The sequence below is a fragment of the Halichoeres trimaculatus genome, unplaced genomic scaffold, assembly GCF_033239565.1.
Source record: "Halichoeres trimaculatus isolate MK-OKI-2021-1 unplaced genomic scaffold, fHalTri1.1 fHalTri1_scaffold_14, whole genome shotgun sequence".
Taxonomy (NCBI): Eukaryota; Metazoa; Chordata; class Actinopteri; order Labriformes; family Labridae; genus Halichoeres; species Halichoeres trimaculatus.
The window spans coordinates 25,135,016-25,271,356 of NW_027437192.1; the positions used below are offsets into that span (position 1 = coordinate 25,135,016).

General features: G+C 41.0%; 4 protein-coding genes across 10 annotated transcripts; 1 reads left to right on the plus strand and 3 right to left on the minus strand.

Annotated features, from left to right (window-relative positions):
* Positions 1 to 14,884: 14,884 nt before the first annotated feature.
* nhsl3 (NHS like 3) lies at positions 14,885 to 71,069 on the plus strand. 7 transcript variants are annotated; one of them, XM_074686631.1, is made up of 10 exons: positions 14,885 to 15,018; positions 15,643 to 16,025; positions 62,543 to 62,704; positions 64,139 to 64,182; positions 64,305 to 64,443; positions 65,005 to 65,112; positions 65,210 to 65,376; positions 65,464 to 65,667; positions 66,095 to 69,491; positions 69,898 to 71,069. In XM_074686631.1, exons 2-10 carry the CDS (start codon positions 15,800 to 15,802, stop codon positions 69,936 to 69,938), a joined length of 4,488 nt encoding a protein of 1,495 aa, XP_074542732.1. In that variant the 5' UTR covers positions 14,885 to 15,018; positions 15,643 to 15,799; the 3' UTR covers positions 69,939 to 71,069. The 7 variants fall into 7 exon arrangements, with proteins under 7 accessions (XP_074542732.1, XP_074542735.1, XP_074542733.1 ...); XM_074686634.1 differs by having other exon boundaries at positions 65,467 to 65,667; XM_074686632.1 differs by having other exon boundaries at positions 62,546 to 62,704.
* Positions 71,070 to 71,148: 79 nt separating this feature from the next.
* On the minus strand, positions 71,149 to 77,551 carry yars1 (tyrosyl-tRNA synthetase 1). Its single transcript, XM_074686639.1, has 14 exons — positions 77,404 to 77,551; positions 76,772 to 76,841; positions 76,533 to 76,679; positions 76,267 to 76,442; positions 76,040 to 76,169; positions 75,233 to 75,313; positions 75,005 to 75,097; positions 74,788 to 74,923; positions 74,594 to 74,679; positions 74,363 to 74,498; positions 74,099 to 74,214; positions 73,809 to 74,002; positions 73,571 to 73,712; positions 71,149 to 71,887 (listed from the first exon to the last, which is right to left on the minus strand). The coding sequence occupies exons 2-14, from the start codon at positions 76,826 to 76,828 to the stop codon at positions 71,777 to 71,779; spliced, it is 1,605 nt and encodes a 534-aa protein (XP_074542740.1). The 5' UTR covers positions 76,829 to 76,841; positions 77,404 to 77,551; the 3' UTR covers positions 71,149 to 71,776.
* A 1,057-nt stretch (positions 77,552 to 78,608) lies between these two features.
* On the minus strand, positions 78,609 to 79,564 carry inip (ints3 and nabp interacting protein). Its single transcript, XM_074687030.1, has one exon. It carries the CDS (start codon positions 79,370 to 79,372, stop codon positions 79,061 to 79,063), a length of 312 nt encoding a protein of 103 aa, XP_074543131.1. The 5' UTR covers positions 79,373 to 79,564; the 3' UTR covers positions 78,609 to 79,060.
* A 1,036-nt stretch (positions 79,565 to 80,600) lies between these two features.
* Positions 80,601 to 97,510, minus strand: mfsd2ab (MFSD2 lysolipid transporter A, lysophospholipid b). The gene is made up of 14 exons (XM_074687440.1): positions 97,265 to 97,510; positions 94,415 to 94,540; positions 93,219 to 93,343; positions 87,177 to 87,300; positions 86,692 to 86,770; positions 86,432 to 86,601; positions 86,203 to 86,293; positions 85,526 to 85,644; positions 85,301 to 85,384; positions 83,587 to 83,670; positions 83,388 to 83,500; positions 83,151 to 83,294; positions 82,609 to 82,785; positions 80,601 to 82,505 (listed from the first exon to the last, which is right to left on the minus strand). Exons 1-14 carry the CDS (start codon positions 97,352 to 97,354, stop codon positions 82,451 to 82,453), a joined length of 1,581 nt encoding a protein of 526 aa, XP_074543541.1. The 5' UTR covers positions 97,355 to 97,510; the 3' UTR covers positions 80,601 to 82,450.
* Positions 97,511 to 136,341: the final 38,831 nt, after the last annotated feature.

Genomic DNA, 136,341 nt, shown 5'->3' on the forward strand with positions numbered 1-136,341 from the left:
CAAAGATTACTATTTTTACTCTAAAAACATGGTTTAGTTTTTATTCTGCTTCTCTTTGATTAACATTTTAGTTGCATTCAGAATATTTTTTTGATGTTTTTCTCCTTTTTGTTCTTCATATCTCCACATCATACAACTGTTTTATTTTTTCATCACAGATTGAGAAACACTGTAATACAGCCAGACAACACTAGATGGCGTCAGAGTTGAGTTTTGAGTCCTTTTGTCTTCAGGGTGACATAATGGGAATGAAAACATCTTTCCAAGTCTGGTTGTAGGTTACTTTTCTGACAGCTATTAGCTTCATATGCTGTCTTTGCAGTACAATTTCATGCTGCAACCAAAGTAGATGATACACCTTGTTCTGTAGACACAGAATGATATTAGATCAATGCTGTCTTATCAAATGTGTCTCTAACATCAATTTTTTGCCTTCCCAAAAAAGGAAGAAAGACTATCAACTTTTTTGCTGTTTTTTTTTTTTAAAATAAAATCAAATTTTCAAATGTACTTTAGTGAAAGTCCTAGTTTAGAATATCTTCATAGTTTTTTTCACTAAGTTCGTGTATTTGGTGTTGACACCCTTCAGAAAGTGACGGTCATGCCTTTGACATTCTGAGTCACTGTTTCCATGATGAGATTATGTCCCTTGTGCTCAAACAGAGATGTAATGTTTATCTAATTCAGCCATCTTGACTACTGAGACCCAGTGTTTTGGCAAGTCTGGGCTTTGAGAGAGAGTAAGACAGTAATTTACATGGAGCTGTGTCCGGGGATTATCCGCCTCAGAAATGCTGCGTTGTTGCAGACCTTCTTGGTTGAAGAGACCAGCATTGATAGTCTTCTTCACTTGTCCGCCTTAAAAATAATCTTTTCAAATCTCTTCAGCTTTTCTCTCTTTTCCTTGAGGATGGTGAGCTCACCAGTGTGTGCGTGTGTGAGTGGGGGTGTATTGTAGGACTAGGGGGAAATCAAATATTTTAGGGGGGCGTTGTGGTCTAGCACTGAATGTCCCACTGAGATAGGCCATATGCCGGACATTCATTTGGACCGGTCTGTTACTGTCTGCTCCAACCTGCAGTACAGTCCAAACTCAGCAGAACATACTGCCAGTATGTTCCCCTGTTTCTCCTCTCGTTTCAGTCCTGTCATATTTATCCTAAGGCATCAATGAAACATGAAGGGTCTTTGTGTCATATCCTCAGACATGAAGGTCTGGTAGCTTAAACTATCTTTAATAGATTACAACCTTTGTAGAGTAATGTATGGTGCATGTTTTATGAAAATGGGAACAAAAACGAGATCAGTTTTGCCTGTTTATTTTGTGACTCCTCTGACAACTAGTAGGTTATTTGTGGACTACTGGGCACTATGTGTCACTACTTTCTGAAACCACACTGTCTGAAACTATATTTACAGCAATGTGAAACTTTCAGAAAACAAGCATGTTATTCAGTGTTTGCTTTAACATTTTTTTAGGGATGGTCAAAAGACAGTATCCCTCCTGTTTCATCTAAAAAGAAACATGTATCTAGCACACATCATCAAAGAAACACCATTAATAGACCACTTGCAACCACAACACAAAGACATCTCAGCAATCCCAGTTTTTATTTGGGATGAGCATCTTCATGTTGAGATCTGAGTTGCAGTGCAGCCGCCCATCACTTGCTGGAGCTATAACCACAGAGATCAGAGACTTTTATAATTCCATACTCTACTATCTGGATGTAAACAAGCACAGATGACAGCTCACAGTGACACACAGCTTGGCAGCATTTTGATTGAGATAATAGAGATACATTTATATTAAGGCAGATTTACTCTAATGGGGCAGTAAATGCCAAAAGCAGCATGTGTCGACCTGCAGAGGCTCTGCTAATGTTGGCCATGTTTAGCAAATCAGTTTGAGATAATTTGACCTCAGACTCATACTGTGTTCAGTTATGTTGAATAACTGTTGAGGGTTTTCAACAACAATTTATTTAATCAGTGATATTCTCTTGTTTCACTTCCATATCTTTTATACCTTTTGCACTGGTCATACTATAAATAACCCTCTTAATTTGCCACTGAGATATCTCTGATATGGTCATTGAAATTTAGCAGGAAACAAAAACACACTTCTTTAAACTGGTTATTTTGTCCTCTCACTTTGTTTTTCCTCCCTGGTTATGTTCTGTGTCATGGAGCATTGTCTCACTGTAGTTAATTTTAATGGCAGTGGCCTTTTGAGTGCTTATTTTACAGAGCGTGCCTGGACTACACAGTTGTCAGCCACCGTCTTCCTTCTGTCAGCAGCCACCCAGTGTTTGTACCAGCTAACATTAGGTTCTTCAGGGATTACTTAGTATAATAGAGTAAGGGGCCCTTTGTTTTTGTTGTGTTTTGATGTGTTTTTCCACTCCTCTGGATTGGGCATGTTTCCTCTATTTAAAGATGGTGGACATTCTTACCCCTAAAAAGACACAGACTACCACAGTTTGTTCCCACAACTCTCAGACTATTATAACTCGTGGAAAACTCTGTTGTCAATGAAGCTGCTTCTGTTGAAATCAAAATGTAATTTAGGAAAGTGTAACTTTGTAACAGTATTTGCAGGGTTTGGAAAGTAGCCCTCTTTTTTAAGAGCTGAATAGATCCTCGCTTGAATCAACCTTTTTCAAAAGTTGTGTTATTCAATGTATCACCTGCACACTGTCAAACTGTCAGGACCAGTTCCCATGAAGGGACACTGCAGATCAAAAACAGCTGATATGGAGAGATGGGACGTAATGAGATGAGATCACATGCTCAGTCAGTGAGGATCATAGTGTGGTTGCAGTCATGGGTGACAGAGTTGATCTGCAGAGGGAACAGTGTCAACAGTTAAAACATCAGGAGCTATCTGATGTTATTCAGCAGGTCTTTGGGATTATATATGTAGTCTTGATTTTGATTCTTCTATGTGAAGACCTTGTTTATATCAGTGTTATTAAATTATTTTTGGTTAAAGGTTCAAAAAGTCTTTGTCTGTTGAATAGGTAAGTCTTCATTTATAGTGGGCACAGAGAATTATCCTCTTGGGATCTAATTCATCCAATATTAATTTTGGTTCAATTTGGTCAAAGCATCAACAACAAGTGATGGTTTGTAGAAAAAATTGTTGAACCTAATAATAAACAGACATAGTATTAGGGATGGGTACAGTTTTATAGGTACCAACCAACCAGTATGTAGTACCGGTTCACATAAAATCAAACAGCACCATGTTTAGGTACCTTAACACATCCCTGTGACTGTGAGGGCGTGGACATGAACACAGCATTGCAAGTTTGAGAAATTAATTGCTAAATTTAAAAAAAAGTCAGGTACCAGGCATCGGTACTGCATTGTTTCAAATGTGAAAGGTACCCATCCCTGGTAGGAATGGGTACCGAATTAGGTACTTTTATAGGTACTGACTACATTCTGTCAAAAGAACCAGGTACCAATTCACGTAAAACCAAAAGGTACCATGTTTAGGTACTTGAATGCATCCTTGTGACTGTGAGGTAGTGGAAGAGTAGGGAATTTTTCCATCCTAGACATGAACACAGCATTGCAAGGTTACATATTGAAGAATAAATTTATTAAATTGAAAAACTTGTTATACTTTATCATTAAGAAAATTATATTTTTTATCACACAAACACAAAAAAGTACCGAAAATTGGTACCGTTGAGTACCGGTACCGATTGCCAAGTACCAGGCATTGATACCGTATGGTTTCAAATGTGAAAGGTACCCATCCCTAATCCCTAGTTAGTATCGAAATAACCAGATCAGTATGTGGCTTCTTTTACTTTTAAGGTTAAAGCGAGTGATTTTTGTTTGTTATATATATATATATATATATATATATATATATATATATATATATATATATATATATATATATATATATATATATATATATCAAATGCCATAATCAGATCAGAAAAACTCATGCACGTACTTGAATCAGCTTTAGGTGTATTATAGACTATATTCTATTTAAATGAACAGTCGCTTTTATGTTACATCACAGTCATGATGCATCAGTCTTTTGGTCACAATATGTATTACATAGCTCTTAACATAGTTAAAAAGACCCTCTTCGGTATTAGTTTTGAAGCAAAAAGACCTCCAGCCAAAGAACAGGACAGAAAGTGCACAAACATATTGATACACCAAACCAGTCTTTATGTATTGTAGCATTCCTCTCTTCTTGTTCATCTTCCTGCAGTAAAGGCTCTTCCTGGTGCCACTTTTAGTGCAGGAAAGTATCTTAAAAGCTTCATGAGGACACACAGTCTACCTGATCCCCCCCCTTTAAGCCTAAACATGTGAATCTAGGATGCATAGTAAATGATGTTTATGCTGTGAGTCACTGGTTCTTGTGCAGCCTTACAGCCCTCAGCTTCGACTGCACTAATTTGTACTTAAGTTGTTTTGAGGAATTGTTTCGCCTGAGAAATCACCACTCTGTTTCAGCTCCCTTAATTAGATGTTGTGTGTGTCCTGTTTTTTCTTTTTTAAATGCAATAGAGGTCACCTCAGGCTTCCTGTTTGTGGCGTCAGTGCCTCATTTAAAAGACCTCCCAGAGTGGGTGATAACAGGCAGAGAGTTCACCGGCAAATGGAGAGAGGGAGAGACAAAGGGTTAGTGAAAGAAAGAAAAAGATGGTTGGATGGATGGATGGATGGAAAATTGTGGCCTGTTTTGTACGATTCCAAACAACTCAGCAGCGACCACACCCTCTCAGGAATTCCTGCTGCAAAAATATTTCTTTTCATGTTTTTAAGGCAGCAGTTCTCCTCTACCATACCATGCAATGTTTCCCAAACAAGGAGATAGATGTGAACTTTATTAAACCACTGGTTGTACATCTAGATAAGCTAAGCAATGACTACTTTTTTTTTACACTCAGTAACAATATGATTTGTGAGAAAGTAAGAAATCCTGGCTAATAGGCACAAAGATTTGGATCCTATATTCGCACAAGCGTGATCAGCACCTCAAAAACAAAACCTCAAAGATAAGTGACTGTTGCCATCTATTAAACCTGAGGCAATATTACAAAAACAAGTTTAACATTTGGTTGGTCTTGAAGCCACTTAATGCTTGAAAATTCTCAATTAAAAATTTAAGATGCTGGCATCAATTCCTGGTAGGTTAAAGAGTTAGCTTGCTCTAAGTTTTACCCTGATTGGGCTCCAAAACATGTCACAAATGTACATGTTTATGGGCCAAATCAGCACAGATGAAGGACTGCTGCACTACTTTGTACTTGAATGACAGGAAGGGTGAACAGGAAAACACCTCACTCAGAACTTCACCTCTGAAATAGCGGTCAACAGACATCAGTTTTTCAACGCCCATATCAACAAGCAGGGTGACTGATAGCTGGTACATGATGCCAGTATTATGTTGTTTATGTTTTCTTCTCCATATGATAAAAATGATCATGATTTAATGTTAGCATTTATTATTCTATGAACACACAGGCTATTACACATGATTATTTGGCCAGTAACATGTTTTAAAGAAACTTTGATTGCTTTTAGAAAAATACATTGTTTAATGCTTAAGATTTCTTACCACGACTGATGTTTTTTTCCTCAGAATGAATGTTTAACTGCATTACTCTGTCCTTTGGAACAAAATGTATATTTAATGTTAGCCAGTTACTGTTTAAGGTATGAAAGGCTGTCATTTGGGATAGGAAAGATGTCTCTTATTAATATTTATGATGGTAACAGATCTAAAACTTGATCCAGGTTAGCAAAATGAACTCTGGATAAATATTTTCATGTCTACACACTGTACCTACAACTGATTCTAACAGAAAGTGTGGATACTTTTTTAGTGTTTAGATATCCAAAAAGGACAAAACTGCTCAAAAAACCAAACAGTGGAACCAAAAAAGTCCAAGAAAAAGCAAAAAAAATCTCTTTTGCATTAAAAAGTGACTTTATTTAGGTCTACTGATTCATGCATGTTTTTATTAGAAGACATCATGCTATGAATCAGTGTGTGTCTTTGTGTATGAATTCTTGACCAGATGGCTTTGTACAGTCAGTGTGTCTTGGCCCTAAACCCTCTGGTTTCTGAGAAATACTTTACTATTCTCGTGCAAACTTTCTCCTTCTTAACACTGGATACACAAGGCTTTGTGTGTTTGCTCTGACTGTGTTTTATTATTTCATTTTTAGCAGGGCCATTATCAGTGGACGAAGAAGATTTATAACATTTAGTCTTGTTTTTAATGTGAGTTTGTGTGTATGTCTAAAAACTCACGTCAACTTAAAGCAGCAACATCAAAAGGCAGGTTCCAACATGTCCAGGGATGAGCAAACAGCCAAAGGCTAATAAAGTCTGATGGACAGCTTGAGGGTCACAGACCTGATCTGTGACAGGGTTACACACACACACAGACCCTACCCACCTCCTCTTCTCAAGATAGCATCAGACAGATAAAACACTAGAGTCAACATTTCAGGTCTTTTTCTTGAGCTTTGCTCTTACGTCACAGCTTTTAAGTTCAAAGCACTTCAGCCCACAGTTTTTAACTTTTATTTGGGAGGCCATTAGTGACACAGATAAGAGTTAAATACACTGCATTATTTAGGGATTGAAAACATATTGATAAATTCATTTCCATTTTTTTAATTCACCATAATTTTAGCTCAGAATACCTGTTTTATAGTACAATATCTGCAAGTAAGAAAATGACCTCCCTATAACCTATTGTCTCTGCTATCTTTCCTTCAGACTGAATAGATCCCTGGAGGCACCATAAAGCAGGGAACAGACAACTCTAACAGCTTCATTTTCAGCAGGGTCGACCCATATCCACCTCATCACACTTAACACAATCAGCGGTGACATGGCTTAGCGTTAAATCCTCTAACGTCTTCCTTTCTCATGAAGATGAAATGATATAGACATCACTCCCTTTTGCTTTTACAACTCAGTCTTTTTGAGTGTCCATTAAAGGGCGGTCAGAGGAATGTGGTTGGAACAGCTTTTCACTGTCCACCAAGGGCAATAACGTGCCCAGACAGGGGTAACTTTCAGGGGTCTTAACTTTCCTCATTCTGAACTTTCTCACGTCAGATGCTTCAGTTCAAACACAGCAAAAAGGAATGCAAGAGATGGGTGACCTCTAATGGTTAGCTGACCATTTAAGACCCATTGAGCTAAAATTAGACTTATAAAATGTTGAAACTTTTTTAATGAAAATATCTAAAAATGGTGCCAACAACACGTTTCAAAAGGGATGGGGCAGAGGCATTTTGACTACTTTATTGCCTCATGTCTTCTTTTAACAACACTCTGAACATTTGGGAACCAAGGAGACCAGTTTTCTTGGGTTCTGAAAGTCAAACACCTGATTCTGGTCAGATAAAGGATTTCAGCTACTAAACAGGGTGAAGTATTCTTTGATGTATTTTGGTTTCACAAAATGCCAAATGTTTTCAATCAGTGATAAGTTGAACTTGCATGCTTACCGGTTCAGCTCTCTTCTACCACTGAACTATGCTGTTATATGAGATAGATAAGAAAAGATAAGATAAGATTCTCTTTTGTTGTCCCACTATGGGGAAATTTTCTGAGTTATAGCATTACAATAAGAACATTGCAAATAGAATGATACAGTAAGTGTAACCTACAAAAAAATGTACATATGAAGTAAAAAAACATAAAAGTAAAAAGTCTTCTGAAAAGGGTGAGACATGTCCGTCAGAGACGACAGCCTGTCAGCGTCCACCTCCACAGGGTCCAGAGAGCAGGCCAGGGCTGAGCTGGCTTTTCACCACTTTGTTCAGTCTCACTTTGTTCTGCCTGCCCACAGAGTGTGAAATCCTTCCGATGTGGCGTTGTGTCTGGTGTCATCTCCGTTAGCCATGCCTCTGTTAAAAGCATGACGCTTCTCTGCCGGTATCCCCTCTGATTCTTGTTGAGCACTGTCTGGATGCGTAGCTTGTCCACCTTGTTAGAGATAGCTCTCTCTATAACGATGGATTGTAGGACAGGTCTATATTGGCTTGCACCACAGTGCCAACATGTCACCCTTGCGTCCTTCTCTTTAGCTCACAGGAGACATTGGGCCTAGCACCTGTTAGGCTGTGTTACATATTGAATGTGATTTGGCATTGTTTTGCTAAAAGATGCAAGTTTTTCCTAAAAAACTTGCCATTCACCAGCATTTTACACAAGCTGTTGGGTGACTGAGTTTCCTCACAGATGTACAAATTAAAGAGAAAATGATGAACAATGAGTCTTTAAACATTGTTACAATTTCCACTTTAGCTCAATGGTAAAAGTTTTTTTTTCCCTTGTGATTTTATTGACATTAGATGATAAATTAAAGCCCTGATTTGGATTCCTTTTATCGTGTTTGTGGTGACTTTTTGCAGTGTACACTTGTTAATTCCTCTTCAGAGACCCCCCTTTTCAACCAGACCGCTCTGCCAGCAGTCCAACATCCATCTAGCCACAGGCTGGTGAGACAAAGCTGTCTCTGTCTCTGTCTCACAGAGGAATCCCCTCAGTGTTTCACATCTGAGCGTCAACCTGGAACCTCTCCCTTTTTTTTATTAAGCTGTTATTACATGCCATGATTCTCTTTCTGTCCCTATTTCTCTTTCTCTCACCTCTCTTTCCACCCCTCCCATCCTCTCAGATGGTTGGTGTTATAAATAGTGGACTGAGGAATGTAAGTTAGGAGAGTTTTGGGCTTTTCAGAGCTTTTGATTTCTCAGTGGTTCTAAGTTTTATATGTTGTTCAAATGTTTAACCATGCACAGGTATGTAAAAACTGACTGAACAAAACAGGAAAATGGAGCAGTTGAGATCTGTGTTGGTATTGATTTTGCTGTAGTTTTAGTGTTGTATCCTTTTGTCAGAGAAATGGACGGAGAGCAGCAGTCCGTGCAGAAAGAATGTGTCTGGTGCAGGACAAAAGCAGGTCGGGAATGATAATGCTGGTCCGAGGGAGCTGGGCTTATCCCAGCCGGTAGAATGGATTTCCTGTCTGCAGCCACCCTTTAGTCACATCCAACACACACACACACACACACACACACACACACACACACACACACACACACACACACACACACACACACACACACACACACACACACACACACACACACAAAGGTCATGACAGAAAGTGTGAGCTCCATTTGATTGTATTACTAACTGACTTTAGGGTGTTGTTATAAACATAACTTAAGCTACTTTGTAGTGCACTACATTATAAGGAAGCACACTACAAAACTAAAGTAGAAATCATTGACTATACTGGGTTCATATTTCAAGAAAGCCCATGAGTCAGAATTAGTCACTCTGACTTGTTTTTTTCTGGAACAAAACTTTTTACTTTGCCCCGACCAACATAATGTTAAGGTAAGTTAAAGTAAGGTAAGTTTGTTTAAAGAAACATGGTGGAAACCCTATTTCTTTAATTATTTTTCAAGTTCATATTAGTTGTCAGCATGCCAGGAGATTTAAAAAACAATAATGTTACGGTTTAGCCCTGTGATTGACTGTTGACCAGTCCAGGGTGTACCCCGCCTGTCGCTCTAATGCCGCGGCCACACCAAACGCGAACACGCGAATTTACTCGCGCGAATGGCCTGTCACGCGCCGCGTGAACGCCCGAGTCTCGCCGCTGGACTTTTTTGACAAGCTGAGGCGCGAACACGCGAATGCGCGGTACTGCGCATGCGGAGTAGAGAGCTCGTTCATTTAAAGACCGAAAGTCCAAAAGAGCATCTGAAAAACAATGAGCTGTGGTTTCCAAAGCATGACAGGAGAGTGTGTGAAAGCTTTGGAGATCACAATTAATGCCTGCTGCCTCTCCCTGGTAATCCATCAGCCCTGCTTGGCTGTTCCCTGCGATCTCATCCCCGATCCCCCGAACCTCCGACACCCCCGTACCCCCGACCACCCGACCCATGTTCCCGGAGGTCTCCCTGGGGATAATGAAGGGGTGGAGGAAAGAGAGGAGCACAGAGAACTTTCATCTTTTCCCTGGCTCTGCCCCTGCCCCACTCTTTCCTCCTCTCTATCAGGCTTAAAACTCCGCTGAGGAAAACACAGTCGGACTCAGTGATAGCCCGTACAGGCAGATCCAGCTGGGAACGAATGTTTTCAGAACTTACATTCAAAACCTGTCTCCTCAGAGACTTTCAACCAAGCCTGATCCTTTTTTCCCGGTCTCTGTAGAGTACACACGTCGTATCGTATAACTCTGGATGATGACACACCGCACAGATTGTTTTCTCCTCCTTCCTCCGGCGGAGTTGGAGCCGGAGCAGGCGGCAGTTGCCCCCCAACGTCGTCAAAACAATGACGTTGTGGGGGAATATTTTGAACTCGAGCGAATTCGCGTCTACCGCCCAAACGCGTGAACGCTCCAAACGCGCCGCGCCAAACGCGCGAATCGCGCCGCCCGAGGCGAATCGGCGGCTAAATGCGTCTTTGCATTGACTTTGTATGTAATCGCGCCGCAAATTCGCGTTTGGTGTGGCCGCACCATAAGACAGCTGGGATAGGCTCCAGCCACCCGCGACCCTGCACAGGATAAGCGGTTTCAGAAAATGAATGAATAATGTTACGGTGTTGTGTGTCATGCGTTAATAAGCACTGCAGTTCATTTAATAGAGGGATGCACTCTTTGATTTGACTGCAAACTGAAAAATATCTGCAACCCAACTTCTGTCAATCAGAAATTCAACCAAACATCTTGTTATTGCTAACATTAAAGTCACTTACTTTTCTGGCCGAATCCCAGAGAGATGTACCTTAAAATTTTAGCTTGTATCTGTCGTTACATATCCCACATGTTTCTCTGCTTTTGCTTGCTGTTACAGTAAAATCTTTAAGGGGACTTTGCCCGATTTATGTTGTCTCTTTGTCCTGTCAGTAACTGAAGCTTATGAAAACAATGCAGATGAACTGGTGACGTCCTTTGCTCTCCACTGAGTAATTGCATTTGATTATATTAAGATAATATAAAAACTTTAACATTAAAACAAAACAGTCTATTCAACATTTCAAGTCAGGGTACTCCGCTCATCCACTGAGTGTTAAAAGAGCAAATTCTCGAGTCCAAGTTGTCTCACAAGACTTTAAAAACCAACAGTGTTGCTGCGTACTATCGAAGCATCAGTGAGTTTGCATAGACTTGTTTACATATCAGGTTTATTTATCTATATAAAGGTAAAGTAATGCATAACTTGGCGCAATCCCTGATGTAAAACTTTACCCATCCAGACAGTATTACTGATCAGAAATCTTAGCTTCTCATGCTTTGTTTTACTTTTGAGAATAGTCCTCGGAAAGCTTAAACTTTGTGAGAAACATGTTTTTTTTTTTCAAGCTCATGATCACTAATGTAATTTTGACAATTAATAAACAGAAATCTGCATGACAGGATCAGTCTATCAACTTGAGATAAATAGTGAAAGTTAGCTTAGTAGTCATGTTGCATTATATAAATAATCTCCTCCAACTATCATAAACTGAAGCAAAGGTGTCAACGATGTTTACTCTTTCTTCTGGCAGGAGGACAGGGCATGAGGACATAAATTGGGCATGAACATTGAGCAACAAACATAGAGGAAGCACGGAGCGAGGGAGGATTGGTGATACATTCCCCAGTAAGCTCACAGTGTTCTGGACATTGATGGTTTTATACCTCTGACTGAACACTCACAGAATGAGCAGCACGTTTGCAGACATACAGAGTTTCTGTTTTGTATTACCATGGAAACTGTTAAACATTTCAATCTGTTAGGCATGAGTGAACTAAACTATGACTCATTTTAACCCCTCCCTAAACACCAGTGCACCCTTTCAGCATGGATTCCCCAACCACATGTACAAAAACCCCCTCATCACACACACAAACACAGAAATCCTGAATCATCAATGCTGCAAACTTTCTAACATGCCAGGTTTTTGGGAGTTGAGTTTATTAACTTTTGCTTTTTGAAAGCATCTAAATTCAAAAATTGTATTGGATATAAGGCAAAGAAACTCCACATGTATGACTCTGCTCTTTGCTAAAAATCATGATGAAGGAGATACAGAGAGTAACTGCTGGCTGGGATACACAAGGATATATGATCCACATGATGGATTCGGCCCATTAATGCGAGGCGTATAACTTCCATACTGACAGTGATATCCTGAGGACGTGTGCCAGAATTAGCCCAGGAATCCCAACAGACAGGTAATTTAGCTGTCTCATCTCAGAGGCTAAAATGAGACTCTGACCCATAGCTCACTGACAGAAAATGAAACAGATCTAATGACAGTGCAGGAGTTAAGTAATTTTATTCACATGGGTGTCATCTGATGTCATGTCTGGATGCATTTTTTACTTCCAATCTGTGGACCAGCTGAAGACAGATGGAAGTGTAATGAAATCTTGTGTTCCCTTATTGTTATTGTTAGTAATTGTTGCTAAGAAAGCTGACACCCAAGGTTTCAAACAAGGGGACTAGTATACCTGTGGTTTACATGTGGATAGAGGATGTACTCCTCTAAAAGGTTTATGTTAGATCTCTGCTCTATTCCTGAACTTTCCTCGGTGATGATGGTTCGTTATGTTGCCAGAGACATTTTAAAGGGGACACATGATGCTTGTTTCTCCTTTTCACTATGTCAGACTAGGATGCCTGTAACGCATTTCTGCCCTCAGTACAAGTCATTTAGTTCCTTCATTGCCCCAAAATAGCGTTCTCAATATCCTCAGTTTAGGCCATTCTGAAGATCTCATTGAAACACTCTGTTTCGAGAATGACCTCCAGTAACCTCGCAACGTCACAGCCCTTTGTGCTCTGATTGGTCAGTTCTATCAGAGGGACGGAGGGGGTAGAGCCAGGGGGCGGTTTTTGCAGCATGGCAGTATTTACAAAATCGCCACATTGAATGGAGCAGACCGAGCGAGTTTGCTGTTTGCCAAAACTTCACCGTAAGGCATTGATAGCACTAATAAAATGGCAGAGTGTAGGATACGTCCTTTTGTATTGGACCCCGAGTCAGACCCGGACGGTTCTGCAGCTCAGGAGGAAGAAAATCCACCTCGACACAGATCATCTCAGGACGCTTCAGTGTGGTGAGTCAAACCAGTACTGTAACATGTATAGTTTATATGTGGAAATATAGGCAGACTTCACCAATAAACTATTTCTATAATAGGGCTCCATCCTGCTCCTTCACTTTTCTCTGTCTGTTTTATCCATCATGCTGAAAGTGTAGTCTAAAGATCGCCTGTACCGTCAGTTCGTCACTTTGTTATTACCACAGCATTATTGTGGTCCAGGTTCACAGTGCATGTCAGAACAAGCATGCAAATATCACAGTCTCACAAGTGTTACGACGTCTGCTAAAACTACAGTGTTTTAACTGCTAATTCCCCATGTAAAGCCGAGCTGCTCAGCAGAGCAGAGTCCCTGCATCTAGCACTCAGTCAAGTTAGCCAGAGCTAGTAGGGAGCTGCATTTATTCTCGGCTCTTAGTGGGTGTATCTCTCGGTGGCGGTTGTGTGACTAACTGACATCACAGAGGAGGAGCTGCTTTATCAGATTACTCCAATAAAAAGAAAGGATCCTCGTGTCATCATGAAGGTCGAAATCTCGCGGCCAACTGGCAATGACCGATTTTCAGAGGCATCAAATCTCGTTCTAGGATATCAGAAAAAATACAATAATCTCATTTTTTGAAAATTCAGGGGGTGAAAGGTCTTGTTTTCAAATTTATTATATTACATGTAAGTATTAAATCAGGGATCAGCATATGTCCTCTTTGAAAAGTGGTAATAAAGCTGTTGTGTTAGGGTCCGGGTTTTTCTACACTAACATACATATTCAGTGTCAGATCTTTTGGAACAGATGCCCTTTAGAGGTAACCAAAGTCCAACACTAATGTAGAAGCTGTATTGCAGACTCTTGTCCCAGGTGTGTCTCTGTCCACTTGTCCCCCCAGGGCTGCTTCACCTCCTGTTTCCCCTGCCTTTACCTCATTGCGCCTTCTCCACATTCAAACCAGATGAGCCAGTCCCACAAGATACCACGCTTCCCACCCACATCTGACAAGCATCCCCTCAATCCCACCCACGCTCTTACTCTGATGTCACCCACTGCTGTGCAACAGGCGTCACAGCTCAGCGGCAGTGGCCTGTGTGCAGGGGATGAGTACAAGTGGACAAGACTTTAGTGTAACTGACCCCTGTAGCTGCCTGTTTGCTTGAGTGTGTGTTTGTGTGTGTTTGTCATGTTAACAAGTGGTTTCAGGTTTCCACCTGGCTGCACAGTGACAGAGAGAAGCCACTCCCCTTGCAGAAAGAAACCCAGCTCTTCACTTTTACTGGGCCACCTTTCCAACACTGGATTGATTAGCAGTTTCTGAAGAAACCTAGTCAAGACTTTGTATTTTGACTTTTTTATTTTATTATTTCTTGATTTTTTATAGACCTCTTTGGTGCAGCTGCAGGAGAGTTCCAGATGACCGTTTGTTTTGACTTTGGCTTGTAAAGTGATCTTTTAATTAATCCTTGGGTCCAAGGTGTGTATTTTTATTTTTCCTTGCTGCAATGGAGTCTCTTGGCCCAGGGGCTCCCCTCCTGAAGGAGAGTGGGATGACTGCACCTGATCCCCGGAAAGGAGGCTAAGATATATGACAAAAGTAAAGCCTGCAGACACCCGCTGCAGCTCAAGTTAAGGATTGAAAACTGAGGCTGATATGCTAAATACCAGCTGTCTGGAACGTGAGGGGAACATCTTGCGCTGGAATGGTGTGGCTAACTCCTAACAACGCTGTGAGAGGTGGGAGGAGAGGCTGGCTCTCAGACGGAGGGTGGGACTCTGGGACCATGGAGCTTCATTCACTCTGCTGAACACACACACATACACACACACACACACACATGCTGTACAGGACTGTTCTCAGGCTGAGAAGAAAGAGGGGAGCAGAGGAGAGGACAGCACGCTCTCTGAGTAAGTTATATGCAGTTATGTTCTCAGTCTCTGATCGTTTTGCAGGAAGTGTTTGGCTTTATTTGCTAATCTGGCAACAACATGGAGATTGTGCAAGTATTTCGTGCCATTACAAAGTACAGCATTTCCTTTTTTTCTTCCCACTGCTGCTTTTATTGAATTGAGCCTTCTTTTCTCCAACTCAGCCATACACTCTTTTCTGCTGATGTGAACCACATGTCACACACGCATGCACGCACACACACATACACATACAGAAACACTGCAGAGATCCAGCTCTCCTCCTTGGGGCTTCTCCTCTGCATACTCAAAAAATAAAACAAAAGGAGCAGGGAAAGCAGGGCGGATGATGAAGGAAAACTGAAGTAGGACAGTGAGAGAAGGATTCTGATACACTGCTCAAAAGAATGACTCCTCTCTGCTACTAATTCTTTAATTTATTCTTTTTAATCCTGTTTATTCCCTCATGTGATCCACTGTGTATTCTCAGTGATCTGCTCCTTTCCTTCTCACTAGTTCTTGCTTTCTCATGCCTCTATGTGCTCCCACTGGTTTCATTTTGACCCTGCCTTCCATCCCGCTTTCTAGCGCTCTCTCATCCTGCTGATCTCATTGTTGTCTCAGGTGGTGACAGGCAAGAAAAAGAGACACTGAGCGAAGCAAAAGAGGGACAGAGGGGCACATCACGCCCTGAAGAGGAGGGAGGTTTCAGATCCAAGGTTTAGTTCCCAGACAGAAGACAAGCTGACCCAGGCCTTAGATCCCAGGACCAACCTCCAGGATGTCCCGGAGGAGGTCTACAGGGGACCTGGTGCCAAAGGACATCACTGAGATTTTAGCTCGGGAGGCAAGGGTTCAGCAGAAGAAGTCAGGGAGCTCCTTTGGACACGCCTTCAGCTGGTTTAAGGGAAGCAGAAAGAAGAAGAGTATTGGAAATGGGCTGAACCGGGCTGTTATTGGGGTAACAGATGCCAAACTGGGACTTCAGGACAATGAACCTGCAAAAGGTAAGTGCTTACATACTTTGTGTTGAACTCTGGGCTTTAAAGTTGGATAAAAAGGTTTCCTGTCAACAAGACCCAAAGCTGTTCACTGGAGCTTTACAGCTGAGTAAAAGAAGTCAGTAGGAGTAGATTGATGTCTGTTGGGAAAACTTAGATGTGTAGTTTGTTTTTAGCGGAGGTGTAATCTTTACTTTTCATATGAAGGTATTACCTAAAGGAGATGGCTGTCAGCTTAGCCTCTTTGTTGAGAAACTGTCTGGTGATGAACCAGCATGAAGACCAGGCTGGAGATGAGGTTAAATCTGACACTTTATCTAAGTTTAAGAGCATGCTCTGTTCAAAAAGTCTCAGAGCTTTGCAGTTAGAAAAAAACACTTGGTTATTCAGTATTCTCAGCATACTGATCAGCTGATTTGGGCCAACAGTACTTAATTTGGCTTAATTTGTACACAGTATGCTTGTGATTTTTTACATTTTTGCATCACAGAGAGAGTGTTAACAAATAAATGTTCAACATTCTCTGACTGACACGTTAGCTGTTAAGTTTATTACCTCAGCTCAGTCTACCCCTTCGGTCGCAACACACTTTATTTTATAAAGTAAACGTATCTCACAGACCATGGGTTGTATCCATAGACTGTTTGATATATGGACCCAGTCTCTGTGACATCACCTGTTTGTTCTGGTTATGGACTTTTAAAGCCTGCTATTGACAGGAGCCATGTTGGAAATGCTGAACTCAGTTTAACCTCTTTTGAGTTTGGATGAGGTAAAGAGACAGGCCTTTTGCCTTTGCAGACAGCCACATTTTGCCCGTCAAACAGTCAAGTTAGCCCTCCCCTTGAATGGGCAAAACTGGTAAGTTTGATAACTTCAAAAATAATGAGTTTTAAAGAAAACATTCCCTATAGAGTGTGGGCTGATTACTGTTGATGTGACTATACTGACCATAGAAGTTTTTTCGACCGGGCTGTAAACATGTTTATTTTAAAATGGGCTTTTTGACTTGGTGTGTGTGGTTTCCAGCACTCTTGGAGCCAGTGCGATGAACTGCACTTTTTAGCTCTTCTTTAAAGGCTTCATTATTTTAGTCCATAGGCTGCTGCTCGGTTCCAATTGGTACCATTAAATACCAATTGCCAGGGCATCAGTACTGCATCGCTTCAAATGTGAAAGGTACCCATCTCTAGTGCTGTTAATATCAGTCATATTTTTACTTTAGTTTTATTTTGTTTCTTTGTTAAAGGAATAATGTCATGCTGACATTAGTGTTTGGGTCTGACTTTATTTAAAGTAGCTGAATTATGTGGTAGAGCTGATCCAGTCTGTTGCAGTTTATTGCCTTGCTTCTGTGCCTGTTCTCTGGTGAGTTTCTCAAAGCAGAGTAGCTGTGATGTGTGTACAATTTACAGTTACACCATACAACCTTTAAGGTAGGGTCTGGAGGAATTTATGTTACTTGTTCGTAAGCACAACATTCAAAATGGGCTCCTTCTCCTTGGATCAGTGCCAGCAGCAGCGCAAACCCACTGCCTCTGATCGTAGCTACGCCAACACAGCAGCCACCTGTAGCATTGCATTTCTATACAAGTGAGGCCCGAGAGCTGTGTACCTGACTTGGCATGATAGTACAGGCTAATCAAGGGTATTTGACACAGACCAACTTGCGTAGCTCTTTTGTCCTGTGCTGCTCCCCAAGTGCCCAAAAGTGAGTGAAAGTCGAGCCAAGCGTCACCCTGGTTTAGTATAAAAGCTTTATCTTAAGCTTTGGTTGTGTTTTAATCCCTCCGTGCTATGTCTACCACTGTAGCTACTCTGATTAGCTTCCATTCGTCAGCAACACACAAAGTTATTTGTGCACTGGGCGTTCTGTGATCGACTGAGGTAACCATATTAACTCTCCGCCCAGAAACAACCAAAACATCAACATACAGGCTGAGGAGGGGGTTGAGGCATAAACAGACACCGACACACATGTATAGAAGCCCACAGGAGGTGATTATTTCAGTAAAAGTTGACTTTTTTATTTTATTTTTTTGGAAAATTCTACAGACTGAACCTTTAAACAAACCTTTACACTTAATTAATTTAAAATTGTCTGCCATGGAAACGTTATGTTTTGTATGAAAAAAATACAATTGCAAAAGTGCAAGAGATCATCTGTGATCTCAAATCTGCATAATCTGTATGTTTACAGTAAGTCAGATGGTCACAGGTATGTGTCATCTGAAAGTTTTTTATTTTATTATTTTGCACAAAGTATCTGTACAAATTCAACACCAACAATTTCTGTGAAACTTGTCTTCATCTTTCAGTTTGTTATTTGGTTGTAAAGCCCAAAAGTTACTGCTGTACTCTCTCAAACTTCTTATAAACTTCTTTTGTTTGCAACAGCACACAGCTGTTTCTAGGAAAAACAAAAGTTGGGCAAGTTCTCTAACACTAAGCAATAAACACACAAAGTTAAAAACAGCCGGTGAACACTTAGGAAGCTTCAAATAGTTTTGTTTATAAATAGTTTTTGAAAGGCAAAAAGATTTAATGAGGAAAGAGGAACCCAGAAATCAGGTGCTTGCTGGCATCCTGAAACCTACTTTAAACCAGGAAGAGGATTTAGTTCTTAAATACTTTCACCAGAGTCATTATTTCTCTGTCAACACTTTTCTCTTAGAACAATTCAGTGACAGAGATCCTGAGTGTGGACACTGTACAAAAATTGATATTTCTCTTTAAGTTTTAGTTTTGTTGAAGATTTTAGTTTTAAAAACATGGTTTGTTTGTTTGGCATCGCAGCCTGAGATCATTCTGTTCTTCTACCTCATGATCACATCAAGTAGTAATCACGATGTCGTGGGGAAATGTTTTGTCTTTTGGACTAAGATGGAGAGGTGACACTGATTTATCATCAGGACATCAGTCTGAACATTTGAACTCAGTGAAAGTGAAACACACTGTCTCACACACACACACACACACACACACACACACACACACACACACACACAGACCGTCACAGAGGTCTAATCCCTCTTTCTGTTTACTGATGCATTTGCTGGGTCGGCAGTTCAGAGATTACCCTCAGTCCCCATTTCCTGTTTTTGTTCCACCTCTAAAGCCGTCTCTCTCTTCTGTCAGTGTGTGTGTGTGTGTGTGTGTGTGTGTGTGTGTGTGTGTGTGTGTGTGTGTGTGTGTGTGTGTGTGTGTGTGTGTGTGTGTGTGTGTGTGTGTGTGTGTGTGTGTGTGTGTGTGTGTAGGTGAGATTGAGTGTGTGAGTGTGTTACTGTAGTAACTATTGAACAACTGAAGAAATTCAGATAGGCAGAACTTTTTTGCTTTTGTGTGGTTTCATGCTCGTTCCGCCTAAAAGGGACTTCCATGATCTCTTATTATTCCTCACATCGTGGTTTTTTGGGATCCTCTGAGATCCATGAATTCTGGGAGGCTAACAGTCAATGGAGTCGGTTAATCCATTGAAAAATCAGATTATCTTGTGAGGCTAATTTGTCCCAGAGGAGCATGTGGTCAAAGGCAGATGGTAAGAATGTGTGCAAACCACGTTATTTTGGCATTTTGTCTTGGTGGTTGTTAAATTTTAAGACTAAGGAGGATCAATGTGTCTTGAAACAGACCCTAAATAGCCATAAACTTGCAGCCCAGTGAGGAGATTAAACATGATCTTGAAAAACCCTTACTTTGGTTTATCTGCATGTTCATAATCCACAATCTTTGATAAGATTATCACTTTTCTTGGGAGAACACAAATCCATTTACAGTATGTACGGCACTTAGGTCAGAATAGTTTAGCTTTCAGAAGCACTGCTAAACTTTCTTGAAAAAAAAAGTATTTCTTGGATTTATTTTGCAGTAATGGCAGACCTGAGTTGTCAAAAGGACAAAGGAGAAGGAAGCTTTGCGGGGGTCCCAATCATGAAGTTACCTCAGTAGAAGGAGGAACCAACATGATTGGATAGGACATGACTGTGCATTTTATTTCAAGTACAACCAATGGCTCCATCTACTCAACTATCAATGCGGTTAGTACAGCCCAGCCACCTTGGTAAAGATGACACAGATGGTACTTGACAAGTTTGTAATGTTGGTCTTCATACAGGGCAACAGTTTGAACCTTTTCTCTACAAGCTCAAAAAACTGTCTGCATCAGATGCTATCAGTGTGACCTCTTGACGTTTAGACTTTAAGGAACTTTTAGGGGAAAAAAATGAAGTCTGAAGAGCCTGGGGAAAGCATAGTTTACCAACATTCAAAAGGTTTTATGCCATTGACACACTTTGCAGTCGCTTTCTATTGTCAGTATGAGCGAAGCTGGAAATTAAATCAGGTTTTTTTGCCATTCAAAGAGAGTATATTTGCTGGTGTGTAGTATGAACCCAGAGCATCTCTGTTTTGGATAAGAAGAGCTAATAAGCTGCTGTATTCAACTGTGTATTTCCTGTTGTATCTTCTGAAAACCTTACTTCAAGTTTTACCCATAGACTGTATAAAACATGGACATAGTCTTGCCGACATCACCCAGCTGTTTCTGAAACAGAAAATGAAGCACATCGTCTATAGCGGCCATATTGGTAGTGGCAAGGGCTTCGCCTACAGCCATAGGGCGCCTGTCGGTCACGTGACCCTCAGCTGTGCCTCTTATTGGGAGAGCTCGCAATCTGATTATCCTCTGAACAGCCGAGTTAGAAAAAACTTCACCGGTAGTAAAATTAGTGATTTTTCAGCGCGTTATTTGAACTAGGCTGTAATTAGGTTAATTTCTGCTTTGAAAACAGCTTTTTTTAGCTTGGTGTGTATGTGACTTCCGGTACTTCCGGGGCCAACCTCAGGCAAACACTCGAGAAACAGCAGATTTTAGCACTTCCGCATTGTCTCATAGTCTCAGACCGGAGGTTGCCGCTTGGTTTTACCCGTGGCAGTTTTAGACCGTGGCAGTTTTACCCATTGTATTTTAATCATGTTTAGAAACAGTCAGCATGAAGCTGTAGTTTCTAATAGAGCTTTTGATATTTGAAACTTGAGTTTCACTGGTTCACTTTATTCTGCTTTCTTTTTACAAACTCTTTGAAAAGTCAGTAACATTATTAACTAATGTTGTATTGAGTTGATGGTAAATGTGTGGGTTCAGTTTGTGTCATCACTGTGACTACAGGTTATATTGTAGCTGTAGATGCACATTTGGTGTGTTTTTTTCCCAAAGGAATAATCAGAGATGTAGAAATTTAAAGATATTGTACAGGTTTGGTTTGGTGGTTTTCCTATCTACACAGTACATTAGGTCTACAGCCAGGAGAGTCCTGTGATAATCCAACAGAAAGAATAAAAAGTTTGACAGGACAACAAGTGTGGGACATCACACTGCAAAAAAATGAAATCTTATCATGTGTTTTTGTCTTATCTTTAGTAGAAAATGTCTTTTAAGACTTAAAATGAGCCAAATTCACCTGAACAGTCAGAATAATGTCTTGTTTTAAGTTTTTTAAAGACAAAAATGAGGTCTGAATTGCTTGGGATAAGTACAAAAAACTGGCAATGGAACAAGAGAAAAGTTACTTGTTTCAAGACCTTTTTCTGGTTTAAAGCACATTTTTTAGCGATTTTTTCTTGGTCCATCGGCAGATTTTTTTTACTTGTTACATGCAATTCAGACCTCTTTGTTTTTCTTTGAATAACTTGAAACAAGACATTTTTCTGGACTGACCAGCTAAATGTGGCTCATATCAAGTATACCAAGACAATTTTTACTTTAGATAAGATAAAAAACACTTGATAAGAATTGTTTTTTTGCAGTGCAGACAGCCTCTTGTCTGGCTTGTGTTTGTGTGAACAAATTCCCAGCTTTGGACTTGCTTGTTTTCTTGTAAAGAAAGTGAGTTAAGCCTGTTTTCCCTACAGTAAATGATTATTATCATTATTTAACTCTTGTTCTTCCTTTTGTTCATTCTTCCTGAACCTGCTGGGTGACTTCAACAGCTCGATGAGGCAAAGCTGAGGCCTGTACAAAGACACACTTCACATACTTCACACACAGGGACACACTGTCATTTCTTCAGACACATCATCCTTTTTCCTCCTCTTGGTAGAGTTCAAGTTTGGTTATTTTGACATCTCTGGTCTTCACAAACAGATTAATAATCATTCTAACTTTACAATTTCACTTCATCATAAGCGATCCCATCCTGTGCTGTTTTATTTTGATACAAGAGCCATGACACAGACATTTAGACGCCTTTAAATCACTGTAAAAAGGGAGTAAAATAAGACTCCTCTAAATGACACGCTTATTGCTCAACAACAGCACACTGAGATCTGTTCAAGTTTGGGAGATTGTATTGACATTTCTGCATAATGCGATGCCCTCTTTGTTTTTGTTTTTTTCATTCTAATACAGAACATTTTATCACAGTGGTTCTGACTTTACACCTGTAAGTTCAGTTTATTCACAGAATCACATGTGTTTGAACCAGCCCAACACATACCCATTCCAACACCCTCTACACCAATGATTGCCAACCAGGGGTACGTGTGTCCCTAGGGGTGCATGAACACATTGCATCTGTGGAAATATTGAGAAATTTATATCTATCTTGGAAGTACTTTGATCAGCCTGTCAATAAAATGGTACATGTGTGGGACAATTATTTTCCCCAGGGAGACAATAACCTGTGGCACAGCCACACCAGAATCAAAGCAGATGCTTACCTGTGACCAGATAATTATGAAAGACAAAGCAAGCTCAAGTGTCTCATTGAGACTCAGATGACTGATGAAAAAAAGTGAAACTGCTTTAGTGAGTCTGAATATGATTTTAAGTTCTTGATTTTTAAAGTTTAAATGCCTGTTTTCAGTGAACTTATTAAACAGAGCTCAAATTATTGTGTTGAAAGTTACAAGAGTTATATCTAACAAATGCAGGTTGATTATTTTGATTCTGTGTTATTTTATTTATCTATTTTACTTATTTGTTTTCAAGGCAACATATTATTTTTTTGTATTTAAATTGGTTAAAAAGTAAAAAAAAATGGCAGAAATTTAAATGTTTGAATTAAGGAGATAAAACTATTTTTATTTAATAATCAATTGTGTTACGTTCTACTTTTGAAGAGTCAACATGCATGGGTGAGGGGGTACTCATGCCATGACAAAAAGGATCAGGGGACACACACAAGACAAAAAAGGGTGGGAACCACTGCCCCAAACAACAGAAACAAATCAACCCCTCCTCCTTTCTTGACCCTGCAGCATCTACATGCAGCTCTTACAATAATAACTCTTTCTTGGTAGGTTGACGTCGTCCAGATCACCTCCCTGCCTCAGATCTGCTCGCCCCTGATCCTGAGCTCAGCGTGCAATCCAGCTCTGCCTACCTGCTGTATTATACAGACATTCCTCCTGTATAAAAATAAGAAACACTCTTTGATGTGCTGGATTCTTGGGAGCTGTGTATCACAGTGGTGCGTGTGTGTGTGTCAAGGTCTTTGGGCGTGTGTGTGTGTGTGTGTGTGTGTGCGTGCGGCAGCCTGGATGCCAGATTGGGCCTAGAGTTATGCGATGGAGGGGAGAGATTACAACACATCACAAAGCCCCATTCAGCCTCGAGAGGACTCTTAGGGAACACTCTCTCAATGCTTTTTTAATTGGAGAGACTACTCTGAGCACACACACATAAACACACACCTTTGTCTCTCAGATATTTCTGTCTCTTTCTCATCACTATCACTGTATTTAATTCGCTTCGTATGGCTTTTAACCCTCGACTCAGCAGTGCTGTGAGTGTGTTTCTTATTACTGAGTAATCAGTGTGTGTGTAAAGTTTGTTTGTGCCTGCAGAGCTCTGTGAGGGTGTGTGACCCAGTGTTGCTCTGTATCAGAGTGTATCTCTGTGTTTGTGTGTCAGCAGCATATTGACTGGCTTAGGGAGGCGCCAACACAGCGCCAGCACTCATTACATCACCCCATGCGCGCACACATAGACACACACACACACAAGAGCCTGTGGAGCCCCCGCAACTACCTGCTTTGTCCAGCACAGCGCATCTTGGGCTGCGGGCTGGATGAGTAGTGATCTCATTTTGCACAATCCCTTGGATTCCACTTGTGCGTCAGTGTGTGAAGTCATTGTTTTCCACATGTGTGAAGCAGTGTGTGTGTGTGTGAATACATTTGATTGTGAAAGGTCTGTTAGTAAAAGATCTCTAAGGTTTCTCCGTCTCCCTTCTTGTAGCCTGTGTGTGCTTGCCACATCACAAAAAAGTCAGAGTGTGTGAAGTTGAACTATATAATGTGGATTAGAGAGCCAGCAGGGTGACAGAAGAGCAAACATCTCATTACACTGGGAACATTGTATACAGCCCTAACTCTATTATAGGCCACAACTCAGAGCCACTTTAATACACTTTGACAGGATAAAGGCTGTAAGTGGAGGGTAAAGAAAGGCATGAGGCAGGGAGGGAGGAGTGTGAAAGTTTAATGCAGCCATACAGTGTGCCTCCCTCACACACACACACTTAAACAGACGAGGTAATTTTACCTGGGTAAGCAGATACCTGCAGCCCTCATCTCTTAGAGCAGACCCAAAGACATGCAGGTGAGGTAAATGTCTCCCAGGCAACGGCATTGAGAGGAGCGCACTGTGGCAGCACTGCTGTGAGGCTACAATAGGGTCCGGCCGTGATGTGGGAGTGAGACGTTAATCATCCTGCTGGTCACGTTTAAAGTGCAGGTTCAATGAGAAGAGAAGCATGCAGAGGTGTGTTAAAGAAGGGTTGTAGAACGAGGCGCAGCATGACACAACAGAAAACACTAAAGAGCACAATGGGGGAAAGAGTGCCATTCCCTTCATACTTCGTATATATGTCAGTCTTAGTAGCAGTTTTTTCCTCTTGACATTAAAGTCCTCACACCCACACACATTTTTCTTTGTATTGTTCCATAAAGTGTGCAAAATATCAACGTAGAATCAGTGACGCCTCACTAGCCACGTATACATGGACCCAAATATTCTGCTTGCATTCGGTGTATTTGCTCAAACAGAAAGAATTTAACCTTTGTATACACCTCATACTGAAAGAAAAGTGCCAATCTGAATCGACATTTAATCGGTTTCACAGGGGTGGAATATTCCTTTCCCCAAACCGATGGAGGTATCATGTATCCACTCAAATGGAAAGTTGTCAGGGTGCGTTCTTCCAGCGCATGCTCAGATATGACGTAAGATGTAACTGGAGACATTCCTCAATCTTAAAAATGGCGGCGAGCAGTCAGCACCGGAGGAAAGTTTGCTTTTGATCCATACTTTGAAAGAACTGAACATAATGAACAACAGTGAACAAAAACAAACTGTCGTCCTCCATCTTTGATCAATCATGTGACGTTTACATTTTTATGCCCATGCCCCATTGACTATTCTGTTTGATTATAGTGGCGCATGTAGACTAGAGATTGGATTATTCCTTTCCATGTAGGGATGGAACGGTTCACAAAATCTACGGTTCGGTTCGTATCACGATTTTGTGGTCACGGTTTTCGGTTCGGTTCGGTTTACACTGTTATTGTTTTTATCACCCCAAATACCATATATTCTAATAATTCACTGTTAACAAATTATTTTTAATCTTTTTTTTTCATTTATAGTCATGTACAATCTGTAAAACCTGTCCGAGTCACCACTGAGGGGCTGTCTAAAAGCTGCGGGTAGTGAAAGTTGTCCTCTCCTACCCGAGTCTCTTCTTGCACTGCCAAGTGACACACTGGGAAGATATCTCCGCAGATGAGCTAACATGTTGGTTGTGTTAGCATTAGCATAAGCAACACTTGTTCTACAGTGCTTGAACACAGTCACGGTTTTGTCCACCACTTTCTTACCGCCGTCATTGTAGGTAACGTTAAATCCAAAGTGATCCCAGACAGGGGACCGATAGGATGCCACAGGGGCATCCTCTATCTCTGTCTGTTTCTCCTCTCCGCTTGCCATATCCACATCACACACGCCTCCGTACAACTGTGCTGCCTGTGCTTCGCTTTCGTCTCAAGTTGCGCATGCGTATGACTGTAATTACACACGTTCCAAACTGAGAAGATAAACAAAGGGGAAAAAAAATGAACGGCACCCGTGTGCCCCGAACCGCGTCAGGAAAACCGAACGGTTCGGATTTTTTTCATAAACCGTTCCATCCCTATTTCCATGTATACTATTGTTTTCGGAAAAGTCATTCAGAAAGATTCAATTCAGAAAGACAAAAAACTCCTCATGTAACCGTGGCTATTGTTTCTGAAAAGGTGCTGTAAAAGCCAAGCGATGACTGTCACCATTGGAAACAGTGACTCATCCTTACCTTCAAACAATCTAGAAACAGGCACAGCGGTGGAGCAAAGGGGGACTTCAAGCCTCCTCAGAAGCAGCTATAACACGCCCATCTATCAGACTACTCAGTAACAACCCTGATTATGCTGCATAATGCAGAAATCTTTGACGTATTGCTATTCTTCAAAAGTAAGCAAAGACATTTGTGGTCTGCACTGAGAAAAGGGGAAATGAGCTTGACAGACATAACCATCTTTTGAACCAGGCTTTGAACATGTTTATCTCCTCTGTGTTTTAACACAAGTGCAGATGTGGTCTCCTCTGCTTTGGAGCCAGCCTTAAGTGCACACTCCAGGAACTGCAGTGGTTTGCACTTCTGCAGTGTCTTCATTTTTCAACATCAGCAGTGGAGCTTAGATGTTACCACATTATGGTTACCATCTTTACTGCCGATAACAGAGAGTTATATAACTGTATTTGTTTTCACCATCATTGTTTTTGAGTGTTACGCACACTTTGGAAAAGCCTCATAATGTAACATGCACTGTACTGTCCTGAACTGTATAGGGAAGAGTGAACTTACTTGTAATCAACATGCAGAGAGGTATTGTTTATGGAAGGAGAGCTAATGGATTGTTTTATAGGACATGTGTGTGTTTGATGTGGTGGGAAGCAGCTGGAAGACATCAGTGAGAGACTGATGGAGAAGGAGTCTGGACTCAGAAAGGGATATACAACTGATTCACCCTCAGGACTGTGTGTGTGTGTGTGTGAGATCTCTGTTACATAACATGTTACAATAGATTCACCTGCCAAACTGTGTTTACCTGATCCAGCTGTGTGTATTCTCTTCTGAGGAAAAATCAGACGATGACAAAGTTGCTGAGGAGTTCAGGCAGTCTTAAGAACAGAGACATGTTGAACCTTACATGCTCTGACAGCTCGTGCTGCATGAAAAACTTGGAACACTGACCAGTGTCACTTTGTCTTAAAATGTTGGTTCCCTATTTTCACTGCACATTTTAGCTCCTCAGTATGATTTTAATCAGAAAGGCTATTCGTGTCCTCATAAGCTCTCACTCACATATGTATTTTTAGTGCAGGGCAGTTTGTCCTCCAAAATCTTTCAGCAGTTTTATATAAGACACACATTCCAATGCCACTGGTAGAGGAAAGCAGCTGCCTCCTCTGCTCGACATATTTAAAACTTTTATCCTCACTTGTATTTTTCACTTTTATTCTTCTGTAAACATGACTTAACACCAGTATAAACAATTTTGTTTTGGGACGAGGTACAACAGCAAAAAAGGGATCATACCAAGCTATGAAAACCTGTGTCATTTAGTTCACAGAGTCAAAACACCGTGTAAAAAAACAGCTGAAAAGCCTGGTGTTATAACAGAAGCAGGATGGTCTTATTTCTACATGTGCAGTTATAATTTGATGCCCTTGCAGACCGTCTCCCACATTCTTTGTTGGCTCTAGTTGCAACCCGAGACCTGACCTCATGCAAATCCCTGCATGACCGAGGTGACTGATGGAGTCTGAAAAAATTATAGTTTGAGACACGCTTGGGTCACTGTTGACACCTTTGAGCATCCAACAGTCACTTTAATGAGGTGCTTTTGCACATGTCTTATGGAGAGAAGTCAGCAATTAAGATATCACAGGAAACTTCATCATCATGCATGGATCCTGAACTCAATCATTTTTAATATGTTTTATCAAAATACCAGAACTCTTGCAGTTTTTGAATAATAAAGACCCACAGTGACCTGATTTTTTTTTTTTTAATTACTTTTGTGTTCCTTTTATTTCCTTTATTCAGAGAGGACAGTAACAGGGTGAGAGTGGGGAGTGCTGTGGGAAGGGTGCTGCAGGTTAGACTCACCCGATCATGAGGTGATAGTGGTGTCCCCAGAGACCTTCTTTTACAAAAGTATGAACTTTAAGCTTTTCTCCAACTTTATGTAGAAAGCATGCCAAACTAGAAAAACTCACTATTAGTGGCCAACCAATGTCAGTTTGTCATCAAGTGATGCCAATGGCAAAATGTAAAGAGCAGATTGTCTAATGCTGATGCAAAAATATTACGTTGTACTTTTGCAACAGAAGAAAAATCAAACGGTATAATTCCCAACATCATCACAGAAACTATGTCCAACACTGTTTCCGTCTACCTGTCTCAAATTTCCTTTTTTCATTTTGGACAGGAAAATAGAGACTGACAAAAAGTATCATATCAGAATCTAAAAGTGGTCCAGCCGAGAAAGACTAAGCATCTAAGAGTTTTTCTGCCAGAGCTGATGTCCTCTCTGGTTATATGAGGGAGGGCTGAAAAGTCCGTAGCCTGACTAGGAAGGAGTTATGCCATAGTGATGAAACATGGCATGCATATAATTCAACATTTTTTGAGCTTTTGAGCTTTATCTGATAGAGTTCATCCAAACTAAACTAATACTTCTATCTTTAAAAGGTTCAAAAGCATACACTTTTGTTGTTTTGTCTTTTATTTTTTATGTTTTTTTTGGTTTTGCTTTTTCTCAACTTTTGGTTGAAATTAAATTTATCCTGGAAGAGTAGGCATTCAATAAAGTTCTTTGATTGGACTGTGTGGACTGTGACTCTACCTCTCCAAACTGTCAGAATAATTGATGCTGTTTTTTTTTGTTCTGAGCTCAAAACAAAACTAGAAGGACCTTGATTTCACGCGTAATAATGGTGTAACACCCTTGTATTAATCTTTCTTTTCCAAATGAAAATACAATTTAAAAAAAAAATGCAACATTTTCTGATACTTACAGTATGGTTAATTTCAAATTAACTGACACTGATGTATCATTTGAGGACTCTGAAAAGTAGAACTAGAGACATTTGATGAACATGGATAAAATTTGGCACCGTGGTGTTTTCAAATACCTGCAGAAAAAAGGGGTTAACTCCTTAGGCAATTCACGCCAACATAGTTGCAACATTTGATGATTGGATGATGCTCCAGATTTATCAGCTGTGAAAAAGTGGGCAGCTGAAATCAAGAGGGGTAGAGAGAGCCTTGAAGATGACCCAAGGTCAGGACGTCCTGCCACAGCAACAACCCAAGAAAACATCGACCGTGTTGAAAAATAAACCATGCTGTAAGAGTCAGAAAATGTTGAATTTAATGCTTACCAAGTTTCATCACTATGGCATAAATCCTTCCTAGTCAGGCTACAAACTTTTCAGCCCACCCTCACAGGGAGGAGTAGGCAAAGACCTTGAAGCAGACATGAGATTGAAGTAGAATAGGGTGAGGAGACAAGGTGAAGTGAGGTGGAGGAGGGTAAGGAAGGATGGATTGAAGACTCACAGACAAACAGGCTGAAGTGGGCTGGCCATGTTACAGTTGTTTTTCAGGTAACTGGTGGTGTGGTTTTAAAGGGGACATAGCATGCTTGTTTCTCCTTTTCACTATGTCAGACTAGGATGCCTGTAAAGCATTTCTGCCCTCAGTACAAGTCGTTTAGTTCCTTCATTGCCCCACAATAGCGTTCTCAATATCCTCATTTTAGGCCATTCTGAAGATCTCGTTGAAACGCTCCGTTTCGAGAATGACCTCCAGTAACCTCGCAACGTCACAGCCCTTTGTGCTCTGATTGGTCAGTTCTATCAGAGGGGCGGAGGGGGTAGAGCCAGGGGGCGGTTTTTGCAGCATGGCAGTATTTACAAAATCGCCACATTGAATGGAGCAGACTGAGCGAGTTTGCTGTTTGCCAAAACTTCACCGTAAGGCATTGATAGCACTAATAAAACAGCAGAGTGTAGGATACGTCCTTTTGTATTGGACCCCGAGTCAGACCCGGACGGTTCTGGGTGGGTCACTTCAGTGTGGTGAAAATTCAAGGGGTGTAAGGTCTTGTTTTCAAATTTATTATATTATATGTAAGTATTAAATCAGGGATCAGCATGATATGTCCCCTTTAAGGTAGTCCTGCTCCTGAACCTTAGTTAACACCTTAACTTCATTATCTTTAATTAGCCACGGGGCAGACCAATCAGTCTATTTCTGAAAATAACACTACAATCAAAAACACAGCTGTTACAGAGCTCATCACTGTCTCTGTCTGTAGATGGCACACGCTCGCATCTCTTCCTGCTCGTAGGTATCGCTGAGTGGACTGGTTGTGTGAAACTTTAGCACCTCTGCTGCTCTGCAAAGCAAATCCAGCCCAGGTATTGTTCTGGTTTTCTTGCATTAGTGTCACTGTATAGACACAATGCTTTTTGTGCTGGCAGCGCCTCTCCACAAGATGGGAGTGCTGGGCAGATGTTGGCAGGTACACTGTCTGCTGTAAATAAGCTTGAGGAAGTCCACAGAGGAGGAAAGAAGCCACCAATACTGAATGTAGGTCAGTCTATTAGAGCTGCACGAATCTCATTTATTAACGTTTTTAAACACGACCACATGTGTCAGACTCTCCTCGTCTTTGGTTCACGTCAGTAAAGAGTCTCACATTAACATGTAGAAAGGTGGGTACACTTCTTCTGTCTTTAGGCTCCTGTGATGGTCACCCTGACAACCACCTCCTCTGACAGCTCCTCCCAGACAACAGCATTCCTCTACACAAATGTCCTTTAATGTCTGCATATATTTGTGCTCTCACTGGCAGGCACACACTCCAGCTCTGCTCTGCTCTCCTTTGAGTTTCCCACAGCTGTCACATCCACACACTGCTCCTGACGCTGTCACACACTTTGATCACTCGCATATTTGAATGTATCTGGGGCATGTTTGGCACGATGCTCTGCAGCTCAAAGGTGAAGGCAGGGTACAAAGCATCCAACACACACCCAAACACACACACACACAGATGAGATAGTGAGAACTCTAGTAGAGCAAATGGACTGGGTGTGGTTCTGGTAGAGCTGCATTAAGAGGCAGCGTCTCTCCGCGAGCGTTTTATGGCAGATCATTTTACACTCCTCCACTGATGGCTGGAGTGATAGCATCCTCTTCCTCCATTCCTCTGTGTCCAGATATATTTACAACATGCAGCCAAGTCTCTGTTTGGAAATACCCAGGAAGTCCTCCAGCTAAAAATCAATCTGCAAAACAAGGGGTTGTAAATTCTCCTTCACGACTCCCTCAGTCAGGATTTCTATCTAACAGCAGGCCACGCATCAGGCGGATGGAGGGATGCAGGGGTTGAAAGGCACATGTTCACAGTGACTGTAATGAGGAGCGTGTGGTTTCTCTTTCTTGTATCATCATCATCCCTTTCTGTTCCTTCTCTTCTCCTCCATTTCGTCCCAAACGGGATCACACTTTCACGTGATATTAGCTGCATGTTGATGCTCCGTTGGTGTCGCTCTTCTTTTCTCTATGACCTAGATTTGCACAAAAGGATTCTTATCAATCTATTAACTCCTCAAGTGATGTCATGGACTATAAGTGGAGGCAAAGGTTGTGACATCATTGTTGTTTGCTTGTCAGGTCATGATCATGATTACGGACTGTTTAGAGGACAGAAATAGATCACAGTGGCGGAGAAGGATAAGCATCTTGTTTTTCTATATTTATTTCTCTGTTTGCTTGGTGAATATTTTTACATTTGTGTGAAAGCGTTCCAATAAATTCAAGCAATGCTGCTCATCTGGAATCCTCCATCATCCCTGTTTCTGTGACTCACCCATCTGGCTCAGCATCTGTATTTTCTCTGAGCGTAGAAGGAATGTACTCATCGAAAAAAAAAAAAACTAGCTTTGATCTGTCCGAGCCGTTGACTTCTCTTTCTAGTGTTTCGCTAAGTCACAGTGCGTACACAAGTTCAAATGTGTGTCTGTGTGTCCGTGTGGGTGGGTGAGTGTACATGAGGAGGCATTTCAAAAGGTGCACCTTTGAGGATCACTTGAATAATTGAGCATCTCTCTGTTGTTTGAAGTCAGTTTTTATTCCCTCCTCTTGCTTCTTCCTCCTTTGGGCAGCTCATACACCGCTCCTTATCCCATCTGCTGCTTTCTCTGCATGTGAGTGTTGTAGAGCAATCTGTTTCCTCTGTCCCTGACATTGTGTTGACAGGATCTGTCAGCTGTGTTTAAACGCTGTGCAACAAAAAGAAGCTGATTCCTGCTTGACATAAGAGAAGAGGCACATCTGAAGAGCGGTGTGTCTTTGTGAAGGTGTGTGAATCACCCAGATGATCTTTAGGATAGAGATAAATGTGTGTGTCAGTGTGTTTGCTGTGTGAATACTCAGCTCGAGAGCTCGGTGCTCACAGGGAGAGAAAGTGGGAGGGGCACTCACACACACACACACACACACACACACACACACACACACACACACACACACTCTCTGTAGTGAGCTTGTCAGTGGATGCTGCCGATGCTTCAGCAGCTGGATGGAATTGAACAGTAGCGCCGATTGAAGTGTTTTATTTTTGCTTCCTGGATCTGTGTGTCTTTTAATTTTGAGGGCGTGTTTGTTTCAGAGGAATGGTGTCAGTGGGTCTTTAGCACACCAACACTTCACCGTGGACTGTGTGAGTGTGTGTGTGTGTGTGTGTGTCGACAGGACTGAATCAGCAGGAGCAACTTGACCACAGGGATTACAGCTTATTGACTTTGTCTCAGTGTGTATTTTCATGCGGGCGAGCCAGGGGCTGTGCGAAGGTCTTAGAGGAACTGCTAATGTAATATTACAAAAGTACAAGATGTAAGACCCTCTTAAGGGGCTTCAGGACTGCCCCACGATGGGGAACAGCGCCCAGAAGAAGAAGAAGGTCCAGGCAGAGGAGAACTTCTCTCCATCACACTCCCCCTGCACGAAGAAGGAGAAACCTAAAGGCTTGTGGCTGTTTGGACGACACGACAAACTGAAAACAGGTAAAAGCAGCGAGGGGTGGTTAAGTTTGACGCTTGGGGATAAAAACTAACCGCCGGTTGTTTCCTGAGAGGTTGAGCTGCTCTAAAGTCTTTCCATAGCTTTCCTTAATGATGAGTAACTTGAGTTTAAAGCTGGTTGATGCAATTCGCTGTCTATGCCTTTGTGAGTGTGCTCATCTGTGTAAATGAGCTCCTGCAGTAAGCTTTTTTTTGATGTAGAGTGAGAATATTCCCATGCTGACTTCACCGTAGTCAGCTTCAAGGCTCCCTGCTTATTGCACAAGTGTGCAGAAGAGGGCTGTGTGTGGGCACAAGTTTGTTTTTTCTTCTGCAGATTTATTTCTCCTCCTGAAAGGTGAGTAGGATGACAGGGGGCTTTAATTTAAGACCAACTCTGACTTTGTTTCCCCAATAAACCTCCACACACCTCATTTATCACACTGAGCGTGTGCGTAACGAGATGTATGTTCGTGATCCTGAGGACACGATCTGTTTCTGATTCTGTGACTCATGTCAGACCTTTTTACCTGCAGTGGAAAACGAAGTTTCGCATGTCCCGCACTGATCATTGTCTCTGTTAACGGCCCCTGAAGCAACAAAAAGCACCAGACGAACAGGTTTAACACAAACTCACACTGACACAGACAGATTGCCAGATAAAGCTCCGCCACTGAGATTTGTCTTACACAAGACTGCTGTTGATGTTTTGTCATTCTCAGGTGTTTCTTTTTTATGTTTTGCGTTTTCCTTTCACCACAGAGGACTATTTTTACTCTTCTTTCACATCATTTCCCAAATGTCTTTCTTCTTCCTGGTAAAAAAAAACTTGTACCTGAAGTCTGGCCTCAAAGCTGCAACCATGAAGAAACACAGAGAATCATCACTGGACGGACCAGTTCCTTCCTGTTGCAGTCTTGACCTTCTCGCATACTTTCTGTTTTGTAGACTAACAACCTCTTTTCTAGTTAAAGCAGACACATCTGAAATTCTCTGATAAACCACTCTGCATACTTGCTTATAAACAAATTTAACAACTGAGTGATGCATTTTGCAGCAAATGAGCAAAACATGTCCCTCATGATGGTAACAGAACAAATTGAATCTAAAGCTAATTGAGCATTTAACCTCCTGAGTATTTTCTGCATCCCATAGTGGCAAACATGACTTACTGTGGTTTTACTAAAGGATAATTGATCAGCAAAGTTTGAATTTACTTTTTTATTTTGGCTGAACTGCTCATGAACTGATATTATTATTATGAGAATTTGAAAACAATGTTTGTGTCCTTTTGTTTCGATTTTTAATCTCCATTACTCTTGCAAAGATGTCATTTAACTTTTTGAGCAGTCTGCTGCTTGTTTCTCAGTAATTAAAGAAAAACAATAGTTTTGGGGGAGTATGCTCAATCTGGCAACAGCAGTTTTGAATGTTTCTACAAGCTTCTGATCTTTATGAGAGATAAGTATTTAACAGTTTGATAAAGACATGCTGATGAAGTAATTCCTCCAGCCTGATCCTAACACAGATTGTTTTGCTGTGGTCATTAAACTGCTGTCTAGCCATTAATTATAGTCGTGCTTTGGAACACTATCAAATTTTAACATCTGCGTCTTTCACTTAGCAGCATAAATTCTGACCAGCAACAACAACATGTTAGCGAGCTTTTGTTTTACAGTCAGACCTTCTCATACCGTTGTGTTCTTTTATAATTGATAGTCCAACTTGGCCTTCGTCGCTTCTTGTTGGGTTGAAATCGGCCCCTGATGCTCCTGGTCTCCAAAGTAACAGCTGACCTCCATGAACTTTGTGAGTTTATGGTATGGAGGAGCACATTCATTGTCTTTTAAACAAGACAGGGCGGTTTCTTTATCAAAACATGATGTTGGCGTACGTGTGTTAGATGGACCTTGGTCATTCCAGATAATGACGGCGTGTGTGTGTGAGTGTATACACAAACACATCTTGATTTCATTTTCTCTCAGGGTGGTCGGTTGTCGATGTGGGTGTAGTCATTGTCGTTCTCCTGCATTCAGCGCCTCATTCATGGCGAGTTTATTCAGAAACTTGGGGTGTGAATGCATTCCTACATTCCAGTCCATTTCCTTACGCATGGGCACCCATCCAGCACCCAAACACATCAGCTTCAGAGAGCTACTTCCAACTGGGCTCAATTTCTGTTTCCTTGCTTCTTCTTTTTCTTTACTGTGTCCTCAAATTAAACCAGATTTATCAACAGAAACAAGGAAAGAGGGAGTTGTAATACATGGAAATGTCACTTCAGTTGCCTCTATAATGATGCAACACTCCTCAGCGTTTGATTTGCACACTTTGTAAGCCATTACTAATGGATTAAAACCTCGTAAGTTAGCAGCACCACTGTACATGCTGCCTGTGTGCTGCAGTGAAGCAGCTCCTCTGCGCACCAGGCTGATGAAACATGCAGAAGATGAACTCAGTGACTGGATCCTCTCTCTGTGTTTCTGAAATTTGTGTCATGACTGTGGTTTTGGCAATTTCTCAAACAGGAACCCTGCCTGTGTCCTTCATAACACCTGAGAGGTTGTTTATTTTGGTTGTGCATCATGTAGCAGACTGGGAAATGGCTGGAAGTCACACATTGAGCGCCTGGCTTGGCTGTATTCTTAGTCAAGGTCATCCAAGGGTAAATAATTTGATCAAATTATGTTTCTGTGACTTGCTCATTTTGAATAGGGATGCAATTTTGTCCATGTCAGTGATGAAAAACAAGTAACTGAGCAAGGCAATCAAAGTGCTTTACAGTTAAAAAAAATGAATAAAATCACATTAGGCAAAAAAAATCATTCAATAAAACATTAAAAATCATTAATTAAATTTAACTAAAAGAGAGGAGAACAGATAAAACCCTTTGGTGTAATATATTACCTAACTCCATCTGATCCACAGAGTCCTTTCTACTTTAAGAGATGTCTGAAAACTCATCTGTTCAGGGAACAATTTGGCACTTAATCTGACCCTTCTCTTCTTTGTCCTCAGGGGTAGAATGAGTCAGAAAGTCTCAGACCCAGCTCTTAGAGGATATTTAGCGCTGGTCTTTGAATTTTGTTGAAGGTTAAACTGTATTGTTGCAGCGATCAATTGTGGTTAGTTATGGCTACATTGTTCTACATGGGGGAAAAAATGTTCTTGCACTTAACGGCAGCACCTGCAGCCAAATAACTTCTAGCACTTTGTCACACTAATTAGGTTTTCCTTCTGTCTGAATTCTTGCTTGTGGACAAAAGCGTCTGCTAAATAAACTATAGAACTATAGAACTTTCATTTGTCATAAGCAAAGCTACAAAATCTGTTTTCAGACAGGATTTGAACGGTGTGTTCTAAGACTGTTCCAGATTTTTTGGAGCATAAAACTGGAATGTAGCCTCACCATGTTTAGCCTGACTCTGGACACCAGCAGAAGACCCCTCCCTGAGCTTCTTAGAGTCTGAGTTGGTTTATATGGCTCTAGCGTGTCAGATATCTGCTTTGCTGCTAAACAATGAAGAGACTTGTGCACAAGCAGGGCTGTTTTAAAGTCTACTCTCTGAGTGACAAGAAGCCAGTGCAGAGACATGAGCTCTGGACTAATATGGTCGTGTTTCCTGGTTCTGGTCAGGACTTGAGCAGCAGTATTCTGGATGTAGTGCAGCTGTCTTGCAGCTTGTTTAGAGAGCTCAGTGATCAGGCTGTTACAGTAGTCTAACCAGCGGGGATCAAACCATAGACTGTATAAACATGGAGGTAGTCTCTCCAACGTCACTCGTCTGTTTCTGAAACAGGAAAATGAAGCTCATCGGCTAGCTGCCATATTGGTAGTGGCAAGGGTTTTGCGTACAGCTATAGGGCGCCTGTCAGTGACATGACCCTGAGCTGTCCCTCTGATTGGGTGAGCCCATGATCTTTATATCCTCTGAATAGCCAAGATAGAAAAAAATCCCCCCCCCCCCATGCAGTGTGTGCCGCTAGTAAAATTAGCGACTCAGACAGGAGACGTTTTTTGAACCAGGCTATAAATCGGTTAATTTATGCTTTGAAAACAGCTTTTTTTGGCTTGGTGTGTTTGTGACTTCTGGTACTTCTGGGGCCAGCCTCAAGTGGACACTTGAGAAACAGCAGATTTTAGCACTTCCGCATGGGTTGAATGCATCCAACTATCTGGTCTGCTGATGGTGTTGAAAGATGGATGGCATGATGGCTCCTGAAAAGTAAAGCTGAAACATTTGGTCAAGTGGCGGGATTGGTCATAAAGTAAACCTCTTCATGTTAATGGATTAAACATCAAAATTTATGTCAAATTATTGTTTATCCAGTTTCTTTTGTTGGTTATGTCTGACGCGTCAATCTGGAGGGTTATAACTACTCATGTGATGCTAACAAAAAGGGATAATGCTTGGTTCACCAGACTTGCTCAGAGTAATACCTTACGTTGTGACTTGTACTAGCAGGTCAGTGGGACTTCTGTACTGCTGCTCTACTTTCTGATCTCTGCTGTGCTGACTCTGCCTCCAAAAAGGGAACAGGTGCAATAAAGTGCAGCAGCTGCAGCAGAAAAACTTAATTTATGTTTTTTTCATTGTATTGTCCAATTTGACTCAATATTAGCCATATTACTTTGATGAGTCTAGAAAAATGTCCTATGTCAAACTATGAAAAAAGTAAGAAAAAAAACTGCCAGTGGGGTAAGTAAAGTCCTTTGTTTGGTTTCTTTTCTTAAGACATTATTTCTATTTTAAAAAAATGACAAACTCATTCATTTTTGACCCCTTGGCAATTTTTAATTTTTATTCTAATCTAACAAGAAATAAAGGTGTTATCTCTGTCTTTAATGTCTTGGAATAAGACTCTTTTTCTTGACTTATCAGGTGAATTTGGTTCATAAAAAGTCTGATAGGACATTTTTTTAATAAAAAAAATAAGACACCAATACTTAGTTTTAGATTGAAGTTTTGTGGTGTCTTTAGAAACAGATACAGTGGTCTGGACAAACTAGGACTAGCCATCCATTGCTAATACAGGAGGTTATTCAGAGGATGCTGATTTACAGTAGCTTTTCTCAGTGTTTTTGTGAGTTTGAGATTAAAATTATGACCAAGTTTTTGTTTAATTGTAGTAACTACAAAAGGTTTGTTTGGATTTTATCAAAGAACTCACTTTAAACTCTTTGTAGGGAACTTTTGTGTCAAGTTCAGAGACACCTGTAGACTTTGAAAAACGAGCTTTAACATCAGGAGAGTCTTGTGCTGCATCATTAATAATGAAACATGCTGAAAGTCACCTGAAATCAACAACCTCTTCAAACCGCTGGTGGTCTTACTCACTTTAGCAGGTCAAATAAAGTTGTTATTGTTAGCATCAGTCAGTTCAACAACTAGCTTTTAAAACTTAGTCATACTTTCATCTCAGCTATTCATGCAGCCCCTTTTATACTGCATGTTTACGGCAGACCTGTCACAACTTCAGCCCAACACACTGTTTTGTGTAAGAGATACAGAGACGTAATGGGGTTATGATGTCGTTTCATGGCTAAGCTCGTAGGAAAGATAAGAACAGAGCTGTTTAAAGCTTGTGTAAATGAGGGATTGGCAGGACAGCATGGAGATGTTTGTGTGTGTGTGTGTGTTATGACGGCACTGTTGTTTACACGTCAAGCTTCCTTTGTGTCCAGAACACTAGCATGCTATCTAAAATAACGCTCATACAACAGCAGAGTGCAGGCGCTGTTTGCTGCAGATTTAAAACAAGATTACAATGAAGGGGAAGCTTCTCAAAGCCCTTTTAGAGAGTCTCTGTTTAAAGATGTGCAATGAATGGACGTGTCAATCTACACACAACCTGCAGAGCGGTACGGTATGGTGCCGAGCTGAGATGTCGCCTGCTGCGCTGCAAAGATACAAAGCTTCTTTTTCATCTTATGATATTAGCAGGAGGGAAGCAGCAGATAAGAGGAGCTCTCACTGACTCACATTATTGCATCCACAGGTGATCAATCCGGCACACAAACTCACAGAGAAACTCATTGAAGCCCTGTGCTGCCATCCTGTCATTCTTCTGCCCTTTTTTTTTTCTTTTTACATTTTTCATAATCCTGTGATTTAGCTGATAGGTCTCTAGATGTGACTGACTGTGTGATCCATCTAATAAGGAAGTCTGTTTTGTCTTGAACTTAATTTTTAGGGCACACTGCTGCTATCACAGGCCTTTTTTCACTTTTATCTTCCCCTCATTCCTCCACACTCCCCTCTGCTTCCTCTCCTTTGTGCTCTTATCTCTCTGACCTTGGATTATTTGCTGGTTATTTATTATGCTGCATTCTGAAGAGGGTGATGTTTGAATGTGATCAAATACTACAGCTCTGTTTAATGGTCAAATACAGTGTACAGTGACTTTTGTGGACAGTTACAGTAATGCTGACACAATAAGGGAGAGAAAACCATCAAGGTGACTCTAGAGCAGATAGAGAAGACAAGAGGAATCTCTCCTTTCAAGCTGGATAAAATTGTAAGGACATGATTTCCACGCTCTTTTCCTAGCTGTCCTGTGCTTGGGATGATATTCCATATTCCATTATCCTGCTGGGTAAGGCTCGCCTAAGCCTTTTGATTTCTGTAACCAGGGCTTAGACGCTCTGTTCTTGGTCCTCCTTTGAAGATCTGGTTTAGTGTGTGCCACTGACTCCCCTCAGAGAGCCCAGGCTACGTACAGCTGGATAAAGAGAAGATGACTTTTGTCTCAGCTATCTTGTCCTCCTACGCTTTGCCTCTTCTCCTCCAACGTTCTGTCTCTGGTACTGCATTGTTGCCGTCCTGGGCCCTTTATGTTGACAAGCACAAAAGCAAACTTTAAAAAGATAACAGAAATGTCTCTTTTAATTTTTTTGGCATTTTGATTCCCTGCAACAGAGGAAATCAGGATTTTTCATCATAACCAAACTTTGTTGGCTTTTTCACCCCTGTTTACCTTTTCCTCCATCGCCCACTTTCTAATCTTGAAGTATAATCAGCCTGTGATCTGTTTAGAGTCAGTAGAAAGCCCCGTCACCCCCGTCCTGTGACACTCCCGTTACCTTCATGGGCCCTCTGTCTATCTTGGATCTGAGAGTTTTAATTGGCTTCATGAGTTTTCACCAGTAGCATCCCGCTCTGGCTTGTTCTGTGTTATCAAAGATTTATTTGGAGATGAAGGCAGTCTCCTCTACCCTGTCCTTCCATGCCCTGTAGCCCTTGTAGTTTGGATGTTTTGGCAACATGTAATTGTGGTCATCGTACATTCTTGGGCTCTAAATGTAGCTTGGGAACTTTTCAGCTGTTGGATGGCATCCTCATGGTGATTTGAAGTAAAGATAATTACTGCTAAATTCTCTACAGTCAGTTAACAAGTCCCATGCATGCAAAAAGAAAGCCAAAGTGGAGTGTGTTTGCAGTTTGCTTTATAATTACTTGACCCAAATTTAACTCAAGCTGCCCCGGAAAAAGAAATCCTGTTATTCCAGCCATGGTTAGGAGCAGTGTTGGGTTCATTACTTTTTAGAAAAAGAAAAAAAGAACTGTAATTACAACCCAAGGGTGTTAATACATTACAGCATGATTGCATGGACTTCCCACTTTAATTATTTTCCTGTTTAAAGCTTTGCTAATCTACAGTTTTACAGGAGTAGAAATATAACTAAAGGGGTGTAAAGTCTGTCACTGGGACAGTTTCTACTATAGACTGTAAAAATAAATGGACGTCATCTTGCTCCACTCAAGGTGAGGTTGCTACAAAACTGCTCCCCCTGGTGGCTGGCTGCAGTATAGGTTAAAAAAAATTGTCACCCCAGTCATTGAAGATGAGCTGTGGTCAAACTTTAGAAAATGAATACTCCTGGTAGATATCATTGAGCTGCCTCGTGTTCAAGTCCTCTTTTTCTGGAAGTTTTGTTTTTATTTGTATTTAGACATTAAAAATGGGGTTTTATGGCACGTTTAACAGTGATTGACAGCTGCCTTGTGTAGTTTTTTCCAGATTAGACTCCAAAGAAAAAAAAAAATTATGTATCTGACACCCAGCTGTACTCAGATTCTCTCAGAGTCCCCCCATAGCCTCTACTGCGCAGACTCTGGCTGCACAATAGCGGCGCCTCTGACGGGGGTATTTTGGCCTTGAAACTGTACAATTTTAAATGGCAGAGCCACGCTGTCCATTCTATACAGTGTATGGTTCCTACTGACAGACTTAAGGCGGGTACACACTACAGGATAATCAGGCTGATTTTTGTCCCAATCCCCCACTTACGATCAAAGTCAGCAAAGACCTGAGTGTCTGATGACATCATGTGTGATTTTCCTGTGGTGTGGGGTGTGTAAAGAGTGATTTTTTCTGGTCGGAGCTGCTCGGAATGCCTCCAGTTGAGAGATCATAGATAATGAACATGTTTAAAATTTGGGACTAAAAATCCTGTAGTGTGTGGGGTCCTCCGAGAGGAGGTACAGGTACAGTGTGTCGCGTACTGGAGCAAAGCCAATCAAGACTTGAGCTGACTCAGCTGACTGACCTAAGAGGAAGAAAGAAATCTACCTGTAATACTTAAAGTGACTTTACTCACCTCCAACTTGCATTGTTATTCATACAGCCCATATCCCCACCATCTCCACAACCTTTTCCATGATCCTTTTCTTTCAATTTGAAGTGGCTGTGTCCAAAATCTGTAGTGTTTTTCTGGGATGAAGGCTCAGTTTCCCATGAGCCCTATCACCCACCATCATAAGGACGTGCCAAGATGTGCATTTTTTAAAAACTTTTTACATGATACAAAGTGACGAAGTAATGTTTTTATTTGTAATTCTATAGCACTATTGTTTGAAAAATGACGACCAACAAACTTTGTTAACTCAGTTTGTTGCGTACTTTAGTGTCTCACTTAAAGTTAGCAGACTATCTGTCCAGTGTTACCCACAGCCGGTGCTGTAAGACGTTTCTGTAACGTGTAATGTTAATAAATCCTGGATTGTGTCTAAAATCACCCACTCTTTCCCTGCTCACTATAGTGAATTGGATATAGTTAATTATGATCATGAGTTAATCAAAACAACACTTTTGACACAACTCACTCTCCAGCAGCTGACAGTAATCACTGTCCTACAACGAAGATGCTGCTCATGGAAGGCTGGGGATTTACAGTTATGATTTTCTCAAACGCTGTAAAATGGCAAAGATCTTAGAGATAACTAATATTATAGTGAGCATATGTTCCCACAATAATCAAATATAATCAATAAATTATTACACAGTATTTTCAATAATTACATATAAACCATACATTTGCACCATGATTTGAGTGTCTCATGCCTGACTTTATTTTTGCCGTTACTCACTTTTAAATGTTTTAATGTAAAAACCTTTATCACTTAAAACCACAGATTGACTGATGACTGAAAGATGGATGGCTCATACAAATTTTGGCCTCCTAATATCAATATTTCTGTTTTTCTCTTTGCCTTATTCAATTTTTTTCTTTTTCATGTCTTCTGTTTAAACCACAATCCATGATGATGGAATATATTGCTCACATAATGAACATTACTCTAACACTACTGGTTAAATGATTGCATCTCAAGTTCAATAACACATCATCAGCTTTAAGCGATGTTTTTCCAAAACCATGTGTCTGCTCAAGACATCAGCTTCAGTGTAGCAGGGCAGTCTCACAGCCCTGTGTATTAATGGACTCTGTGTTTGGATTGTTCTGTAATGGCAACTGGTCCAGTAGCTTCCTGCATTGCCAACATAATTGAGTTAAAGCATCAGATCATACCATCTAACAATGCACACACACACACACACACACACAAACGCACAGACCTGTGTGTGACCTTGCCATTTAAAGGTCATTATTTTAGCTCCGGTCATGGCCTGGAATCTTTATTTACAATCTTAAAATAGGACTAAATCGTGTTTAACAGCTGATGTTAGGCTTCATTTTTTAAACATCACCCTGTCCGAGCTGTAATTTGAAACTTGTGACAGTCTTAACTCAGCATGTCCTGCCCTGCTGAATGAAAAGAAAGCAACATCAGAGATGAAACCTCACTGGAATCAAGTTATAGATCAATTAAAGGCTTTTACTGGGCAGCCAAAAATGCACATTGAGTTTACCTCTGATGGACAAATCTGGTTTTCTGAGCTCTTGGAGCCAAATTTTATCTGAGATAACCAGACCTTAGAAAAACAGTTTCAGAATTTGTATCCTTCGCCAGCTCAGATCTGTGCTCACAATTAAGCTGGAAACTATTAGAAACTCGTGTTATATTACCTGTAGAGCAACAATCGAAACTTAATCTGATATAAAGGTCTCTTCTTGTTATCATTATTCAGATAATAGCAACTTAACCATTTGGTGTCATCAAATTCATATCAGCATGTCAGTCAAAGTAATAGTTTAATAATGGCAGCCATAATTAACCTAAACATCTTCAGTTATGTCATTTTACTGGTCGGTGAAGAGGTTTCACTCTGGAGCCAAGAAGCTGTGCCAAGCAGATGGTGTGAGCGCCAGCCGCCGCCACCTTTTGTACTTCAGTATTTGGCAGCAAGTTTACCCAAACAAGCTGTCCTCTTTTCACGCAGATTTACAAGTGTTTTCAAACCGATTCAGTGAAAATGGTTTTGACTTGTTTTCCAGAAGGGAGGCTTAGCTCATTGGCCGTGCATAATGGGATTTCACTGAGGAAGAGTGACGAGGAGGAGGAGTGTGTTTTGGAGGGGTTTAATGAAAGCTCACAATTTGCAGAATGAGATTTTGTTTTTTTGTTGCACGAGTCGACACAGACTCACACAACACCCCCATTATCGGTGTATACGAGTGTATACACACACACATTGTGGTACTGTTTCTGCTGACGAGCAAAGAAGTCCTCCCTGCCAGTCCGTTTATGAGTGTGTTACATCATGTGTGGCGTGTCGACAACAGAGTGCATCTGTTCAGGCTTAATGTGTTTAGTGTGATTCAGATGACACACTGTCAAAGAAGGTTGTCAACTTTTCACTCCTGGTTTACAGCTCAGAAGAACTTATTTAATATATTTAATCCTCACTTTTCCTGTAAGGACTCCTGTGGTCACACAACCCGTCATGTTCCTGTGTTTCAGTCACTGAATCATGAGACCTATACATTCTAATAGACAGAGACACCATGAATGGAAAAGAACAAGGAGGGATTGTCCACAGAAAGTTCATGTCTGGAAATCTTTGCCTTCTGTGTAACCTCCACAGGAGACAAACCAGAAAGGGATATTTTGAATTTGAAATAATAGAAATGTCAAGAAGATCAGAAAGTTGAGCAGCTCTAAAATGTGAGTTGAGTTTTCTTTGGATTTATCATTTTTATCTCGGCGAGAGTTTGGTGGTAGTAATCTGTGCCTCGTGGAAATGTGATACAGATCATCTAATTCCCCGTACAACTGTCTAAGTCAAAGGCTTCTTGATAACTTAACAGATAAACAGATGCCTGAACCAGAACAATGACTGTCCCAAAGCAGCTGAGGGGCCCTCGCAAACAAAAGCTGATCATGTGATCTCCCACAGATCTAATGTGAAGAGTTTAGATGGTGCAGTGTATCAAGCTGGGACCACTAAAGCTTTTCAAACACTAAGGCTGTATTCAGACCAGAAAAGTCCTTTGGTCCACTTGTTTGGTCCAGACCAAAAGCGGACTTTATTTTTTTAGTTTGGTGCAGTTTGTATTCAGATTGTACTTTTTGCAAGTGGACTATATTCTGTAAACACACCCACGTGTGTGACGATCAGTGCTCTCATTGGACAGCACTGATAAAGGCGGAACACAGAGTACAGACCCAGAAATGGAGGTAAACATGTGAGTTTGTGCTCTTATTAGAGCTGCAAAATCATTTTCAGTTTCAAGAGCAGCTCCTTCAAAGCAGGCTTAACAACACCGTTTCAAATTTAGGAACAGCGAAGACAAATGCAGCAAGGAGACGCTATGCTCTGCGTGTCCTGACCCACAACATGCCAGCAACAGCGTGGCTAAACAGAAGACGGAGGATCAGGTATGAACCAAAGACGGTTAGGTCACGGTGGCTTTATAGGCCCAAGAGGCGCATGTATCCTGTTGTTAGTTGGGATGGACCTTGGTTTGTATTCAGACCTGCACCAGAGAACCACGAACCGCACCAGAGTTCGTTTGGAAGCGGACCGAGACCACCTCAAAAAGTGGGTCTCGGTCCGGTTGTTTGGTCCGCACCAGGGTTCGTTTGTGTCTATTCACACCTGCATGAAAAGTCCGCACCAGCGTGGGAAACGAACCCTGGTCTGTTTAAAATGGACCAAACAGTCCAGGTCTGAATACGCCCTAAGTTAGCAACACACTAGACTGAAAAGCTCAGAGACCACATCCACAAGGATAGTTCCAACCTGATTTTAGCCATCGTGTCAACATTTAAAGAGGGGTTATTATTTATTATGTTATTATGTTTTAAACACTGGTACAATGCTGAATTTTCATACTTAACATGTCCAGATTTTCAAACTGCTACATATTCATATGTTGTAGAAATCCCCGAATCTGTCTGTAAACTGATTTTTTCTGAAAAAAAAAGTGCAAGATCGAGACTTACTGAAATGATGAGGTCATAACATAGAGATCTCATGACTGGTTCACGGCATATTGGTAGGATGGGCCTCAAACACCAAGGTCTGCCCATAGCTCAGTCCTTGACAGACCTTCAGTGGGCTGGCCAATCATAGGAAAGGGGAGTTGTGGAGTGGGGCCTTAAAGAAACAGAAGCTTAAACAAAGTGTTTCAGACAGAAGCCCCTCCTTAACATTTGTGCTTATAATGAGGTTTCCTGGAAACTCACTTGATCAAATGTGACTTCATAAACCAAACAAAAACGATGGGCAATAAACATTGACAGCTGGCTGTTTAGGGTGTTGGCCAATCAAAAAACAGACAAAAACGAACAAAAAGCCTAGAATACTTTATTTAAGTAATTAAACCAGAACCACTGATACTGATGTGACCCTAATCCTAACCTCCAGGGTCCCATGACAGCAAAGAAATGTGGAAAACAGATCCTACTTTTAGTTAGTTTTACAGTAATGGATGAAAAAACTTTTCACAAATACAATTGTGAACAGTTTTTGAGATTGGAAGGAATTTCATGACCTCCCTTTCAGTATTTGTGACCCCCCAGAGAGGGTCCCAACCCTAGTTTACAGGATGTGCTATGCAAAAAAGAGATGTCCATGACTTTTACTTAATTGCTTACACCTCGCCATCATACTGTCATGATAACAACCAAGTTAACAAACCTTGAAGGCAGCTTATTTCTTTACAGCATCAATGGAGACAGGTAAACAAACCAATGAAACAACAGCGTCTCCTTAAACTTCAGTCCATGAGTATTTTGGACAGAGTGTTTTTGCATTGGCTGTCATCATCATGCTGTGTTGTTTACCTGTCGCTCCCAGTCGCTGTTTGCATGTGCAACTCTTCAGTGAAAATATCATAGCATGCTCACAGCATGACCAAACAAATTAAATTCTCAACAATTTGATCTTTCAGCATCTTTGTTGTTGAATTTTTGTCAACTAATCAGACTTGTCGTAGCACCCCTTTACAGTCTGTTTCAGTTTAAACCAGCTGATAGACTCATCAGACCTGGAGGAGGGATTTAAGGTCTGACACAAGAGTAAGACTCGGAGGCATGAGGCCTGTCCTGTCATGCACTGAGATGAGTCTGAGCGGAAGCTGAGAGTTTCTCATGAACCCATCAATCATTCTAAATGAGTCCATTAACTATCAGAGACAAGCCCTCAAATAACCTGCAGCACCTGTGCCTTGCTTCTCTTCCAGCTGTTGGCTGACTTTGTTTCTCATGAACTTAAAGTTTCCATCTGGTTTGTTTCACACACACACAGAATACAACCTTGAAAGCAGCATGAGCTGTTAACTTTTCTGTGACATTTCCAAGGTATCTAACGAGTGATCATCAAAACTCACACCAAATACGCCCTAATTTTGAGTTATAACTTTTTTTTCTAATCCAGTGGGCTATTTATCAAATTACAGATGTCTCTGTGACTGGGCATTCGTCACACACAGGCAGATTTCTTTGTACTTGTGTCCGTCCGTCTGTCCGTCCTCTCTGGGTGGCTTTGTCTGGAGGCTCTTCTTCTCTCTAATTTTCCTGGGTCACTCAGAGTACTCCTCTGCTCACTCCCACACAAATTGGCATGAAATCAATTCATTATCTTGTTATAAGACAGAAGATGAATGCAGTGAACAGCGGCTCATCTGTATCAGCCATATCTGTAATTGTATTTACAGAGATTCAGCTGCAAAGTTCAAACTACGGGGAGCTAAAGCAGCTCCTCTTCTGTGAGGGGAAACTCTCAGACTACCAACCACGGGGAGTGAATGAGTAAGAATTAAAAAATTATAGACACTATTTTTATACTTAGTGGGTCATGTAGCAACATCATTCACTTTTCTATTTTTTAGATGCGAAACCACCAAGCTCAGGGATACAACCTGCTGTAAAATTAGAGCAGAAGTGGAGTGAGACGAGAAAGAGGCTTAATTTTCTTATTGAGTCAAAGTTAGAATATTAGTGAACAAACACATTTCAAAACCCTTAAAGTGATACTCCGGGATGAAACAAGTTGGGTCCTATCACAAGGTTTAGGGCAGAAATTACCCCTACAGCAGTGTTTTTGTGCAGCAGAAGCCCAGAGCGCTCGCACCAAACACCCCCTCCCTGCTCCTCTGCCAGTTTCCTCTGCACTCAGACGGGGCCATATTTTACTTGACCAAAAACACAAATAAACGGACTCCCACCGAAAAAATCTGATATCGGTCAGCATTCACGCTATATATAAGAGAATTTTCAGTGCGTTACTTTCACACAAAAACACCGCTAAATAAGGCTCTAGTTCTCATTGTGTCGTAAAACGGCACAACCGTTTACAAGGCGCTCGCTGCTTAGTGTATCAGTCCGTGCGTGTCGTGCCAGATATAAACATACGCAGGTAGTCTGCCAGGACGAAGAGACACGATGAGAACTAGAGCCTTATTTAGAGGTGTTTTTGTGTGAAAGTAACGCGCTGAAAATTCTCTAAATAAAGCGTGAATGCAGACCAATATCAGATTTTTTCGGTGGGAGTCCGTTTATTTGTGTTTTTGGTCAAGTAAAATATGGCCCCGTCTGAGTGCAGAGGAAACCAGCAGAGGAGCAGGGAGGGGGTGTTTGGTGCGTGCGCTCTGGGCTTCTGCTGCACTAAACCACTGCTGTAGGGGTAATTTCTGCCCTAAACCTTGTGATAGGACCCAACTTGTTCCATCCTGGAGTATCACTTTAAAACCTTGGTGTACAACCTACGGTAGGACCCAAACCCTGTGGGGACTATTAGCCTGTAATTGCTCAATTCTCCTAATGGTGGAGAAACCAAAGTTAATACAATATATCTCCTTTGGATAATTTAAGGTTCACAGATGTATTAAATTCTGTCTTTTAATCCTTTATCCTCGCCCTCTCTGTCATTCATACCAATTCATTTTAACCCGCTCACTTCCTTTTCTGTTCCCTCTTTACCTCACCTCCTTACCTCCTCTGTGAAGCCACCCAGAGGAGCTCAGAAATGCAGATGGCTCATGGGTAGTGACAGTTACTGTACTCTGTGATTTATGTCGTCCTCCTGCCTTGTACCCTTTCTTCCTCCTTCTGTTTCTCTTCTGAAGCCTCCACCCTCTCCTTCCCCATCTTAGTACCCTAGAGACATGTGTTTTTATGCACCCCCTCCAGTATTAGCTCCGATCAGATAGATACAGTAACAAACAAGCCTTATCACACAATTCATGCTCCACTTTCTGCAGCAGCAGATATGATCATAACGAGGTTCATGAAAGAGTCTCCTACATGTGTTGCATGGAGGGTGGAGGTAAGCTGCCTCACTCTCTCTGGTTAATACTACACCGGTCAATGTGGTGGAGCTCATAACTCAAGTCCAGTACAGCAGCCCCAGAATACAAATCAGGGCAGCAGCAACCAGCTGAATAATGACACCTGTGTGTGGTGTGTGTGTGACGAGAGTAAGTGTGTGTGTGGGAGTGCGCTGGGGCGATTGGAGGTTTATTGCTGGTCACATTTTAACCCTCTCTTCCTGTACTCTGGCAGTTTCATTACCTCTGTATGGGATGGAGAGAGCTGCTGGGAATAAAAGACATGAGGCCAGTCTTGGTCAGCAGACAAACACCCCCCTGTGGGTCACCTCTATATACGTGCACTCAGAACCAAAGATGCTGGGAGGGTTGCACATTCAAACTCAATTTTCAAGTTTTAGTTCAGGCATACCACCTTTTTCCCTAAGACATCAACAGATTCTTTTTGATTGGGGATAAACAAGTTATAATGAGTGCATTTCTATGATTTGAGCAAATTTAATAAACCTGTTAAAGGTCTCACTTTATTACAGTATGTTAAAAAAAAAGCATTTTCTATCAACAAGCAATGTTTCCTTGCTCAGCATTTGTAAATTTTACCTGTAGGGTGGAGGCCTTAACAGCCTTAATTTCACTTTTTAATGCTCTCAGATTAAGCTGACTGTAAATAAATCACCAATCTTGCAGCAAAAAAATAAAACTTTCTGGATCTACAGTTCTACAGATTCATTTAGGAGACCCTTTTGTCTAAAGCAACGCACAACGCAAGCAAGAATTTGGACAGGAGGAAAACCAAGTTAGTGTGACAACAGTGCTGCAAGTTATTCGGCTGCAGGCGCTGCCATTAAGTGCAGAAATGTTTCATTTATTTACTTATTTAATAATGTAGAATAATCTTGCCAACAAACTACAAATAATTGCTGAAATAATGTACTTCAACCTTCAACAACATTAAATAATTAGTGCTGAAAAATCAATAAGAGCTGGGTCTTGGACCTTCTGACTCATTGTACCCCTGAGGACAAAGAGTAGAAGGATCAGATTAAATGATTCAGTGTCCCATGAACAGATGAGTTTTCAGATATCTCTTAGAGTAGAAAGGGACTCTAAGGATCGTATTAAGTTAGGTAAATCATTCCACCATTTGGGCACAACAAAGGAGAAGAGTCTGGCTAGAGATTTGGAGCCGTGCTGGGCTGGGAGCACCAGGCATCTTTCACAAGCAGAGCGTAGTGGGTGTGAAGGAGTGTAGACCTGGATGAGGGACCTCAGGAAGGCAGGAGCTGCTCTTGTCAATGTTTTTTAAGCCAGAAGAAGAAGAGCTTTGAATTTGATTTGAGCTGCTACTTGAAGCCAGTGAAGAGAAATTAACAGCGTGGTGACGTGTGCTGTTTTGGGCTGGTTAAAGACCAGACGTGCTGCTGCATTCTGGGTAATCAGCAGCGAGATATTTGGGACTTTGTAAAAGTATAGAACAGCAGGAGGATGGTAGTTGTTTTTTATTGCATTTTTTTCCCTCTATCAAACAGTTGCAGATTTTTGTTGCCCAAACTTCAATAGAGAGTAAAGAGAAGTTGTCTTTTTATTTGAAGAAGGAAGCCAGTGCAGAAGTAGACTCCTTTCAATAGCCAGCAGGGGGCGACTCTAGCAGAGGCAGATATGAAAATAATTTCACTTTCCAGAATTTATTAAGAATTGCTCTGTAAAAAAAGAAAACACTTGGGAAAATTTTGAAAAAAAAGGTTGAGTTAGATTGTTTTTGCTGATTTAAACTAAAATTGGCAGATAGTAGGAATTAAGATGATTTGTGCTGCTTTTCTCCTCCGTAATCTGTAAACATGGGCTTACTGTTGCTGGTTCTGTTTCATTTTATGCTGTTTCTTTTAAGTTATCAAAGCTTGTAACTATTCCATCTTAGTGTTTTATTTACATAGATACATATTTCCTTTGTTCCAGATCATGTCTGCTCCTGTAGCTCCTCCAGTGGCCATATCCTTTGTAAAAACACAACAGTGTTAAATAAACATTGCAGTCATGCCTTTTTCTTTCATATTTCATTATATGTAAATATATGCAGATGTTTATATTTAAAAAAAAAGCACATATCTGTTAGGAAAAGTATTTTTCATATTAAAAAAAACAGGGGTCCTATAGTTCAAAAAGTTGATGTGATAGGGAAAAACTGAGATCTGTTTTGGATTCCACACCCAATAATCAGTTATAAACAGCTGATAGACCTAACTCAACAACAACTGTGTTCCCCAATGTAATGAGAGTATGTGCAGAACTGCTCATTCTCAATCTTTTCTTCCAAGGCATGATGCAAAATCTTTAAAAAAGCGTGGATGATTGCATGAGAGGGGCCAAAATACAACTTCACTGCCTGTAGCGGTATGATAATCCCCAAGGGGGTAAAATAGATTTATTAAAAAATAAAAAATTGACTTTTTTTTCTAAGGGAATCATGTTGATAAAATGAAATCTTTGAAACTCAAGTACCAAATTTTAAATGTATGGTGTTATGGGGTTAAATCATAAAGCAGGATGTTCTTAGGATACAGTATCCTGTGGCCGACTAGCATCTAAATTAGCCTGTATAAAGCTATAGTACAGGTAATGTATGCTCCTGCTGATAAATAGTCACCTGGGGCTTCAAAAAGAAAAGTTTCTTGGCTTTACATTGATGGTCCTTAAATCATTATCTCATTTACAGTCAAAGTGCGTTCTTTCATTACACAGCTGGAAAAGTCCCCGACATTTTCACTCTCCTCTCCTGCTGGGATGACATTAACTGAAACAACACCCTCCAGCTGCTTTTGGAAACTCTTTCGTAACTCCTCAATAACTGAAAGTAAAACATAATGACCGTTGAATGTTTTTGTCTGATCAGCCAGGGCAGAGAGGAATGATTGTATATTTTTTCTTTCACATTTGTTTGAGGTTTCTGCACTCATGTCATTGATTATATAACAGGATTAAACAAGGGATGAGGAAACCTTCAGCCTGTGTCTTTAACAAGTGCATGTTGTGTTGGTGTCTCCCACAGCTGTGTGCGCTGGCTCTGCAGGTGTGTCTGAGACCTTCTGGGAAACGCTGCGCCCACTTTATCTCTGTTTTCATTTCTTTGCCCGCTCCTCCTTCATGGCTCGGTTTCCACCAGCTCCTGATGTATCTCTAATGAACACAGCGTGCATGTTCTGAACCAAACATCCTTCAAATGCAGACTCACAGTGGTGCTTTTCATGCTCACCCGGGCATGAAGCGGAAACCCTGTTTCTCGCCCTGGCCCAGTGGCCTGAACGCTCACCCGGTGCTGCTGCTGCTGAGGTTATTACACAGGCTGAACTGCTTCTTCTTTCTCTCCTCTCCTCTGCTCACATCCTGTCTCCCCTGTGCAACAAGTGAGAGGGTGAGCCCAGGACATGAGATGACGTAACCCTCCCAGCGTGTGGTCACAGTATTTTGTTTTCCAGTAAGTGTCTGAGTGAGGGTTTGGTCAGTCCACTGGGAGTTATATTTTACATTGCGCTGGCTTGATGTAGTCAACGTCATGATGGGATGACCTGTTGTTTTTGCAGTCTCATCTCGTCCTGACAGTCAGGGTTGGAACAGCGCTCTCTGGTGGAGTGAAGGGAGACGTGTGAGGCTGGTCTGTGTGAGTGATGAGGTCGGTGTCTGCTCTGCAAGCACTGAGTTACTATCCTGTATTTACAAGATGTGACTAAGCAGTGTAAGGTCAGATATTATATCTCTGGAGAGGAGGTGTGTTGGGTCAAGATGTCCTGAAGAGCTGCTGGCTGTAACAGAGTCCCATGAAGCTTGGTTTAAAGGGCTGTTACACCAATTTTTCAAACAAACTTAAGTTTGTACCAGTCCTGTACACTTTTTAACTTTCTTTTGTGACTTCTGTGGAGCTTTCTGATAATGTAGTGTTAAGATCCTTTTTACTGTTGTCTCAAAATTATTGCTAAAATGCAGCCAGTTATCTCTTTAACCTGAAAGGGGCACTTTTTCTATAGAAAGTTACAGTGCTCTCCTGCCTGGTGCATAGGGCTGAAAGATTTTGGAAAATAATATAATTGTAATTTTTTTTTTGACCAATATTGTAATTGCAATTTAGCATGTGATTTTTGGGGGGATAATTATTTTCTGCGTTATTCACTAAACTAGCTAACTTTAAAAGCTTTTGGTCATTCTGTAGTGTGATCAACATGATAAAGGATACTGTCAGCATATAAACATTTCTTTCCTGCACTTTTTAATTGAAAAAGAAAAAGGAACACTGTGAAATTTTACTTGCCTTCAGTTGCTAGTAAGAGTAATAAACCATACAGAATAAAGTGAACAATGAGTACAGCTCTGCCAGCCACAATCATTCTGCTGTATGGATCTCTGTAGCTCACAGGGGCTTTTGCCAGAAAAAGAAAAAACCCAGCATATTGACTTTTGCTAGTTTTGAGGAAGAATGAGTACAAGTTACTATATTCCCTCCAAGTCTGTGTACATTAAGCTCTTTTTTATTTTAAGTTGCAGCCTTCGCAATTTGAAAATTGCTTTCCATAAAATTGTGATGTCAGTTTCAACTCGATTAATTGATCAGCCCTACTGGGGCACCAACAAATCGTTTGCATTTGTTAGAATAAAGCTAACCATACACCCTGCTAATGACAGAAACCAGGAAGTGGCCACTTTAGTTTTTTCCTCAGGATTCAGTTCAATCATTTGTATAATTTCTTGTCTTGTAAGAAATCTAGCATCTGGCGCCAGCTAACTTGTCTTAAATGCTTATTAGTCATGAACTAGGATGTTTCTGCTGCACCCTTATTGGTTGTCTAAATCAGTGTTTCTCAAATTACGGTCCAGGGACCACTAGTGGTCCGCCAGTGCCTCCTAGTGGTCCTCAAAGACCGTGAAGAAATTGTGTTTTTTTTTAATGGAACATTCACTAAAAAAGAGGGGGTAGGGGTGTGAGTTGCTCGGCTACATCGCAAATTGATAAAATCTACAAAAATTGGTTCATCACAGCATTGAGTGATTTAATTTCATCTAACTTAAGTATTTAAATACTAGAAATTTTAAGTTTTTTGGAGTAATTTATCAGTAATGTAGTTATACTCAGATTTTGAGGTCCATTTTCTCCCTCAATCTAAAAATAAACAACAAAAAAAACATGAAACTATTAAGAAATGAGTGCACTTTTTACACTAGTCTCTGTCATTTTGAAAAAAAAAAACTTGTTCTGAATAAAGGGAATTAAAAAAATAAAATGTTTAATTTTAATCATAAAAATAATTAGCATATAATGCATTTTCAAAATAATCTTAAGTTGCAGCCCTAGGAAGTTGTAACATGTATGATTCAAGTTTTCTGGGGGAATAAGTAGTCCCCTTGGTATGAAAAAAATTACGCTTATTTGTAGCTGTCCTGATAAAACATTTTATTCTTTCTTTTATTTAACTCATTAAACTCTTGTAAAATTAATTTGTAACGTGTTTTTTTTCTTCAACATCACTTTGTTCATATTCCTTCAGCCCAGGTTTTCACAACAACACTATTCCAAAAACTGGATCCACATGTTGAGTTGTAAATCAGAACCAAACAGTTCAAACATGTCACATCATTATTGTAAGAGTGGATGGGACTCTTCCTAACAAGGTCTTTTTTGGCCTTTGACGTTTTTACTGCTCTGTTTTCTGTTGGCTGCCTGAGCTGTGATTGTTCTTTAACAGGCTGCTGTACGAGCTCAAAGAGTCAAAGAGTCTGGCTCGGCTGATTTATGATATTTTGATACACGGGGAAGCCATAAAACATCTGAGAAGCCCTGAAACGCTGCAACACTTGATTAAAAATGACTGAGAGTGGGTTTATTTAGCAGTCAACACATCAGTAATTCCAGTTTCTCTATGATCTCTTTGGAACCAAAAGAGAAAGTTTTGGAAATCATTAGCATGAAGTTAGCATATGCTACTTTGCTCTATTGTTGTGCTTTGTGTTCCTCGCTCGTGCAGAGGAATGGTGTGTTGTGTGCACTGAATCAAAGGCATTTCAAGCCCCACTCTCCCCTCTGGCCTCTCCCCAAAGACCAGATGGTGTCTCTTTAGGTCCTCTAATGAATATTGATATGAGGGGTCTTGGCTAACAACAGGGGGGTGCACCGGCTGGACCAGACACCCCCAAAATTGGCTCTTGGTAAAGGTCTCCTTTGGTGTGGTAGGGATTTACTGGTGATGAAAAGGAGAGTTTGGACCTGAGAGAAACATATCGCTGCAGAACAAAGAGGCTGGGCACATGAACACTCATATCTGTGACATTTTTCTGACACATTAGCCGAGTATTTAGGATCTATCCAGTCCATGTATTCAGCTTTGTGACGACATGAAGATGTACACTCAAAACCTGGTGTCAGATGTCTGTATCTAAAGTCTGAAATGAGATTGTGAGGCTGATAGAGGAAAAGCAGAAGTCAGGTGTGAGGAGGTGTAAGGTAAACACAGGGTAAGCCACTGGTGGAGTTAATCCTCTGGCATGATATGTTCACAGCTGCTCTCCTCAGATCATTCCAGGCCCCATGCAAACTCAGGCTGGAGCACCGCCAGCACCCCAGGCTGGGCAATCTGACCCTGGACATCATGTTTGAGAATTCAAAGAGCCCAATACCTCCAGTTTCTCTATGAGCATGAGGAGTTATGAGTTAGTTTAGAGGGATGGCTGGTGTGAGGATGCAGTTAATTGTGTTACCCTCCAGCATGTTCCTCCAGCTGGTCTGTATACCAGCTGTACCCCCCACTGTGCCACTTTATTGGGGATAAACACCCATTCAGAGGACAAGCAGACCAAAGTGCTGCTTCTCTAGCGGGGAAATAATCCTGAACACAGCACTAGCTGTTTGTTTAGCAGAGAGTCAGCCTTCTGAACGTTTTCTTTTTTTCCCCCACAAAGCCGTGTTGTATTTCATACCCTCTGCAGTTTGTCAGGAAACATTAGTAGGCATGCAGGAACCCATCTGCACACAGAGCCCTGATGATGAACCTGGGCTGTGTCATCTATAAATAACTAAAACAAGACCTCTGTGGCTGTGAGGCAGAGGGCAGACAGGAAGAGAGAGGCGGTGAAAATGAACAATGCGTGATGGAGGGAGGAAAGAGGGAACTGTGAAGCAGCGATAAAAAGAGGGCGAGATGTTTCAGTACATCATCATGGTTGTTCAGCTTCCTACTATGAGGACACAACCTTAACTGTCAATTTCAGCCCCTGTAGTGCTCAAATAATGAGACAGAGTGGCAGACTGATACGTGACGCTGAAGGCTTTCATTAGGGAGGGGACAATGACAAACAGAGCTGTCCAACCCTGAGGTAAATCAAAGAGTCTGCTGCTGTTTGAGCTTTTACTGTAGCTATAATTGGATTTAATAACAAACAACTAGAGGGATGCCTACAATGTGGCACACTGGCCCATAACAACTCAGTTTAGGGAACAAATGTGAGAATACAGCTCATTTAAATAAAAAATGTGGTTCTTTATGCCTTAAATTTAACAACACTGTTTTCTTTTATCAGAAACAAATATTAGTTTTTCCAAAGTATGAAAAACATGCCTTTCAAATTCATAGGTTTAAAACTGTTTAATTAGCATTTAGAGCCCGACCGATATGGGATTTTTGGGGCCGATGCCAATACCGATACTGGGGGCAACAAAAAAGCTGATATCTGATATATTGACCGATATCCGATATATCAGCTGATATATATATATATATAATAAATTCATTGATGTACACAGGATATATACTGTATACAAACACAAATCATTATAATACTCATATGATTCAAGACAGAGACAGAACACTATTAAATTAAAACAAGGAACTAATTATAAAACTGTCAACATAAGAACTGTTGTGTTAACCAATGATAAATAAGAACAAGCTGTAAACACAATAATAAATAAATAAGTCAAACTTTAAACACAGTAAGTAGAAAAAAAGTCAAACTGTAAACACACACGCTGTTCTATAGTCTTACATCACATAGTGGTGAACGGAGGGCCCAGCACTTGGGCAGTGTGCAGTCCAACACACAGACACACAGGAACAGAAGTGACAGAATCTCTACGGAGCAAAATTTTTAATAATCCGCTACATTTTGGCCGATGTTGATTAATCGGTGACAGGCATAATCGGCCAACAAATCCTTTTCAGTGTGTATAGCACAAAAGAATAAAAGCTTTGTCGAACCACTTTGCATGATGGGTAGGTCTGGGTTTTGCTGTAGGTTAAGCTTGTTATAGAAAGCGGTCATTAAACACTTTTGTGCAAGACTTTAGTAACATTGGTAAGACTTCTTTTCAACAGACAAAAATTTGAGTTAGACCAAATTTAATGGTGCACAGCTATCTGCAAACTGGATAGACTCTGCTTAGAGTTGGTTGTGTGGTAACATCCTGATGAAGTTGTGCAAAGTTAAAAAATCTGAGTGGTAAACCAACTCTCTTTGGATCAGCAATTTGGGGAATATGCTAGAGGGGTAATGATTTTTGAATATCATAAATTCATTTATTTATGATAAAATCAAAAATTGACAACCTCAAACCACAGGAAATGTAGACAGTGTGGAAAAAGTGAAAAACTCAGTTCATCAAATGTCCACGTGAGGCTGGCACCATAAACACACAGAGCCAATAAAGACGATTTTTACAGTACAAAATAAACAGCATGGTACAAAGCATAAATTTTGTCTGAGTACTGTATCAAACACAGGTGTACTGGTGTGAGATTCAAATACAGAGAAATTTGCAGACACTCAGCATGACAAATGTAGCACTTCTACCACACCGATGTACACCATCACTATTTGTAGGATAATTCAACCCAATCCAATCCACATTATTCATATAGCACATTTTAAAAAACATTTAAGTTTACCAAAATGCTGCATGGTTAAAATAACATAGAAGTACATCAATAAAAGAAATAAAATCAATAAAAATAACTCCTCGAAATAAATAAGAGTCATAAAAAACAAAGGGGTTAAGACCATAAAAGACATAAAAGGACACAACTCTCATGCTGAATTAAAAGCCAAAGAATAAAAGTGAGTTTTGAGATGCGATCATTCCACAATTTGGGAGCCACCACTGAAAAGGCGTGATCACCTCGGGTCTTTAAACAGGTTTTTGGGACCATGAGGTGGAAGTGATCAGCAGACCTCAGGGACTGTGAGGAAGTGTAAATATTTAAAAGGTCAGAGATGTACTGAGGTGCTGATCCTTGAACAGATTTAAAAACAAATAATTAAATTTTAAAATGAATCCCAAAATGAACGGGACGCCAATAGAGGGACTCCAGGATCGGGGTGATGTGTTCATGCTTTTGTGCTCCTGTTAAAAGACGAGCAGCTGCATTTTGGACTAACTATCAGAAAATCTCAGGTCTGCTGAAACTCTGAGCTCATTTAAATCCAGGTTGAAGACCCACCTTTTTACAGCTGCCTTTTATTTGAGCATTTTAACAATTATTTTTTAATATCTTGTCTTTAATTCTTCACTGCAAACTTTATCTTAAAATCTGTTTTTGAAATCTTTTTTAAAATCTGTTTTAATTTTTTGTTGTTGTTTTGTTTTTTGTTGTTGTTTTGTTTTATTGTATCTTTTTAATTAATCTCCTTTTTAATTGAATTTTAATTGTTTTCTATAATTTGTTCTGCCTGTAAAGCACTTTGAATTGCCATGCTGAAATGTGCTATATGAATAAACTTGCCTTGCCTTGCCTAACTGTAGGCATACGAGGGAAGCCTGATTTACACCAACGTACAGAGCGTTACAGTACTCTAGTCGTGTAGAAATAAAAGCACAAATTACCCGCTCGAAGTCGTTAAAAGATAAAACTGATTTAACCTTGGATTTAAGCTTGATGTGATAAAAACTGGATTTAACAACTGAATTTATGTGTTGATCCAATTTAAAATCACTGTCAACCTTTACAACAAGACTTAAAACTGTTGGTTTAGAATAAGATAAAAGAGGGATCCACGCCACCAACCACCCCACCAAACTTACTCAGAACTCCTGTTTCTGAGAAAACTGGGGGTATTGTGCTCTTGAAAATTATCTAACCTGACGCCCAGGGTCACATTTCCTGGTTAAATGGTCAGGTGTTGCTACTTGTCAAATAGACACCAGTGACTATCAAGTGGTATTTTATCTTGAGCCCTATTAGGTGCCTCGCATGCATAGCAGTGTATATGATGAGCTGCACAGGCTCTAGTAATAGTGTCTGGAGCGCCCATGGAGGCCACCTGATTGGCCACCCTAAGTGACACCTCAAAATCCTGAGGACACTATTTGGGTTAATTTGCAACAGGCTGCTCTGAGGTTTCTTTGCATGTCAGTGTGGCTCATGTAGCATATGTCAAACATTATAAGTTTGATTAATCACAGCCTGTACTGTAACGAACAGGGGATGAACTGTTTAATCACTTGACAGTAGAGTCATCGAGTCTCTTCCGTTGAGGTCATTTTTCTTTACAAATTGTCTGTGGTTGTGTGTTTCTCAGATTGTTGCATCTCTTCTTGTGTTTCTGTTTTATTTTTGAGAAGCTATGAAATATATTTAAGCCAGGGTCAGGGGGGTTCACTGTGCTAAATGTGCCTCTTCACAATCACACGTGTCTGTCTGGATTGAGTGAAGAGGGGGTGCAGCCTCCTGGAAGCCAAACTTTGACAGCCGTTTTGCTGGTGGAGGGGAGGAAGGGGTTCCCTTAATTTAACAAAAGAGGCAGAATAGAGAGCGTGTGTGAGTGACAGAGCAAAATAAGAGGGAGAGAAAGAGCAGAGGGGGGAGGGAGGAGGGTATCAGGCTCAGGGATAAGGCAGCTGGGAGCAGATCTCATTGTGCACTCGTCCTTCCCGAGTCACTCCAGCTCTCTGCAGAGAGAGGAGAGCCGCTCAGTGACACCGGGACGTCTCCAGGCACTCACTGACAAACTGCTATCAAGCTTTTAGAGAAGTGGATCCTTTCTGTCAAACAGACTGAAATGATTCACTCTTGACAGAAAGAGGACTTGTTGGACTCTGCTGGCTGTTCCACTTCATCTGGATTTTAACTTTGCTATGGGGCTTGTGTAGGCATGGTGGTCTACTTAAGGAAGAGCATCCACTCTCTGCTGTCTGTCTTCAAAAAGAAGGGTGAGTGCTGAGTCAGTGCAGGCTGTAGCTTTCACTTCAAGCTGCTGACAGAGGTGACTGATGATTTATATGGCAGTAATACTCAAACTTCCCTATAATTAAGATTAGATGACATTTCATTTACATTACACACATCCTAAAAAATATGCTGTATACAGCAGAGGGCAAGAAGCAGTGACCTGATTACAGTTTTTATTAATGAAACTCAAAGATGTGATGATGAAGAATCAATGTGATGCTCACTGTGGCTCTCCCTCGTTCTCACACACACAAACACAGTCACACTAGCACGCTAGCCGTAGCATAAAGACGAACTGGAGGACCCCTCTAATGAGATTGAGGGCTTAACTGACTTCTACAGCGATCATCTAAATTGACCAAAAGCCTTAAACCTCTTGTAGGGTCTGGCTGCATTAAGGGATGCTTTTACGGTTAATCACAGCCGCTTGTACCAGCACATCGTAGTAAAAGTGGGAATGTTCCTTTTCTGTGGCTGTTTGGAGGGAAACTGGTCTCTGCTCTTAAGACTGTGGGTCTGAGGCTTGACCTGAGATTTCCCACAGCTGCACACAGGGGCGGGCATTGTGTCTGGACTGCCTCACCTGCACGAAGCCAGGAGGATAAGGGTAGTGTGTGTTCTGACACACACACACACACACACAGACGTGTACATGGTCACCTGACCAGGTGAGACTGAGAGGCTCAGTGTGAGAAATGACAAAAGATGGAAAGCAGACACCTCACACTGAACTTTGATTCTCTTATAACAATATGTCTTACATAATCTACATACCCTGCAAGAAAAAAACTATTGTTACATGTGACTAAATCAAAACCAAAACTTAAAATATGAACTTATTTATTTATATAAAAACTCACCTGGCCTTCACCCAGACATTTCTGGACTCATGTCTTTCATACGTTTATTCAAAATAGATCACCACTGTTCACTGAGCTGAAACTTTGTTTTCACCACGCTTGGCTCCTAACTAACTGTGCTGACATATCTAACAACAGTTTTTTTGTTGTTTTTTTCCAGTCGTAATTTCCAGTCTTTCTCTCTGTAACTGAGTGAATCCATCAGAGAGAGCCACATCTAGTTCCCACGCAGGAGGTCACCCTTCAGGGGGTCAAGTGGCATCTTTAAATGTGGGCAATCCAGATAATCTAATCCTTCATGGACTAAGCAGGTAGAGGGAGACTGCAGGAGATTAACTCAGCAATTTACTGGTCTGAATTACTGTTGAGAGCCTGGTCAGGCTGGGACGTCTGCTTCGCTGCGTCACAGCAGGTGGAGGTGCAGAGGATTCTCTGTAAAGCTGATAAATGATTTGACCAATGAACACCTGTTGAGTGTGTTTACCTGGGTGTTGATGTGTGTTGATGTTTGTAACCTTACTGTGGAGGGCATGCGGACACATGGCTTAAATTTTGTTCGTATGTCCTGAGGATGTACCAATCTGGTCCTGGTATTGGGTATTGGTTCCAGTATTGACACAGAAAGTACGGTCCTAAAGCAGTGACAAAGGACTGATCCATAAGACAAATCTATTCAATTCAGTTCTTTGATCTTCTGTGTCAGAGCTGGACGTTCTGTGTTAGACGAGGGATAGGTACAGATATAGGTACTGTCACAAGCACTGAGTGAATTCTGTCTGTGTTACAAAGTACTGATTCACGTAAAACCAAAAGGTACCATGTTTAGGTACCTTTACACATTCTTGTGAATGTGAGGGAGGTGAAAAGTAGGCGGTTTTCCAAGTGGGACTTGAACATAGCATTGAAAAATCAGTATGTCAAATTGAAAAACTGAGATTTTATTATTAAACAAACTAACATGTATTACCACATAAACAAACACAAAAGTACCAAAAACTGGCACCGTTGAGCATCGGTATCGATCAATTGCTAGGTACAGAGGATCAGTACCGTAACGTTTCAAATGTGAAAGGCACTCAATGTCAGACAGACCTAAAACATCATGGAGGAAGATAACTAGTTACTCAGCAATTTGGGGAGTTCATGCTTGTTAGTAACTGTATAAAAAGTTGACAAGAAATGAGGGATAAGTCTTTACCAACCTATGCGTATTTAAGTCTTTGTTACCCTCTACATCTACCTCACTGAAATCTTGGCACCTTCTTGATGTTCAAAGTGACATCCCATTAATGTTAGTCTCTGTCTTCTTTTCTTTTTCCCCGTCTTTCAAGCAGCTGGCCCAAAGACAAACGAGGACCAGAAGAGGTTGACCGTCCACTACACGACCTCTCAGCACTACCAGGAGAATGTTTTCATTGAGGGCAGCAGGCCACAGTACCTGGAGGACCTGCACACAGAGGCTCAAGAAGGCCTCAAGATACTCCAGCAGGAAGGTGAGCCTCACATCCACAAATTTAGCAACATGATGATGTTTATTTTCCTCTCTTTACTGAGAGGATTTGACTGTGGGTAGAGCTGGAAACTGGGAGAGAGAGTGAGGAATGACATGCAGGTTGTAAACAAACTAAGACCTCCCTCTGTGAAGACAAGCTGCATTATTTATAGTTATATGAAAGATGTAAACGTCTCTAAATGAGGCTTGCCCACAGCACAGCCCTTGCATGGGGATCAAAGGCGCTTCCAGTCCATTTTAAATACCAGCACCCTTTAAAAATATCCTACTTTATGTACTTTTTGAACAAGCAAGAAAAGTGTCAAAACCATCAGTACTTTGTTGGAATGCAATAATTTAACAACAAGAATACAGCAAAAACTCCCGCCTCAAAAAAGATGCAAATTTGTGGTGTTTTTGGTACTCACTATAGGGGCTGGTTTACTCCGGAAACATACTGTTAATTTTAGGGCTGGGACGATGTGTTTTCTCACAATTCTGTTATGATTTTTGGGTGCTGATACAATTTTTGCAATTTTTAGTTAGCTTTTTTAACACCAGACCATGTGAAAGTTACATGATGATGATAGTATATACAGACAATATCAGGAGCTGCATTTTCCCATGAAATGCACATCACGTGAGTCAGAGAGGAACATTTCACTCTCTGGTGGAGAAAAGTGGTATCTTTTTTCCAATCCAGTTTATAAAGGAAGACTGAAATGAAGAATTTGAATTTTTCTCCCACCCCTAGTTTGTGTGTATGTTGAGGAGCTGCTGTATCAAAATGAGTTGTTTTCCCCAGAAATTAGGGTAATACGTTTTTATTATGGTTCCAATCCAGTCCTCTTTTGCTGCGTGGCTCAACATTTAATTAACTTTTATCATATTTGATGGTTTTATTTTGATTTTCTTTCACAAATGTGGGAATTTGGTTAGGTTAGAATGTACAAAACAGTAAAATTTATCTTGCTAGGCTGGGCTGGCCAGCTCTTTGGGTGCCTAACCCTCTGATCCTAGAATCGGCCCTAACAGGGATTCTGAGTAGTTTTACAAATTCAAAGGAAGTTTTGACTTCATATGACAACAAAAGCACAGAATATTATCAACCAGAAGACTAATGGTTTTGAAATGTGATGTATAATGACTCTAAATAACGAAAGGAGGCTGGTTTCAGATGAGACAATGTACAGCACACTGCTGAAATAACTTCTAGATAGGATGTTTTTGGTCCCAAAAAACTTGACTGACACATGTACAGGATGAAACATGCACATGGAGCTATTTTGTCACAGGGGGTGCCAAAACCGACACCAATAGATAGAAGCTTTTTAATGAATCCCAGCACGGTAAACTGTTGTTGTTAACCTGATAAAATGCTACATAAAAATGTTTTAAATGTCCGTTCTGATTCCTGTCTGTTTGATTCACACAGAGCATACGAACGGACTGAACTTCCCCGACAATGAGAGCATCGCTGTAAGTGCCTCAAAAACTGTGGATCATTTTCCCTTCACTTCCTTCACATCCCGCCACACCTCTCTAAATACTGTTGTATGTCTTTGTGTGTGTGTCCGTGCATCCGTGTGTATCCATTGCAGTCAACAGACACTCTGCGTCCGGAGCAGGATATCAGCTCCAAGGACGGAGGTTTCTCTCTGGAGTCTAGATCCACCACAGGGAGCACTGATACCACCGTAACCTCTGCTGTGTCAACAAGGCCTGTGCTCACCCGCCAAGGTAAACGACAGTCCCGACTTTTTTCAAGTGAAAGGGGAAGCATCCATATCTCCAAATCTTTGAGGAAACAGGAGCTAATCTTAGAGCTTGACTTGGTGAACGCAGTTTGAGCTTTTTTAGCTTCTTTTTTAGCATGCGTGTCTCATTCCCAGCTGCTTGGTGCCTCTGCGGCTATAGTTTCAAATCAAAGGAAAAAGGAACTTGACACACATACACATACTCATAGACACACACAGGCACAGCTGAAGCCTTTTGGGAGCTCGAAACTTTAAAGTATCTGAAGACAGCACGGCACTGCCTCTTCATATCACAGATGGAAGGTAAAATATGCCTCTGTGTGGCTCTGTGAGCAAAAAGAAAGAGGGATTGGTATTCAGATCCATATTTCTAGTATCGTTATACAAAATCATTTGGAAAAGCCATCTCCCCAATATAACTTCCCTGGGTTTCAACGCTTGTGTTGTACATAAAGTTGTTTTTCTCATGCCTTCCAAAGTTTCTCCATCACAAGATTATCTCTCCTAAAACATAACTCAACAGGTCTTTTTTCTTCTGTATTAGGTTCAACGTTCAAGCCTCTGAATCCAGTTAAAAGACTTGACAGAAGCAAGAAAAGAAGCAGGAGGACCACCATTATGGGCATTCCCAACCAGGTCCAGAAAGAACTTGGTATGTCCTCAAGGTCATCCTCTCTGATCCTGTAGAAACCCCTTATTAATGGTTGTGAACATGTTAGTTTAGTGACAGCGATCTGCCCTCTTTCCAGCACTGCACAGAACCTCAACCTTCCAGCAACTGGTTTCCACTCAGCCTCTAGATCAGGATGGACGCATCAGACACAGTCAATCAAATGTTGTCATCATTCCTACAGTCGACGGAGGGACCCCAACAGCAAACAAAGGGGGAGCAAGGGTGCATCTGTCGGATCTAGAGGTACAGGGTTCTTTACAAAGTGATGGTTCACTCAAATTAGTCCTGCATTCAGTTTGTTTAACTAACAGCCCTCTCTCCACTCTGAAGCAGACTGTATCCAGAGATGAACAGCTGCTGACAAAGCACCTCCAGGCTTTGAATCAAGAAGAGCAGCCCTTCAACCACCACAGTTTTGGCTCTTATCTGGGTCCAAACTCAAACCTGAGACCCAAGTCCCTTGCAGTACCTGGCATGACCACTTCTTTCACCTTCTCCTCTTCAACAATGCTAAGCTTTCTCCAGGAACCCCAGGTAGGAACCAGACTGCAGGCCTGAAGTAACGCTCAGCTGATTACATCTAATGGCAAAGGGAAAAATGGGAGATATATTTAAACTGCCTTAATGATTCCCCTGCAAAACACTTTGCAAACCACTTCCTCCTTTGATGCTGTGTCTAATTTTACCTGTGTAATATTTATCATGAATGCTCCCTCTGTTCTGTACTCCTGGTGGTCTTTGCTGCTGCTCTTCCTGCCTTGGCTTCTCATGTGTGCACATTAAACAAAGGGGACATATATTCTCACCACCTCAGGCTTTTGCATCCCGCAATGGGACTTATAGGATCATGGAGCTCCCAGAGCAGAGTACAGATTTTACAGCTTGCAAGGAATCTATTCTTGATCTGGAGTGAACCTTGATCTGAGAAGCTCATATGTATGTGTTTTTTTTCTTTTCTCAGGGCCCAGTGATGTCAATTTCTCCTCAGGCCACCTACTTGTCCACCATCATCCCAAATGCTGTCTTGCCAGCCTCGATTGACGTCATAGAGATCGACCGCAGCAGCAGCCGGACACGTGGGAGCAGTGTAAACCACGGCGGGAGTGTCCGCACTGTGAGCAAAAGCAGCCTGGCGTCTGGAGACTCATCGGTCAGCCCTTTGTTATCCAGAAGATCAGATGGAGATGGCTCACAAGCCGACACTTTCCACAGAGAATCCACACCTATCCCCACGTCAGCGTCTGGGCCGAACTGGAGCGAGTCACAGTCTTCCAAGATCATTAATCCTCAATCCTCCCCGGTGTCATCTAAAGGCAGCACACATAGTGCTAGCTCTCAGAGAGTGGAGCTGAAAGTCCAGGACAGCCAGGGAGGGCATGCAGACCATGATCACATTAGCCTCCGTAGCTCAGTTAGCATGAGTAGCAGCCAAGGTGAAAATGTTTTCACAGGTCAAGGACGTGAGTCTGGTATGTCAGGGTCAGCTGGGGAGGATGGTAAAACCAAACAGAACTTCTCGAGGAGTCTATCAGTAATGAAGACCAAACAACCCCCTGCACCTCCAAGGAGAACAAACTCTCTGCACAGCAACAGGATCAGGAGCAACTCAAGGGTTCTGGTGGAGAGCAAGATCCTCAATGAATCTGTGTCTGGGGTGACGACAAATGATACAGAAAGTCCTGCAACAAAGAATGACACACATTTAGTTGTTGCAGATACCAATAAGATCCCCATCCCAGTGTCAAACCCTGTAAACTCTGTCTCCACCAGTCCAGTGAGCCCCACACAGGCCTCCACCACTGACGCAGGAAGAGCAACAGAGTCACAGTCAGAGTGCGCAAACTTGTCCCCGCAGAAATCCTCTTCTGATGGGGTGAAATTTGAGCGCACCATGTCCCCTTCCAGTGGCTACTCGAGTCAGAGCGGCACGCCAACACTTTCCCCCAAAGGGATCTCTCCAACCTCTCCTGAAAAGCAGAAGAAGAAACCAATCAAACCAGACAGATCAGTGTCCCGGGCCTCATCCTCAGGAGCTTCCCCTTCCTCCTCCCTTACCTCTCTTTCATCTGGTGCTTCCGAGTCTGTCCATGTCCATGTTCCCACGTGTAGCCCCAGTCCACCTCCACAGGGTTCTTCATCAAAAGAGCTCCCTCCTAAAATCACTTCTCCAACTTTAACAACCCAAGTCAGGGAGCTGCTGAACATCCCACCACCTCCCAAAGTCAGAGCACCATGTCCTCCTCCTCCAGAGACGTGGGTTCATAACAGACGCTCCTTTGAGCTCCTGTGTGCTCCCTGCTCTAATGTCAACAAAGAGATCCAGAAACCAACAGAGATGCCGGACAGCTTGGTCAAGCAGGCGGGAACTCAGACTGAAGACAGCAGTGAGACAGAAGTGTTAGCTGAAAAACAATCAACCATAGACAACCCGCCTGTTACAGAGTCTTTGGAAAGTTCTGCCAAATCAGAGACATCGTCAGGAATGGCACCAGGAATCTTGAGCAAGGAAATGCAGAGCAGGGAACGCCCTGATACCCAAAAAGAGAGAAAGGACACACAGAAACTGGAGCAGAGAAGTAGCCCGGTACTAAAGCTTCCTGAGAGTCAAGAGACAACTCCAAAGAAAGATCCCCCTCCAGTCATGAAGAAGCCCGTGACAGTGCTGCACAGAGAGGAGCTGGCGTCAACAGAGCCCTCGGTGGATAAGAAACCAAATCAGATTAGTGGAACGGAAGCTGATGTTCCTGGTGAGAACATTATGATCCCGTCGTCAGATTCAGTCAAGTGTGACAACAAGACAAGCAGTACAGAGGTCACATCCATGCAGACACTTTCTGTAGAGGTCCCCACAATCAAGACCTCACCACCGCCCAGTCCTCCTCCAGCCTACCACCCCACACCTCCTCTGTCAAGAAGAACACCCACTCCATCCATATCTACACCACCAGAGGGTCTAGAGAGGGTACAGGAAGAGAACCACATCACAGAGTCCTGCTGGCCACCTCCCCCTCCTCCTATGGAAGGGGACTCTGTCTTTGATGGAGGAGACGAGGTCGACTTTCCTCCACCTCCTCCTCTCTTTGTGCCAGAGAGTGGACCCAAAGTGATGGACGATTGTTCGACAGCGCTGGATCTCTCAATAAGATCAACGGATAAAGATGAAGGGAGAGTTGAGGAGACTTCTGTCTGTCAACAAACTTCAGATGTGCCTCCTGCTGTTCAAACAGTCATTGACACCAAACCAAAGGCTGATGTTCAGGTTTACCAGGACAACACCTCTGAAGAGCAAGGACAGAAAGCTGTGTCTGTTTCAGACAGTAAGCAACCTCTGCAGGTGGACGTTCCTATTTTACAACCTGTTACAAAAATAGAGCACCAAGTGTCTGTCTCTGCCTTGGCTCCATCAAGCAGTTTACTGAGTCAGAGCCCTGTAACAACTGAAGATCAGCCCCCTACTGCACAGCCTCCAGTTACAGTCCCAGCAGCACCCCCATTACCAGCTGAGAATTTATCCCATGGCGTGAGCTTCAGGAGGCAGCAAAATCGAGACACTCGGAGCAAGGAGCTCCTTTCTCGGCACAAAAGTGCACCCATTCCCAAAGAGGATGCTAACATCCCACTGGTCACCCCTTCCCTGCTTCAGATGGTTCGTCTAAGATCAGTTAACATGACTGAGGATCAGGTGAAAGCTCCATCAGAAGACAGACCAACAAACCTGGGAGCTCCGGCTCCTGAGAACAGTTCAGTTGTTATCCCAGGACCTCAAAACATACCACAGAAGCCCATCCGCAAGTCTCTGTCACTAAAATCTCCCCCTAAAACAGTCAAAGTGTCTCCTTTGACACTCAACACCCCTTCACTGCGCTTACAGGAAGCCATACGTATGAAAACTGCAGCCATGTCTTCAAGAGACAGTCTTCCATCCCGAGTGGGAGTGTGGTCCTCAGCCCACAGCTTTATCACTGATCATGGCGCTGTGCCTCACAGACCACTAGAAGGAGGCGAAATGCTCAAGTCCCCAGCCTCCACCGCCAGCTTTATCTTCTCCAGGAGCACAAAAAAGGTCGTCATCGAGACCCCGGCCGCTTCCTGTCCCGAAGCTCAGGCCTGTCTGAAGCAGAGCTTGGCAGCAGAGCTCATGCAGATGTCTGACCAATCAAAGGCCGTCACCTTCTCTAACGGTGGAGTGAAGTCTGATAAAGTACCTCCACCTGTCGCTAAGAAACCAGCCCACGGGGGGAGCGTCAGTACGACACAGAATCCTCCCGCTTGTTCAGCAAAGATGGACTTCAGTGTGGGAGGAAACGGAGCCATAGGAGTACGGAATGTGAGTGGAATAACACAACTTGAGACAACAAGTAAGAGCAGCACTTTTATTTATCAGCATGGTTTCCATCATCTCACCTGAGAGGCATGCCTTCATCAGTGTTTTTAGTGCTGAGTGTGTAAACGGGCGCATTTCTGCTGAGTCATGTCTGCATAAATCAATGTTGGCGCTCAGTTGTCATGAAAAAGCAGAATGCAGATTCTTTCATTACCATGATCCTGAACAAGTAAGCAGTTTGACGTTTCCTTAAAGAGCAGATTTTTAGCCTGATGTCACACAACGAAAGAAAAGTGCGCACACAAGCGTTACTTACCACAGTATCACAACATTGAAGCATATTTCCTAACACTCATGATCATATCACATATCCACTGCATGTGTTTCTCTAACTGTATAATGTTGACTGAACGTCTAACCTCCTCTCTTTGCCCCTTCAGCTACACGAGTGACAGCGGACACAATTGAAACACTGTTTTGAAAGAGCTTCGTGATGATCGCTGGAGACTCGCGTCAGAGAAGCAAGAGAAGGCGTCATGCAAGTAAAGGACAACCCACAGCAAGAAGTCAGCACTGTGAGACCTGCATTTCACAAACGAGTGTCACATGTGTTCAGTCTTCTCCTAAAGCCTTAGCCTGTAATGGCCTTCCTACATATTTATGCAAAAAAAGAAAGAAAAAGAAAATCTAAAGTGATGCTCTGAGTTTCTGATCAAAGCTTTATTCTGGAGTATTTTTCTAAGCTATAGCTCTCTTTTCAAGGCCCCTCAGGATGAAATGGCTGAACTGTAAATATTTGGCTTGTGTGATATCGCCTCCCAGAGGTAGAAGTAGCTCTCTGCAGCTCAGGAGAAAGGGTTGAGGGTTTGTCTCACAAAGCATTTCTGTACAGAGATTTACCGTCTGTTGAGTCTTTCCCCTTCTGTAATATACTGCACAATTTTCACAGGGGTTTAAAAACACCATTGTATCGCTTTTTACGCTTCAAGATCTGACTAAGAGGTAACTTTCACACTCGATTTCAATCCTGCTTTTTACTACGAGGATAGAGAAAGAGCTCTGGTAGTGTTTTAGAAAAAGGGATGCTGCATATTCACAAGAAGAGGAGATGTTGTCTGTTAGGACAGAGGCACTTTTGTAAAGATTAAACCGAGGCATCGGGTGATTCTGAAATGATCAAGATGCTTTTATAAAATCTCACTCCCGAGGTTGAACAGAGGTCAGCTCCACAGATTCTCAAAACTTCTTTGAAGTTACAAAAGTATCATTTATTTATGTGTGGCTTTTTTCCATTTGTAGCATCGTCGTTCACTTTGTTTGAAAAGGGTTTCATCTGAATCTGAGCTTCAGGGCTGTGGGTGTGAGAACAGGCCTTGTTTGATACGTGACACTGGAGTAGACTGTGAGTGTAATCAGTGTTTGTTTTAAACACTTCCTATCTAAAACTTTGACCTCAACCTTTTCTTTGCAGAAAAAACAAGCGTATCACTTTTTTGCACAAAATGCTTTTGCCCCCTGCAAAATCATTGGTGAGTGAAATGAACTGACTCCTCGTGATGGGTCGAAAATATACATCTTGATGATTATAAAGAATTATGTACAGTTATTACTTCTATAAATAAAATTTAAGTGTATTAAAAATGTGTTTTTGTGTTTTCTGTTTGAATGATCAAACTGATCTTTCCTCCAGCACAGATGAGTCCGTTTCCTTCAGACAACAGAATCCAGGCAGCGTTTATTTCATGTTAGAGATGATGCATTATTTGATTTATGACACATTAAGTCCAGACATTGATTTCTGTACACAGCTTCCCCAAATTCAAACTTCACATGTTGTACAGTATGTGACAAAGTGATTTTTTTATATACATCTGACTCCTGTTACACAGATCACCAGTTTTATTTGCAGCTAAACCATCAAACCTGACGTAAACCATTAAGGCAATAAACACAGTGACCTTAACCTGGAAAAGTAATGAAACATTAAGTCCCTTTTCAAACACCTGAGATCCTTCCAGGAATGGGCAACAGATAGTGCAACATTCAAGAAAGCTAACCTCTGTCTCTTTAGCATTAACTCTGTCCTGATGAGACAGAAATGAATCATACGTTGATTAGTTACAGCTTTCATGTTATGACTCTTATTTTTGATGAATCCTAAGCGAGGTGAGAGAATATGTGTAAGCCGTCCAAAGCCGTCTGTGAGTTTTAGCGTCCATGTCCATTTTTCACTGAAGTCATCCTGGTGAGCTTTGAATGATGTCGTCGTGGTGATTTGTTGATGTAATGTGGCGTCTTCATGTGTTAGTGTGTGTGAACCTAACTGATGTTTCCTCCTTTGAGTGTCTTACATGTGATCTGTCCTAGTTTGGTCATCAGCTGCTTGTCTTTCCACTGAGCAACACATTCGTCTGAAATCTTCAAGTCCACCTTGAGGAGATAAAGAGAAAAACACAGTCAGTGTGTGCTTCGTCTCTCTAAGGACAACAGACAGAATGACAGAGAGCATATTGAAGGTTGTTTTTCTTGTAAATGAAAAGTGGCTGTAGAGCAAGTCAATCATTGATTTTAAATGTTGTACAACACAAAAGACACAAATTTAAAGGAAGAAGTAGCTTTTTTTCAGTATAGCAGTTTAAAACGCTCTTTTTTTCCCCAACACTGCGTCACATGACGTAGCAAAAGGGACTCGCATTCTGTGACTCAGCTTTGATCCAATGTGCATAACGGGTGGTAGTGAGTGAGAGTGGGCATTTCAGGCTGTGTTTATAGTATTACTTCCTGTGTACTATTTAATTTGACCAATCATTAAGATGTTATATCCTGTTATCCCACTAGCATCGGATGCAGAAACACTTGCTTAATGGGACATCCTGTCCACTTTTCCCCCAATTGGGAGAAAAATTGAGTAAGCTTTTGTTTTCAAGTTTTGTGCAGGTGAAGGGACAGGACTTCATTTTTGCATAGTAGGAATGGATACCTTTCACATTCTAAATGATACGGTACCAATGCCCAGTACCTGGCAATTGGTACCAGTACTCAACAGTACCAATTTTCGGTACTTTTTTGTGTTAATGTGGTAAAAAAATATTAATTTGTTTAATAATAAAAAAATTTCTTTTTCCATTTAACATATGTATTCTTCAATATTTAAACTTGCAATGCTGTGTTTATGTCCAGTATGGGAAATAGAGATGGGTACTGAATTAGGTACTTTTAAAGGTACCGACCGAATTCAGCCAAAAGTACCAGGTACCGATTCACGCCAAATCAAAAGGTACCATGTTTAGGTAGCTAAATGCATCCTTGTGGCTGTGAGGGAACGGAAGAGTAGGAGACTTTCCATGCTGGACATATACACAGCATTACAAGGTTATATATTGAAGAATAAATATGTTAAGTTGAAAAAAAATGAGATTTTAATATCAAACAAATTTATATTTTTTACCACATAAACACAAAAAGTACAGAAAATTGGTACCGTTGGGTACCAATACCGAGTGCCAGGTACCGGGCATCGGTACCATATCGTTTCAAATGTGATAGGTACCCATTCCTAATGGAAAATCACCTTCTCTTCCACTCCCTCACAGTCAATAGGATGTGTCTGGGTAACTAAACATGGTACCTTTTGGTTTTTACGTGAATTGGTACCTGGGAATTTTAACAGAATTTGTTTGGTACCAATAAAAGTACCTAATTCGGTACCCATCCCTACTGCATAGGCCAAAAAAAACAGGTTCCTAATAATAACCCTGAGGACCATCATATGGATAGGAATAGAGATTTTCTTCCTCTTTACTGACAGGAGTAACAGTCAGATCCATGTCTGTTAATGATAAACAGAGGCAGAAGCTGTGGGGCTCCTCTTTGTTATGTTACGTTTAAATGACAGTTTTTAATGCAGAAGTAAAAGCAAATGTACTCAAATGTCTCCAGGACACCCTGTGGTTTATTAATTTCAGAATGTCTTTCAAAATGTCATTTTTAAGTCATTTTCCTTTAAATTGTTTAACGGTCTTCAAACTGCAGTATGCCCTTTAATCCATTATGAAGAGGAAATAAAAAGTGTGTATTTTACTATTTTAACAGTTAAATCTAGGTGACACATACCTGTAGTTTCTCCCACACTTTCTTCTTTGGGTTGAGTCTCTCGTCTGGTTTCCCCGTCTCATATCCCTCCACGAAAACCTGTTCCCCTGGTGAGGACCCCTCTGGAGGGTCCAAAGGCTCCACCCTCCTCGGCTCCCCCTCACTTACCAACCAAAGATAAATGGTGAGAAATAAATAACAACAAAAAGACGTAACACCAAGTTTTGTGAGTTTTCAGTGAGACTGAAGTGACACTCACACAGAGGCACACAGCAGCATGGCCTGAGACTCGATCCCTCTCATCTTCTGGGGCTTCAGGTTGCACAGCACCAACACCATCCTGTCCTGTAAGTCCTCTTGTGAGACAAAGGCCACCAGCCCACTCACTACTGTCCTCGGCTCCGGCTCTCCCACGTCGATCTTCTCCAGGTACAGTGAGTCTGCGTCAGGGTGCTGAATAGAGCCACATGAACACAGAGGAAGAGATCTGTGATACATGAAAACTCCACCTCCACCTGCCGCTCAGGTGCATTGATCTGTAAGTCTTACCTTCCCCACACTGATGATCTTGCCAACCCTGATGTCCAGTCTGGATGGAGCCAGCTCATCGTCCTCTCCTCCTCCTCCTCCTCCACCTCCTGCCTTGGCTCCCTTTCCTGCTCCTTCTGATCAAAAGAACATAAACAAATCCTTAGAAGTCTATCAAGGATGTTGTTCGACAACAGAGCTGCAACCCTGGACATGTTTGGATTAAAAAGACTGGAGCAGTGAGCGATAAATGAGACGCAGAGAGGATGATGGTGAAGTACTGACTTGTCTTTGACTGGCTGGGATAGGCTGAGCTGGTGAGTTTCTGGAGTTCAGGCGTCTGAAACTTCTTTCTGATTGGCTCCAGCAGCTGGTTTAGTGCTGCCTCCACTGATGCCTTCAGGTCTCCTGGATGGATCACCTGACAGGGTCAAAAGTTAACAACACTTAGATCAGAATATGAGAGGATAATACCTTAAAACGTGTTTGTTTTCCAAATACTAATAAATGATTCACCTCCTCAGCAAAGTCCTTCTCTACCTCCTCAAAGGCTGTGTAGATTTTATCTCCACCCCACTTGGCGTCTCTTTTAACACAGAACTCTGAAACATGATATCATCACTGATAAATGTATTATCTGTTGGTTAAAGAAAGGAGCAACAAATGACTGTCAAAACCACAGGTGGAGATGAACAGAGAGCGTTTTGTACCTCCACGCAGAGGGAAAAGGACATATTTCACAAAGGAGAGGACTCCATTGTTCTGGATGTTGCCCGGCTCACAGAAAGCCTTCTTGAGCTTCTTCTTCACATCTTCTTTGGAGTCCAGCAGATCAATCTTAGACTCCTACATCCAAACACAGTCATGACCGATTCTGAATATTCAAACCAACTTTATTGATCTTTTTTTTTCATTACTGTGACCTACTTCTTCTGAAGAGCTCATCTTGGCCCCTGTCAGTCCAGGCACCATGGGATTCATCAGGTGAGCGCGTTTGGCATAGCCAAGAGAGGGAAGGTACTGGAGATGACAAAATGGCTAGTTAAGCTCTATTTCTAAAGGGTGAAAACTTCTGAAAACAGGATAATTTGATTTCTTCAAACCAGCAGTCCTGTGAGTATTGACAAAGACGGCGATGAATTGAAATTTGAATACCTTCTCTGCCAGAGTGAAAATCTTCCTCTGATCAACTCCTCCAAACTGAGCATCCACCTTCAGATACTCCTCATCCAAAGCCTGAGGAAGGAGATACACTGAGTTTGATACTTAAAGGATAAGTTCAGTTAATACAGCTTTTACATTGTTTATAGAATGAAGTAGAACAAAATACTCACAGAGGGCTTTCCTGATTCAAGCAGTGTTTGATATTTAGATCCAAAATCGTGCAGCAGACGTCTGTATAATGGGATCCATCGGGGCATAGACAGCGCCGCTCCTAAAACTGCATTAATCGTCCAAAAACTCATGTTTTTCACCAATATTCCATCATCTGCGCATGCACAGTACTCTCTGGAGAGCTGACTCCTTTCTTTGAGGGGCAAACATAAACAAAATCTTTGTCAGTTCAGAGGTCAGTACAGCCACACAGCGCTGTCTGGAGTGACACAGACTGCAGCAGAGGACTAACCCAGAGCGGACCATGATGGAATATTGGTGACATACATGATGTTTTTGGATAATTAATGCAGTTTTAGGAGCGGCGCTGTCTATGCCCCGATGGATCCCATCATACGGACGTCCGCTGCACGATTTTGGATCTAAATATCTCCCGAAGCACTGCTTGGATCAGGAAAGCCTTCTGGTTGAGTATTTTGTTCTACTTTATTCTATAAACAATGTAAAAGCTGTATAAACCGAACTTATCCTTTAAGAGTTCCTGGTGTGAGGGGAGATACATCTGATATTCTACTTTCAGAATAGCAGCAGAACATTTTACACCTTGCCCTAGAGCTCTCTCATTACCTGCAGCCCAGGGTACAGCAGACCGCTGAGCAGGGGATGCTCCACCTGCTTGACCACTTCAGCTCCAGCCTTCTTAGCATCATGCTCTGTGACCATGGAGGACAGACGGTACACATCAAGAGTGTACTCTCTGAGAGGAATGAAAGAAACACGTTAGCCATTAAAACGAGTATGAGATATTTTTTATTTACAACATATGTGACTAAAGCACTGAAAGAACAACTGACCTGCTGAGCTGGTAGTCAGTTCCTTTGACAAACTTGAGTTTTTCCAGAGGCACACCAATGCTCTCCAACATGGCCTTGATAACCTGTTCGTAATACTTCACCCTGAGCTCCAGCAGCTCCCAGGGGGCCTTCATGTTGTCTAAGTAGGCATGTAGGTCTGCAAACAGTATAGTGACCTAAAAAGGAGCAGAGTTCAGTAAAAAAAAAAAAAAAAAATCCAAAGTCTCTAATAATAACAGATTGAACACTCAGTGAGCTCTCCCTACCTCACAGCCTGCCTTCAGGAAGTCTGCTATCTTGGACATGGGGACAAAGTAAGCTACATGGGGTTTGCCGGTGGTTGCTGTGCCCCAGTACACCCTCAGCTCTCTCTCCTGAAGGACTTGTTTCACCTTCTCCTCTCCAAGGACCTCCTGTAACACACACATCACAACACACACATGACTGGAGGATAATGTGCCCAAGCTACCAGGGAATACCGAGAGTACAACTTAATGTTTATTACCTGAAGGTTCCTTGAGATGAGGTGGAACTTCTCATCTGGACTAAGCTGGTCTGCCATGGTACAGGGCAACCTCGATAGAAAAAGAGCATTTGAACACATGAGGTGAGAAGTGTTGTCTTTGTAGCACAAGTGTTGGAACTCAATTAAATCACTTCAAATTTCACTTTCTCCCTTGCCTCATACAATTTACAAATTTACCGTCTTCGTATGTTTAGACATCAATTATGTACCAAACTGGCTGAGATTTAACAGAAGACCGCAGCGCGTGACAAGCTGGGCACAGAAGAGTGACGTAGACGTAAAACTGACCTAAATGGCTCAAACTTCAAACAGTTACATACCAGGAGCTGCTGTCTCACAAAGACTTATCTTATAACAAAAAGCATGTGTCTGGACAGGTCACAACAAAAATAATACGCTTGCTATATACAGGCGACCAACAATTTGCGTCACGCTAATAATGAATGAATCAGTCAGCCAATGCTATGCTAACTAGCATGAAACCCATGTGCAGCTAACGTTCCATAGCTCTGGTCAAATCTCAGAGAAGAGTTTCAGTCTTAACGTGTGAAATCTACACTTTTTACACACAAATCTACCACTAAGACCTACTGTAAAACCCGGAGACTTACCTCTAAGCCTGACTCGTTACAGTGAGACGTGGGTGAGAGAAGCCGGTTGGGTGGACCTGTCAGTGGGTTGCATCAGCGACAGCATCAGCTCTGCCATCGACTCACACCAGATTCAGGGGGAAGCAATCGAGTGCAGAGCGCATGATTCAGACGCTGCAGAGCAAAACATTCAAGGTCCGTCTCATTCTGCCCGCAGACTTGTAGTAAAAACAATAATAATTTAAAAAAAATAATAATAAAAATAATGATAATAGAAAAAATAGGAAATAGACAAAATGATAATAATAACAAGACATTTTTTTATCTAGAATTGATAAGGATAAAATGTATTTCATGTACACACACTTTACAGTGCCAATTCTCTGCATTTTGGAAAGATTTTATATAGAGTCATAGCTGTTATTGTGAATATGTTCTATATAGTTTTGTTTGTGTGTTTGTTCGTTTTCAATATTGTTTTTAAATAAATGCATTTGTTTAAACAACTGCTCGATATTCTGCAGAGCAAGTCGATTGAAACAAAAAAAAAAGTATTCAAAGTTAGTATTTAAGGAAGAAGAAGAAGAAGAAGAAGATAACAGTTTGGTTAGTCTTTCCAAACAAAGTAAAGTTCTCTGCAAGAAGCTACCTGAATTTCTAAATTGCATGTAAATAGAAAAATGAAAATTTAGAAATTACTGTGTAAACAGGTTATATTAGCTAATAGATCAGACTTAAGATGTCTAAAATTTAAATTTTTTGGTTGTTGTTTTGGAGCAGTTTACGTTTTTAGGTGAGGTCTGAATGAAGAAAAAAAGGGCAAAATGTGTTGATCTAAAATAACTCCTGGGGCCACCATCAAACCATGATTAAGTTTAGACTGATTTTTTCCTCTACATATCCACACATGAGTGCAGATCCACTTATCAGTTGCAGCTTCATTGCTATTGCAAATCAAACTTATTTATTAAGATTTTTAATAAATATGCCAAGTCTGTATTAATAGGTCTGGATTTTTTTTTTAATAGAAGCCACCTGATTTTCTATGAGTAGTACAACTGAGAACAAAAGATATTGAGGACTCAGATCTATTTTCAACCATTCCTCCACAAAACCAACAGAACATATACAAGGTTTGAAAAGAATGTCTTGTTTATTTTATTGATCTGAGCACAGCTCACAATCATCGAAATGTTTAACAAGCTTTAGACCTTTTTTTTTTTCATAAAATGAAAGCCAAAGCTGTTCCTGCAGTTTATCACCTCTTCTGACACCTTGACCCCAAGCCAGCAGTTAAAAAAAATAACTTAATAAAAACAGATCATTTCTTATGTTTTTATTGGTGATATGGTTTGCTTTTGCATCAATTAAAGTCCCGGTCTATTATTCAATTAACTTAAAAAAAATGTTAATCCATTGTGAAATTGTCCTTCGTTCAAACATCCCACTGGATATGGAGATTTTCTGACAACAGGTGAAAATCCATCATCAGTTACAGCACAGAGGATAAAAAGTGTCTCGAATATGGCAACACTGAATCCATTCACGTTTTATTCTATGGTTAGGATGAGATTTTGGTCGCTTTAGGTGAGAGCGCCAAAAAGAGGAAAACCAACATGAACTTTAAAATCATGAGTTGTTGTCAGTCTGTGGTCATTATACGTTGGGGGGATCCGAGTCAAAGGTCGGGTTCCAGCCTGGGGAGCACCGGGAGGATGAGGTTTCCAAACGAGGAGTCCTGTGTGATGAAGAAGCCGGACGAGTGGACGTGAGCATGCTGCAGGGCGGCCTTCTGCTGGGCCGCGATGTGCTGCTGCTCCGCGCTGTCCCTCACCTCCTTCAGGCTGCTCCTGGACGACAGAGGGATGTTAGCCCCGGGGTTGTTCATGGATTGGTTCTGCATCAGCCGCCTCTTCTCTTTATCCAGCTCCGCCAGGATGGCCACCCGGGTCTTGTTTTGAAAGCCTGGTCCGGGAGGGTTCGCGGCCATGTCGGCGTTAGACGTTAACCGTTACCGATAGTATAGATTCAGCAGGTCCATAAAACAGATAAAACAGACGAGTGGCTTGGATTTAAACCCTCTTCCAGCTAAATAGTGGTGCTTTTGAAGAGTTTGCTGTGGGGTTGAAGTGCTATTGTGCTGCCGCTACTCGACTTCCGGGGGGCAAATATTTCCGGTTGAGATGTTCATCCTTCAAAATAAAACGCTCAAATTTTTTATACCTTACATGGATTCCTTTTATTAAAACAAAGGCAACAATTTTGTGTTGCTTTATGAAAGCACCCAAATATTCATGTATCTGTACATTCAACACAATCGTGATGAGGATCAAAATACTTTTAAAAGCAGGCTACCAAACCGGAAATCATAGTTGACTAAAAAATATTCAATTAAATCCTTTTTATTCACTTTGTGGTTTTAAAGAAACAGCATAACGGTGTAAATAGCCTTTAAATTAACATAATTAATAAATAAATAATAAAAATAACAATATACAACAGTGTACTGATTCAACTCAACTTTAAACGTCGATGTCAATTATATCTCATTTTACTTTTTATTTTACAAAACTTAAATTGAAAGTGTTATATATATATATATATATATATATATATATATATATATATATATATATATATATATATATATATATATATATATATATATATATATATATATATATATATATATATATATTTATTTATTTATTTATTAGGCTTCTTTGACCAGTTGAGCATCAATGCTTTCCATTTAGTAATTAGTAGTGTGGCCAAAAAGAAAACAAAATTAATTAATTAATTAATTAATTAAAAAAAAAAAAAAAAAAAAAAAAAGAAAGTCCGTCGAAGCTGCCAGACACCAGGGGGCAGTATATCGCCGTGAAAGACCATTAGTGTTTGAACGCTGCAAGAGTGGCAGCAGAAGGGGCAGTTGCCCTTATGGGCTCTGTTACCTTAATCAATTTGTTTGATTGGTTACAGCCACCGATTTTACTCATTTTGAAAAACTGTTTGGCCCACATTTCTCAGTCACTTAAGTGCATTTTTGAGACTAATTTAATAGTTTATGTTGAAAAGCTGACTAAAAGATCAGAAAAGTTACAGACTCTGGTGAAATCAGGCATGGCTAATGATGTGTTTGAACATGTTTGATCCTGTGTGATAAATATTAAGCTCAGTGCTGTTAAATGTAAGTTTTAAGAAAAACCAACACCTCATTCACAGTACACTTATTAGTATTTATTAACAATCTTTTTTTTCAATCTGAACATTTTTTCTTAAATAACTACAGTACAGTGTACATAGTTTCGTTTCACTTGCAGCCACAAATATCAAAGATATGTACAGGTTTACATACAATATATACATATGCACAGGAGGCATGTACACAAGGCTTCTGTGAGTCCCTGTGGGAGTAAAGCTCACACATTTGGCTAAAGCCTCAAGAGTCAAAAGAGAAGTTTACTGACAGATCTGTAAATGACCAAACACTGACAATACAAAACAGGATCAGATGTACAAGACGCACAAATATTACAGGCAGAGTGGATGAAAATGGCACCATGAATGTATGTATAATATCATTAACCAGAAGTTTAAGAAGCTCTGAGGGAGTAAAAGACAAAAAAAAAATGTAAATCAAATATTAATTTCACATTGGCAACCCAGTTGTCAGAAACAACATGTCCAAGATGTTAAAGTATGTATAACATATGACTGTATATACACATTTCCATATCAACAGATATGAAATATGTCAACCCACACTTTCATGACAGGGATTGAGATGATCAAAAAGTATCTTAGCTGTTCCTTCAATAAACATACATATGTACAAAAATAAGCAATCACAACAAAACAAAAAATATACAACAAAAGGGGAGTTCACTTCCCCATTTTCAACTCATCTTCACAATTATGTGCTTCCCTTTTTGAATGCATATGTAACAAAGACAGTTGGGATGGCAACATGCATTAAAAGGTGTGTGATTATTTCAAAGTTCGATTCCCCGTTCATTTACTTTGACACCTCCAGTTCAGGAGCTCACAGCCCCTAAACTGGTTTAAATACGGTAAGAAGCAAGACTTCCCAGCAAACATGAATTCAAAAACAGTAAAATCAATTCTAATAAATATTTAAATAATGATAGAGCTAGATTAGTACCTGCCACTGTCACCATTTTGCTCAGAAATTAAAGCATATAGAGAAGGAAAAAGGTTTCCTGTGTTCAGTAGCTGTCTCCATTAAAGGATAATGTAAGTAATGCTGAATAAACACTGCAGTAATGCGTGCAGACTGACTGCTTATGCTGTTGTAGTGGTCTTAGTATTATGTTTGGGGGAGTTAAATGAGCCCTTTAGAGCAAAGCCGTTGCTGTTGGCCACAAGTTAAAACATCACATTATCTAGGTCAACGAGATGGGAATAAGACGGAAACTCACTGGCTGACTGCTTAATGTAAACTACAGGGACTTACAGTACAATTCCAGGAAACACTGAAGTTGTTCAGAATACACACCTAGTCAATGACTCAGGAGCAGGTGACTGGCACAAGTATGTCAGTTTTGACTTTCTGACCTCAGTTGGGGCTGACGTTAAGGCGGTTTACTGTTCAAGTTTCTCACAAAGCTCACATCTCAACTGTCGAGTTGTTTGTAGCCCAGTGCTCATGGTCAGAGTGTTCTATGTACATGGATGGAAACTGCCCAGCTGCAGCAAGTAGCACCAACAATGGACGCACTGACAAGACATGCTCCCATCACATTTCATGGTTCTTGTGCACTTTTCAACCAAGAAAAAGATTGACCTTAAGGAAAACATTTTCTGGCAGTACTCAAAAGTAGCATGTATTACAAAAAGTAAGGCTTTCGAGATTTGACTCAAGAGAGAAGAGAGAAGATTTCATGCCGAGAAAATGTTCAGAAGTCAAATTTGTGGACTTGAAAGAGCAGCAGAGTGATTGGACAAGGCAGTGTCTCCAAGATCCGACAGGTCCAGATCTGTTGGTCCCGCCAAGTGCAAAAAGACCAATCGATCACCCGATTGGTGGATGAGTCCCTTGAAGGTGCTAGACCATGTTGGCCAGTTCTGTTGAGTCTGTTTCTGAATCTTCCTCATTTTCCCTAGGAGAAAAGAAAAGAAGTGTGAGTAATGTTTGTTTAAGTTTCTCTTTGTGGACACAACAAAACATAAAAATGTCAGGAAAATTCCCAACCACATCCTTACCTCTGTTCCTGGAGCAGTTTTCTGTTGCCTTGCCTCCTCTCTTCATCGATTGGATAAGAGTACAAAATGCCCAGGCCGATTATGATAAGAGCGACGGGGGCGGCGGATACCAGCAGTTTTAAGGTCATATCCACTGCCTGTGGTTGAGTGCAGCCTCGACTGATGTATCCTGCAAAACTGAAGAGAAGAAACAGTTATTAAAGTGAAAACAACACCACTCTTTAATTTGTTTACACCTACTATGCTAATGTATTTCCCCAGAGTCAAGATCTCTATGTGAAGCTAAATGCTGATCAAAGGCCAACGCTGTATTGAGAGGTCAGTCATGTGAGGCACGCACGAGCATGCATGTGCTGCAGCCTTACTGTACTTACACTAATGAAAGAAGAAGGAATTCCTTCCTTTGATGGTGGATTAAGGTTCTGAGAGATTTGGCTTAGCCTGATTTTCTTTATTGTGTCCCAATAAACCAAGGGAACACCTCAGAAACCTTTCGACTGTCTCTATAGGTTACCTGTGAGCACCTTTAAGTTAATACTTACTCTAAACTCAGGGTGGAGATGCCGAGGGAGACTCCAGAAGCAAACTTGGTAAAGAAGACGTAGAAGGAGTAGAAGAGAGCTTCGTGGCCTGTGGAGTCGGGATTCTGCACTTGGAAATCATCCACAACGTCAGGGAGCATGGACCTAAAAAAAGACAGAGACAGAGTCTTGATTTGTCACACTAAGAAAGAGTCTACCTGATCAGACTTCATCTAAAGGAGTCAGCCCAGGTCTTACCAGGGCAGCAGGAAAGCTGCAGCCACTCCAACCCCAGCAGCAAAGGAGACGATGTAGGTGACAATCAGGTTACTCTTCACACACACCACCAGGATCATGAAGGGGACCACAGACTGAGAAGAACACAGACACATTAGAGGACTTTTACATTAATTCACTCTCACACTTCACATGGTTTGGCTAGGTTTCTTGAACTTACCAAGGTGCCGGTGTAAACCGCTGTCTTCTTTCCAAAGCGAGTCAGAAACCACTGCCAGAAGGGGATCGCCAGAGTAGCAGAGAGCTGGAGGTAAGAAAAAAAAGTCAGGTTAACCAGATGTTTCAGGTTTATTCTACAAAAAAATTGAATAAGTTTCAGGAAATTCCACCAAAGGGCTTGTTCTAATACAGCTCAAAGTCATTTCCGTGCAACAAGGAAAGACCCTTTGGGGCGTGTTATGTAACGATACGATCTCATGATATTTGCTGCAGTCTCAGATTGCTCCAGCTCGGGATGGACTGAAGCGTGGTGATGCAGAAAAAAAAGCAGTGTTTCACATTTGACCTTTCATATCCGCCAAACACAACAGTGAGGATGGAAGACAATATAGCTTCAACAGCTCTTCCCAAAACAAATCTGAGCTCAATGTGATGCAAAATTCCAACAGGGTCATCCTGGGACTCCACGGGAGGTCAGAGCTATCTGCTCGGATCTGTTCAGCCTCTGACCCCTTCATGTTTGAATAAGATAGAGAAAACACAAAGTGCTGCTTCAACAGGAATTTTCAACCTTTCATTGTACCAGAAATGACCTGAGCTGTGAGATAAAGCACCTAGACATCCTTCCTGTCTCACAACACCACCTCTTGGTGTGACACTTTTGTGGTTAATGTGGTTTCAAAGGATGAGCACACTTTCATTTTACTTCTTTCAGTTGTCTGTTCTATGTGTGCACATCAAGTGTCTGGAATTCTTTGAAAAGCACAGACCTCAGCCCTGTGAACTTTATCAGCCTTTTCCTCAGAAATGAAAACGTTACTTCTAGTTTTTATCTTTGTATCAAGCTCAGGAAAACCCTGTTAACACAACTACCTTTAAGGTGTTATTGACAAAAACATATTCTACTGAAAACTGGTTCAAAACAAGATGATAAATCATTAAGTATGACAAAAAATGCCCCACATTAGCAAAAAGAGCACAGAAAGGTATTTAACCTTTTTTTACTGAGTTAATTTCTCAACTTCTTGATGCTCTAAACTACAACACGACGTCATGCATCTCCTCAGACTTCTGCAGGTGGGATTAGGATTATTGCTAACTTCACGGGGAGTTTCTGTGAAAATAATTTCATCAAATAAATGTACTCTAACAAAGGTTATCGCCTTGGTTGTATAATCCTTTCCATAAAGTAAAGGATCAAAGCGGGTAATCTTTCCAACCTCTGTAACCTGTACTCTCTCACACTGTACAGTCAGGCTGTGTGGGCTGCAGGAGCCACATCCACAGATTAATGAGCTCTAATACCTGTCAGGGTCTGAGGTGACTGTGATTTCAGGACCTTTTTTTCTGCAGAGGTCAAGAGCGATGAATGGAGGATAATCTAAAGTGGCTCCTTTACTGTCTGTGGGAACAGGATGGTATTCAGGCCAGGCAGTTAGGAGGGATACACATCACTGAAATGTGCAACAAGGAGACATCGCTTTCTGAACAAGCACAGAGCAGCTTTGTAATAGAAGACAATTTATAAGTGGGCCTGGGAGGAGAGCTTTTGTCTGCACTCTGAAGCTAATGGCTGAACTCCTTCCACACAAACGGGCAGCTTAAGGTTTCATGAGCTGAGGGAAAAGTGCCCACTGCTATGGGAACAGTGCACCTAGCAGGCTGCCAGACTGTAAATGCCACCTCTGTGTTTGTGAGAGCGAGTGTGTACTCACCATGATGAGCAGCAGAATATTCTGGAAGTCATTTCTGAAGCCCAGTGTGGAGCTGCAGAAAAGGGCAAAGTTTCCCTCCAGGAGCTGCAGGGAGAAGCACAGACACTCAGTGAGCCAAACTCCACAACCCAAACAAACACGCTGCGAGCCAAACTCACAGAGTCCACTCTGGCTGAGAGACTTCCACTATTCAACACAAGAGGAGCTTTCTCTCGCTGTACGCACCATGAAAGCCAGTGAGGTGAAGAGGAAGACCATGACCAGTTTGGCGTAGGGTCCATGGCCCATCACCAGCTTAATCCCCTCAAAGAAAGACATTGGCTCCGACCGGGGACGGCAAGATTCTGGGGAAAACAAAAACACTTCATGTTATTTACAAAGTTAAAAAACTTTCATCCATCGTTTTTGCAGGGAGCATTTCAACATTTTTGTGATTATTTACACACACACAAGGAAGGCTTTTAGGCTCTTCTCTACTGGATCGTCCCTTTGCTGGTCACAAGGCTTTTATTTAGTGTGCTTCCACTCAAACAGGCCACAGTCACACCACAGTGTTACACGATAACTGAGCGTTCCCATTGGACCAAAGAGGACGCATCAATAACAGTAACATCACATTAGAGATGTTGATCTGATCAGGGAGTTGGACTGGAGCGGCTGACGGTCAAAGGAATGTGCAAAAGTGGAAAAAATCAAACTCAGCCAGCTTCATATTTACAGGAGGATCAGTTAGAAGAGCTGATTTGAAAACACAGTTTTGACTGGCTTTGATACATGATGCGCTTTACAACAAAAATAAATCCACAGTTTGAAAAAAAAATGTTCTTAACATGTTTTCTCCCTTGTTTTTGATTCTCATTCAAGACAAAATGAAGCATCACAAGAGCAAAGATGCGCCTCACCTTTTTTCTCCCTCACACCAAAGAAAAGAACGATGGCACAGAGGATGTAGATCAGGCAGATGACACCAGAAGCGATCATGTAGGCTGTTCTCTGTAGAGAGTGAGAAAAGTGAAGGATTGGGGTCAGCAACGTTTTTTTAAATTTTCAAATTAATATGTTTAAAGTTCAAGAGCGTTGAAGAAATGAAAAGATTAAACCCTTAAAGATGAAAAATGTGAAGTTGTTTACCGTGTGCTCCAGGGAAATGACCGGCTCTGACGCATTGAGTCCAAAAGTCGTGTTGCTCATGTCTGCAATGAGGTCACCAGGCCCTGGGAGGCAGGGAGCGTTCGCCATACCCACGATCTGCCCCTGGATAGCCGTACCTATGACTGTGCCCAGCACCTCCACTGTCATCCCTGAAAGAAGAGGACATGAGGGACGCTTAGAAGTTGAAGAAGTGACAGAGGAACAATCTATGTATGAGTGATGCTGCGTGTGGTACTCACTGTATGCAGTGGCTGAGTCTCTTTCTTTCTGCTCGGAGCTGATGAACATAGTGAGCGCAGAATACGGCACATGGAAACACTGAAATGACAAAAGAAGGAAAAAAATCTTAAAAATTATTCCAGCTTTTAATTTGACTTCATGTTTTGCAGAAAAAAATGTGAAACTTTTAAATTTTTTTCTGAGTAGATTGGGAAATTAAGGGGAAGGCATTGAGACAAGTTTCCACAAATAGTTTGGGTTTGTGCCTTAGACAGGAAAGCCTTTGTTGGAACAAAGATCTAAAACAGGTGGGACAAGTTGTAGCTTTAGAGAGATGATCGCTCAAAATGTCAACCTGCTCTTTCAGGAGAGTTATTAGTAATGAAAGGGAAATAGAAAGATCTTTCTTTTTAACAGAAACATAAAAAAAGTTTTTATAATTTGAGAAAAAATCTCCTCAGTGAAACATCCATAAATTCACTGTGGGTGTGAAAGTGTTACTCACAGTCTGCAGCGTCTGGAAGATGCAGTAGAAGAAAAGGTACCAGATGACTTTTCCATTCTCGAAAGGGGGAACGTACCAAATGAGGAAATAGGAAAGCACAGCCAGAGGAGTCGAGAGCACAATCCTGCAGAGAGAAGAGGAAAAGAGAAAACAACAACAACAACATCAGTGACAGAAAAACGTGATCCTACTCAAGCGTGAAACCCTCTTACTCAGTGAACAGTCTGGAGTTTTAATGAGGAGAGGGGCCACACACACACACACACACACACACAAACACAAAGGTTGCGTAACACACTGTTCCCAGCTAGGAGCATCTTTCATTCAGTGTGTGCCTTCTCTTCACAGATCAGCAGTGTTTGTTGTGAACTTGAAGTCACCGTTTCACACCAACGAGCGTCATTAATACAGAGAGCATTCCTGGTGTTCACATGAGGGAACGAGGGAACAGGAGTGTGAGGGTTATGGGAGGGAGAGCACTGAGGAATGTTGCTATACAAAACATCAGTTGATGTCATATCGGCTGATGAGCGTTCACCGTATAAAAAAAAGACTGATTGATGAGTCATACATTTATAGGCCGAAGAAAGAGTCCTTTAAACTCCACACACACACACACACATCATCACCAGTCTGTACTTTTCCTATTCCTCTGAAGTGAACATCCTGTGATGTCAGCTGAAAAGGAAAGAGGAGAATTCCCTCTGTCACTTCCTGCCAACGTGTTTCCCTCTTCCTATGGTCAGATCGACGAGCTCCAATCAGCAGAGAGCTACAAATGACCACACCTCTGAGATAAGAGCTGCACAGTCTGCTGCTCGTACTCTTTACTGGAAATGCTAATCACTTTACCATCTCGTGATTCATCCTTATCAGCAGGCAGGATGTGAGGTCATAAACACTATTAGGAACAGCGGGCTTTTGTCTAATACATAAATAAAATGACATGACTTCTGACCGTATCAAATCAGAGTGGGCAGACCGCACTAACGCTCTTGAAGTTTCTCTGAGATACTCTCTGGTGAACGCTGTGCACTCAGAGGAAAGCTGGGTGGAGCAGCGCTCTGCAGATGCTCTCCTGTGTGTTGTGATTAACTGAACACTTGGAAAAAGACAGTGTGGGTGTGACGAGCAAGTTAAAGCAGGTGTTATCTACACATGGCACAGGAATGCTTTTCTCTCAGATTATTTCCCCTGAGCCAAATGACACCAGCAACTTCTCAGATACAGAAATACAGCTGCAGAAACAAACGCTGAATCAACTCTGCTGTCTTCAGCTGTACGCTCACAGGCCAAGCTAAGACCTGGACTTGCAGAGCTGCAGTGACACTGTACGCCATACAAGTACCAGCCCGGTGCCCCTCCTAGAATTATATTTAAATGTCCCCTGAAATAGATTTGCTGACTTGGGAGGGTGATTTTATCTCGGTGTGTTAACTTGGAGGCTGACAGCTTCAGTCTGTTCTCTATTGAGACGAGAGTTAGTGTGATGGGCAGAGAAAAGAACATCAAATCCATGTTTTGGCAGCCGTCAGCTGAGCAGCTGTAACTTCAGATAACAACCACGTCTGTACTTTTGCTAAGAGGTTTTGAAAGTCATGTTTCTCTGCTTTGACGACTCTCTGAAGAGCTTTTTCCACTGATTAATTTATTTGCATTTGGCTGATCACCACCAAGGTTATAATAGTTAACTAAAACGAAACCAAAAAGGAAAACTAAAATTTAAAATACATTACAGTTAACTCAAACTAATAAAAACTAGAAAAGAAAACAAAAACGATAAGTAAACTAAAACTGTATCTTGTGTTCACAAAACTAACTGAAACTAACTAAAATGATAGACAAAATGTCCTTAGTTATCGTTTCTGACAATATTAATAGCCTTTAGGATTTAAATTAATCCGACACATTTTCCCAACCAATTTTAGACAGTTTTCGGCAGTTGTCAGCGCCGTACGGCACCATCATGGTGACGTACTGGGACGTGCTTGTTCACTGCACTGACTGACTGTGCGCTGTGCTGCGACAAAACGTAGTGGAGCAATGAATCAGAGCATCTGTAATAGTTTAATTGTTACAGAGTCCAAGTTTCTGATTATTAAAGCTCATATTATATTGTTTTATATAATAGTTTTATTATTTTTATTTAATTTATGTCAACATTATTTTATATAATTTATGTTTATATTTTTTTTTATTTAAGTTTATATTATTTTCTTGTGTTTAAGGCAGCAGCCAGCAGTTCAGTATCAGCATTGACTGAGCAGTGAGCACTACGTTGAACTGGAAAATAAACTGTATTACAAAATATTTACTCTGACCTTTTTGAATCCTGCACCTGGTTAATAAGGTATGAAAAAAAACAAAACTAAACTAAAACTAAACTAAACTAAACTAAACTAAACTAAACTAAACTAAAACTAAAACTAAACTAAACTAAAACTAAACTAAAACTAAAACTAAACTAAACTAAAACTAAGCCTTGTTGCAAAAATCAAAACTAAATAAAAACTAGAACGCCCGATCCAAAACTAATTTAAACTAAACTGTAACGGAAAAAATTGTCTAAACTAACTAAAACTAAACTATAATGACAAACCCAAAACTATTATAACCTTGAACACCACACAACGTGTAGAGACAGGCAGCATAATGTGAAATAATGAGTACAAACTCAGCTCTTAGTGTCATAATAATGTGACTTAAATGTATGTTTAAATACGAGCAGGAAAGCTGCAGACTGTCACTTCAGACTCCTTCAGTAGCTCTGCAGCAACACAGCGACTCCTTCTATCTCGCTTCACAACTTGAACTCCAGTAACCCCCTGGATTCCTCAGTCAGTCTTCAGAAAAGAAAAAAAAAACCTAGCAGGGCGTTAGCGGCTGAGAGCTGGCACACCATTGGCTCACATATGTGGTGTGTTGTGGGCTGGACCAATGAGGAGCTAGCCTGACTCTTCTCTCCCCTCCCCCTCTCTGTGCACAGGGAGCCTTTAAGATGGAGTGGCTGGGTCTGCCTCTCTCCGCTGCTCTCAGGCACCGCACTCATTTCCTCACATCTCTGTGACTGAGCTGACTATAATGTGACTGAACATGCCAATCATTCCTGTCCTCCTCCCACAACCCCCCCACGCACGCACGCACCAACAATCCACAGCACATCTCTGACAAGTGGAAGAGATGTGTGTGGCTTTGCAGGACCAGAGCAGGGTGTGACCCACTTTGTAGACCTAAACGTCAGCCTCCTGATGTCTGCAGAAAAATCTGAATAATCATCAGCTCCCCTTACCCTCCATCAGATTATTCAACTCCTTTGTAGCTCTATTTTTTTTTACTTTAGGAGGACGTCTGCTTGTTTTTTCTCCATCTTTACAACGAGGAGCTCTTCTAAAAAAAAAAAGTGCACATCTGCTGTTGCTTCCTTTTGTTTCACTACTATTATTCTGACCTGCTCAGGAAGTCCAGATGAAAAGGATGCTCATGTCTTTGTGTGCTAAGTTAATTATGCAGGTGTTCTCAGTGGGAAGCTGAGGTGTTACCCACGTCAGACCTTTGCGATCAGCTTCATTTCCCAGTTGTGCCTCATTTACTCTCCCTGGTTGATTAAAATATGTTAAACTTGTGATTAACACGCGGGTGTGGCACTGACTGAGCCTTGCATCTCCCTGTGGCGCTCATTTAGAAGCTGGCTGAACCCTCTGAGACGTTCACCCAGTCTTGTCAAAGTGTTGCTCCCTGTCACCTTTGAGCCCGAGCACCTAATAAAAGGTCAGCTTGTTCCAAAATAGTGAATGGACTGTAGCTCTTAAATAACATCTGTGGTGACAGGAGACTTCTTCTATAACCAGCAGCGCTCACTGACACCCTACACTTCTCTCACGTAATAGTGTAACTTATAACCTTCAGACGCCTGATGTTAAGTAAGATCTGCAGCTTTGGACAATGCTGAGGCCCCTTTTCGCTGCACTTTCAAAATCAAGCAAACGGAAATAAATCTTTGTGGGTTGCCAAGAGATGGAGGCAATTATTTGGGGGAGGGGACGTGTCTGCTTAAAGACGGGGGTCAGTAACCTCTCTGTGTAAAAGGCCTGAAGCCTTCTGGGCGTCCCACTCCCTCGGCCCTGCTGCCACCCACAGACAAAGATGCAAGGCTGTAGTTGAACACTCATTTTGCTGCAGGGTCTGTCGGAAGTGCTCAGAGGGGACTGAAAGCAAAACCAAAATATTCATATTTTTTTGGTGGATTTAAAAAAACCACAAGGTGAAGTTTTTTTTTTTTTTTTAAATCATACTATTAAAAGGTTTAAAAATGTCTTTCCATACAGCATAAAGAGATTTAACTATCCAGCTCTTTTGTGGCTCACTGAAAGGAGCCCACTTAGTAGCAGGCAGGAGTTATATTTGTCAGAGTCCTGCTAAAGGCCACATGGTGGGAAATGTGCGAGAGCAGCACCTTTAGGATCTTTACAGTTTGGCTTCAGACTTCAGAGTTCCAGTCTATACGACGGCGTATTTGGGCCACTAAAGAATAAAAAAAAAAAAATAAAAAAATTCGAGAAAAACAATCAGAATTTTCTAGTTTCTAAAGTTGCAAATTTACGACTTTGGAAACTAGAAAATTTGCGAATTAATAAAGTCACAAATTTGGCCCCAATGCGCCGTCATAGTTATGTACTTAAATGCAAGATGGACCAAATTGTAAGCCTCATAAGATTGTACTTTGGAGTTGATCTCAGCAATAAGGAGATACTACTGGTTTTAGCCCAGAGTCGTTGCATTTCTTACGGGCTCTGAAAAGATGTTGTCGTGCCATGGGGCTGTTCAGAAGAAAGCAGCACACACGACTTGAGGAGGTGTTTGCGTTTATCCTACAGGGTTTAACGCAGTGGGCAGATACAGGAATATAGAATAAAACTTTATCAGTCATTGCAACAAGTACAACGAAATTGCAAACATATTGCAAACATATAGATGGTTACATCTCCGAGTCGTACAGATGGGGTGTTTGGTTCAACAGGGCACCAACGAAAGAGTGAGTTGTTGAACTTTCCTCCTCAGGAGCATTTCATTAAAGGAATGAAAAAAAGTAAACAGCCGATCTCGCGCTTCTGCAGCAGAGACCAGAGCAATCGTTTACAGTTTACAGTCCACTCTGACTTCTCAGTAGATCACAGATGAACAAATAGATCGTGCAAAGACACATGAAAACATCTGACATCTCCCATATCTGTCACAAAACAACCTTCAATTTTACAATTTTTTCAACTTGGCTTTTTTCAGCTTATCTGCATCTCTCAAGCGTGGCATCCCCTGTGCCTGTGCATCAACTAACACTGGAACTTGTCAAAAACCAGTAAATTTACGACTTTACAAGGTCGTAAATTTGTGACTTTTTTAACTCCCAAATTTACTAGTTTATTAAGTTGTAAATTTTCCACTTAATGAACCTGCAAATTTTTGAGTTTCTAAAGTCGTAAATTTGCGACTTTAGAAACTCGAAAATTTTGAGTTTTTTTCTCGAAAATGTATTTATTTATTTTATTTCTTTCGTGGCCCTAATACGCCGTTGTAAGTCTAGACTTTTTCAGCCAAAAGCTTTTTTTTTTTTACAGTGGATGGTCTGCACAACAACAGATAAGGATGTTTCTTTGTGTGTGTGTGTCAGAAAAAAAAAAAATCAGGGAAAGTCCTTGAATGGACACACAGAGGCATGCGCTGGCCATGAGGAAGTGGTGCAGAAGAAATTGCATCAGCATGCCCTGCAGTAACCCCTCTGAGGGAGGCAAAGGATTCAAACACAGTAAGCCCCGCCCCTAAACACTGACACATGTAGGGAGCACGCTCGCTGGACAGCTTTCTCTCTCCGCTCTGACTCACCCAGGCTGACAGTGGCCCCCCATTACGCAAAGATGTGACATCAGAGTCAATGACATCACTAAGTTTATCAACAAGATCCAAAGGGTCCCAACAACAGGCTCGACCTGCCTGAAATGTCCAATAAGCTGTCCTTTAAGTGTCTGAGAGGCTGTGAGTTTAACCTACCAGGGCAGCATGCGTCCAAAACGGGTCCATGGGCTACGAGAGACCAGGAAGCCCACTGTGGGGTCTGTTACAGCATCCCATGCTCGGCCCACAAACAAGATGATGGAGGCATAGAAGGGATCAAGCTGCAAAGAAAAACATATAAAGATTAGTCCTGCTGGAGCAATAAATGAGTGCATGCTGGAGGGGGAGAGGATTTTAAACTTGTGTGTAAAAAATGCATTAAAGGCAAATAAAAGCCTTAACCACCGTCTTTTACTGTTCTGGAGATATTTTTAACATAGGTTACTTTGGGGTAGTTGATATTGAGATGGGACTTTGTCTGACTATCCAAAAGTTTTGAGCTCTGTGATACTTGATCTGATCTGCTAAGTTTAAAAGCATTAAGCACTTACATAAGTGATAGTAAGATAAACAATAAACAGACTCCATTAAGCTGTTGGGTAAAGAAGTCAGTGAAGAAGTTTTAAAACACAACCTTAAACTTGACTTTAGGTCAAACAGTGAAGGTGCCACTTGGTGGATCAGTCTTTCAGCTCTGTATGGAGCAGACAAGCCTGACTTGAGGCCAGGCCTGCTGAATGCCTGACTCCTGACTGTACAGTCTGCGCCACGCTGTGTCGACCAATAGACTTCTAATCAACCATCTTGGTAGCTGGACAAAGCTCAACCCCTGGGAAGCTGTTGACTTACACGCTATTTTGGCCTAACCATCAGATTAGTGTCAAAGCCAATTAAAGCGAACCCCTCCTCATCATGCTAGCATGGCCCCCTCCCAACATTTTTGGAGAAAAAGCCCTGTAAGCCTTTTGATACAGCTGAGCCACATCACAGAGTCAGTTATGGAAACTTTTTCCACCTCTTCGTTTTTCCTGGATAATCGCCCCCTTTGTTAGCAAGCTTTGGCGGTCACAATGTCCCGTATGTGCCTTTATGGCAGAGGTGGTTTGAGGGCACAGAAAGGATCATGTACAGCTACTTCTCTGCAACCTGTGAATACCAACGCGCATACTGAGGAAGGACACGCAGAGTACAGAGGGGACAGCAGCAGGGGTACAGCATGTTCTCATTCTCGAAAAAGGTTATCCTTAAAGAGTGGCAGGTTGGTTATATTTAGGTCTGTGGCATGAAAGTTACACTTAGTTTCTGAACAGGTGTTAATATATATTATGAAACAATAATCCTAACAAACTCACCTGAGCTACATCCAGTAGGTAGATCTGCAGAAAAAAGCCCAAGGCACATCCTGTGATCTGGTAGGGTGCTCCACCGATTGCATAGCACAGCTTACTGCAGATTGACAACTTGTTCCCATGCTCACGCTGTGGAGAAAAAACAAGAACAGGGAAGAATATGCTGTGAATCAACATAGTGCTGAAAAAGATAAAGAATTTTGAATAAGTTTAGAGAAAATGGCAGACATAAGATCAGTTTATCAATTAAAATATGTCCAAAAACAAACAAAACTGCTGTTCCTTCACTAGTATCACTTTATTTCAGTGCGGCCTAAGTCCATCATCAGAAAGTCTTTAGCCTAACTGGCCAAAAGCTAACTATCATGCAGAGTATTTGGCAGACATCAGGGACGGCCACTGAGGAACAAGAACCCTTTGGTTTTCTAACAAGTGCTCATTCTGCTACATTTTCTCCACTGAAGATGTGATAATTTCCTCAACAGAGACTCTGAACAGCTCTCTATAAGAAGAACAAATTTCTGCAGAGCTGTGCCAGGACGTGGCATCACCATGGTGTCACACACACACAAAAAAAGTCAGGGTGACAGGACTTTGGCAGCCTTATGAGCCAACTTAATAGAAAAAAAGTGATGCCTCTAGGGGATCAACACACCCTTCTCCTGGACCAATCAGATTCTGAGGATAAAATAAAGGAAAGGCTATGTTTATTCTTCGGACAACAGCTGTTTCAAATAGCATCAGTGCTTTATGACAATGACCTGGAACTAGAGGCTCATCTCAGTGTGTACAGTCTATATGGTAGTGTATGAGAAAGGAACACACACTTCCCTGTACTGAATCTCACTGAAGTACAAAGTTACCCTGTGTCTTCTACTGAATGAAACAGACTATCTGTCTTGTCGATACACCCAACCTGGCTTTTGTTTGGGTGACAAGCCTCTATGCGGCTGAAATGAGAAACTTAAACCATCAAAACACAGAGCAGATTACCAGTATTTAAACTTTAGGGACAGTACACAATGGTTGGCTGTACAACAGATGGGCTACACAGTGATTGAGGTCAGGTCTCTATGGAAGTGAAGGCAAGGTCTCAAACTTGGCCCAGCCAAGTGAAGCATAGTGCCCATTATCCAAACAATACAGCTGTAAACTGGGACAGAGTGGCACCTGAAATCTGTTTTACTGTCACTTTGTACCACTATATTTCGTCTCTCTACACCTGTTCTACCTGGTTGCAATCATACACTTATTTTGCCTTCTTTGGTTAATACTGGCTTTGTTATGGCTCAACCATACTGTCTCAAACAAATGCTTCCCACCAATGCACTTGTGTTAATCATGTATGCACAACTCGTTCTAATTAAACCAATTACAACAGAGAACAAGTGTATGATGCCTTCTACAACAGAATGATCTGCCAGCCTCGCCCCTGTGATTAAATAAAGATGCCTAAGTGTTCTGTCTAAACCTGAAATAAAAACTCTTTGGCTCCAAAGCTTCCTGCTTCTGTAATTAGTGCTACCAGTAATGATACGCTACTGCAGACTGATAACCTGCTTGGGTCAAAGATAAACTGAAAACAGTACGTTTTTCAAGAGCCACCCTACCAGAAACATTTTTATTGGCTGTTGCAAATATTGACAACTTCAACAGAGTGAAAAACAAAACTGTCAAAATCTGTCATTTTGGGTGGCATTCACAGACATCGACCTGTGTGTGCCTCCTCTCAGTGTGACACGTTGCCTTGGTAGGAGACTCCTGCTGCATTCAAAGCCATCGGAAACTACTTAACATTTCTAATAAGGCATTTTTCTGACACAGTCTGGGCAAATTACTGTAGAAAAATAGTTTACACCACGACTAAAGAGAACAGTGACAGCTTTTATCTCCTCGCCGTCCCTTTTGAAATGCAAACGCTTCGTCAATTTGTAGCCCTGTCTGTCTCAGACCAGAGGTAACAATAAATCTCTGAATGTTCTTCTATAATGCAATATGTACGATTTAAGCTTAATATGCCACAAATGTACTATTTTCTCTTCAGTTCGTACTCTTCAGATATGCCCCTAAACGCAGCACCACCTCTCACAAATGTGATGTGTGAGCCCTTCATGAGCCTGGTTTAAAGATGTAACGTTTGCCAACACAGCTTCATCATGCTGCTACATGTTGAATATACTGAGGTGTCTTTCCACGACTCAAATAACCAGTGTGACTGCAATTTTTCATCACTCTTCTGAAAGACTACCATGCAAATATGCGTATTTTAATCTCGTATCTATAGCGCTTACTGCCTTGAGCTATATGAGAAAGATATGTGGGATAGAAAACCTGCATTTGGGGGGATTTATTTCATTCTACAAAATAAGAAAAAAAGAACATATCAAGCCTCTCGGTCATTCCTGGACCAAAAAACTGTGGCTAAACCCAACCAATAAAAAGACGTTTATTTTACCACGGTTGTGCTTTGCTCAAATTACAACGTTATGGGAGTATCTCGTTATGTTCTCGTCAGTGGTAGGTCCTGCTAAGCTTTATCCATTCATATACTGTTGTGCTAAAAATTTTGCCACATGTTTCATCCATTTAATTATTAATTAATTCACCACAGGTACACATTTCACTCAACTCCTGTGTGGAAATTGCACAATGAGCCGCGCGCGCTTGGCTAACGTTCATGATTCACTCCCTTACTATGTCAGTTTACCGGTGTGTTCAATTCATTCAAACCTGTAGGACCCACTCATGAGTAAAAGAGAAAGCCTCGCCCTAATTTTGTGCTGTATTGTGAGATAGAACATCAAAACCATCGTTAAAGCAGCATTTTGACATTAGATTAATAAATGAACGTACCTTTTTGGCGAGCTTAATGCCATCCGAGCTGGGCGGTTTATTCAATAAACTAGCATTCGAGTATTGTTCACCACCCTCTCCTTTTGCCATAGCAGAGTAGCTCGGTTGATTTGATGAACTTGACAAAAATACGTTAAAAAAATATCAAACAAGTCTTCCGATAAGATTTGATGAAACACGTCCAATAGTGTCGTCGTGGTCTTTCTAAACTGAAGAGATGTGGGATGTGGATGTAGTAATTTTTTTAAGAGATCCCCGCCCCTTCCAACGTGCCATTCACCCCATACATGACCCCGCCCCTCCAAGGCGGGTCACAGCAGGGCTGGGAGACTGCTCACACCATCGACTGTCATATCAGAAGCAAAGGCAGCCGTTGTCTGGCAGCTGAACGTGTTTTCTCGGTTAAAGATGGAGATAAGGTTCCAATAAGCTTCAAATCTTTTTCCTCTTCGAATGTAATAATAGATAAGAAGAAGAAGAAACATGGCTCGCTGCGTAGTCATCCTTCTAAGCCGGGGTGACTGATCGCGTTTGTCCATTTTCACCATAGAGACATATTTCACTCAACCCCTGTGTACAAATGTTGAATCAAATATTGAATAAAACAGTGCAGTAAAGATTTGTCTTAAATGATTATAGATAAAATGTCATCCATTATCTTGGTCATTTTGTCACATTTAAGCTCTCAAATGACTGACTGATAGATTCTCACATGACCAGAATGCTAACATTGCAGCAGTGTGTCATGGAGCTCAGGATTAAGGTCATCTACATACACTAACATCTTTTGCATTTATTGTTTACTTTGGCAAATGACTGGCTCAAGTATGTGTGTGTGTTTGTTTGCTATCTCCGGTCAGTATTTACTTCTTCACAGCTCCAGTAGCTCAAAGTGGCCACCACCTTCTGTACTGACCATCATTGCAGACAGGTCAATATGGCTTTTTTTTTTTTTTAACTCCTCTGACATGGACCCACACAGCTGAGCTGTCTGATTTGTAGCCTACATACAGTTTTTCATTTGTGTGAGAACTAAAAACAACGTTTCTCATGTGGTTTATCAGGGGTTGCCAGCTTGCTGCCTGAGGGTTTCTTAACTTCTCTGACTGAGGTCTTTATTTGACAAACTTTTTCTACTTTGGTGAGAGGCTGTGCATGTACACGTGCTTATAATAGCTAGGCACACATACCATGAAGCCTACAGAATATATATACAGTATTCATACATTTCCACTGGAGCCAAGCTTGAATGCTCATCTGTGTGTCCAGCAGGAACCTCTGGGCTGCAGGACACGTATAGATGTTTGATATATTTACTTGTGTCAACACATGCACAACCTCACACACACTTAAACTCACCGCAGGTAAGGGCCGCACACACCTGCCACCTCCCTAAGCTCAAATAAAGATTTACAATCATGGCTTATCTCTGAATTATTCTCTTATTTGTTTACACACCCTTAACACACACACACACACACACATACACACACATACTGACACACAAACACACCCCTATCAGAGGGACTCTCCCCACAGCATCACCAAACTTCTGATGGATGAACCCTAACCTTGCCAACTGTACAGTAAAGTTCAGAGCAAATGCACACGTGGTGTGAAAGTAAAATGGTACAGACAAATCAATGTGTGTCAACATGCTGGAGATAAGATAAAATGTTACGGCCTGGCTGAAGTTGTATTGGTTAAATTCAGGTAACAGAAACACAGTGACGTACAAAGAGATCAATGTGTTCTGCTTAGCTCAACCTTTTTCTGATATCCAAAGCACTATAAAACAATTTCAGATTAATTTGTCCTTATCAGATTTCTATCATACTCACAGTTTGCTTTCCAACAAACTGGTTTTCAAAAGTTCCTTTAAAAAAAAAATCAGTCTTATGTTGCATCATCTAAGAACTATCCCATTGGTCAGTACGTTTCAGTGTGTTTAGACATTTTAACAGTGACATTGAAAAACTGTTAGCCACAGGTGAGTAACAACCATAATATGTATTATTGTTTAACTCATGAGAGCAAACTGAAAGTCAGACCTTTTTTTTTCCAAAAGTTGAAGAAGACATATTTTGTAGTCCTGCAACTAAAAAGTTGATTTTATCAGCAATAAAACACACTTTCAATCAATTACACACTGATCGCAATTATGCTTACTATATGTTATTGTTTCCATGCAGCTGGCTCCACCAAGAAAGCAGGTTGACTTAACAGCATCTGTACAGCTTTAGGTGTCTCTGTGGTTAAATAGCAGCGTGTGGTATTACTAGCATTAAAAACTTAAATATAATAATTTTATTTGTGTAAAAAATAATGTAAAATCACCTGAATAAACTTTTTATGTAAATGTAGGAACAGGTCATTTCAATAAAGGCTGCTGTCTTGCACCACCATGTTTCTGCAGTAGCACAAACAATCAACAGCCATATGCATACATGTATTTAGTAAGTGGCTGCATACAGTGTACTTGTAGGACAATAGAGATAATGAGACTTGTTAGGGTTTGCAAAAAATCAACTTCAGAGAAGACTTAAGTGTAACGAACTTGAAATATGGAGGACCATTCTTACCACGCAACACAGAAGCTTCTTGTCTTCCAAGAAGCTCAACGTTGCTTCACCAACTGAAAGGAGTGTGCAATTGAGTTTTTGAGTCTTGCACCCGACAACGAGATATTGCCAAATATCCCCATTTCTTAACACTGTACCTTTAAACCAGAATTCACAAATCAGCAAGTGGGGTGAAACTATGCCACTTTTAAAAGTTATTTGACTTTAAGCCAGTATTTGCTCAGGCAGCTGCAGCTTGTGTCAAGTTGGTTTTAACAGTATGAGCTTACAGTATTGGTTATCTAATGTGAGCTAACTTTAAATAGATGTTGTTGTAATTGTCAGGAAGTCTCTCGTGTTGGGTTACCCTGTCATTTACTTTTATCTTAAATCTCTTAATTAATTTTCATGCTTCTCCTCTTATCAATGGCAGGATACAGATATGTCATCCTTAAAAATAGTCATACAATAAACAATAAAACAGGCTCATGGACCCGGAGGCCTTGGGCAGGAAGTCATTTTTAGCTGGTATCATTAGCTTATGATGGCTAAAGTTAGCTTTAAGTTAATTTCGGGGAATTGATAACTTCTATAAACTTGAGCAAATGTTGAGCTATTGCAGTATCATCTCATTGCCTATGATTTTCACTCCATCACCAGATTTGAGAGATTTCAGTTCAAGTGACAAGACTTCTCAGAGTTCACTGCTACAAGATAAAGACTTCACACTGCAGTTGTCATCTCTGGAGATGTAACCCTTATCTAAGAAGATACTTTCCCATGGATCACTTTACCTGTCCCATTTATTTCTACAGAGGAAAATGGGCTACAGAAAAAGGATTAGAAATTACATGCATCCCCAGAGAAGCTGCTGAGAACCTGTGTAACTTGGAGCAGAGTTTTTATGTTGTACAATAAATGTGTAGAAACTGGCCTGAGAGGTTGTGACTGTTAAAAAATGGGTGCAACTCAGGACGTACCTGGTGGCACTGGAAAAGCTGGATCCTGGCATGGGCACAACAAATAAAGGGCATGTTTGGCATGTGTGTGTATATGTATCTGTGTGTGTCCTTTTCAAGGGACACCACTGTTGTTAAACTCACACTGCCCTGTTGATAGAAATCACATTAGCGCATGTGACGACTCTACTATGTGAAAGTGTATCTATTTAATGTGTGGGTGCCAACTGTGCTTCAGTGCGTCTGGGAGCCTTATGACTGCGTGTATTTGTTGCCAAACACAGGGAGAGTGGAAGACAGGGGGAGCAATGCAATGCAGTGAATGCAGCCAGAGTCCAATAGGTCGAGCTTTGTGTGCGTCATTTCAGCCGAGCAGCCGGGTATACATAGCTGCAGGTGGGATGGAAAGTCAGGAGGGGGAGTTGTCATGTGCTTTGTGTCCAGGAGTTTCAAAGGTATTTTCTCAGGAAGTGGGATTCAGAGAAGTCACTGGTTTAGCTGGAAGAAGTTGTTCTCTGCCTGGATCACCGTGTGTCGACTAAGTTTAAGAACAAAGAAAAAGTCACAAAGTACATTTAAGCACAGATTTGAAATGTCTGATCACTGATTATTCCTCTGTATCTGGCCTAGCATGGCATGGTAGCTCTGGCTTAACAAGTCTTTGTGGCTGTGATTGCAGTTCATCCTGCGGGGCATAATGAGATCCTACCAATAAAATGGATGAAACCTTTTTTACAGTTGCCAACTTAACCTGTTTACACTCGTTTGAAAGCTCATTCCTTCATTTACCTGCACCTTCATGCTCAAACTTTTTTATGTTTATACAATGTAAGGCTTTCAGTTACAGTGGGGTCATCAGGGGTAAATGCAACAATGCAGACAGAAGCGTAGACCTGCCAGCTAGCTTCCCCTGTAACTCAAAAAATGAAAAAGGGAACATCTGTTATTAAATGAAAGGCATTGGGTAGCTCTAAAGACCAGTTCAAGTTATTCTTTGTGCAGATCAAGTCATGCACCTATGGATAAGCTTCAGGAAATCATATGAATAACTTTACTCCTTTTGCCACTGTGCCAATCCAAGGGGCTCAGATACCTGGTTAATCCTACACTGACAAATTTAAGACCAGCTGACACATTCAGTTTCATAACTTTATATCTGACTGAGACCGTTTAATCTCATCTGTGTGGGTACTTTCAGCATGACTGCGCATTCATCTTCAGCGCTTTAGAAGGTCATGGAGGGGCTCAAAAATAAAGCAGCATCCTAAATCCACAGGAGAATGTTGTCTGTCCTGCCAAGTGCTGAAGGAAGAGGTTTGTGATTTACCTACATAGAAGGATGCTGATGAAATGGGTGAAGACAGATTATTCTCTGTGCATTATTTCATCTGTGATGTGGATGCAGTTTGACTTTAAAAAGATTCATTTAGTGCCACTGAACAGAATATACAACTTCATTACTTAACTCAACGTATACAACACTCTTTGTCAAATATGACTCCATTACAAGGGCCTTCAATAAAATGAAATGTATTTAAATTGAAAGTCTTGTGCCACAGGTTTCAGGTTTTGCAGCTTCTAATAATATGTATAATAATTGGAATGACTATTGTAGAATAGAAAGGATAACTGAGTCACTGAAAGCATCAGTAATTTAGTCTAACCTGTTCATCTTGAATCAAACAAATGTTGAGCTAAATACCTGGACATCCTTTCTCCGTTTAACCCTTTAAATCCCAAGGCCCCCTAATTGGGGATTTGAGGGTCGCGCCACAACCAGAGAAATAAAAAGAAGCACTTATCACTTATATATATAATAGTCATTTTGAGGGTGGAAATGGCCCAGTGGTCTAGGTTGTGCACCCAGAGGCTTGTCCTTGAGCAGTTGGCCTGGGTCTGATTCCAGCCTGCGGCCTGTTTCCTGCACGTCACTCCAATTCTCTTCCCCTTTTGTACTCTATCTATTGTCTTCTCCTACTGCATAGGAAAGGCAGGAAAGGCCAAAATATAACTTAAAGGTCCCATATTATGCAAAAATCACTTTTTTTTAATTAAGTCTTTAGTGAAATTTGTGGGTCTCTGGCTTTCCTCCCAGCCCACAAAATGTAATATTTAATGACAAAACCTGTACTTAGTAGTTCTTGTGAATGTAAAATCCTGACCTAAAACAAGCCGTTTGGATTTTGGGGATTTGCCCACGTCAGTGATTCCCTTTTTTGACCAATCAGGAGCAAGTCTGACCTGATTTCTCCACTGGAGCAGATACCCCCGAACCCCCTCCCCGCTGCTGGGGAGAAATGTCTCTTTCCCATCCCGAAAGTAGACAAGACTAAGTGGCTAGAGTTAATTTATCAAGGAAATGTGCCAAACTGTGCATGTGTGCTAGTCACTTCATAGCCGACTGCTGCAATGGAGGGCTAGCCAATAGACTGGTCCTGAATCCAGATTACACATTACCAACCATCCACCAACAAACCTCAGACCCTGGAAATGTGAGTATTTTAAATGCTGTGTGCTGTGGAGCAGATGTAAGAGCTTTTCCTCAGTGTCCCCCCTGTCTTTGTGTTAGCTTCAGGATGCTAACTTGAGCTACAGTTAGCCTGTTGTTTTAGCCTGTAATGTTGCGATAAACGAGCTTCGCTGTTTTCTAAACTTTGTGCACTCAGAGCTTGTGGCGCCACTCTCAGTGATGCTGAAGAGCGGGGCGGTATCAGCGGTGGCTCATTTACATATGAAGGTCACGCCCACTAAATCAGAGCGTTCTGAATAGAGGGGCTATGAGAGCCTGGAAACAATGCTGCTGTGCTTGATTTATTGGCTTTTTGGACTAAAACATGTTACTACCATTTCATGAAGACATCAATGATCCTTATTAACCTGCAGAAAAGGAGCATTATGTGGGACCTTTAAAAAATAAAATACAGATATATGGTCATATTGCACATCAGCTTAAATAAGGGAAACTTTGCCACAAGCTCCATCAAGTCATACTCCAACCAAACTTTCTATTTGAGTTATATTGAGCTAACACAGGGCCAGTGATATAGATCCCAATACTGACACCTGTGAATAAATTTCACGAGGGTTCCCTATAATATGACTCCAGAATAATTCAAATAGACCTTGTAGATGCAGAGATGTAGTCTTTTTAATTTGGGTGTGCCATTTTTCTAACAGAAACCCCAAAAAGAGGCCAGAGCTGAAAGGGTTAAATGATTATTTTTTGTTCGCTATGACAAAGTTTTTGCACAATGACAAATAAACAGAAAGAACATTTACGACTATAAAGAATATTTTTTATTGCAAAAACCTCAAACACAGGAATCCTAATCCCTCTCTGGAGTAGCCATTCCCAGAATGCAATGAGCTGCCTGAGCTGAGTGTCATTTGCTTTATATTCAATCAAAGAGATTTACACCCCTTTGAGGAGGTGTTAAAATGCTACTAATCATCTGTTTACGACTCATCCATGTAAGTGTTAGTGTCAAACACTGGCATCACACTGAATAAAAAGATGCAACAAATTCCCACTTGAAATCACTTTTTTTGATTTGAAGTGTAAGAAATGTCACCAGTATTTGCCTCTGACATAATCGGATGACTGACCTCTGAAAACAAACATCACACAAACTTAAATAAACTCTAACAAACACGTAAGTGTAACACGGAAACTGAGGCGACAGTTTCAAAGTCCATGTTACATGTCAGAGCGTCTGCAGTGACAGAGCGCTGAACTCTGTCGAGGTGGACTGACCTTTTTGCTGTTAAGACATGAAACCCAGACAGGTGATGTCACTGTGTTTACACTGACTGTCTGACTACTATCACATCTTTAGACTCATTGGGAATCAGGAGAGATTTGACATAATGCAGAGCTGCAGTTTGGTTGGCTCAGAATCACATCATGAGACATGATCTTCTCACAGTTTGGGCTCCAGGTTGTATACATTAAACACTGCAGCTCTGAGAAAACTTGAGAGCCATCCCTCTGCAGGAGACTGTGATAGGAGATTCCTCTGCACAGTGAGGTGTTTTCATTAGGTGGGAAAAGAAGGAAAGATCAAGGTATTGGAATTTTAATAAGAAAAGCCTCACGCTGGGAGAGATGTATGACAAAAGCTTTGTTTTTACTGTCAACAGAGCTGCATGTCTGCAGACGGCATCTTGGTGAGATGATGCAGATATCAGAGAAGCTCCAGGGATTTTCATGCTCCTCTGAGGGGAGGCAGCGAGAAAAGGAGAGGTGTGAGAAGGAAAAAAGGTCACTGTTGACATGTAGAGACAAAACATTCTCACCAACAAACATTAAAGAATGCAGAGCAGTTTGCTGGGTTATACAACAGGAAGAGACACTGTGAAACAGACACACACACACACACACACATGCACACACACAGAGAGTGTAAACCCAGCTTGTTCAGTCAGGTATGGTAATTACTATAATTAGCCATGATTTTACTGTAACTTGTGTCCGCCGCACCTAACTCAGCCCACGTGACTGACGACGTCAATGGTTTAGTCAGTTTGAGCGCCCACAGGGAAGACCTCCTAACTCCCCATCTCATCTCTAATTACATCAATCTGCTTTTTTACAATCAAACATGCCAAAGTTAATGGTCGCCTATCCTGTACGATTCATTCAGCGTCTCACTAAAGAAGCACAAAACCTTCCTTAAATACAGTTTTGCCAAGTAGCGAAGAGGGGAGTGTTTTTTTTTTATGTGACTGAAGAAAAACAGAAAAGTTTTCCTCTTGCTTATCATACTTTATCTATGAGCTAATAACCTGATAGATGAATTTAGAAAACAAACAACTCCTTTTGTAAAGCTGAGAATTACCAGAGGAACATTTGAGGTTTTGATTAAAAAAAAAAGTTGCTGAAGTGCTGAAAAGGATGATTCTGTTCTTATGACTTAATGTGAAATGAATTTTTTCTCTTAATGAAAGAAAGTCAGTGTATCGCTCAAATGTCAAAGTCTTACTTTGGAGAGTAGCCACTTAGTTGCCTTTTAAACCAGATAAGACCACATTTGTTTAGTTTCTTTGTACTGTTACAAGACTTGTTAAAAATTTCAGTCATTGTGATTCATAAGAAAGAGAAGTAAGAAGTGGAAGTCGATGTGGACAGAATGAAACATGGACACAGTCAAATCAGCTGTGTAATTCTCATAATGCCGTCGACATTAACAGTTATTCGCTGACATTTTTTTTAGGGATGCATGATTTATCGGTAACAATATCAGTATCGGCCATTGTTGGTCATTTTTTTTAACACACATCGATGTGCTGCTGGCCATTTTCGATGTGCTGCTGGCCATTTTCAGAGGATCTTTTACGATCTTTCAAGACCCAAATAATATTGTTTTCTATGACTACGTCAACACCAAAAAATACCTAAGAAGAGTAAACTTACTTCTTGGTGTCTCTCTTCCTGTTTTTGACCCAAAAATGGGCAAAATGTACTTTTTTGATCGCGTTTATCCAGAGTACTACATCCTTTGATTCTATTCATGGCCATCTTTTCTCAAAATCACACCACTCTTTCTCTCTGAACTACCTCGACACATTATCTCAGTTTTTTTTTTTTTTTTTTTTTTTTGATATCGGTAAATAGCAGTTATCTGCCGTGTTAGCAAAATTAATACCAGATATCAGGATCGGCCAAAATTTTCACATCGATGCATCCCTACTCTTTTTGTTTCTGGTGTTTAATTTTATCTGCAGATACCAAAGTGAGTGCTCATACTGTGAAACCAGTATGAGAAGGATCTGTTTTAATTGCACTCCCTCGCCACCTTCTGGCCTGGAGTCTCACGCATACTGTCATAAATTACTTTTAGTGAGGTGTGTGTTTGTTTTGGAATTAAACGGAGATCAGATCAAAACAAATTGTCTTTGTTCAAGACAACTTTTTACTGAACACAACGCGCTGAGGTAAGGTATTTATCAGTACAGTTATGTAGTGCTAGGGTTTGACACATGAAATCAATTTGACTATATGGCAACATAGTCAGCCCAGTGCTCTGTATCTGTAGGCTAGAGTGACAACAAGTAAACACTGTCAGTTTGTTTGTAGTTTAGTAGCTGTTTATATTTTGCAAAGTTGGCAGCCTGGTGCTGAAATACATGTCCGTAATGTGTAACGTTAGTGAATCCTGGTCATGTCCTGCCAGTCATCTACCAATCAGAGCTAACGTAACCTCACTCTTCATTTTATTGATAGACTCAAGTTTGAACAGACCACTGCAGAATAACTGATGACTGTGGGTTGGAACAAAGACTGTAAAAAAAAAAAAAAAGGACGTCATCTTGCACAGCTCGAAGTGAGGTCACCACAAAAACTGCTCCCCCTGGTGGCTGGCTGCAGTATAGGTAAAAAAAAAAATCTGTCTCTCCAGTCATTCCAAATGAGCTGACATCTAACTTTAAACAATTAGTACACCTCGTAGAAATGTTTCTCATGTCCAGTTGTTGTGGTGATTTGAAGATATCATTTGGCTGCCTTGTATCCAGGTCCCCTTTTTTCTGAAAAGTTTTGTTTTCAGTAGTTATAAGAGATTAAAAACGAGACATTATGTCACTTTTAACGATGATTGACAGCTGCCGTTCTTGTGTATTTTTTCCGGGGATTGTAAAATGTGTCGAGAGATATAGTCAAAAAGTGATTAGACTCTCAAAACAAAAAAAAAATATTATTTTTGTCACCCAGCTCCACTCAGATTCTCCCAGAATCCCTCACAGTCTCTACTGCTTAGACCCGCCTGTGACGGGGGTATTTTGTATTTAAAACGTACAAAGGTAAATGATGCAGCCACTCTGTCCACTTTATATACAGTCTATGGGTTGGAATGGACATTAGCACAAACAGTTTAGCTCCTGTGTTAGCCTTTAGCTCAGGCTGTATCACTCTCCTGTTTAACTTTCTTCTGCTCTTCTGTCCTTTTTCTGTCTGACAGTGTCCACCATAACCTAATAGAAATCATTTTTGGCAGAGAAAAACACAGATCTCTGTGTTTTATCTCTTCTCACTACTAAACTTTGTCAGCCGGTGTGGTGTTGTCATGTAGACCTACACATGTCGTCAGTCCTGGTCAGCCCAACCTGGAAGCTAAGAAGTAGCAATTCAAAATAGCCTGTAACCAGCAATAGTGCCGTTAATCTAGTTTTAAAGTGTGGATCAAGATCAAGCATGTATCTAGAAGAGAGACTTTTTAAAGATCACTTTAAAACTCCTCACAGCCCCTTTAAGGTCCATACTTACATAACATTTTATCATCCCACTTCTTCTGCAAATTCTCAACATAACTGAAGGGGCTGAGTGCGACATTCTGTCCAAGCCTGGACTTTGTGAAGTCATGTATTTGAACTTGAACCAGTGTTTTTTGCTCAGTTTATAACCTCACAGTGTGAATAAAAAGATAAACGATCTATTTATCAAAAATCCTATGATGAATTGCATCAGGCATAAATTATTTGATTAACTCTAAATTTTTCCACTTCTACTCTTTTTTTTTTTTTGTTACAAAGAGTTGTAATAAGAAAGAAAAAAAACAGCAGGGAGTGTCTTCTTGGCCATACAGGGACCTGGTTAAATGATTCCAGCTGGGAAAATTTCCCTCCCTTCAACTGTTTGTCCTCAATCAACAATTTTATTTGTAGTTTGTTGTCTCAGTCACCGAAAACATGTTCTCCTCAACATCATGACGTGTTTTGTTAATTATAATCCCATCAAAAGGAAAACAGCGATATTAATCAAGACTTAGCCTTGTTTGCATTATTGCTCCAAAAGTGAGACTGAGTAAGTTCCAACTTTTTGATTGTGTCTTAGTCTTCCAGCTGAAGTTCGCCCTCTCACTGACAGGTTGAGGGTTATTTCTGGGAGTTTGGTGAGCAGTGAACTCCCCGCAGACGGTGTGCAGAGATAAAGAGCCTGATCAATAATGTACTGTATGTTCTTACACGCAGAACAGTGTGAATGAACCTCTGAGACATCGGCGAGCGATGATGAAACATAAAGTAGAGGAGAGGGCATCCACTGTGTAGTGTGATGCTTTTCGTTCACAAACCAACATGCACATGAGTACTGAGTTTATTTGGTGGTACCTGCTGACTTGAATAAATTGCAGCAGCTCACTCAGTCATAAAACGTCCTCCTATATGTGCTTTTAGGAGACAATCAGCCAAAGTTCAGGTATATCCACCACAGTTTTCTTCTGATTGAGTTCATGCAGAAAGACGTTATTTTATCACAGTCATCACAGGCAGTAAAGAAGTTATAATTTAACCACACCTATAAACACTGTTTGCGGCAGTGGCAGCAGCTTATTTACACTTGAGAATGAGCTCTATAATATCCTGTCCTTGGATCAGGAGCTCAGAGCTGTGTGGGCCGTCACTCTGTGTAATGATTTAGCAGCAGGTCGTACCGGCTGCTCAGGGTCATTTTGACTCTTGGGTGCTGTTTCAGGTCAGAGTCATATGGACATGAGGGTTACATCTGTCAGTTCATTTCAAACATTGATTTATCGGTTATTGAGTAGCATGGATTGTTTCTGTTGGGCCAGTTGAGAGTGTCGTAAAAGTGTGACGCAGTGTGTCCCGGTGGACAAGAGCAGCTGACCTGTCACAATAGACTCCTTAGCACTGGCTGTGTATGGTAATGCTCTCAGGGGGGTGTATTTATGTTTAGGATGGAAAAAGTGACGCTGTATGAGTGTGCATGAGTCCTCCTCTGTGTGTGTGTGTGTGTGTGGTATGTGTGCCTCTGTCCCTCAGGAGAAAATAGATGAGGACAGTGAAAGGAAACTGAGCCTCACAAGTTCACTGCCAGCTGCGTGTAAGCTCTGTGATGTTGTGCGTCAGACCTGCTGCTCATGCTTTGTTTCTTTACATTCGAGCACATTTCTCCTGAAATAGACCGTGTCAGTATTTACATCAACTTTAACAGGTCACACTGTGTTTGTTTATATTTATATACATAGAAGAAGGCCATGCTTTGATTCAGATGATGTTGGGCTGATCCCTGACACACATTCCTGGACAACAATAATAGACACACTCTCCGGTTACTTATCATCACCAGTAAACCATTATCTAAAACCATTAGATGTTATCTGTATTGCTCTCCAGTATTATTCCTCTTCCTGCTCTCTCTGACCTCTTAGATAAAGTCTCTGGGTGGAGTGCTGTGTGGTGATTGAATGTGATTGAAAGTAAAAAGAAGTTTTAATTTATCAAATAGACATTTATGGGAAGGAAAAAAGACAAAACCTTTATAAAACAGTCACTATAAGGCAGTGTCATCGGTGTCTTTGTGTTTTCTGTTTTGTTTGAGCTTTGTCTCTCTTGGAAGGCTGTGGCTTTTCCATAAACATGGAGGGAACTCAAAGACACCTCAGGGACAGGGGGCTGATTTTATGAGCGCACTTTTGTTTGTGTGACGTCAAACTAATGTGGCTCTGCATCTTCATTAAGCCATCAGCTCTGTTTGAACTCAGTGACTTATGAAGCAATAAACCCCGTCAAAGTGAGCACAGAGATGTTACCCTTGGTACCTTTCTGCCATTTCTGCTACTTTGCTGCCCCCTGTTGGAATATAAGCACAGTTACACCCTGTACTCCTCAGAGACTTCAGTAACAAATGATATAAGTATACAGCAGTAAGAATGTCTCTGGTTTTGAATTATTTACTTGCTTTTTTTGTATTTTGAATTTATTTCTTTAAGCATGCAACAGATGATTATTTAGAGCTGAGGAAAAGTTTTCTGCTTTGACACGAAATTTAGGAAGTGGCCACATCCTTTAAATTTCATAGATCCTTTCACTATGAAATCTAAACTCTAAAATTGGAGATTACAGATTTTATAAATATTGCCTTGAGGCATTTCCTGTAGATGTATTTGCTGAATCACATACATGACCAACAAACAACAAATACATGAACAAATTTACCCCCCCCCCCCCCCCCCCAAAAAAAAAATAAATAAATAAATAAATAAATAAATAAATAAATAAAAAGGGAAGAAGAAGAAGAAGAAGAAGAAGAAGAAGAAGAAGAAGAAGAAGAAAGGAAGAATAAAAGACAGAGGGCAGCAGTGGCTGAATGCGTGTGAACAAGGAAATGAGACATGAAGTGTTAAAGCACTTAGAGTGGTGTACCGACTTGAGGAGGAGAATATAACATCTTTTTAAATGTTTTTTAAAACTTACTTTTACAGACTTGCTTTTGTATGATTTCATCATTTTGACTGCAGATTAATTTCAGCATAATTAAATTGATTTTGGTATGTTTTTATCACCATGATTATTCTCCTTTTTATTTATGAATTCATGCTCTCGTTGTTTTATCTGTTCTAATTCCTCTGATCTCCTTCACTGATCTTGTGTATTTATTCATCCACTCGTAGATGAGTTGGTTTATGTATTCCTGTCTTATTGCTCTACATCTTTCACAGTGGGGATAATAAGCATTGCACGTGTCAACTTTTTTCTCATCACATTTATTTCCAAAGATGCAATTCAAACAAAATTTCTACCAGACATTGGGATTAACTCAAGTAATCCACACATGAAAAGAAATCACAACGTTCAAGTTCAAATGATTATGTGGAATTAAGTACAATAACACAGGAAAAAAGTATTGAACACGCTAACTGAGACTCATCTAATACTTTGTGACAGCTTCCAGACGCTTCTTGTATGTTTAAACTAATCTCCCACACTGCTCCGGTGTGATTCTGGCCCATTCCTCTGCACAGATTGTCTTTAAATCTGGAATATTCTTTGGTGCCCTCTGGTGAACCCTTTTCTTTAGTTCTTTTTCTTTTTTTGAAACCATTTGAGAGTCAACTTTGCCGTGTGCTTTGGATCATTGTCCTGCTGGAAGGTCCAGCCACGTCTCATCATCATCATCCTGGTGGATGGCAGCAGATTCATATCAAGAATTTCCCCATACATGGCTCCATTCATTGCTCCATCAGTTATACGAAGTTTGCCAATACCATAGGATGAGAATCAACCCCATGCCATGATGCTTCCACCTCCAAACTTCACTGTTGGTGTAGTGTTTTTTCGGCTGATGTGCAGAGTCATTTCTCCTCCAAACATGGTATGTATTGTGACAGCCTAAAAGTTCAGTTTTGGTCTCATCTGACCAGACAACATTCTCCCAGTATTCTACAGGCTTGTCAAGATGCTGTTTAGCAAACTTTAAACCAGCTTCAACATGCCTTTTCTTGAGGAATGGAGTCTTGCGGGCTGAGCGTCCATAGAGGCCATTGCAGTGGAGTGCATTGCCTATTGTTTTCTCTGTAACAGTTGTACCTGCTGCCTCCAAGTCTTTCTGGAGCACTTTCAGGGTGGTCCTTGGCTCGTTGAGTACTCTTCTGACTATCTTTCTGACTCCCTGGTCAGAAATCTTGCAGGGAGCTCCTGTGCATGGCCTGTTGATGGTAAGGTGGTGCTTCTTCCACTTATGTATAATGGCCTCAATGGTGCTGACTGGAATATTCAGGTGCTTTGATATAAGTCTGTAACCAGTTCCATTCAGATGCTGAGCAACGATCAGGTTGTGAATGTCTTCAGAGAGCTCTTTGCCTTTACCCATCATGAAGTGTGTGGTATTTAACTGCTTGGTGAAAAAACAACCTTTTTTATAGGACCATCAATTTGCTCTAGCCCAGCTGATGTTGGTTTGCACTAATTGGAAGTTCAAGTAATAATTACTGACAGATTTCAGGTGGTATGGTGCATTTCCTTGCCAAAGTATACATCCTTTCCATGGTGTGTTCAATACTTTTTTCCTGTGTTATTGTACTTTATTCCACATAATCATTATTTATGGACTTGAACGTTGTGATTTCTTTTCATGTGTGGATTATTTGAGTTAATACCAATGTCTGGTAGAAATTTGTTTGAATTGCAGCTTTGGAAATAAACGTGATGAGAAAAAAGTTGGCATGTCCAATACTTATTTTCCCCACTGTAGCTCTTATGCTTCTCACATAATTTTGTCTTTTTTGTCTTTTTCCTGAAGCCTTTTTTTTTTTCACATTCCCTCGATGCTTTAATCATTATGTTAAAAATACATTTGTTTCATCACCCTAGTGTTTAATGTGCTTTTTTCCTTTCATCTTTTTGAGTTTATTTTGTTTTTGAAATTGCAAGAATGGATTACTCTTTCAATCATTATTAATTTCTCCATCATCCCGAATCTTTGCCATGCTTTGACTGTCAACGTCCTTTGCAAAACATTTGTTTTTAAAGGCGCTTAATATAAAAGATATTATTGTTAAAGGTTGGGGGTTCAATCCCACTGTCTGCAAAGTGCCCTTGGGCAAGACAAATAACCCCAAACTGACCTCAGTGCTGGGCCATCAGTGTGTGAATGGGATCAGTCAGTATTGATGATCTCCTATTGCTGTTAATTTTCTTGCAGCTTACCCATTTTCTGGCGTGAAGTATTCGAATATAAAATCCTGAGTTTTGCTGTTGATAGTCTTGCTTTTCATAGGTCATAAAGAGGACTTGGTCTTAGTTTCAGTCTGTCCAGATCCCTTCAATGAGATTTTAAAAATAGCAAGAGCAAAACAAATGTTTTCATTCTCATATTGTTTTAGTTCATTTTCAAAATAAAACTAAGAACAGAACTTTATGTTCCCTAAAAACCATGAGCACCTTTTAATGTGCTCCATGTGTATAATCAGTAATGAAATCCTGTGTAAACAAAATCACATTTGTCACTTTGCGTAATCCTGGGGATGAGGATAATTGGTCTGGTGTGCAGAAAAACAACACGCCCAGCAGGGAGCAGTCAAAGCCAATCCTGCTGCTGCTGCTGCTATGGAGACCATCTATGAGTGATGAAGCTGTTCAGCTGAGTGTTTCCAAACTACAATAAGCAGAATATCATCCATGGTGTTTATGTTTTTATAAAGCTTGAGTGACCTTATTGTTATTGACAATGTTCACATTGTTTCTCCAGGTTTCTTTGGATGAACACACAAAGGGGTTCTCATGTATCAACAGTTTCAGCTCTCCTCCTCTTTGCATAGGACCTTGGTCCAACAATGTTCAGGGACACAGAGTGAGAGGATGCTTTCTCCTGGTCCTTGAAGTGAAGCGGTTCTCTGATGGTGGAGTCGAGTTGGAGTGATGGGAACACAAGGCAGGATTCTGTTTATCAGAGTTGTGATCATGAGCCTGATATTGAAACATTTAAAAACAGGAATGATAATCACAAGTTGTTTGATGACATGTTCAGTGCAACAGATAAGAGGTGCAGATCAAGTGGAGAGAGGATTCTTTCTTGCTTTGGATATCTAAGGAGCTGACTTCAAGAGACTGTCATAAAAAAAGGCATTTATTATGAATATGTATGCTATTATGCAATGATGAACAGCTTGGGAAGATGGTAATGCATTCAGTAGCTACACATACTAACAATTATAATAAAAATCTGGTTGAACTGGCTGTTGTGTAATACATGTGTTCATATGTTCCTTTTCATTTAAAGGAAAAAGTTTAAAGAGACCAAATGAAGAGATGTCAGCTTTAAGCCTCCAGGAGAGCAGAGCACAGGGGAAGGAGATATGTGTCTGATTGTTCAGCATGAATAAAGATGTTTTATCAACAGGAGTACACTGTAAAAATCTAAAATTTAAGCATAATTTTTCATCAAAAATAGTTGAATTAAGTTTAATGTGAGCCAGATTCACCTGACAAGTACAGTAAAATGTCTTATTTCAAGATATTATAAGGGGTTTCCAAGTGATCTTGAAATAGTCTCCCTTCTTCCCAAATGGGTCAAGCAGGATCAGATTGATTTACTACACGATGAAGTCTCTATGAAAACACCACGTCAGCTGACGAAGTTTAGCAGTGAGAAGAGAGATCTGTACTTTTCTCTGCTGAAAACAATTTCTGTGGTTAATTTTGTAGTGATGGTGGACACTGGAGCCTGACTGTCAGGCAGAAAAAGGACAGAAGAGAAGAAGAAAGCTAAACAGGAGAGAGATAGAGCACGAGCTGAAGGCTAACACAGGAGCTAAGCTGTGTGTGATAATGTTCATTCCAACCCACAGTCAGCAGTTATTCTGCAGTGATCTGTTCAAACTTGAGAGTCTGTCAATAAAATGAAGAGTGAGGTTACGTTAGCTCTGCTTGGTAGATGACTGGCAGGACATGACCAAGATTCACTATCATTACACATTACTGATTTAGAGCATTGGGCTGTCAGTAACGTTCATAGACTGTAAAAAAAAAAAAAAAGGAAGTCATCTTGCTTGGCTCGAAGTGAGGTCACCACGAAAACTGCTCCCCCTGGTGGCTGGCTGCAGTATAGGTTAAAAAAATCTGTCTCTCCAGTCATTCCAGATGGGCTGTGGTCAAACTTTAAAAAATTAATACACCTTGTAGAAATGTTTCTCACGTCCGATTGTTGTGGTGATTCGAAGATACTATTTGTCTGCCTTGTATCCAAGTCCTCTTTTTTTCGGAAGAGTTTCATTTTCATTAGTTTTACGAGGTTAAAAACGAGGCTTTATGTAACGTTTAACAATGATTGACAGCTGCCGTTCTCGTGTATTTTTTTCGAGGATTGTAAAATATGTAGGGAGGTAGAGTCAAGACATGATAAGACTCTCTAAAGAAAAAAAAAAATATTATTTTTGTCAACAAGCTTCACTCAGATTCTCCCAGTATCCCTCACAGTCTCTACTGCGCAGACTCTGGCTGCACAACTGCTTCAAAGGCTGCTCCTGTGACGGAGGAATTTTGGCTTCAGAACCGTACAATGATAGATGGCGGAGCCACACTGTTCACTCTATATACAATCTATGGTAACATTTAGTATAAACTTAAAAAGTCGTCTTATTGTCACATTCAAACAATGGGACCATGTAACTGTTGATAAATTTCTTACCTTGTCGCGTTGTATCTGGTGAAAAGTTGTCATGAACAAAGAAAAGTAGAGTTTAAAAGAGGATCTGATCTCAATTCATTTTCCAAAACGAAGACAGGCCTTGCTAAAAAGCCAAAAGGTGTCGCTGCAATCCAGTTCAAACAGATCCTTTTCACAGTCCTTTTAAAGAAAAAAATGATGTTGGGAAAAAAAGAGAAAGGAAAGAAAAAAAACTACCTTGAAATATGAATAATGTCTTAATAATGAAATACCAAACAAGGACACTTTTCTTACTCCATTGGCAGATTTTTTTTTTTAACTCTTTCCAAGCAGTTCAGGCATTATTTGTCTCTTAATATCTGGGAACAAAACATTTTCTAGACTTGTTAGGTGAATGTGGCTTGTATTATGTCTCAAAGGGAAATCTTAAATCGAAAAAGGCTATTACTTGCTTAGACTGGAGTTTTTGCAGTGTAAATAAATAGATAAACAAACCAACAGACACCTGTTTTTTTAATCACTCATCTCTAAATGTTGGTGATGGTTTAATGAGCTGGAGGCTTGAAGAGGAAAAGGTGTGTAACACTTTGTTGTATATTTGTTGTTTGTTGTTTTATCAGGGAAAGGTGTTTTAACCAGGTGTGATTAGCAGAATGCTAGAGTTTATGTATAATCTTAAAGAAAGCCACCAGAGGATCTCTGTTAAACAGCGCTTCACACATTCTGCTGTCAGCTTCACCGTCTTAGAGGAGTGGTAGACAGATGTTCAAGAACTCGTCCAGACAGACTTTCTCCCGTCCTCCTTTCTCCCAGTGCAGATGAAATAAATAATGGAAGCCATACGAATGATAACACTGCGAAATAATTGAGCTCTTATCTGATTGCATTCATCCTTTCTCTTTGTCACCATTGTCAGGCTCCTCTTCATCACCAGACAACATACATATGATTACTTCAGGGACCTCTGGGTTATGCAGCAGGTCTGCTTTCATCACTTTGCTGACCACTGCTTCTCAGGGTCTCAGTCTTTAGGATGGGGGGAGTATTGGATGATGTCACCACTACCTGTCTGAGCGACTGAGTGATTAATCACCAGGGGGCTTGGACTGGGAGGAAGAGGGTGAGCGGGATCGGATTGGAATGAGGGAAGGAGGGGCAGCAGACTGATCAATCACAGTGATTGACAGGCTCGATCTGAGGATCAGCATCCCTGGAGGATACTTCATCACCCGAGTCAGACACCGACGCATCAGCACGCGCATGTGACGCACACATGGAGATAAAGTCAAACACAAGTGTGCATCAACGCTTATCCTGCAACACAGACGTGCTCACAAACGTAGAAATACACATGGACAGGATGGAGTTCAAAGCACCACCTACGTGAAGGTGCTGCTTCTTTTAAACATCCATCCCAAAGAATGTGTCAGCAGAGGAGAAATACTCCCAGATACAGGCTGGGTAATAAGAGCCGGAGCACAGATGGATTTACTGCCATGATTGGGACACACACATACACACGCACAAACACGCGCACAGACTCAGTAATTGTCACCATCTATTCACGTCTGTGACACATTCTCATATGGTCACTGCATCTTGTGAGAGGGAGAGGGACAGAGATAGACAGAGCAGTGTAAGATTTAAAGCCAACACGTGCTAACATGTGCAGACATACTCAGAAGAGCAGCTCACAGAAACCAGACCTACATCACACTTCTTCAGGAAATGCAAATGAACCTTTCCCCTGCGCTCTCCTCTCTGATACTTCTGTGTAACACCCCCTCCTGCTCCTCTCCCTCCCTCCTGCTGCTCTTGTACATTATCATCTGCTGAGGAGAGCTCAATTGGTTAATTACTGGTGTTACAGAGACGAGGCATCTGTCACTAAGTGGAGACGACATGTGGAGGTCCACTCAGAGCCCAGAGGCCTGGGGCTGTCACCTGAGAGACCCCCAGCCCACCATCAGAGCTTCTCCCTGGGGTCTGCTCACTTTAACACCATCTACAACCCCATCAGCAGCGTCTCTTCACACGTGTGAATCATCACCGCCATATTTCACTTCCAGTTTGGACTCCAAACCTGCTCTCTCACCACACCTTCCCCATCCCTTTGTCTTCTCTTCTCACTCCTTTCTGTTTTCTTTGACGCACATAGGGACAAGATTACAGAAGCATTTGCATTTTCTATCTTCAGTTCTCCCCCACCTTATCCCCTCATCCCTTCCCCCAAGGTGGTAGCATTACAAAAGGAGCAGTGTGCATTATTCCCTGCAGGGTTAAGATGTAACAAGATGCTCCTCAACGACAATGGTCCTTTGGTTAATTTGGATCAGTTTGAATGTTGGTGTTTTCACGCTGAATTTACAATGAAAGACACACAAAAGTCATTGTTTGGGATTCCTTCTGAGGTGTGATGATGATTATTTTCATTTATACTTAAAATCTTGCTTAAAGTTATCAAAGAAAATGCTGCAAATTAAAAGGGGAGTAACAAAAGGAGACAAAGGGCAGCTTTCACATTTGGTCTGGGTGTTTTGAAAAGTATTATCAGGGAGAGTTTTAATCATTGTTTCACTAAGAAACCACACATTTCCGAGGTGAGGATCTAGAGAAGATGTGTCCCAATAATCTTTTCTTTGTTTGCTCTTGCCAAACTGTCAAGGATGTCACTTATTTAGATTCCCAGCCTAGTTAAAAGGTTGGGAAATCAATGTTAAAATCACTTATCTCTATAAAAAAAGGCTTTGATTTTGATTATGCATCACTGCTAAATCAAAAGTGAGATGCATTTCACTGGCAATTCTGCAGGATAGTTAAAATGTCACAAAACAGATGAAGAGATTGCAAAATGGCTGCATACGCTTTTAAATCAGAATGCCAAAGTAGCCAGGAGACTGTCCAGTAAGTCCATTATCTTCTCGGTGACCCTAGTTTCTGTACATGGTCAATATTTTATTGTCTCTAAGAGGAAATCAACATGTTTTGGTTCATACAGCCTTTTTGTGCCACTTGCTGACAAAAAAAAAAAATGTTTTTGGAAAAGTATCTGGGTATACAACACAAAGTATACAGTGGCATTGCATTGCTGTAAGTAGTCTATAAACACACACCTGATCAAAAGTTTAGGACCAGTTGAAAATTGTACAAATTTTCATTTTGTACTTAAAAAGGCACTGAATAAAGTTTTATCATGCTTATAATAATAATAATAATAATAATAACAATAATAATAATAATAATAATAATAATAATAATAATAATAATAATAATAATAATAATAATAATAATAATAATATTAATAATAATAATAATAATAATAATAATAATAATAATAAATAGACAATTAAAAATACTGGTAAGTTACTTATTGTAAACAAAGATTATATTGAAATAGTTTGTTCATGTATTCACTCTGTCATGACCTCCTGATGGTAAAGGCAAAAAAAAAAAAAAAAAAGCTTCCCGTCTTTAAACATGGTCGAATCGTTGAGCTTAATGAACAAGGCCTCTCGTAATGACCCCATGGCTGCTGAGGTTGGACACAGTAAGACACTCGTTTTTGAATTTCTTAACACATCCTGAAGGTTATAAAACATTCCAGGGGTAGACCCTCGATGAGAAAAAAGAGCCTTGTCGGTCCTGATGGCTTCAAACATTGCTGGCATGAAATCCTACTGGAGATGTTTTCTACACAGCACAGTGGAGGGGGCGCCATCATGATCTGTGGCTTTTTCCTTTGGCTATGGACAAAGGACTTCTTCCAAAAGGAATAACTTCAGTCTTTGGGAACATCCTGCATGTTCCCCTGATCTAAATCACACTGAAAATATTTGGCGATGAATGGAGAGGGAAGTTTGCAAAAATGGGCATTAGCTTTAGACAGTGGATTTTGGTTCTTGGTTTTTTTTTTTTTGGTTTGTTTGTTTTTTTAGCTACGGTCTTAAACATTTGATCAGCTGATGAACAGCTTATTTCCGTTCAATTGTTTGTTGCAATGAATTTCTTTCTCAATATATATTTTTTTGTCTCATTCCCATTTGTTCTTTTTGCATTTTGAAACTCACTTTTTTTATAATTTTTTTTTATTTTATTTTTTTTACCTATTTTGAGATCCAACAGTGCAAAATGTAGATTCATGCATTTTTTCAACTGGTCCTACAATTTTGATCTGGTGTGTTTGTTCTCACCTACATTATCATTTCTCAAGGATCTTGTGCTTATCATTCACACCCCCGGATCTAAAGCACACGTTGAGTTTGCTTGTGGTACTTGACTCCAAAAGTAGTATGTGAGGTAGAGCTTTCAACAATTACTCTATCCTCCCATAGTTTTTACTTTTGTTTTTTCAGGGGGAGCTTTTTCTCTTTTAAGATCAGACCTAAAACTTTGCGTCACATTTAAACTCATACTAATGACTGGAAAAGCTCCTCTTTGTGCTGCTTAATGCTAACGCTGGTAGAGACTTCAGCTTCTCTCTGTCTCTTTCTTTCTCTCCATTTGAATTTGTTTGGTCCCATTATTCCATATCACTGACTCTGTCTCTTCCTCTGTGGTATCTGTAGGATATCACTGCAGACTGCATCTGTGTGCTTTACGCCAACAGCAATTATCATTATCATTATCAGGCTGAATTGTTAAGATGTAACTGCTCTTTTTAGTCACATTTTTCATTACTACGAGGGATTTAAGTCTGACCCTACTCCTTGCTCACATCTTAAACCTGATTCTGGGTCGTCTTAGTCTCAGTTTTGTTCATGTTTCGATCATTTTGAATGATTTCTCTCCAAGAGGAGAGAAATGAGATGATAGATAAATGTTTGTGGCTTATACATGCTGGTTAATATTTAGAGTGCCTGCACAGGCATTTGGCTGCTTCTGTGTGTGTGTCCTTGTGTGTGTCCCTGCACTTTCAAGCTTGATTGCCCTTGAAACAGTTTGTTGAAGAGGAAAGGAGGCAGAAAGATTCCCAGAATGACTTGAATTCCTCCAGTCTGTGACCTTCAGCCCGCCGTGTCACAAGGCCATATGCTGCACGGACAATACGGAGGAGATAACCACACACTCAAACACACAGAGGCTGCTTCACTTCAGCTACATTTCAGGAGGAGCTGAAGTGAGGTATTGTTGAAGTTAACCATTGTGTCTTCCTCAGCAGGGATGGAGAGAAACAATAACTGGGTGTTTCTGTTGTTGGGGAGGGGGAGGTAAGGAGGTGGTGAGGGGTGAAGGAGGAGCAGCAGGTCTTTGTATCCAAGTGAAGACCCACAGAGACCCTATGAATATATGGTCTTCAGCAGCAGATTGTGTGTGGGTGCTGAACATTCACATGTGCTATCATGAGGACACCTTGCCCCACTGTGGGACAATGATGAGGAAACACCCACAATTCAGTTCAGCCATCCCTGACGCTTTGGTCACTCCCTGGACTGTGGGCACATTTTGAGCTAAAGTCTGTTTATTACTTTAGGGAGCACCACTTTAACATGATCATGTTTTTTTTGTTTGTTTGTTTTTTAACATATACATGTAGAGCATTTGTTTCTTTTAACAAGTTTATTTCTGTTGGAAGGAAGAAGAGACTGACTCCTTTAATCAGAATCAGAATCAGAATCGGGTTTTATTGCCAAGTATGCAACACATAAGGAATTTGACTCCGGCAGTAGTTTTCTCTAGTACAAGGAGGTAGACACAAACATGACATATAAACATGACACATTAAAAAAAGATAAATAAAATAGATGTAGGTGTAAAAAAGGGGCTGGGATAAAATGTGGATAAGGAATATTTACAGCATACTGGGATATATATATTTGAAGGTAGGAAAAGTGCAACTGTTAAGACTGTTAAGACACTGTTAAAAATACTTATGAGCACACAAGCATAAAAAAATAAATGCTTTCCTTCTCACAACGTCACATTTGCTTTGAAATGCATCTGTAAACAGCTAAAAACTGATTAAAGGGATAGTTGTTTGTTGCTGTTGAAGTTGGGTTGGGCTATAAAAAGTTCTTGTTCATAGTAAACGCTTGGCTAGCTTCAGTCAAACTGATCTTTGTTGAGGAACCAGAAGCTAGACCCTCCACCACAGCAGACGGAGTCCAATAAATTAACTTTTTTGGGTTTTTTTTTAAGGAAACTGACCTAGATTTGGGATTTTCCAGTGCCTTATTTTTCCACTAGAAAGAGCATTCAAATTCAGCACTTTTCCTAGATTTGCCACAAAAATGTTGTCTTGTTTTTCTGACAAACTGAAGACTTCAGGAAAACAAAGGGGGGAAATGGGTTGGACAGTAAGTCAAAGTGGTACAGTTTTTCTTTTCTTTCTTTCTTTTTTTTTATGGCCGCTAAACAACTTTTTGGTTTATTTGTGTGGTACCCCTGGAGTGCTGGCAAATGATTCATCTGCATTTGGTGTGACTGTGAACCAGAACAGAAAACCACCTCCTTCATCTAACTGAAGAGACACTTGATGATTCTTAAATTAGCACTAAAAATAAGCCCTTTTAAGTTGTTAAGATTATTTCTTTGAAGTCAAAACATTTATTTCCTTATAAAACTGTGCTGCATTATTCAAAAATATGCTTTTGTGCGATTAGTATGAGTATATGAGTTGGCAAACAGCTTAATCTGATGACTCTTATTTTGTGCTTCTGGTAACCCCCAACTCAGAGCCATGGCTGTTGTGACTGTTTGTGAAATAGATTGTGTCGTCCAGCACACTAACGTAACCAAAAGATCCACCAGTTTTATATAAACCCTACATCCATTTCTAATCATCAGGCCAACTCATTTGGTGTTTACACATTTTCAAGTCCAATAACACAACCAAACGGTAGAGCAACCCCCAAACCAGCAGTGACAGGAATTGCTTTATACTGTCAATAGTTCACATGACCCCCGTTTGCATCTTGGACAGCGGTTAATCATTGCCTCATGGATCGGCAGCAGTGTCTGAGTTGATCCTGTGGATTCCCCGCCCATTCTCCCACCATTGCGGCCCTCAGCTGCTGCTGAGTTTTGGGAGGATGTTCACGTTGGCGGACACCCAAACTGAGCAGATCCCAGACATTTTCAATGGGATCTAAGTCCAGACTTATGGCTGGCCAAGGCAGGACATGGACGTCATTCTCCTCCAGGAAGTTGTTGCACACACGGGCCACATGGGGTCGCGCATTGTTGGGCTGGAACAGAGCTCTCTCCCCAACTTGGTTTAAGAAAAGGTAGCACAACAGGCCTCAAGATCTCAGCCCGATAAAGGAGACCATTGAGGTTTCCTTCAATGAAAACCAGGTCTGCCCGGTGATTTGCCGATATGGCTGCTCAAACCATGACACTGGGACCACCCCACTGGTTGGTCACTTGGCGCACACAAGGTTCGGCATACCTCTCCCGATGGCTTTTGGCTCTGTACACCCGATCTCGGCCATCTGCTCTGAAGCACTGGAACCTTTTCTCGTTGCTGAACACGACTTGGGACCACCTCTGCAACGTCCAACGACGATGTGCAGTGCACCATTTGACCCGGGCTCAGCAACGTTAGGGGGTAAATACTGATCCAGCTTATGGCCGATTTGGTTGGATGCCATCATCGCGGAGGCAATTACGGATGTTTCTGGCCGACACTGGCCTGTGGTGTGTTCCAGTGGTGTCTGCTGCGGACCTGGTGGTGGGCAGGAACCTGTCACAGAGATGTGCCAGCCGGTTGGCTTGGTCTTGCATAGCGGACGTTACACAGGGGGAACCAGTACAAAGGCGTGGTATCACTCAGCAAGATGAGTAATGGTAGAGCGGTGGACTACGAACACCCTGGCGACAGCAAGACAACCCCGTCCAGCTTGGAGCATGCCAATAGCTTGATAACTCTCTGGTTGCAACAATCGTGGCATCGTCAAGAAGTGTTTTTGGCCTCATTGTGTTGCCCTTTTATAGAAAAGGCTTGAGCACAGTTAACCAGTGGTAAAATTGAACTCTGAGTTTCAAACATGAGTTTGTTGGCATAAACAATCCTGAAATGCACTTTTTATTGTCCTCACAATCAGTCAAGCATAACCAAGAAATCTGTTCACCTGTCTTCAGCTAAATTTGGAGTGAAATCATGATGCTAAGTCATTTTTCCAAATGCATCCATATTTTTTAGGATTTTTTTTTAAATTAAAATGTTGCATTTCTTTTTCCTTCAGTGTATCCCCCCCACCAACAGAAAAAAAAGCTGTTTTGTCTTTGGTCCAGTCATTTCCTTGGACATGTGAACCTTGTCCAGTGACGGCTTTGACAATAATTTTTATATAAATCAAAATATTTTAGCTCTTAAACACTAACATCAGGTGAATATCACCCAAACACATGCCTGTTGAAAAACCAGGGGTGGGATGAAACACGTCTACCTTTGATAACGTCAATGAGCGGCCTGAAGCTACGTACATGGGTGAAAATCACTTAGCGTTAGTGCTTTATAGTGTACGTGCTAATATGTCTTGTTTCTTCAGATTTTAATCTTCCAGCCCACTAAACCAGAGTCAAAAGGCTGTTTGGCATTGGCTCATCCCACAGATGCATACTCCTCATGAATGTGGCCCCATTACATAGGGAGATAATAGGAAAAGATTTATTGTCAAGAAGCATTGTTACAACAAAGAAATAATCCATCTAACACAAATGACTTCACTTTTTCTGTTTCTGTGTTGATCTAAAAATATACTTTACAGTAGCTCTAAATAAAAAAGAGTTTCTATTCTTGCTGTTGTTTCAACAGTTTGATTATCCCCCTACAAAACACTTCCCCTGTTCGGTTGCCAAAGAGCCCACAGAGCTCCAAAGTGCTGCTGAGATTAATGTACCAGTGTGCTGAAATAAATGAGGCACTGTGCTGAGAGACAATGCTAACTAGTGAGGCGATCTGTGTCGACAGTCTTGTTTTGTTTTGAATCATCTGTGTGGGAAATCACACCCACAGGACCAATAGGAATTACCCCAGCTCTTCAAAAGGCAATTAATCTTAATTAGGAATAATTATGAGGCGAGGTGGATGCTCACGCTTCCTTTCATCTCCACTTATCCTCCTCTGTTGTGTGGGCAACAATGTTTGTAGCTTGTACATTTCTGATGAGAGAGCCTATGGAGAAAACACAGAAGTGGTTTTCTCTTTTCATCAGTGCTGACAGGGTTTGTTCGTCTAAATAATAAACAATGTTTCTGCAGGCTGGGAAACAGATCTCAGCTCAGCAAGGCCCACCTGAGCTGTGCGGCCTTGTTTTCACATTTATGAAGATCACACGATCAGAGTTCATCCTATGGCGGGCATGCTTTTCAGGAAATCCACAGAGAACATCAATCTATAAAATCATGACGCTGTTTTATGAGTGTTTTATGAGTGCTGTGGTAGTGTTGAATGCATAGATAAAGGGAAAACACAGATCCATTATTCTCTCTTCACCCCTTCTTCTTCTTCTCTCGGACAAACACAGATGCCTCCATCCATCAGTCCTCACAGCTGACAAACCAGAGCAACACTCCCTTCTTTGATCTGTTTGTGTGTGTGTGTGTGTGTGTGTGTGTGTGTGTGTGTGTGTGTGTGTGTGTGTGTGTGTGTGTGTGTGTGTGGTTGCCCATCTGTGTCCAGGTCCTCATCAGTAGGTTACCACACATCCTGCCTCCAGGCAACAGACAAGCCCAGGAGAGGAGTCATTGCTCAAAATATCAAAATATGCTCTACACACACACACACACACCACACACACACACACACACACACACACACCACACACACACACACACACACACACACACACACACACACACACACACTCACACACACACACACACACACACACACACACACACACACACACACACACACACACACACACACACACACACAACCTTTTTCAAGGTGTGAGAGGAAATCTTTAGAAAATACAGTAATGATACCAATTACGTAGCAACAATCCTTCCTCACAAAGGCTGCGTCTACTCACCATCTGTACAAACCTCTGTCTTTATTGTTAATTAATGAGTCATGTGAGCTTTAGCTAATAACTTTAGCTGTCATGTTTACAAAGGAGCACAATGCAGCTTTCATCATCTGCAGATTTACAGCTTCTGTTATCCATAACAACATGACTTTCTGACTCTGTAATATCACAGACACACACCACAAAACAAAACAAACACCATCTCAAACAGCTGCTCGAGCATCTGATGAGGGGCGCATGTTGAAACCAGCTCTCATCCTGGAAAGAGCTCTATGAATTGATTATTTGGCCGCTCGAGTAAACAAATTGATGCGGTGAATGCATTAGTCACAGTCGCTCATCCAGCAGTCACAAAGGTACCGCGTTTACTGGGTTATCAATGACTGTTTCTGTTGAAACAAATCATCCATTCGCATACTTTTTTTTTTTTTTTTACACAAATAAAACAAATTTTAGGGTGTAAAACACACAAAAAAAAATTCTATAAAATTTCCAAAATGCTCCACAGAGCAGGTGGACGGCAGAATCAGGAGATAATGAGTCAGTCCCTGTGAGCAGCCCTCTCAACCTACACACTGACATCTGACCCCAGTTATGTAACAGACATCGATTAGAGCAGCTAGAGACGTGTCACCTGCACACCTGCAAGTTAATAGCGTTGTTAACAGGATTGGGGGGAGTGTTCTCCCAAGATGCAATTCCTCCTGCTGCTGCTTCCTGTTATTCTGAGGTAAGCACACAAAGATATCTGACGAGTGAATAAAAATGATGCCACTAGATGCCTCTTCCATCTGGAGAAGACTGACCGCTCTATGAGATATTTCAGTGGCTTTTACTGACTTTTATTGGTCTGTGTGGGATGGAGACAATTAAACACTTAAACCTGGAGTGCCTTAACATGACGTTTTTCACAGTTAGGATTCATGGTCAACTTTGATTTTGACTGATAAGCGACAGAAGAAGGAAATATCACAGACACATGTCCATGTTGGTGTTGATCCATGTTGTCAGGGGCACCCACAGAGACAGGTCTTTAGTCTCTGTACAGACAGAGTGCCCTTAAATGGGAAAAACACTTAAATAACCTCAAAAATAAGGGTTATAAAAATGACCATGGTACAGGGACTGCGGATATAGAATCAAGGTAGTCAAACCCAAACTGTTTTTAAACCAGGCTGTAAACTCAATTATTTCTGCTGTAAAAATTGACGTATATCATTGGCTTGTTTTTGGTTTCCAGTCTCTCTGCACCCAGCCTCAAATGGACTCTCAAAGGCTTTGTGTTTTTAGACCAGACTGTAATCCACAATTTAAAATGAGACTATCAGCACCAATATAAGTCATTTCTAAATGATTTTTCTCAGCTTACTGGTCAGTTGTCAAAGACTGAATTGAATTGACTGAATTTGACTGAATTGAATTGACTGAATTGGATTTGTGCTGGGCCCTGCTGCTGCTGGTGTCGGTGGTGCCGGTGTGGAAGCTCATGGAGGGGCAAGGGGGTCCACGCTGAGGATGCTTTCCAATGCTGTCCGATGCCTCCTCGCTGGCAGAAAGGGTTTCTTGAACAAAAGGAACATGGACACAACTATCTATATGCACAGTACAAAATGGCAGCTCGTAAAAACAACATATTACACGGTAGTTCAACCTCTTAAGCTAAGGCTTTGTGACCAGCAGGGCATACTTTCAAACAGAGCACAGAGTTGGTGTTACTTTAAAATAGCAATTTTAAGTACAATACATATTCCTTTGATGAACAGAAACTAATGTTTAATGATGCCATCAAGCACACTACGGAGCTGAGACACACAACTTACCATCGTTGACCACTCTCTCCAGCAGTGCTGTAGCCGAGTCGAAGCCCCTCTCTCTCCCATTGCTGGTCGGTCTTAGACTTTAAATGGCGTCCAATTGGTCGAACCACCTCCATTTTCGATGATTTGACCCACTCCGGCTGTTGTGGTCCTTAATGGCCCTATAATTACTTTTAAGTTTTTTCAATTTCTCCCGGCACTGTTGGGAAGTCCAGTGCTAGCTATGCTGCCTATAATGAGCGTTTTCCTTGGGATTTGTAGGAAAGCGGACTCTTTCTAATTATGAGGTTGGATATGATGCAGATCACACACACGCTGACTGACAACATGAATGAATAAGGACATAACTGTGTCGTCACATGATGAGATAGGTCTATTAATATCAGCATTTTGGAAATTTACGCATTCACAGAGTTGGTGATTTTTTGCCAGCAGTCCCTCCGGCTTCTCGCGGCCGCAGTCGTGTTGCTCCTGGCCTGGATTATACTGTGGTACTCCTCGTATTTTTGCAGGATTATTTGCTGCTACTCCGCCGTAAAGAAGGCTGCTCTCTTCTCCATTGTGGAAAATGCTCTGGCGCCGCTAACCACGCCCATTTTATGTGTGCGCGCACAGATCCCAGCCGGATTCACTTATCGAGTTGATAACGGGCTTGGTAGTACAGCAGATCTGGATGACGGAGATCGGGTGAAGTTCAGCAAGTTGTCGCAGAGTTATCCTGGATGCCTTAATCCAGCTTCGTAGTACAGGCCCCAGCTCAGAAAATAACAAACTCACACCTTGGTAAGTCACATCCTCACATTACAGGCATTGTGTTCTCTTATATCCAGCTTTATGAATCAGTCACGCTATAATAGCATTAAAGCTTTATTCATCAAAGCTGAAGTTAAAAAAATAATATTGTTGACTTACTTTAATAATTTACTTCCACTGAGTTGTGGTATTTGCATTCATGTTGTTCCTTTTGCATCCTTGTTGTGTCTTTTGCAAATCATCTGACGCCTACTGGCCACCGTAGCAAAACCTAGGTGTAGAGTTCTCCAAACTAAAACAATACTTAAAGGAAAAAATGGCAGTATGTGTCAGTCGATATTCAAAAACAACAACATGAATGCAAACACAACACAGAAGAAGAGCAAAAACACAAATGTAAAAGCTACAACACAAATGCAAAAACATGACAAAATGGAAGTGCAGCCACAACAGGAAGTTAGAGGACATGTATCCTAACGAACGCAGAAAAGTTGTGAAAATAAGTAGATGATTGCTTTCTTTTTTACCTTTAGCTATGATAGATACAGCTTTTATGCTAACGTTATAGTGTTATAAAGCTTTGCATTTGTGTTGTCACTTTTTGCATTCATGTTTTTGCTTTTGCACTTGTGTTATAGCTTTTGCAAATCGTCTGACACGCACCAGCCAAAAAGCTCACTTTAACTGCGTTGTTTTTAACATTGATAGATTGAGGGCTGAGACTTGACCGTAAAAAAAAAGGAAACAAGAACACCGTATAGGTCATTAACAGGCATCAGAGAAAAAGTGACATTTGTTCAGAATCAGAAAGAAAGTCTTCACTGCACCAGAAACTCCACTCAGAGTGGATTGAAACCAAGCTGTTTGAGAGACGTTTAAGCCCAAGGTTTTTAAAAATGTGACTGTGTTTTATAAATTTCCTATTCACAACTTTATCTTTGGTTTTGATGTATTTTCCCCTTCACGCTTTCTTTTCTTTTTTTTTTTTTTGTACATCCTCTCTGTGTCAAAGTGTGTGTAATGATGTTTTTGTCTGCATGTTCTTACCCTTGTTCTGCAACAGCTCGTCAAGGTTGCATCTCCTCTCTGCGTAAAAGCCAAATGAGGTCTTCTCTCTTGTTAGTAGTCAGGGAACATTCCGGGCTGTATGACTTCACTTCATACAGCGCTTTGACTCTCATGTACAGAAAGATGCATGAAATTTTTATGCTGTGCTTTGAACCTACGTGTCCTCATAGTTTGGTGTCACTTGAATTTTGCACATCATGTACAAAACACAGAGATCTGACGGGTCAAGCAGTTGAGTGGATTAATAAGTAAAGGAGAAAGTGCAGACTAAATACAACTGCTGTATCTGAGAATCTTCAGCTTCAAGGCCAGTGTGCCAGTCAAGTGTTCTCTCCAGCGAGTCGAGTGGTGAGGAGTTGAAACAAGTTCCCACCACTAGGTGTCTCACTGACTGAACAGTACGTTCTGATCCGCAGCAGAACAGTGGGTGAGAGATTCATGTAACCTGCCCACAGCAGCACAGGGACACAGAGATGCTGTTACGTGCTGCAGTCGACTCTCTTTCTTTATTAATAGCACATATTTCTCTGAATGATCAGAGGCTTCATGTTCTTCTTCACATAAGGCACTAAGACTTCAAACTACTGATGTCAGCTCTCAGATCCTTTTCAAAAGCTGTACTCATCTTTGGTGTTCAAGGTCAAAACCGGCTGATCCCAGGAGTCAGTGTGTGGGACGACATGGTGTTCAGTCAGTAAATAAAGATGTCCTCCACATGAAGATGACAGAGGCTTTTGTTCTCTCAAAAACACACCCATGATAACGTCGACTCAAACTTGAACCCCTCTTGGTTTTGAGCGCTCTTTTCTTATCTCATCAAACGCTTCGACACATTTTCAGCTCTTGTTTTCTGGTCCCATACTTCTCTGGCTCTCTCACACTCCCATGCTTTGGTTACAGTGTGTCTGTTCGTTACCAGCCGAAGATTGGAGAGGAACAGCAAGACAAAAAAGAGCTGCTAACTTCCAAGCCACAAAAAAGTTAGCTACTACCTTGAGGAAATTCTGGAGGATGTGGCAGCAAAAGAGCAAAAAACTTTCCCTGGAGAGTCGGTGGATACCAAAACAGAGCAAAAGAAAGAAAATGACTGTCAGGCTCATATTCATGAGACAGTGTTAAATGAATGCTAATGTTGCTACATGTCTGCTGGCAATGAAAATGTGCAAATGTTAGCTAACCTATCAGACCGTTTCATTAGGTCCCCTGTGTCCTACGAACAGACAACGCAAGAAACGATTGTGGCAAAATATTCACTTTTTCAAATCAGTGAATTTGCAATGTTAATGTTGTAAAATTGAGATTCAGAAAACAGAAAGGCAGATTGTAATAGATTTGAGGTGTTTCATTTCTCTTTCATTCAGTTTGTTTGGTGACTGCTCAATGCTGTACTCAGGCTGTTTGAGGAACAGACGAGCATCATGTGAAGGCCACCAGCTGACTGCCAAATGTCTCTGCATTGGTGTGAAGAAAGTTGTGATGCATGAAGTGTTCAACCAATGTTTTCTAAGCAGCTCTGCCTGGCGTTCTGTGATTTTAGGAAAATCTCACAGGTCCAGTGCAAGACTGTCTCATGGTTGAGTCGGCTACATTGAACATCAGCAACCTGTTCAGAAGCAGACTGTTCAGAAGTTATGGAGCTGGCCTACTGTTTGAAATTCCTGATAAACCCATAGTTTATTTACTTCCAGTTGGACACTTCAGTACTGTTGTATATCGGTCTCATGCCAGCATGCTTGTTACGTCCCCAGCCAAGTTTGAGGATAACAACAACCACCGAACTGTTTGTGCTGCTGACTCTTCTTAGCTCATTAGAGCTTCTGAAAACAAAGTTAAGGGTTTACAATAATGAGTCATCATGGTCCTCTTGTTTGTTTGAACACATCACTCTGTCAAAGAGCTGCTTCATTCACTGGAGTTCCTTAGAGGGGTTTTATCACAAACCTATACCTCCAGTTTTAGTGGTCTAGCATACACCAGTGATTTTAAACAAGTCTTTGTTATACTGTCAGCTGTATGAGTCATTTTCCTACAAGCTCTGCGAAGATGAAAAGAAACATTTTCTTCACACAATTTAACAAGAAATATTCAAACTTTTAGGATGTAATTTCACAGAGAACAACTTTCTTGTTTTGGTTTGGAACGACCAAAATGAATTACACACTAATATCTCCAGTGTAAATACCAGCTCAAGGTTGTTCTTTTATTAACTATTATTTTGATGTTTTTATTAACACTGTGTTTGGCATCTCACAAAAACTCAATTCATGATTTCTGTTAAAAGCCTTGGACATTTCCTGAACAATGAATCTTTTTGATTGATTGAAAGACGACTTTGGCAATAACATCATCATTTATTATGAACACCTTAAGTTTCTGTGGATTTTTAGACATGCTTTGTGTCATTTTTTTAGTGATAAAGGAAAGAATTTTCAGTTTGTATTTGGGTTGTTCTTGTGTAAAAACAGCCTTATAGCAGGTATTAAAAAGTGTGGAATAATGTAGATTCATGAAAAGTTGCAGGAAAAGTGCAATAATACACACACACACACACACACACACACACACACACACACACACACACACACACACACACACACATATATATATATATGTTGCTAGGTTGCTAGGCGCCGCCCTACTTTGTATGGTTCATTTGTTGGTCATGGGCACCAAACTTTTTGTGTCTTCAGTGATATTTTTACTACTTTTTCTCCTGTGTTTGTCTGGAGATCCTACATGTAACCATGGCTGCATTGTTTACATGTGAACTCAGCTGTTAGCAGCCTGTAGCATGTCAATGCTAACTGGTGTAAGGCCTGATGTCTTCCCACAAGGTGAGGAGAAGGAGGTGAGGTCGACGTGCTGGTTCTCAGATGTGAGCTAAGAAGTGATGACGTGGACCTGTCCTTCCATTCTTTGTTACTGGGAACGTAAGATCTATCTCCAATAAGATGGACGAGCTAGCTGTGCTAACCCAGCAACAGAGGGAATACCAGAGGGCAGAGTAGCATCATGCTATTCACAGACATGGCTAACAGAGCTAACATCAGACACCAACGCCACATTGGAAGAGCTTCACCTGCTGTGAGCAGACAGGATCCAGGAGACAGAGATGGAGTATGACTGAAGAAGCTCAGTCCTGGACCCTGTGGAGGTGGAGACTGGCTGAACTGGACAATGATGGACAAGCTGTCAGCATCTATTTTCTTATGGAGCTTTTTGCACTTTCTATACACTTTCTGTCTTTAGTTTTCTTGATTGCTGCTGTGACTTCAATTTTGTTGCACTTGTTACAATGACAATAAAGTTCTACTCTATTCTCTCTCTCTCTCTCTCTCTCCCTCTCTCTCTCTCTCTCTCTCTCTCTCTCTCTCTCTCTCTCTCTCTCTCTCTCTCTCTCTCTATATATATATATATATATATATATATATATATATATATATATATATATATATATATATATATATATATATATATATATATATATATATATATACATATATATCAAATAATAAAACTTGACCTCCACCAACACTAAACAACTCTTTCGATAAAAAAGTTACAAAAATATATATTTGTTGCAGACAATGTTAAATGATTGCAAAGCTGTGTGTACTTGTTCGCAAAGGATTACCTGTGTTAGTCTAAATTGATTTGTATTTTTGTGTTGATCTTTGTGTTACAGAAGGGGAGCCTTGCAGAAAAAAGGTCATTCTAATTCACTGAAATAATCATGTATCAGTTTGGGAATCTAAAAGTGTAAATAGGAAAGACAAATTTAATAAACAGGAACAAAACAGGATGTTAATCCTGTAATGACATGTAGCTCATAATTTCACAAAATCTTTTCATGTTGTTATTTTTAAATTGAATGCAACTCAAACACATAATAAGATGACATAAGTCTGTTTACTGGTTCATAAAAATAAAAAGGAAATCTTAGATTGAAGGAGTATAATCTAGCTCTCAAACCTTACGTAACAGCCACTTCTGTATTACAAGGTGGAGTTTCTAAGAGGGCGCTTATTCACTGAGAGGGCGCTTGAGGGGATCTTTTATAAACTTAAACCTTTTAAATCCATTTTATAACTTCTTTTTCAGCACAGGAGCATTAACAGTTTTTTTTTTTTATAGTCCTGCATGATTTTCAAACATGAGGACACAGGGGGTGAGTTCCTCCTTTCCCCCCCTCTCAGAGCACCTCTGTCACTGCTGGCTCCACAAACAATGGCTGAAAGAGTCCTTTTCCACACAAACATCATTGAATACTCATCTGTTTTCAATGGGTCAGCAAAAGTCCACGTGTGCATAATAAAACCCACCTCATATCATTGCGTCATCGGTAATTACTAACACTGAAGGACGCTTGACGGTTGAATGAGAGCACTGTTCCCTCTGAACTGTAGGAAGCATAGCTGAGACTGACAGGTATTCATCAGCAGCTGACCTGTGTGCTGCTGCCACACAACTGTCACACAACACAACAAACCATGAACAAAACCTGAGCTGGAGTGTGGCCTCAATCTACATTCAAAACAATCAGATCTGCCAGTTATGGCACAGAGACACTCACACACTGCAGACACACTCCCCTGACACTTTTATGTTATGCAATGCAAAACAGCAGCACATTTATCGGCAGACGATTTGGTTGAGCTTGTTTACTATGGTCTGTATTCATATGTGAGGTTATTTGTTTTGCGTGTGTGTGTGTGTGTGAGAGAGAGAGAGAGAGAGAGAGTGTGTGTGTGTAAGTGTCTGTCAGAGTGTGTAATGCTTGAAGAATGCTCGATAACGCGGCTCTGCCAGATATCAGTTACGTAATTGGATCATTTTATTCAAGTCTGTTCCTGTGAACTGTTATGTCTTCACCTTCAGAAATCTCCATCATGCTGTTTGTCCCCTCCCCTCTGTCTCCCCCGTCTCCCCCTCATGTGTGTCATAAACCAAATCCCACTCTCCTCCAGTTGTCCCCACTACATCATCTGATTCATCTCTATGCAGCATCTTCTCCTCCTCTTCCCCCTCCTCCTCCTCTCTTCTCCTCCTGCGGACACTTGTTATTCCCTTGCTTTGTAACACACACTGATAGACCCCTCTCTTGCTCGTTCTCTCTTTCACACTCACACCCTCGCTCTTAATGTCTCTCTCTTCCTCTCCCTCTCTCCTGGGTACAGTCTGTGCTGACAGCCTGTTCCTCCAGAATTGATTTCTACCCAGAATGCAATAAAAGTCACTGAAGAAAGCAGAGGAGCAACTGGGTAACAACGGCTTGTCAATCAGACATGCACAAGTGTTTCTCTGTGTGTGTGTGTGTGTGTGTGTGTGTGTGTGTGTGTGTGTGTGTGTGTGTGTGTGTGTGTGTGTGTGTGTGTGTGTAATTTGGGTTGGGCTCCTGAATACACAGGTGAGGTAGAGAGTTGATTTACCTGTCCTCACATTACAACATGTTCATTACATGTGAAAGCAGAGACGTTTGCTCTCTCTTGGAATTCAGCACCCACTCGTATTCTCATCAGGACGTAAAGATTTCCTGCCGTCCTGATGCTTTTTCTATAACTGTTAATCATTATCTGTGCTGCCTTTTAATTAAAATCAATTCTCATGTTGCTCTTGCACAGGCATTGCTGTACATAGATAGAAGTTAACATCAGTGCTACAGGAGGATGCACACAGACCCAAGAGCCACAGACAAACTACACAGAGAGGTCAGAGGAAATAAAAACCTGTCATTTTGGGGTGCAGATGGCCGAGCGGTCCAAGTTGTGCCCCATTAGGGTTTATCCTTGAGCGGGTGGCCGAGGTCCCTATCCTGCCTGTGGCCTGTTTTTCCTGCATGTCATTCCCCACTCTCACCCTGTTTCCAACTCTTTCCACTGTCCCATCCTTTTCAATTCATACTTGAAGCCATGTCAAAGACAAATTTCTGTTTTTACTGCAGAAGAGACAAAGTTCCATCTATCTATCTATCTATCTATCTATCTATCTATCTATCTATCTATCTATCTATCTATCTATCTATCTATCTATCTATCTATCTATCCATCCATCCATCCATCCATCCATCCATCCATCCATCCATCCATCCATCCATCCATCCATCCATCCATCCATCTATCCAAACTATCGATGAGCACATAAGTGTTTGAGAGGACATATAGAGAAAAGAAACTGAAACTTAGGTATCACTCTCATTACCCAAGTACTGATCAATACTGATCCCAACGTTGGCATCAATATATCAGTATTTAAGTTTGATCAGCACACCACTACTCATAAACAATATACATATAAATATTTTTTTATGAATGGATAGGAGAGCCGCACACTGACAGGCAAAGAGCCACATGCAGCTCCCGAGCCGCAGGTTGGCCACCCCTGCCATACACCAATGCAACCATTATATCCCAAGATTTAATGAAATGTAGACTTCTGTACAGACTGACTAAATACATTTCTAAAAGGTGCAATAAGCCATAAAAAACTCTTACAAATATTTTTCTAAATACAGAAATTTCACGGCTGTATCCCTCAAAAAACAAAAAACAAACAAAAACAAACAAAAAGAATGATGACATGTTTCAACAAAGGAAGTGATGTGAGCAACCATGGTCAAGATTGCAATTTTTTTTCTTTTTGTTTACACTTTATTTACATTGGTGGAAGGATACAGTGCTCTGCGACATGTTGAAAACATAATATAAAAGTGCAACTCCCAAGACTGTAAAAGATTGACTGATCCATCTTATCTGGTTTCAAATCTAAGGCCAATAGAAACATAATGTATAAATCATAAAGCAGGTGTCATGTTGGGCTCTGTAGGGTCAAAAGATGTATTTCAGTGAGAAAGACCATAAAATATTTCACGTGCTGAAAAATTTCTGGGTAATATCGAATATTTATGATTGAAACATCTTCAGGCCCCATCACAGACATTGTGTGTTTCACACAGAGACGTTTCCTTTTCCTTTTGTTGTCTGTCAAACAACTAAGAGCACACCGAGTCCAACATTTCAAACCCAAAGCATGACCGTGCTGGGCTATCT

Coding starts and splice junctions, on each gene's coding strand:
- nhsl3 (XM_074686631.1), top strand. CDS start 15,800: ATGTCCCGGAGGAGGTCTACAGGGGACCTGGTGCCAAAGGACATCACT. Junction 16,026..62,542: donor GGACAATGAACCTGCAAAAG/GTAAGTGCTTAC, acceptor CCGTCTTTCAAG/CAGCTGGCCCAAAGACAAAC. Junction 62,705..64,138: donor CAAGATACTCCAGCAGGAAG/GTGAGCCTCACA, acceptor TGATTCACACAG/AGCATACGAACGGACTGAAC.
- yars1 (XM_074686639.1), bottom strand. CDS start 76,828: ATGGCAGACCAGCTTAGTCCAGATGAGAAGTTCCACCTCATCTCAAGG. Junction 76,170..76,266: donor ACTGACTACCAGCTCAGCAG/GTCAGTTGTTCT, acceptor CATTCCTCTCAG/AGAGTACACTCTTGATGTGT. Junction 74,003..74,098: donor AGATCATCAGTGTGGGGAAG/GTAAGACTTACA, acceptor GGCTCTATTCAG/CACCCTGACGCAGACTCACT.
- inip (XM_074687030.1), bottom strand. CDS start 79,372: ATGGCCGCGAACCCTCCCGGACCAGGCTTTCAAAACAAGACCCGGGTG.
- mfsd2ab (XM_074687440.1), bottom strand. CDS start 97,354: ATGGCAAAAGGAGAGGGTGGTGAACAATACTCGAATGCTAGTTTATTG. Junction 86,602..86,691: donor AGACTCAGCCACTGCATACA/GTGAGTACCACA, acceptor CTCTTCTTTCAG/GGATGACAGTGGAGGTGCTG. Junction 85,385..85,525: donor TCACCTCACTGGCTTTCATG/GTGCGTACAGCG, acceptor TTCTCCCTGCAG/CTCCTGGAGGGAAACTTTGC.